The sequence below is a fragment of the Zootoca vivipara genome, chromosome 1 (assembly GCF_965207765.1).
Source record: "Zootoca vivipara chromosome 1, rZooViv2.hap1.1, whole genome shotgun sequence".
NCBI lineage: Eukaryota > Metazoa > Chordata > Lepidosauria > Squamata > Lacertidae > Zootoca > Zootoca vivipara.
In genome coordinates this window covers 79,561,564-79,683,459 of record NC_142582.1, presented here as the reverse complement: position 1 = coordinate 79,683,459, position 121,896 = coordinate 79,561,564, and the positions used below count along the sequence as shown (strand labels likewise).

Genomic DNA, 121,896 nt, shown 5'->3' with positions numbered 1-121,896 from the left:
GTGGCACTTCCTCTAAATTTTCCAAGGATTCCATAGGGTTATCAGCAAATGGAGAGAGGCTAACTGATGGGTTATAGTAGAAAGGGGGGGGGGGAAACTGTGCCCTAACAAGTGGGGCCCAAGCAGAGTATATGCCTGTCATGGGAAATTACTCTTTCCCCCAATATGTTTTGTGTCCCCACATTTCATGCCCCTGAGTTACCCAGTTCTGTGTTACTACCAGCCTTCTAATGAAATTTTCTGATTCCTTCCAAAGCTCCCCAAAGTAGAAAGGAGGATAGCCTAGCACATATATGCATAAAACCATACTGCCTCTCAGTACCGGGGTCCTTCAACCCGCCCTTTACAGATTCCTCTCACATCCCTTCCAACTATACAATTCTATGTCCCTCTAAGTGGGAAGAGGGAAGCTATACCAACAGTGGATGAATGACAGATGATTTAATTCATGGAACTGACTGAACTGACTGGGAGACTACGTGACCAGAGAGAAGAGTCGGTGGAAGAAGATTGGGAGAAATTTAAAGTGTATATAAGAAATAATTGCAATATTGGAAACGTTTGATATAAGATTTGGAAGTACATGGAGGTTGTAGAGGTGGATTTGTAGAGGTATTATATTATATTTAGATTTAGATATAAATGTTAAATAAGAATTGAAATGTTTGTTAAGGTAATAATAAGAGGATTGAATTATGTTTGTTAAGGTAAAATGAAGTATGATATGGAAATGACTAAGGATGAGATACAAGAAATGCAGTTAGAAGGGATATGAGGAAGTCAACAATGCTAGGATATATGAATGATAAATATGATTTCTTTTTCTTTTCATTTTGTTTGGTATTTTCTATTTTTGTGTTTTTGTAATATGTGTTTTTTGTATTTTTGTGTTCTGTGTATTTTTCAGTTTTATAAAACCAATAAATAAATAAATAAATAAATAAATATATCTTTTAAAAAATCTATGTCCGAAATGTTGCCAAACAGCTAGGCATGTTCGTGGGTTTAAGAAATGTGCAAGTTCAGCTCAATCTAGAACGCAGCAAATGGAGGAAATTGTTTTTATTGATAATGGAGAGATATATGCAAATCATAACATAACACAGGCAATTGTGTGTGGAAGACACTAGCAACAGTAGAAAAGAAACAAAAAGCTAACTTCTATAGACAAGCCTTACAATGGGGTTGTTTAAGCCAGCCAGACAGTCTGAATTACATATTTTAGCAATCAGATGGACCAAAATTTCTCCTTGGAATTCTGACAGCATCTGTAAGCAAAAACAAAAAATAAACAAACACCCCCCCCCAAAAAAAACAAAAATCCTGCCCTACCCACAAAAGATCCCAGGAAAGGGTGTGTGTGTGTGTGTGTGTGTGTGTATATACACACACACACACACACACACACACACACACACACACACATACATAAAAGCTCCGGGGGAGCTGGCTTCTAGGGACTGAACCAATTTAAGATGCTAACTTCAGTGCAAGTCAGGTGGCCATGACAATTTTTTAAATAAAAAAATAGCCTTCACTTACTGTGCTAAAGAGATTTCCCAACTGTGTTTCCTTAAAACATTAAAGAACCTGGACTTGCAGAGTTTATCACTTCCAAGTGTCAGCCTCATTGATAACCTGATCCAAAGTCTGCAACACAGGGGTTCATTTATTTAGAGCCTCATTGATAAGGCAGGGGTAATTGGTTTGGGCCAGGGACAGTCATTTCAAAATGTACTGGCATCTCACCAAGTGATTTCCATAGCAAATGACATTGGGCTAATTACCTGGAAATGCACATTCAAACCATTGCTTCCATATTGCTTTCAGCTTACCTGCTTTTAGAATGCAAGAGGCATATGTATATTATTAACAAAAATAAAAAAACTAAAACAGATCCTGAAAAAGGCATTTTTGTAACAGGATGGGTGGGTGGGAGCCAAGGTTGCATTGTGAAGGTAAGTTCACAGAATAATGCATGAGGAGGTTTCACGGTGTGCTGATGTCATCAGTCTACACTGGACTTTATAGGATGCTTTCTCCACCATGCAGCTTTCTCTCTCCCCTGGTTACTTGATGATAGCAGCACTCAGGACACCAGCACACCACTTTCCACAACCACCGCTGCATGGATGCTGGCCAATGAGTCCTTTCAGATATGTCCACCTTTGTAGTCCTCTGAAGAAGATCTGAACTTTTTCTAGGGGGCTCCTTTCTTCACTGAGCCTCTGTTCTAGTTAGAAAGCATTAACTTGAGAAGTCTAACTTGCTATAATTAGAAACCACCGTTCTGGCACTTCCTTCATGGTCCGTGTACCATTCCTTAAAAAAAACACCACAACACTCCCAAATCCTTTCTTTAAATAATCAGTTATGCAGCTTCCTCAAACGTTTCCTATGGGAAAAACATTTGCTTCCACCTTTCCCTCAGAGAGCTGACAAGTTTATTGCTCTCAGATCACTTGAATCCTTTCCAAGTTCCATGATAGTATTTTTAAATATTTTTAGGCCACCTTTCAGGATAGAAAGTCCGCTCAATGAGACTTACACAAATAGGAAGTAATCAAAACAACACAGGAAGCTGCCTTATGTGAAGCCAGAGCACTGGTCCACCTAGTGTGGTTTATGTTGACGGGCAGAAGCTCTCTAAGGACAAGGGTTTCTGCCAGCCTTACCTGGAGATGCCGTTCGGAGCTGGGACCGTCAGCTTGTGAAGGATGTGTTCTGCTATGGCCCTTCCCATAATCAGTGCCAGTTCCAAACACCACAATGTACCCCCTTCAAATTTGGAAAACTAATTGTTTTACTTCACCTACAGGACAGCTGTGTACGTTGCAAAGGGCGCAGTTGCAAAGGGCGCAGTGCTGGCGAGACCCCAGCCACCAATCGTCTTAATTTGCTCAGAGGCCTCTGTTTAAATTAGCATATGCAAATTTCCATCATGGGCCTATGCCCTTGAGGCTTTTAAGAACGTAGAGGTGCCCCTGTATCTAACCCTCAGGGTCTGCATCTGCAGTCTGCTTCTAGCAAACAGCCCGACTGAAATGGAAGGACATCTCAAGATCTAATACGGTGTGCTTTCACAGATGATTTTGGTTTTGCTGCTTTATTATTATCATTCATACTACAGCATACATTATAATTATTCCTACTTGCCTAGGGCAATAACAATTCTTTCCCGTTTACTAGAAAAACTGCTCAAACCACTTGGGTTGATATATAGGTACACAGTGGCAGGTAAAACTCCTATTAATTGTATACAGAAAAGCTTGAGGAACAAATTATCAAAAAAACAACAACACAATGACACTTCAAAGTCAGAAGCCAGAAGGCAAATAAAAAGCCCTTTAATAAGAATTGAGTTGTTTAATATATTGGTTATCCCACATTGTAGTTTTGCAGGTTTTCAAATTCTCATAGAAACCCATTATGAGAGTTATGCTAAAGGTCTGTAGCTGATGCATTAGGCTCATATATGTACTAAAAATAAAATAACACTGTTCCAAACAGGTTATTTATACTGAAAGCATCTTTTACAGTTAATTAAAATTTTATTTTCAAATATATCTCGAAAGCCTAATTTTTTTAAAAAAGAAAACTTTTATTTTTTCCAATCTTAGCTGCACTGAATGATTGAAACCTAGTCGAGGACCTTGCAACTAAAATGAAAACGATGTTATTTCCACTTTTTACTGTGATGGCATTTTATATTCATCGTAAGCACCACGTTTTCAGTCTTGTCTTTGAGAAGATTGTTTGTCAACCCTTAGAAATAAGGTGATTGATGATTGAATAAATCATTAGGCGTGAAAAGAAGTGTGCTTGCAAAGGATGTGTCTGGGAGAAGAGACAGGTTGTCTTGAAGGTAGAAGAGTACTGTAAAAGCAGAAGGCGACTGTTGTTTCTGCCAAAGATTCAGATAATCTTCCAAGGACTTCTTCACCGCAGGAGTTTTCAATGTAGGACCATCCTCAGCAATGGAAAATTCCTGTGGGTAAAAGGGAAATAGGAAAGCATGGCATGAATTCTAGGAAAGTTGCCAGTTTAGGTTCTCTGACAATGATGGGGAATGCTGGACTAGAACTTCCAACATGCCTGGCCACTGGCCATGCGGCCGGCTGGTGCTGATGGGACTTAGTAGGTTCTATGGATTCAGGAGAGAAACCAGAATTCAAACTTTGTGTTTCTTGGCAACTCAGTACAATTAAATTCTGCAGAAAAGCAGTCATTTTATAACTTGTGGTTGTTACTCTGCTAGAGGAACTGGGCTAGAGGAGCAGGATGACCAAATGTCATCCGATAGACCCAGGATATACCATATTCTACTGAGAGTATTTTGCGGCTACTATGATGTTACTGGGTTACAAAAATTTGTAAATTTATTGTTTCCACAGGTGATATTTACAGTAGCTGCCTGTACCAATACATCATCCTTGACACAAGCCTTGTTGGTTGCCTTTATGACAATTCACTCACCATCTGTGGTGTGTGATAAAGGGAATATTCTGCTGCATACCATACTAACTGCAAGTTATAACCACTGCTTTAAAAAAACAACAACAGTGGGCTGGGTTGTTTGGAGCTTCCTTAGAGGTAAATTACAGTCATACCTCATGTTACGGACACTTCAGGTTACGTGTTTTTGGGTTGCGGAATGTGGGAATCCCGGAAGTACCGGAACGGGTTACTTCCAGGTTTCGCCGCTCGCGCATGTGCAGAAGCGCCAAACTGCACCTGCACAGACGCAGCGCTTCAGGATGTGAACACTGCGGGTTGCAGACAAGCCTCTGTCATGGATTACGTCCGCAACCCGAGGTTCCACTATATGTCTTCTGTCAAAAATGTGCATTAGAATCCATGCGAATGGTGTGCAAGTATATTCACGTACTCTAAAGGAGAAATAGTGCTGAAGTACAGGATTTGACTTCTGAGCATCTTGCCTTTCTGTCTCTTCGACACTATATTTAAAACTCCTGACAAGAGTGTCTTCTCTTACAATAACCAACCTATAAAATCTACCTCCCCTGAGACTTACACACACACATCACCTTCTTATCTTACTTAGATCTTTCCGTCTGATCACTAGCCAAAACCCTGGACCAAAAATGACTTAAGAGAAACAGAAATAAGTTGAACATGCAGTTGGAACATGCTACGGTCTAGCAGGTCCCCACAGCAAGCCCCACTGCAAGCTAAATAATGTGTATTACATTATGGTTCTACCCTTCCCAACCCCTTTAAAGAAAGAAGACAGCTTTCTCATTCCAGCGGATGTCTTTGACAGAGATTAAATTTTAACCCCTGGGCAGCTCCATGAAAAATGGGTTTTCAAAACCTCTGTGTTCTGAAGGATGCTCCTGAGATGATTGACACATAGAGCTTGTTAAATTTTAAGTCAGCCTCCTGCTTCCTGCAACGGCAGGACTGTTAGTTCTAGATACAGAGATGTTCCATCTATTCACAGAACAGGTAAAAACACAGATAACAACCATGTAAGGTTTCTGTGACAATGCCCCCCATTAGTCTTTCCCACCCATGGCTCAACGAAGGTTCGGGGGCTTTCCCTGCTGGGACTATGTAACATTTCCTAAAGGGATGTTGGATTCAGACTGTGCCGATACCAATTCCTGCCAGCAAGTACTGAACTAGGATAGATTTTTTACTTAAGTGTTACACCTACATATTCAAGCGTTATTTTTGGACATAACTCAGAGGTCAATGTTCTTTCTTTGGTCCAAAAGAACACCGGTTATTCCTTCAGCTCATCATTATGAGGCAGAGACACGGCTACCCACAACTTCTGGTAATCTGAATTTGCTACACGTCTCCAATATCTGCATGCTGGACGTAATTATTAGAACAGAACTGTAGGGTTGGAAAGGACTGTGAGCATCATCTAGTACAGTGGTACCTCGGAAGTCAAACGGAATCTGTTCCAGAGGTCCATTCAACTTCCAAAATGTTCAGAAACCAAGGTGCAGCTTCCGACTGGCTGCAGGAGCCACGTCGGACGTTCGGGTTCCAAAGAATGTTTGCAAAGCGGAACCCTTGTTTCCGGGTTTGCGGCACCCAGGAGCCAAAACGTTTGACTCGCAAGGCGTTCAGGATCCAAGGTACGACTGTACAAATCCCTGCAATGCAGGAATATGCAGCTTGCCCGTTTGGGGATTGAACCAGTGACCTTGGCGTTATGAGCACCACGCTCTAACCAACCGAGCTAACCGGCAACTACAACGTAACACCATGGGATTTAAAGGATATTGTTTTGACTTCTATACAAATGCCTTGATATTTGATGTGACTTCCACTTTCCATCCGATTCTGCCCAACGCATGCTTCTAAAAAGCCCTTGCTACAGCTTTGCATTTGCTCACTTCCTACTTTGCAATGGCCACATTGTATTGAGCTATATTGCAAGGGCCCCCACCTAAGAAGCAAATTTAAAAGGCTATTATTTATTTTGGTGGAAAATAATACCCTCTTTTAAATGCCGTTGCAGAAAAGAGTCCATTTTCATTTTAGTTAGCGGCGACCAGGATCTATTCCTAGATTTGCTGAATGAAGATTTAATCATTAATTCCGTGGCAGAAGCAGAGGCATCACAACATTGGAGTAAAAGCAGGCAGGCTTAGATAGATCTTCCCTGCATTGTGGATTCACCCTTTCTCCCCTAATCCAAGGTGTCTTGTCTCAATGTCATTGGACCCTCACTAAACACCTCACTATGCTCTTCACAATGCAGAAACTCAGCACCTTCAACCCTAATCTGGAAAGCTGTGTGTTTTATTTTTTGTTTTTGTAACACTTGGTCTTAGTCTCAAGCAGAAAGAAGCACAGCAGGAAAGTCAAAGCAGATTGTGGATGTTGGGAGGGAGAGGGATGAGAAACCTAATAAAACCAGTCCCATAAATTTAGGCCAAGCAAAGGTTTCTAGGAAACAAGATCCAAGTTGGTGGAGACGAGACAAGGCGAGCCACGCCATGCATAAAAAGCAAATCCTCCACCCCTTCTGCCATTCCAAGCATATCTATATGAAAGTGTTTTTGTGAGCAATCGGGGAAACGGTGTGACCCTGGAGAAATGATTAAGAAATGAGCTCTACTGCTTGGTTAGTATCTGTCCCAAAAGGGAACAAAGTTTCTTTTGTGAAGCCTTCTCCACAGAAAAGAAAGGCTCCTAGAGTCTGAACAGCATCGACAGCCTCCCCTGGAATTAAACCCAACGCAAAGCTTTATTGTTCCCTTTCACTTTGACTGCCACGTGTGGGGGTGAAAAATCCCAAGAGGTTTTAAAATATGACTGATAGGCTAGGCTTGGCTGCTTTCCCCCCAGGACATGAATCAACTTTATTGCGAAAAACAAAAAGCCATTAGTGTTATTGAGGCACAGACAGTGTCAGGGAATATACGCAGGGGTGAAAGGGTAAACAAATACTTTAAACAACATGAAGATACGCTTCTGCTTTTTCAAAAATGGATAGAAAATGGATTTTTTTTAAAGAATTGCCCAGAAAGTAGTGTTGCAAAAATTTCAGGCATGAACAAAATCTTAAGAGGTAAAAGATATGAGGCAAGGCATGCCACTTAAATGTCCCGAATCTCAGGTTTCAAGGGAGGGAAGGACTCTGGTCCTAATTCTTGCATTATTTCGGGATCCTTCACACATGACAGTTTCCCTTAGAAGATTACATCCTGTCAGTCAGATTCTCAAGTGCCCTAAGCGACAAACAAGCTTCACTGCTTTCAAGACAAGAGACTGGAGGAGAAGTTATAAAAAATAAAGTCTGCCACAGGTAAGCCGTGCTTACAAGCCATAGTAGAAGGCAACTCCATTGCATAAAAGAATGCAAATATTATTATTACTACTATTAATATTATTACTTATTAATAAACACTCTCAACATGTCTCAACCACAAGTAGATAAAAATGGAGTACTTCTCCCTAACAGATCTCAAAAGAAAAAACCCTTCCAGTAGCACCTTAGAGACCAACTAAATTTGTCATAGGTATGAGCTTTCGTGTGCATGCACACTTCGTCAGATACACTGAAACAGAAGTCACCAGACCCTTATGTATAGTCAGAGGGGGTGTGTGTGTGTGATGGGAATGGGTGATGGGCTGATAGGAGTGGTAAACCTGTAACTGACGAAGTGTGCATGCACACGAAAGCTCATACCTATGACAAACTTACTGTATATTCCTGCGTATAAGACTACAGTGGAACCTCGGTTTATGAACACCTCGGTTTATGAATTTTCGGTTTATGAACGCTGCGGACCCATCTGAAACGGATTAATTCATTTTCCATTACTTTCAATGGGAAAGTTTGCTTCAGTTTATGAACGCTTCAGTTTATGAACAGACTTCCGGAACCAATTACACCCATGCTTCAGTTTATGAACGCTTCAGTTTAAGTACTCCGCGGACCCGTCTGGAACGGATTAATCCACTTTCCATTACTTTCAATGGGAAAGTTTGCTTCAGTTTATGAACGCTTACTCTGCGGACCGTCTGGAACGGATTAATTCACTTTCCATTACTTTCAATGGGAAAGTTCGCTTCAGTTTATGAACTCTTCAGTTTATGAACAGACTTCCGGAACCAATTGTGTTCATAAACCGAGGTACCACTGTACTTTTTAACCCAGGGAAATCTTCTCAAAAGTCAGGGGTCGTCTTATATGCCAGGTCGTATTTCTTATACAGCGAGTATATCCCAAACTCTATATTTTAGCTGGAAAAGTTGGGGGTCGTCTTATATGCCCATTCGTCTTATACGCCGGAATATACAGGTTGGTCTCTAAGGTGCTACTGGAAGGATTTTTTATTTTTATTTTGACTGCGTCAGGGCAACACGGCTACCTAGATCTCAAAAGGTTGCCCCCAGACTATCATAGGATCAGCTCTAATTGGTTAGACATTTTGAGATATAAAAGTAGATTCCTTATGGGACAAGTTAGAAACAACTTTAATCCAATTGATTTCAATGGTAAGTAAGTTCAATTAACTCAATTTCAATCCAATTCATCACCTTCCTGATTTGATCCCATAAAGCTCTCTGACCGTGAAACAGATTGGTTCTATTGCTCTAACAGCAAACACAATAAAAGACCTTTACAACTTTGGGGATTTTCTCATCTCTTTGGTTGCCTGTGAACTGGCCAGTCCTCCTGTTTCCCAGCTAGCAGTAATGTGATCCAAAAAATATCTCTAGATATTTCCCTAACATAATGGAAGAATCAAATACATTACTTTGACTTTTTAAAGACTTGTTTTCCTGGCCACAGGACAGATCACAACATGTTCTTGTCTCAATTTATCCTAATGATCTTGTGGATTAGATTAGGCAGAGAGATAATGACTTGCTCAAGGCAACTCACAGAAAGCTTCTTGGCTCAATGAGATCTGAATTCTGACCTCCTACTACTCAAACCATATCTCTAACATTTACCAGGTCCACACCATACATTGTGTGCCAGTATTATAAAGTTGTAGCTGCTAGATTAAAAAAATACCTGCACCATCTCCTCAGAAGCAAAACAACCTTTGCTGATTCAACAGGGTCCATTGGCAGGTGAAGGATCGTCATCGTTGTATCGCCTATTCCTTTGGGTAGGACTTGGTGAAGGGAGAGAGTCAGCCCTAAATATGGGGGGGGGTGGATAAAGAGAGAAGTTTTCAGACTTGCCTTTAAACCTGTGAATTACAGTAGGAAAAGGATTATTACTGCATGTGATGTCAAGGTCTATGGTGTCCACACATTCACACCAGAGGTATGAATACTTAGCTCATAGAGTTAGGTTGATGGAAGGTATATTCAAAATGACATCAAGAACTTCCCATCAAAGGCAAGGTGATGGCCATTAAAAAGCAATGCTTAGCTCCAAACACACACACACATACACACGATATTCGAACCCAACAAAGATGGTGCTTTCAGTAGTTGCATTTCACTATTATTCTACAACTTCCACAGCCTCAGTGAGGGAGGAATACGGCTGCTTACTGCTATTGCTAAAAGGAAAACATCCCTTGGCTTAAATACTACTAGCCTCCCAAGTTAGACCGAGAGCTGGCAGCTGTTCTGCAGTGATTAAAGGATTCACTCATCTTCTAGTGCCTTGCGTTGGCTGTGCATTACACAAAGTTTTTTATGCTATTATCACATAGCTCAGTCCCACTAGTTTTAAGGATTCCATCAAGTTAAAGGATTCTTTAAAATCCTCAATTCATTTTTAATCTTAAACCATTGATCTCTCTGTGTTTATTTCTTAACACTAAACAAGGTGAATCTTTATGAAACACCTTGGCAAGGTTCAGCTCAAACAGAAAATGATGGTTAAAAGACATTCCATGTCAGGCTATTCATTCATTTAGGCCTAGTCTGGAACCCCCGGAAAGTCACTGCCAATCAGAATACAGTGGTGCCTCGCTAGACGAATTTAATTCGTTCCAGGACTCAATTCGTCCTATGAAAAATTCGTCTAGCGAGTCCCGGTTTCCCATAGGAATGCATTGAAACTTAATGTGTTCCTATGGGCTCTGGGGGACTGGCGGCGGCATGGGACGGGGCTTCGGAGAAGGTCTCCGAAGCCACGTCCGATGCCGGCTGTGCGTGGCGAGGCGGCAGTCGGGAGAAGCGCTCTTATCCCTGCCGCCTCACCTGCCTCCCCCGGCAGGCTGTGGATCTCCAAAGCTGCGTCCCATGCCGGCTGTGCGCGGCGAGGCGGCGGGGGGAGAAGCACTTCTCCCCCCCACCGCCTCGCCTGCTTTCCCCCCACCCCGCCTGTCACACAGCGGGGATCGGACAGGTGGCGGGGGGGGAGCAGATCCCTTCCTCCGCTTCTCCCCCCTTCTTTCTGCGCTAGTGTTCCGCTGGTCTCTGCCGGTTGCCCCTCACTGCTTGCGGCAACTGGCAGAGACCATTGGAACACAAAGGGGAACCAGCTTTAGCAAGGGAAGAAGGCAAAGGAAGATCAGCTGAGAGGCGCCTCTCAGCTGATCTTCCTTTGCCTTCTTCCCTTGCTAAAGCTGGTTCCCCTTTCGCTAGACAAATGTAGGTTTTGTGATTGGAGGTTTTTATGGCCACGCTTCGCAAGATGAAGTGGCGGCCATAGAAAACCTCATCGTCTTGCGAGGCAACCTCCGAATGCAAAACCTATTCGTATAGCGAAAAATTAGTCTAACAGGGCATTCGTCTAGCGAGGCACCACTGTACACAGTATTGATCTCTCCCACCACTTGCTACTAAATCCTTTAAAGTGGAGACGGCAGGAATTGAACCTGGGGCTTTCCGTATGCAAAGCACGCCTTCTAACCCTCATCTAGCCACAGTTTGCCAAGGTATTAATACTCATGGAACAATGGTTTGCTTAAGGTTTCAAAGCAAAACAGGAGCAATCCTTGACTGCAAATCCTGGCCTTTTCTGCACAACTATAGTTTATGCAAACCACAGTTTCTTGAGTTCAGACATCACAGGAAAGCCACGATGCCACCATAGTCTCTTAGAATGGCATGACATGGTTTGAACCTTGGATCTTCTACAGGCAAGGCATGTACTCTACAGAACTACACTCCCTACAAAGCAACAGATAAACTGGTATCAGGCATTCCCTCTTCCCAGGGAACCCACACCTGTTCCCCAAAGTATCCTAACTGTTGGAGTGATATATAGTATACAGAACAAGTATATCAGTCTGAAGTATAAATAGGATCTAAAATCAGATAACCATTTTGGGGGCTTCATGCAATCTATGAACCTGTTTTCCCCCACTGTGAAAGTGTGTTGGGCAGACTAAGAGTGTGTTATACCTTGAGCACAAACTGTTGTCTTGGTTCAATGAACTGTGTTTGCGGGTGGGAAGAAAGGAACACAGCTCATCCAAGTAGGCCAGGATTTGCAGCTGGAACAGCCAATTAACACATCTTTTTTTCAGGTTAGCCTTAAGGAGAGAGCGGGGACAAAGTTTGTGCAGACTGAGAAAGAGCCTCTCACAGTAATTAAGTGAATTGGGGTTGAATAAACTAATACGCAGAATCAATGAAGATAATGAGAAGATGAGATGGGAGTGAACAGAACAGGCAATAAAAGTGAAGCAGATGTGGAGAGGAGGCAGTATTTAAGCATGTTGTAGAAATAAGCAAGAGGAAAATGAGGAGCACCTTCCCCACCCAATGCAAGGAATCTGGTTAAATCTATACACATTTGGGAGTACAAAACCTGCCTTTCTCATGAGACATCTGCTTGTGGCATGACCTGCTGTGCTCCAGCTGTGAACAGCTTTCAACAGATATGCATCCACATCTACCAACACTCAGGGAAAGGAGGGCAGTGACCAACTGCAGCAGACAGGTATAACAAAACAAAGCAAAGCAAAATGAGAAAATTAGTTAGGGAGCATTTGTATTCCCAGCATGAACACTGGCCATCTCATGCTCCCTAGAGCATTGGGGAACCACTTTGTGTAAACCTGTAAACAGAAGTTACTCAACTTAAGGGGCAGACCAGCCTCTTGCTTTGATTTGCCTCTTTCTCAGCAGAATACCAAAAGCCAAGCCTCAGGCACCGTGGTTCCTTCAGAAACTGAAATATCACGAGTGCACCCACAGCAATAGGATAGTTGCAGAGTTAGTGTGATGGGAGAGGAAGGCAGAGACTTGGAGGTTCAGTGGGACCGCGCACTGCCCCTTGAGCAACAAGGCCCAAACCAAAATAATTCCCTCTGAGAAACCACAGCCTTTATTCCCCCTTCTACCCCTCTCACTTTTAATGCAGCGTGATTTTATTGCTATTTTCTGGCTGTCAAGTTTATGTAGCTTTTTGTTGTTGTCACTGTTGCTGCTTGTACACCTGCACATAAAGGTTCGGAGGGGAATCAACAGGTACAAAGAGAGGTGGCAGGAGGGGTGCAAGTGGCACGTCCAATCTGTCGCAATCCATTTCTGCAGAGCGGCAGCCAAATGCTTGCTAATGCAGTGAAGATCCCGGGGAAGTCTTGAGCGTTTTGTGACACATGGCGAGATGCTCCACAGTGTATTCATCTTCCACACAGTCTATTTTACTGCCTATCCATCATCTGGAACAGGCAAAAAATGAAGAAGAAGAAAAAACCCACACCAACCAACCCCCCCCCCCCCTTCAAGGTGTCTTGAGAATGAGTTTATGTAAGATATCACTCAAGCACATATAGCTGTAAAGCCACTGCTGGGGAGAAATGCTGGTGGGGGTGGAAACACGTGTGGGATATTGGAAAATATTTAACAGTCAAAGGGGAGGACGTGGCATCAGAAAGCAGAAGCAAGAGACAAATTCAGGAGCTAAAAATCAACGAACTGCTTTAAGGGCACTTGCAGATTTGATAAAGATTGCAGTACGCGGAGACTGAGGGCATTTCATGAAAATGTAGCCCCATCAACAGCCCCATATTATACTCCCTTGATTCTCCAGTTGTAATCTTGCTCACTCAGAAAAGAAGTGATGCAAGGCTGCTCAGAGCCCAGCCTTCCACTCCAGCCTCACAACTGGAAATGGAGTCGCAATGGCAATTCCTGTGGCCTGGCAGAAAGACTGGTGTGTGCTGCAATGCACAAGGAACATATGGCTCAATAAGTTCATTTTAATAAAATAAAAAAGTTCCTTCCAGAGACCAACTAAGTTTGTCATAGGTATGAGATTTCGTGTGCATACACACTTCTTCAGATACACTGAAGCAGAAGTCCCCAGACGCTTATATATAGTCAAATGGTGGTGGTGGTGGGGAGGTATTACTCAGAAGGGTGGAGGGAGTGGGTGATTGAAAGACTGATAGCTGTTAACGACTGCAAATGGTCTACAGGAAAAAGCAATTTAATAATTTTTTTTTATTTTAATAGAAAGGAAGACGTGAAGCTCCATTGAAATGCAAATGTAAATGGGAACTCCAGGTGCATACCAGAGTTGCCATACCCATCACAGGGAAGGACAATCGGTAACTCTTGAGATATTCCATCATCTGACAACTTGAACCTTATGTTATTCATTGAGTGACACCAATACCGTAGTAACAGCATGAATCACCATGTCCTTGTTAGGGGTGCATCTCAATAAGAATTATGAAGGACTGTTGTACACCCAGCACCCACAATCTCCATGTACTAATGTCTATAGTCTACACACCTTGTTTTCATAGAATCATAAGTGTTGGAAGGGAACTCAAGGTCCATTTGGCCCAACCCCCTGCAATGCATGAATCTTTTGCCCCTGCTATGTAGGAATCTTTTGCCCAACGTGGGGCTTGAACCCACAACCCTGAGATTAAGAGTCTCATCCTCTACTGCCTGAGCTATCCACAGGGCACCTATGTCACATCTATTTCTACCCTTTCTCAATAGTACATTGGGAGTCTTTCCCAAAGCCAGTGTGGTGTAGTGGTTAAGAGCGGTAGACTCGTAATCTGGGGAACCGGGTTCGTGTCTCCACTCCTCCACATGCAGCTGCTGGGTGACCTTGGGCTAGTCACACTTCTCTGAAGTCTCTCAGCCCCACCCACCTCACAGGGTGTTTGTTGTGGGGGAGGAGGGGAAAGGAGATTGTTAGCCGCTTTGAGACTCCTTAGGGTAGTGATAAAGCGGGGTATCAAATCCAAACTCCTCTTCTTCTTCATTCCCCCCTCTTCTCCATCCTAGCACTGGCAGTTTGCTGGTACCCACTTTGAAAATATCCCTTTAAGGTGGAAATGCTGAGGAAATATAGGAAACTATTGTCTGGACTCGGCCTTCCAACTGCTCCCAATACATAAATTGATCTGGATGTAATGGCCTTCCCTTGGAGATAGCTGGCATTTCGTTTTAGTCATATTGGCCTTCTACAAATGATTTTAATGGTGCTGTTGGGAAGAAGACTTGAAGGCACTGAGATGCGGGAAAGGGAAGTGCACCTGGTCAAAGTGCTCAGACCCTAAATGAAGCAAATTATGTCATATGCTGAGTGGCCATTTATGGCCACGTAACCAAATATACTGGAAATGGGATGACGGGAGTCAATGACCTCATCCTGTCCTTTGCTTACACAGCCAGAGGAGGTGAGGGCAACATGAATAACTCCATCAATTTACTTTCCTAGATTTTTCCATGGAAGCAAAACTGTTTGCCTTAGTTGCTGGACTCTAGAGGATTCCGGAATAGGATGGGGAGCAGCAGAAGGAATAGACTTCCTCTTCTAGGAAAGGAAAACAGTTCAAGGTACAGAACAGGAGGAAAACTCTCTCTCCTTTCTATGAGCTGCTTCATAAACTAGAGTGTTTCTATACAGATTGGCACTTCTGTGTAGAAAATGTCAGTCGGGGTTTTCCCTTCACACCTGCATATGGCAAAACGACACATACCTTATCTATATTGCGTTCTTCTTACGACAGTAGAGCTTTGCCACAAAGAAGCACAAGAGTTGGAGAGGAAGAGAAGGGGGAAAACTTGCAGCCCTTGAACTGTTTAGTTGAGTAGGGACAGGGGCGGTCTGAAGAATAGGTGGGTGGGTGGTGGCACCTAATCCCTAAAATCTCACCTAAATCCCAGCAGAGCCACCACCAGCCTCCCTCCCTCAGGCAACCAAAGCTGCCACCACCAATCCTGACTCAGAAGTCTGTCTTCTTTTGGAAAGAACTCAGCTGCTGTGTCACGGTCCAGTCGGCGGGAGTCAGGACCAGAGGCAAGATGGTGGTGAAGAAGCAGGGTCGAAGGCAGAGGCGAAGGTCCACGGGGCACAAAGCAAGGCGAAGGCAAAGCGAGGGTCCAGGAACAAGAAGCAAGGCGAAGGTCCACGGGGCAAGAGCAAGGCGAAGGCGAAGCAAGGGTCCAAGGAGCAAGGCGAAGGATCCAGGAACAAGAAGCAAGGCGAAGGTCCACGGGGCAGGAGCAAGGCGAAGGCGAGGCAGGGGTCCAAGAAGCACGGCAGCAACAAGGCAAGGGTCCAAGGAACAGGAGGCCAGATGCAACCAGGCAGGGATAGCGTTGCTGTGGCAAAGAGCTGAAGGGAAATGCTGGGCTTTTATCCCTCCCAGCTCCTGCCACCAGGTGCAGTGAGATCTCAAGTGGCCTCACCTGGGTGATTACTCCTTGCCTCTCCAGCGCAAGCTGAGGACTTCACCTGTGTGGCCACGCCTTGCTTCTCCAGCACAAGTTGAGGCATGCCCCAGTCCTGCAAAGCACTACAGGCCCCAGAGCCTGACTCCTGCCCATACTCCTGACAGTACTCCCCCCCATAGGGAAACGGGGTTCCACCCCCGGTCATGGACCAGGCTTATCTGGAAACTTCCGATGGAAGGCCCGAACCTTGGCGGGCGCGTGCACGAAGTCAGCTGGTTCCCAAGATCGTTCCAGGGACAACTGAACCTTATCCCCAACCTGGAACGCAGGCCCTTGCCACCGCCGTCGATCCGCTTGCGCCTTACAGTCCGCTTCGGCCCTCTCTGGGTGCTGTACCAGGTCGGCTTGTGTCTCCTGGATGTGGGAGACCCGATCATTGGCGGAAGGCACGTGAGAAGCCGCGGGGGTGCAGGGATGATTGTGTGGGTGGTACTCTTGGAGGGCCCCAAGTTCAGGAGCCGACAAGTTCAGGGGGCGACGTCCGGTGCAGTGACGTTCCAGGGACAGCCGAACCTTATCCTCAACCTGGAACGCAGTTCCGTGCCACCGCCGCCGATCCGCTTGCACCTTATAGTCCGCTTTGGCCCTCTCTAGGTGCTGTGCCAGGTCGGCTTGTGTCTCCTGGATGTGGGAGACCCGATCATTGGCGGAAGGCACGAGAGAAGCCGCGGGGGTGCAGGGATGATTGCGTGGGTGGCACCCTCGGAGGGCCCCAAGTTCAGGGGCCAACAAGGCATGAATGCAGCCAAAGGGTATCTCTGCTCCCGGCTGCAGATCAATGGGGCAATCATAAGTCTGATGGGGGGGGGGCAAAGTCTCGGCCCCTTTCTTCTCAAACACGTCCACCAAGTCCCGGTAGGGCTCCGGGAGTATCCGGACATCCAGAGATGCTATTCCGTCAGGGGCAGTCCCCTGTAAGGTGGAAGAACTAAGGGCCGGCTGGTGAGGCGTCCCCGGCGCTGGTGGCAATGGAGGTAACACTGGGGGTTGAGTGCAGACATCCTGGCAGAAGGATGATGGAAAAGACAGTGTCCGCTGTGCCCATGAAATGGCGGGGTCATGCTGGATCAACCAGGGACTACCCAGGACCACCGGGAAATTAGGCGTCTGGATCAGGTCAAAGACTAATAGTTCCTGATGTCGGGGTGCCACTAACATGGCCAGCGGGCAGGTCTCATGGGTAACGGGGCCGGAAGTGAGGGGAGTTCCATCCAACCCAACCACTGGAAACGGCGAGGCTTTCGCCACTGACGGTACTTGGTATTTTTTGGCGAAATTTATGTCCATGAAAACGCCAGAGGCTCCAGAGTCAATCCTCGCCTCCAGGGTCAGCGTGCCTCCCTGGGGAAGGAGGAAGCAAACAGGGAGCAGGAAGTGGGGTGCGCGAAGGCTGGCTCCTGGCTGAACCCCTCCTAGTTCAGCCGGGGCCTGGCGTTTTCTCGGCGCGGACCTCTTCGCCGGGCATTCTGCTGCGAAATGGCCCCTTTCCCCACAATACAAGCGTAGTCCAAGGGTCCGCCTTCGACTCTTCTCTTGACTAGAGAGGGAACAGCGGGCTGCGCCTAGTTGCATGGGCTCCTCTTCCAACCCCCCTGCAGCGCTAGCCCCCGGAGGGTCCCTGGACCCGCATTCAGAATCCCTTTCAGAAAGGCGGGTGTCAATATTAATACACAACGTGATAAAGTCTGCCAGGGCTGCTGGGGAGGTTACCCGCGCCAGTTCGTCTTTGATGCGGGGATGAAGTTCCTGATGAAAATAGAACCGACGGGCTGCCTCATTCCACTGAGTGTCCGCAGCCCAGCGCTGGAACTCGGCGGCATATTCAGCCACTGGGCGGGCCCCCTGCCGGAGTTTCTGCAGGGCCATCTCAGCCGTCTGAGCACGATCCGGCTCCCCGAACATGCCTTCCAGGGCGGCAATGAAATTGTCCAAATGCCCCAGCAGAGGGTCATCGGCCTCAAGGTATGGTGTACCCCAAGCAAGGGCCGGGCCCGTGAGCAGACCCACCATAAAGCACACCTGGCTCCGTTGGGTTGGAAAGTCCGCAGCACAGGTGGCGAACAACAACCGGCACTGATTTACAAAACCCCGCAGGGCGCCACGCTCTCCCCCGAACCTCTCTGGCGATGGGACGGGGGGAGCCCGTCGGGTTGGGGCTGCAGCAAGGGTCGCTCGAAGTCCTTGCACCTCCCCCTGAAGTGTAGCTACCTGTGTGTGGAGGCTCTGCAGCACAGCGGTGAGGTCCATAGGCCGGGCTCCGTCCATCTTGCACCCTGGCCGGGACGAGGTTTGGCCACAGCAAACTGTCACGGTCCAGTCGGCGGGCGTCAGGACCAGAGGCAAGATGGTGGTGAAGAAGCAGGGTCGAAGGCAGAGGCGAAGGTCCACGGGGCACGAAGCAAGGCGAAGGCAAAGCGAGGGTCCAGGAACAAGAAGCAAGGCGAAGGATCCAGGAACAAGAAGCAAGGCGAAGGTCCACGGGGCAGGAGCAAGGCGAAGGCGAAGCAAGGGTCCAAGGAGCAAGGAGCAGGATCCAGGAACAAGAAGCAAGGCGAAGGTCCACGGGGCAGGAGCAAGGTGAAGGCGAGGCAGGGGTCCAAGAAGCACGGCAGCAACAAGGCAAGGGTCCAAGGAACAGGAGGCCAGATGCAACCAGGCAGGGATAGCGTTGCTGTGGCAAAGAGCTGAAGGGAAATGCTGGGCTTTTATCCCTCCCAGCTCCTGCCACCAGGTGCAGTGAGATCTCAAGTGGCCTCACCTGGGTGATTACTCCTTGCCTCTCCAGCACAAGTTGAGGCATGCCCCAGTCCTGCAAAGCACTACAGGCCCCAGAGCCTGACTCCTGCCCATACTCCTGACATGCTGTGGCTGAAAAGGGAGGTGGGGGAACCCACCCATCCCACTTGGAGAAGCAAGGATGGACACTCTGGGTTTCCCACTGGTATTGAAGAAGATTCCTGGCACAAGATGTGTGGATGGGGAGCAGGAAGAGTTCTGGAAGCGGGAAAGAGCAACTAGGAAAGGCATAGGGAGGAAACCAAAAAGGGACTTTTGTGCTCTCTAATGGCGTGCTATGCTGGAAGGGAGTGGAGGCAGTGATCCATGTCTAAAATGAATGGTGCTGGGCTGAAGCCCAAGCAACTGTCACATCATGAGCCTGCATGATTCTAAATTTACATGTGGGCATGGATAACTTGCAATTGCTCAGGAGTCAAGATAATGTGCTCCTTGTGTACTCAGAGGTACTTTCTCTCACCCCTTCAAGGGCCCAGCCCTGATAATCCCTAAGAGAGCCCTGGTTACAATGAAGCACCATTCTTTTTGGGCGGTGGAGTTCCTTATTTCAATTTTTGGTACCAAGGTAATGTGTATGCATGCCAATCTATTGCAGGTAACTTGCATGTTGAGTGGGGGTTTGGTTTGGGGGGGCACACATATACATACAAAAATGCATAAAGCCAGGATCTCCTGGAAAGGGATGCTGTTTGCCTGGCTTTGGGAAAAAGCCAGTGTCCTAGAGCCCTCACACCTCCTTACCAAAGTCTTGTAAGCGCTTGCCCAGCTTTGGGAATGCAGGATGGGGGTGGGGAGCTCTAGGACCCAGGGAGCTCTAGGTGAAGCACCTTGCGCCTCCTTCTCAAAGTCCATGGGCCTCACTTACCTGGCTCTGGGCTGGCAGTGTTAGGGCTCTGGGATGCTGACTGGGGCAGGTAAGCTCACAATCATCACACAGAGGAGATTCGCTTTAAAGGGGTAGCCAGTGAGAAAATGGGGCTGCAGCAAAATGTCCCACACAATCTTCAGACATGAGCATTCTGCTATTCTCCAACGGAGTGGGGTGGACACGCCAGAGAAATGTTTGGAGGCTACAGACCCAGGAACCCAAGACGTGCATGAGGAGGAAAGTGGCCGAGTTTTACATATTGAATGACAAAAGAAAGCACCAGGAAAACATCTCCCCCACCCCTTTTGTGGCTGTGACCTGTGGGTGTGACAGTGTATGTGAACTTCTTCTCTATGCATATCCATGCAGAAAATTAGACATGTGTGAAGCAGCTTCCAGGTTCTTTGTTTCAAAAAACACAAGCTTGAAAAGTAGAGGTGGGGGTGGGGGGAGAGGCACATTCACAGCAGCCCTGCTGGAGGCAGCAAAAAACACAGCTGTTCCAAAAGCAGCTCGCAGACTCTGCCGTGTGTGGTGCATTCTCACCTCAAAAGCTCTCAGAACAATTTCTGTACATTATACGCAACGATGTTCCTTTGGAACGGCAGCGCATGTGCCACTCATTAGCATGTCACCAAGAGCAACATCTGCAGTGATGAGCCAGAATTATTATTAGTGCTCCTTCCACCCAGCCCCTCTTTTATCACTCCCCCTTTGCCTCCAAAACTTCTTTACCAGAAAACTGACACTCTCGCCGAGATCAGATTCTGGGAATCAGGGAATATGACAGCATTAGTAGAGAAGCTTCCCAAAACCCTCTGATGCTCTTTATTAATTTAGAATCCCATGAATATCAATTAAAAATTGAAGAAAAGAGGCATAAGATGCTTGTCTCTTGTGAGGGGTGAATGATGTGGCAGGTTTCAGTCATTTTGCATGTCATTTTACTTTATTTTTTGCTCTATGCACCGTGATGCTAACATAGACAAATAAGCCTATTTCAGGGGAATAAAATGATTTCTAGGTTGTGATTTCTGTATGGTCAAACTCCAGATTGGGCCAGTACATTTAGTACTTGGGTAGCCTTGCCAAATCAAGGAGATGACACAGTTGCTTCCTGTTTCCTGTATGTAGTACTTTTACTGCTGACCCACCTTCTCCTTGTTGATCACCTACAGACCTGTGCTTGTGAGGCAGCAAAAACACACTTCCCTAACACAGGACTATACTGTCCCCAGAGCCCACAACTGTCCCCAGCACACATGTCCAGAACTAACTTTGCTGCTCTGCAGAACACAGAAGTGTCGGCATTTTATTCCATACCACATCACTGTTAACAGCGTATGAAACAGAGATATACATGCAGCTAATTAAGACCTGTCTCTGTTGGATGGAACCAAGTGGCTTCTAAGGCCTGCTTCAGATGTACAGGTAATGGGAAAACCCTATATTTCTGCTAGATGGATGAACATCCCTGACCCCTCCCATACCTGCTGCTCCTGGTGTGCAAAAGATAAGAGGCAGTTAAAGCAAAACAGATGCTTCCAAAGTAAACCGTAGTCCTTCCCAGTCATGTTCACATTCAAAAGTGGCTTGTTTAATTGATGGCTCATTAAAGGAAGCCAACGTATGAAGCCACAGTTTGATCTTGGCCTCAGTTTAATCAAACTACAGTTCCCAATGTCTGGACAGGTCAAGGAACTGTGGTTTGTTTTGAAAGTGGAAGCAGGTGGAGAGAGCAGGGTGGAACACCTGAACCCAAGACCTCATTCACATGGCAGGAAACCATTGATGCATGTGAACTAGGGCTTAACAACAGCCAGTTAGATGCCCTACAGGAAGTTCAAAAGCAGAGTAAAATAGATCGTCCTCTATTCCCTGGTATTCAAAATATTAAAGTATGGTACTCTGTTCATCCTTTAGCAGCAGCAATGCTCAAGGGAGTGGAAGAGTGAACCTTCAGCTGAATAGCCACTAGTACCCTTTCCAACAACCAATTAACAATCAATCAGTTTGATTGTACTCTTTTCCAAAGTCAAACAGATGAGCAAATCTCTCACCTTTGTGGAAATTCTCCTGATTAGCTGGTAATGGGATGTGTGGCTTGAATAAAATTAATCTGTCCCTAACAGCAAAAAGCTTGTGCAGCAGAGATGACAAATAGCTGATCTAATTCACCTTCATATGACCAAACTTCCATTTTATTGCATTCAGTCTCCTCCCTTTCATCTCTACGGTAGCTACTCACAAACAATAATGTCAGAGAAAAATGTGCTAAAACAGAAAAGGGGAAAGGACTTTGCAAGTCCTTTCGCTGGAACATTAGGACTTGCTACTGAGGAGCTAAGGAAAAGGACACAGAAAAGTTTTTCCCACCGGAGTGTTTGCTCAGATAAGACCTTGCAACTGACAGATGAGAATACGCTGTGCGCTCGGTTTATAAATATATCTTGTTCCCCTCCCTTTCCTACATACTTATATATTACTTCAGTGCTTGGCCCAGGCAGAATCTTCTCTTGCTGTCATGCTTCATTCCTCAGAGTGCAGATTAAAAGGCAGGAAGCAGGGAAGACACTGGGATTAGCCTGAAGTTCTCCCTTGAAAATCAGGAGACCAGACACAAAGGATTCTTGGGGACATATGAACAAGCAGCTGACGTCTGTCACCACAGACTGCCGGAACGTGAATAGACATGTTGGGACAGGGCTTGCTTGTCCCTGTATCCAGAGATTTGAAACAGCAAGGCAGCAGGCTGGTGAATTCAGAAGCCACAAATATGCTGGTATTCTCAAAGATTCTATTATGCCACCACTTACAAGACATTCAGCAACAGGCCTTTGCTTTAGTTCCAATGCCAGGGGAACTGCACAGTGAGGTGGCATGACATAGGGTCTTCTCAGTGGCGGCACTCAGGTGTCTCAAATGCCTTCCATTTGAGGATTCACTTGGTGGTGTGTCTTACTTGAGTTTCAAGCTCTAGTTAAAAACCTACCGGGTATCTTTTAAGCCAGGGGTTTGCAGGAGGTTGCGATGTGGTCAGCCACTATTGTGTACAGTAACACAATTGCTGTATTACTTACCCCACCCCCAATTTTTATTTAAAAGCAAGACAAAACAATTGCATACAGTCAGAGAATCATCTCTGTGCTGTATTACTATGAATTGGTTTTTTATTAAAAAAATGGGTTTAAATTGTAGCATTTGATATTTGTTATAACCCACCCTGGAATTTGGATGATCTGTTGACTTATAAATAGAAGCAAACAACAACAACAGCAACAAAGGGACTCAGGTTCTCTCTGACCTCTTTACTACACTGAACCTTCTTCCTAAGAACTATATAGCACTGGGAAGCAGTTGTAGAATGATTTCCGCACATCCACCCAATCCACAATTGTTTTCCACTTCAAGCTGGCCTGGTTACCAATATTTCCAAAGTTTTCTACAACAAGGAAAAGTCTAGTGTTTTGATTAAACATTGAAAGGCATTTTGTTGGCCACTCTTAGAAGACTAGTCTGATCTTGCTGGTTCCAACCTATATGTTTTTATATGCTCTCATATCCTTTAGTAAGGCAACTTTGCAAATAGTTAACTTACCAGTCTGCTCTGCCATTTGCCACCTCTTTTCTTTCCACCACCTCAATGGTGTCCTGAATTTTCCTCAACTATAGTAAATGCACTTTGATTGCCATGATTTCAGTTGAATTCAGTACAGTGGAACCTCGGTTTATGAACACCTCGGTTTATGGATTTTTGGTTTACGAACACCGCGGACCCATCTGGAACGGATTAATTCACTTTCCATTACTTTCAATGGGAAAGTTCGCTTCAGTTTATGAACGCTTCAGTTTAAGTACTCCGCAGACCGTCTGGAACAGATTAATCCACTTTCCATTACTTTCAATGGGAAAGTTCGCTTCAGTTTATGAACGCTTCAGTTTATGAACAGACTTCCGGAACCAATTGTGTTCATAAACCCATGTACCACTGTACACCTAAATTTGCAGGATTACATCAAAAGTTTTTTTTTAAAAAAAGCAGTATATGGTCTACACCAGGCAGACCCAAACTTCGGCCCTCCAGATGTTTTGGACTACAATTTCCATCTTCCCCGACCACTGGTCCTGTTAGCTAGGGATCATGGGAGTTGTAGGCCAAAACATCTGGAGGGCCGCAGTTTGGGGATGCCTGGTCTACACTAACTCTTTGAGGTGAAGTTGTTGCTATCTGTAGATTCGCAGTAAAGGAAAGTTGTCTGCCAAAAAGATACACATGGAAATGGCATTGTGTAAGGCATTCTAGGGAGCAAATTATGATTCACCTCGATTGTTCTAATGATTCTATAGAAATAATCAACAAATTTCTCCTTTAATATGCCATCAGATGCCTAGCTCACAGCTCACAGATGGGCTGGTGAGGAGAATTTCTAACTCTGGAATTTGTTCTCCCTTCATGTTAGGAGGCAAACGAAAGTTGAAAATAGGGGGCATTCATGTGGTTTTTTGGGGGGGGGTAGTTGTGTGTGCGTGCGTGTGCGTGCGTGCACGCGTTTGATTGAACTGGTGGGGATGGAACAGATGGGGTTTTGAAGACATTCTGTATGTACAATTCTCTAATGGAATATACTCTTCTCTTCCCAACTAAAGCCAACATCAAACTCTATTCTGGTTGTGTTTATCACAGTGAGAGATGAAAAGCTAGAGCTCGCTCACAGAGGTAAATAATCGGAGATCAATCAGCTACTAATGGAGGGACCACATCATTTTGCTCTGAGTGGGAAAGGCATGCTGGTTTGGCAAAAGAACAGTCTTCTTCATCCTTCTTCTAAAAGCTACCCATAGAGGCAAATCTATTTTTAGCCAGCTCTTACCAATTTAAATGCAACCTAATGATAAACCCAAGCATGCTGAATATGCAGCTTGAGAAAGAGACAGACTGTGAATTCTCTTTTTACAACAGACAACTAGAAAAAATAAAGATTTTGTATTGAGGAAAAACTGGTGTAAATTTGCTACATTTAATAAAGGTAAGGGGGAGAAGGGGACGACAGAGGACAAGATGGTTGGACAGTGTTCTCGAAGCTACGAATATGAGTTTGACCAAACTACGGGAGGCAGTGGAAGACAGGAGTGCCTGGCGTGCTATGGTCCATGGGGTCACGAAGAGTCGGACACGACTAAACGACTAAACAACAACAACAATAAAGGTAAAGGGACCCCTGACCATTAGGTCCAGTCGTGACCGACTCTGGGGTTGTGGCGCTCATCTCGCATTTTGGCTGAGGGAGCCAGCGTACAGCTTCCAGGTCATGTGGCCAGCATGACAAAGCCACTTCTGGCGAACCAGAGCAGCACATGGAAACACCGTTTACCTTCCCGCTGTAGCGGTCCCTATTTATCTACTTGCACTTTGAGGTGCTTTTTAACTGCTAGGTTGGCAGGAGCTGGGACTGAGCAACGGAAGCTCACCCCGTCGCAGGGATTCGAACCGCCGACCTTCTGATCAGCAAGCCCTAGACTCTGTGGTTTAACCCATTTACTAGGCACCATTGTTGGAATATTTCATTCGCACAGCCACCATAACCCAGCACACACCATTTGTGCGCAGAAATCTATTTCTGAACAGGGATTCTTCATTTATAGATTCAGACATATGCACAGTAAAGAGCATCCAGCACATCGTAAACCTAGCAGAGTGTACTCTGGGAATCCTGCATCAGGAAAACACATTGAGCAGAAGACAAGGTCCCTGATAGCACTGCTTTGGTAGACATAGTGCTCCACTTTTTCTAGACTTCCCCTGATAACTGCCTGTGCCTTCTAAGAAACCTGGTCTGAATGTTATTATCCCAAAGACACAAACTGAGAGTGAGATCATAATGGAGGGCTAACTGGAGATGTTAGGGATTGAATTTGTTCCTTTGGTGGTGAGAGAGGTTGGGGTTGGCCTAGGGTGTGGTTGTTCATTTGTGGTTGGCTGTGGTGGTCTTTGTTATTGTTTTCATGTGTGAGAGGGATGGGTGTTTTGGATCAGGTTAGCCATATTGATTTGTCTGCTGTTGGTGGATTTTTGTCATTATCTTGTTGGGCTGTGTGTGTGATAAAGAGGAGATAAAGGGGAATAAAGGTGTCTTCTTCTATTTGTCCTCATGTCAGTTTCAGCTTATTGGTTAGTTTTTCTAGTAAGGCTGTTTCCCATACTATTTGGTACCATTTGTCCATGCTTACTCCTGACAGGTCTCTCCAGTGTCTGGTTATGATCTTTCTGGCTGCTGAAAGTAGGTGGGTTATGAGTTCATTGTGGTGTAAATGGGCATTATTGTCTTGGAAGATGTTTAGTAGGGCCAGTTGCGGGGTGGTTTCTAATACTTGTTTGGTTATTTTACTTATTTCTTGTATGGTTGTTGTCCAGAATAGTTGGATTTTGGGGCACTCCCACCACATGTGGAGGTATGTGCCTGTGGAGGTGCACCCTCTCCAGCATTTTGGTGAGGTTCCTGGGCGTATTAGTGCTAATTTTCTTAGCATTAGGTACCACCTGTAGGTGAGTTTCAGAGTGAGTTCTTTTCTTTTCGTTGATATGGATTTAAAGGAGGGTTTAGACCGCATTCTGGTCCATTGAGTGGGGTTAATCTCGTATCCTATGTCATCCTCCCATTGTTTTTTTTATTGTGTCTAGGGAGTTTGTGGGGTTTTGGAGTAGATAAGTGTTGTATCCGAGAAGATGCAAGTGGAAGGGTTTTGTTTTGTTTTTTTTAAAAGATGATCATTAGGCGCTCCACCACTTCTGCACTTGATTGCCAGAGGAAGTTCAGGGCAGCGACTCATCCAGCCACATGGTACAGCTTTGATAATGCATAAAATTACCAACAAGGAGTTAGGCTCGTGCCACACTGCAATCATAGGAGAGGCTGAAACATGGAATTGACTAGCTCATTCAGTATAACCAGTTGTTAAGCACTGTTATTCTCAGAAAGGTTTTATATTCTGCCATAAATTCCTGATATTCTGAAGTTCAAACTGAATTTCTTTAATGAAAAGGATTTTTCTCATGGTCCAAAAAAATTGGCTGACTGTGCTACCGGGTACCTCATGGTAATGTAATGTATGTTCAGTAAAACACAATTTGGTGGTCAGTCAGCAAATGTGCAGAACTATCTTTTCCTCTTGGTTGCCTTCTTTCTATTTACCTGACTATTTGTGTGCCAAATGTTCTGTAATGGAACCAGAATATGCTTCTTGTGCAATGAATTTCACTCCCAACTGCTTGAGTGATAAAATGGTTCCAGAGTGCAGTAGCTAGCTCAACAAGGGCAAGGAATTTGATTTCCATTTCCCCAAATCAACTCATATATGGGTGAAGGTAAAGAGTCCCAGGATGGTTAAGTCCAGTCAAAGGCGACTATGGGGTTGTGGCGCTCATCTCGCTTTCAGTCCAAGGAAGCCGGTGTTTGCTCACAGACAGCTTTCTGGGTCATGTGGCCAGCATGACTAAACCACTTCTGGAGCAACGGAACACCATGATGGAAGCCAGAGCATATGGAAACGATGTTTACCTTCCCACCACAGCGGTACCTATTTATCTACTTGCATTGATGTGTTTTGAACTGCTAGGTTGGCAGGAGCTGGGACAGAGCAACAGGAGCTCACCCTATTCTGTGGATTTGAACCACCGATCTTCCATTCGGCAAGCCCAAGAGGCTCAGTGGTTTAGACCACAGTGCCACCCGCATCATACATGCGGAGGGACTAGAAGAATGATATGTGAATAAACCTTCTTAGGCCCAAACTCAAAGGTTATGGCATTCTTTTCTCAAAGCAGTACGAATACTCTGCAATGTCTCTTGGAATGAAACAAATTTCAAAATGACAAGAAGACATACTACAGTTGGCGCCTTAACACACACAGGGAAATGGGCAATCTGAGAGACAAAGCAAGGATCTCTACAATCAAAAATCCAATATAATTCCTCAAGGGCAGCTATCCATACAAGTCTACACACACCATCAGTCCCTTCTCACTGCTTTACTTCAGAACACCATTCTATCACGCCAATATTTTTTTGAGGCAGCAGAAAAAGTGAAGTCATTATTTAGCTTGTGCTCAGTTTCTTACTGATAATTCCTGGAAGAAAGCTGCTAAAAAAACCTAGCTGTTGCTCTTCCACTGTTTCTTTATGCTTGGAATGGGGCACACTGATCAATGTGCTAACATGGCATAACAAATCGCAATCTTACCATGATGTAGCCAATAGCTTAGTCCAGAAAAGCTGCATCCAGATATAAGGAAGCATATATTTAGGACTGGGATGTGAGAAAGAAAATGAAATCATTTTCACCAATTTCCTACAGGCAGAGTGGCTTTTAACAGGAATGAATTCTGCCAAATACCAGCAATACCAGATCTTCACTGAACACCCCCAGCACTTAATGCCTCATATTGTATACATTACAAACTGTGTTCTCAGAAACTTCAATCAGATAAGGTTAATGTTAAACAAAATTGACACTGATGGAGAAAATGGTGGAATAGGAGCTTTCTAGAGCTCTGGAAAGATGCATGCTGTGTTGAAGCAGGAGACTCAACAGTTTGAGCAGATTCCTGAAAGTCCCAGCAAAGGCTTACAAGGAGAGTTAGACCCCTTGGCTCCCAAGTGCTGGCTGCTGACCTACTTTAGGAGCAGAGCGTACCACAATATTATGGTAATGTATTCTGTGTGAGCCAAGCCATGCTTACTTGACTCTAATTGTCCAATCACATCCTGATTTGAGAAACTTATATACATTTCTTTCACATCAGACTAAGCTATAATTTGGGTAACATTTGCATCTAGGCTTTGCTTCACCTCTCTTCTCTTCCCTCAACAGATGCCTTTATGCTTTGCCTCAACTCTATCTTGTACTAAAATGTTTTTGGAAGCAGATACACTATCTTGTACCAGGTAGCCTACCCCACCCCCAAATAGCTATTTATTTATTGGTTGCACCTAAAGCACAAGTACCCTCTGAATGCAGTTGTATTACAACTCCCATTTCCCCTGACTATTGACTATGCTAGCTGAGAATGATGGGAGCTGGAATCCAAAAACATACCACATTGGCTACTACTGACCTAAAGGATATTGTGCACTTATTTTCCCAGGGCTGAAAGCTTCTTTTTTGGTGATCACTCACAGCCGAGTAAGATTGTCTTCCATGAACACGGTCTTAACCGTGAGTCCATAAGTGGCCAAGTAGGATCCACACATCCTTCCACAGTGGGGACAAGAGACTCACCACATGGTCTTTATAGCTATACTAGTATCATGAAGCCCGTTAAATTAACGGGTGCTAGAACAGATCTGTTGCTCTAGCAACCTCGGGGACATGCGCAGAGCGCATCCCGCCACATGCCCGCCGCGTGCCCACGCACCTGCCGTGCATAGCTGCCAAGTTATCCCTTTTTTAAAGGGATTTTCCCTTATGCTGAATAGGCTTCCTCGCGAGAAAAGGGAAAACTTGGCAGCTATGCTGCCGTGTGCCCACGCACACCCACCGCTTCAACAGTTCAGCCCGGCTGTCCGAAGTCTCTGCGCTCCATGTCCCAACTGCTGTCCGTGGGGCACATGCGCAGTAGCGCAATCCCACGGACACAGGGACTGGACGCAGAGACACTTGCACTTTATTATATAGGATTTCAAGTCTACCTTTGCAACAAAACCATAAGGCAAGCACACCAGCCTCTCAGTGTTACCCTCCTTGTGAATGCTGCCACCGCTGCCTTTTGTCTACTCATGTCTACCTGAGAAAAGCTGTATTAGGTGCTCAAACACAGGACATTTGCTGGCATTCTTCAGCCAAAGGAAGCAGCAGTGAGTGGAGAGGTGGTAAAGGTAAAAAATGATGGGACTGAACCAATACTGGTATGCTCATCTGGTACAGCACTGCACTGTCAAGTCTCTTTCTATACTATATCTGTCTAAATCGCTGCAAAAAAAATGGCAGGGGGAGTCGTATAAAAACCTTCATGTGTTATAGTGGAGTCGGTGTTTTCTTTTTCTAAAGGTCACGTCGGGAAGCAAGAGACAAAGCAAATGCCAACAATTACAAATTTAGTTTGCAATAGAGAATCTCTTTTCGGTATTAAAAAAAAAGCCATTTAAAGCGCTTATGGGAACACAGGGCTGGGACTGGTCAAATGATTTAGATCTTAATGCAAATGATACACTGAAGAATTTAAAAGACCTTCCATTGGGCTTTATAGATTAAGACAGCAGGTCTCATTTTGGTATTTATTGAGGTATCTGTATGGTGATTTTGCATTCTAAGTGTTTTGCATCTGGGTTCCTAAACAAAAAGGCAAATCTTAAGCTGTTATTTAAGTTGGCTATGGAAAGTTTACTTATGTGTAAGAGAATACTGTATATCCACATAAATGAAAAATTAACTAAACATAAAAAGATAAAGGCACCCCTGAGAGTTAAGTCCAGTCACAAACGACTCTGGGGTTACAGCGCTCATCTCGCTTTATAGGCCGAGGGAGCCGGCGCTTGTCCACTTCCGCAGACAGTTTTTCCGGGTCATGTGGCCAGCATGACTAAGCCGCTTCTGGTGAAGCCAGAGCAGCGCACGGAAATGCCGTTTACCTTCCCGCCGGAGTGGAACCTATTTATCTACTTGCACTGTGTGCTTTCAAACTGCTAGGTTGGCAGGAGCTGGGACCGAACAATGGGAGCTCACCCCATTGTGAGGCCTCAAACGGCCGACCTTCCGATCAGAAAGTAAAAGCGGTGCAGTGGTTTAAACCACCTGCGTCCCTAACTAAACATAGTATGTCTTAAACTAACAAATGTACCCAATGGAAATGAAATCCCGCTGTTGGGAGTTATTTCACTGAAAGTAATCACTGGTGTCAATTACTGATATTCAAATCATGGCCAACACCCTCCTGTGTTGCTGGGGCCAGGTGTACAGGCAAAAGTAGTTATCAGTGGAATGTGCCAACCCTTGTATGAACAAGTACTAATTATTAACCAACAGGATATACATCACTGAACTACAATCTGCCACTGTTTGTTATGAAACCCAACTATGCCATTCAAGAATGGACTTGCTTTCATTCTTAACACAGCACGAGTGCAAATAGAAGGTTGCACTGCAGCCTCAGAAGTCTCCAACACACAGTCCTGGCACAGATATCCTAAAGGGTTTAAGCAGGAAGAAGAAGAAGAAGAAGAAGAAGAAGAAGAAGAAGAAGAAGAAGAAGAAGAAGAAGAAGAAGAAGAAGAAGAAGAAGAAGAAGAAGAAGAAGAAGAAGAAGAGGAAGAAGAAGAAAGCCTTCCTCTGTAGATCTCTGCCTAAATAAGGACTTGTGTTGCAGCAACTCTCTATTGGAAAGACTATAGTTGAATTCTTCCAAAATCTTGTGGGTTTTCCCCGTCCCCCTCCTCCGTTCCACTGTAGTTCAAAGCAATTTGCAAAACCACACAGAGTATTTCAACACCTTGCTTCTATGATTTTATATATATATATATATATATATATATATATATATATATATATATATATATATATATATATATATCGGAGTTGAATACAGTCAACTGAATACAGGCAACTGAGGCACGGCTTCCGATTGGCTGCAGGAGCTTCCTACACTCAAGCGGAAGCCGCGTCAGACTTTTGGCTTCCGAAAAACGTTCAAAAACCGGAACACTTACTTTCAGGTTTCTGGCATTCGGGAGCCGAAACGTTCCAAAACGGAGGTGTTTGGGAACCGAGGTTTGACTGTACCCACTTCTCACAAATATATATATACTGCATCAAAACCCAACCCCACCCCTGGTAGTCTCTTTAACCAATGGCAAGGCTTTATGAATCCATGATTTGTTAATAAACGCAGCAGGTAGTGAGTGGGGAGAGGTCATTCTCTTGAGCTAGAAAATTAAAATGTTAGAATTTGAGACATTATTCTACCAGTTATAATTAAAGTTAACTAGGAGAAATAGTCTTGGTGGAATGATGGAACAACTGCATTCACAGGGCTGGAAACACCCCAAGCAATTGTCTAGAAACTAAGAACTGGGAATGCGGAGTGTTGGTATCTACAAATTTGACTCTTTTGAAATATTTTCCCCACCCAATAGTATATGGAAAGATGGTTTGGTTTCTCAAAGTTTGGTCAACTCATGTGCTTGAAAGAGGGGGCACCACTTTAAATCCAAGCATGCACATTATTAGACTGTTCACATCTTCACCATTTCTTCCTTGCCTCTGAAATGGCCTTTATGGTGTGATTCTGCAGAGTGATCTCAAATCTTCCAATCCTCATTCAAGTTGTTCGTGGATCAATCAAGACCTAGCCCATCTAGGGAATAAAGCTCTGCTCATCCCCTCCCCTTCCTCCGGTTTGCTTGCAAACAGATCTCTTTGTGCTGCTTCAGCTGTTTCGAGCAACTCACAAGTGGCAAGGTGAAGAGAGAAAATTACAGGCATGGTAAAAACAGTGCTGCGCTTGCAGCTAAAGTAAAAGGGTGTTTCTCACATCACTCCCATTAAACAGAACAATTAGTTAAACCCAGCAAAAATAGTTATTACCGGTCCCAGCTCCAGCCACTTTGGGACTGACCCCAATAACAATTCAGCATTCAGATACTACAAATTAGAGTCAGTGACAATACACACAGCATAATAATGTTGGATGTGTTGATGTTGGAGACACAGCATTACGGGTAGGGGCTTCCTCCTTAGGGCTTATTCACAACACTAGCATTTTCTGGGGTGTTCCATTAGTGTTCTTCATTCCTCCTAACAACGGCTCCACTTCTAGATTTTTACGGACACCATATAACTCTAAAGGTTAGTGGGAAAGGACTTGGAAGTCATGCTTATTCCACCTCAGCAAGACGTACTGAATTTCATCCAACGTTGGATGGCATTCTAGACTGGTGAGCAAACAAAATAAATAATGTGTACTCTACATATTCAGAAGAGAGGAGAAGGAAATATGTGGCACATTCCAATTTGGGAATGCATCACAACAGAACATGAGGGGTTGTCATGTGATGTTCCCTGGCATCAAAAAATGTTTCTTCATGGAAAGCTAATATGTCAAGCAGAGTGGGGCTGGTTTTCTTCCTTACCTGATTCTCTTCTTTGTGCAGGTAAGTGAGGCAGGACTTACCTTTATGCCTTTTTGTACTCTAAACCAGGCATGGGGAACCTTTAGCCCTTGGGCCCAGTTAGGCCTGTGAGAGGTCCTAATCTGGCCCAGAAGGACATGCCCATGCTTGAGATCACACCTGCCATCAGGTGTAGAACCAGAAAAGCCATGCCTATTAAGGAGCAAGGAGTGTTTACTCTGAATGTTCTTCTGCAAGTGCAGCTGCCTTTTAAATGCAGTGCTAAATGCAAGTCCACTGGGCCAGCTTCCAATCAGAGCTTCCGAGTGGAACCAATCCTTGCCAAAATCAGAGTTTACCTTTGGTGCTGAATTTAAATTGAACTCAAGCCGGGCAACAAAGGAAAAAAATGTTCTTTTGCAGATGCAGCTTGAATCCAAACCATCCCTGCCAAGAACTGGGAAGAAAACACTGATTCTGTCCTTTGAAACTGAGTCATCTGAAACCAGGGTGTTGTCAGGTGATCTGACAGATGTGGTAGGTGCCCTACCAACCTGTCCAAGTGAGGCACGAGGGTAAGAGGGGTCTGGACTTGGCCTGGTGCCCCCACAGCTCTACACTACGAGTGCAGGATTTTGGATGCAATAGTGGAGGTGAGTAGAGCAAAGTATCTCTGTGATCTATGCCCATGGGGAAGTGTCCAAGTCATGCCATCTGTTCCCTTTCACCATCAGCCAGTGAGAAGTGCAGATCTGCTCCCCACTGTAGTCCTCCTTGAATCAAAGCTCCCCATGCCTTTTGCGCAGAATGCACCAGAGAAGATGGCATAGGCACCTCGCACTCTCTTCTCCAGAAACTGCCTCTTCTTCTGAAGGAGGTTACCCACAGCCTGAGAGACCATAGACTGTTTCACTCGTGAGAAGGATGAAGTAACTGAGAAGAGGGCTGAATGACTTGCGGTGACTGAGGAGTGCATGTGTGCACACCGAGAAGACAAAATAGTTCAGTATTTGTTATGAGCCCCCAATTAATCTTTATCTGTCTTAGGCCTCTCATTTCTCTTCTCACTCGTCCCACACTCGTTATATCAAATCTGAAGAGGTCCTGTGTGATTTGAACTCCAAACATCTGCCATCAAATTATTTTTCTCTCCTGGTTCAGTGACCTGTGATTCTGCATCACTGAGCAAAGGAGGGTTTATCTGCAGACAACAGGCTTGTCAGTGGAACGCCTGTCTCTCCTAGCTTAAACGCTGGGGATTCATTATGTTTTTTGGTGGGGGGGAGGGGGCTCAAAAATGCAAGGGCTACTCCACAGATGACAAGTTAAGAAGTTACCCCCACCTTTTAACCTGACCTGGACAATGCAAAATAGGTACTTGAGATGGTAAGTGATCTGTTAAATTATGTCAACTTCAGCAGAACATCTACAGTGAAAATGAGCAAATCAGTCAGATATGCTGTGATTTAATTATGCTGTCAGGAGGAAACAGTTCATCAAGCAATAATGATTGATTGCTGATTTCCCCCCAAGATGCAGCAGCGTTTTCTAACTGAGAAAAAGAAGTGATCAACTCTGCTATCCTACTTTGCCCCTTGCTCTCTTGCTGGATCAACAGGCTCATGGGCAATGCTTTTAAGTGTCCATTTACTGATGTAAATGACAGTGAAACAATCTGAAAGTGGCAGTGACATCTGCATGAATGCAGAATGAATTCATTATGATTGGCATCGTTACAACGAACAGCAAATGTATCCGTAAGAGCAAGACATTTAAAAGTAATGGGTTTCCAGATTCCTTGTCCATAAAAGTGATAATGAGGAAACTCGTGTACTACATAAATTGGAGAAAGGCTCGCAAACTGGCAAAGTGCCATTTCAAGGTGTGGGAAGATGAGTTCATGTGCTGATTTCTCTTTAGGAAGGGCAGAATTAGGCCTTCTTCGGAAGGCAGCTTCCTCAGGGACTGGAGCATTAAATGTAAGATAGGGCGGGGGGAAGAGAGACATGGGAAAGAGGGGAGAGAGTAAAAGAATTGGCTGCTCTCCAAGTGATCGTGACACAAGTGCTCCTTGACTAGAAGAAGGTGGGTAGTTTGAATAAGGGACACTGATTCAGGGTGCCCTATCCTTGCACTCTCTTCCATCTGTATTTGTCCTTACTGTTTCCCCTTCTACTGTGAGCTGCTTGGGTCTTCTAGCTTCAGTGATTCCAACCAACAGACAGTGTGCTATAGTGGCTAGTGTGTCAGTCTAGGATCTGGAAACCAAATCCCCAATCAGCAATGAAACTCAATGAGGAGAACCTTGAGCTCCGGGGAGTGGGGGGTTGGGTGGGGTGGGGTGGGGGAGAGATAAATGCAAAAATAAATAAATGTTACATTTGGAGTCTCTGATATAGGAGCTCATGAGTAGATTGCTAGGCTGATGCTCACGAGCATAATGGACACAAGGTGTGTTGAATGGTTGTGGGAACCTTGAGTGTATGTAGAGAACAGGTCAGAGGGGTAGTTTCTAGACTATGCAACTGAATGAAGACAACCTTGCGTTGGTAGGTGCTTGTACTTCAATGTTTGGGAAGAACAATATTTAGGAAAATGGTCTGAAGACAGCCCCAAATACAAACCTTCCAAGAGCCTTGGGAAAATAAGGCGCTCTCATCTGCAACATGTTTCCAGCCAGATCTTTATCTCTAGTGACTCAGGTATATTGAAAGGTGGCTACATTTCGTATACGATTTCATATTGAGTTTTCAGCAAACCACAGGCAGTTCCATGAAGCACTGGGTATAGGAGTTTGTCCTACCGTTTGTCCTTCAGGAGAAGGTTTCTGATAGGTTTTTAAGAGGAACTCCAGGAAGTCTATGCAGACATAAAAAATGGATTTTGCTCAGAACCCTGGCTACATGAACTCTTCCGGCCGTTTTGAATATTGATTGAAAACCTTTTAATTGTTGAGGGACTGTAGCACTCAGAAGACTAATGCGTAGAGTTTGATGATCCCAGATTTTGTATAGTTTCCTATATATTGATTACATTTGGAGCCTATAGCCATAGGTTGCCAGAGCGCTCTTGTCCTTGCTTGTCCTCATGACAACACAACAAAATGAGATATTTCAGTTTTGTAAACAGGAACTAAGGTTGGGAGAATATGACTTTTTGCAATCAAGTCCAATTCTATGCTCAAACTAGCAAAGAATCTAATTTACACACCGTCCAATAGAGTAGATCACCCATGAAAGACCGGTCCATATTAGGACTTCAACAGTGTGCAGAACCACCTCATTTCCCAGCTAGACCCATATTTAGGGTTGTACATGCATGTACACAGATGTGTTAGCAATTTTTCAGCAGTGGAAATTGGAGTTCTTGGGAAAATCCAAAATTAAACGATAAATGACAAGAACTCTGGGCTTGTTTTATTCAGGATAAATTCCAGTAAGCATCAACATCAGGACAAGGCCCTGTTTCGATTATTCTTCATCAGCGAGGTTTCTCAGGTCTAAGTGTACCAAGTATGTTTGCCTTGCCTTGTCCTGATGTTGATGCTTACTGGAATTTATCCTGAATAAAACTTTGTGAAGACTTTTTGAAATTATCCTTTTTGAAACTATCCTTTTTGGCCCAAGTTCTTGTCATTTATCGTTTAATTTTAGCAATTTTTCAGCAGGCATGAATCAACCACATAGCTTCCTTCACTATAAAGAGAAACCTTCGACGGCATACTTGGCAGAGATTTAAGAAGTGTAGCTCTGATGTGTATATCAGAATTAGTCACTCTTTTTGATTGGTGTCCCATTAGCTCAGCTATACGGACCAGGTCACTGAATTCTGCTTCAGCAGTATGCAACATTTCGCTTCACCTGCAAGGATGCTCTGCCAGAAGCCCAGATATTTTCCCATGCTCTTTACTATCAGTAAAACACAGCAATGGTTGGGGGGGATTGTTACTGTGCTTTCAGGTTTCAAATTATTGTTTGTTACAGGCTTCAAAGAAGAAGCGGAGGCGGCGGGGGGAACTACTGCAACTAGGAAAGGAAACAAGCAGGAACGCTGAGAGTCCTTTCTGCCTACTAGCATAAAACACAACTAAATGGACACTCCCAAACTGGTGTGCATCAAAGCTGATATGACTTTTCACTCCAAAGACACATTACTTCAAAGACATTTTGCCGTTTGTGCACAGGGTCTGGAACAAAATAACTCCACAGTCAGCAGAAAAACTCATTTGTACCTCAGTAAGAATTGTTATTATTACTATTACACTACCTGACTACTCAGTTCAAATAAATACTCAGTTTCAATAGACAATATTAAAACAACAAATTAATACACAGATAATTAAAAATGGTATGCAAGTGTTTCCAGCTGAACCAAGAAAGCAATATTTGAGCTAAAAACTCAGCTTAGCTTTGCTTCAGCCCTGGTTATAAAGGAAGTGACAGAATTTTAGGAAGCTAATATGTCTAAAACAGACATATCTTTTGAAGGACAAAGGATTTCTTTTATTACTCAGGTCAAATCAAGTGCATTAACAGCAAACCAAGAGGGATTTCTTCACAAGGGAGAAACAGTACAGATGGCCCAGGCTGTACCATGGATTAACTCAAAGGCTGCATGTAGCAGCAAGACATTAATTTGTTTGCGGGATCAAACATCTCAGGAATAGCAAATGCAAAGTCAGAGATTAACCAAATCACCAGCAAGAGAGAAGGGCATGAGAAAAGGCATTTTCCAGAGAGCAGTCTGGAGTCAAAGTGTATTTCTCCACTGGCAAAACTCACCTTGATTAAAGTTTGGCTTTGAAAGGTCAGCAAAAAACCCCCCTTAACCTAGAGATCCTGAATCCAGTAGACAACCACAGTTGTCTACTGGATTCATGCTACATTCTACATTCATTCTACAATGTCCATGCGCTGGACACTGTAGAACAGGCATCCCCAAACTGCGGCCCTCCAGATGTTTTGGCCTACAACTCCCATGATCCCTAGCTAACAGGACCAGTGGTTGGGGAAGATGGGAATTGTAGTCCAAAACATCTGGAGGGCCGAAGTTTGGGGATGCCTGCTGTAGAACATATTCTCTTCTACTGTCCATTGTACATTCAGCTACACAAACACATGCTATCCCCTTTCTGGGGTAGTCTAACATCACGACACAATGAAAATATCAGATTCTATCTGTCTGACATTAACCCAGAAGTAACTGCAAGGGTGGCTGAGTTTTTATCAATAGTATCTCTTAGAGCAGGCATGTCAAACCTGCGGCCCTTCAGATGTTTTGGACTACAATTCCCATCTTCCCCAACCACTGGTCCTGCTAGCTAGGGATCATGGGAGTTGTAGGCCAAAACATCTGGAGAGCCGCAGGTTTGACATGCCTGTCTTAGAGTGCTGAATGACACTATTTAGTGGGAAGAAATCCCAATGAAAATCCTCGTTATTATATATATTTAAATGGCTGTTTATCTGTATATATGATGGCCTATACCCTGGATGTAGTTACACTCCCTCTAAAGGAGCAGGTATGCAGTCTGTGTGTCCTTCTGGATCCAGTCTGTGTGTGCAGTCTTGTTTCTTTCTCTGTGTATATTTTGTCACTGTAGAATTCAGTGGCTTGGAGCACCTTGCACCAGGTGCAACTGGTACACCGGCTGCAGTGGTTCCTGGACCTGGATAGCTTGACTGCAGTGGTCCAGGAACTGGTAACTTCAAAACTGGACTACTGCAACGCATTCTACGTGGAGCTTTCCTTGAACTTGGTTTGGAAGCTGAAGTTAATGCAGAAGCACAATGGCTGACAGGCATGAGGACCTACTAGCATATTCCACCCTGCTCAGAGATCTGTATTGGCTGCTGATTTGTTACCAGGCCAGCATTAGTATATAAAGCCCTCAGCACCTTGGGACCAGTTTACTTGAAGGATCATCTTGCCTCATACATGCCCTGCCCCATGCCCGCTTTCATCTGTGGAATTTACACTTTAACAAGAGCCATAAAATGGTTCATGCTACATCTGCAATGAATCAATCTTTTAGAGTGGCAGCACCTATTCTCAAGAACTCTCTGCCTATTAATGTCAGGCAGATCCCTTTATTATACTGCTTTTGACACCTGCTAAAAACTTCTTCGTTCTGGCAAGCCTACCTAGTCACATAGTTTGGCCATATATACTTGTTTTTAAATTCTGTTGATTGTATCTGGAATTTTATAAATGTATCATAAACTATTAACTGCTTAGAAGTTAGTTTTTTATTTAGCAGTTTATTTTGTTGTTGTTGTTGTTCAAAAGTATTTTCCATGTGATTTAAAACAGAACCACCCAAATATCACAACTTTTACCATTACTGGCCCCAATGCTCTCTTTAGCAATGACGAACTTTCACAAGCAAAGAAGAGCCAAGGTGTTTTATTTCTGATAAGAGTGGCATCCTGGGATCCTCATCAAAATTCAGCCCTATTGCTTCAGGCAACAACATTAACAAATCCTGTCCCAAAGAGCTCATACTTTATTTCAATATGTAATGTGTTTTATCAGAAAGGCTCAGGGAAAGTTGCATAAATATTTACACTTCTGTATAAAAGAAGAAGAAGAAGATCCCCAGCTCCACGGGCATGCCACCTCATTTTTATTCTACGAGAGAAGTCTTTAACTCAAACCCAAGAAATTCCTGGTTGGCCAAGATTTCAAACTCGGCTTTCTCTGTTCTAGCATTATAGCTACTGGACCTAAACATTCCCTTTCAATCATTTACTTTAAAACGCAGAGATTTTAGAGGAGAGAGGTTCAATTTCGTGAGATGAAAGACTTGATGCACTTACAGAACAAAACTTCTGGCTGGAGTCTTTATTGATTACTAAGTTTTATCAATAGGAAATGCAGCATGTGTCTAGCTTCCCCCAATCCACATACCGTAAGCAGGGTTCTGAGGGCCTGCTGTTCCCTGCCTGCTTGCAAAGTAGCTGAGGTATTATTGTTACCTTCATCAGTTGAAGTGGCTCGGATTCTACAGAGCCAGTTCAGCACCCTCTCCTCTATCTTCCTCCCCACAGGCAGGTAGGGGCAAGAGAGTGATCTATAGTAATGAAGTTCAGGCCTCCATTTCAGTCTCAATGACAGGTGGACATCACAATTAATTGGGGCTACTTTCATTATCAATGCATAGCTATGCTTAACGAATAGGTGTTTTTTTTGTTCTTGTTTTTATTATGCATTTTGTGTTTTATGTTGACTTTTCATGCTGTGAACCGCCCTGAGATCTATGTATGAAGGGTGGAAAACAAATTGAATAAATAAAGTAATTTGAAAGCCCTTTACATTCAAATATCCACTTTTAACAGGGTTAGGGGAAGTTACATTTGTGGTTGCGGGAGGAATGAGATTGTGGTGGCAATATGGCAAAATTCATTGCTGGGGCTGCAGCTGTTTCTGAGAATCCTACTTCTCTCTCTGTCTCTCTCTCTACAATGGCGATGATTTTAAAAAAGGTAACCTTTCAAGGACCAGCCACTTTCCACACTGTATGATAAAGAAAGACATTACAGTCCACATAACTGAAGGGTCTGCCATTTTTTTTATCGCACTTCGCAGTAGCATGTAGCATGAAATGCCTCTGTAAACGAGGGAGAGAAGCATTTCGTGCCCCATGAGCAGCACCCGTGTTTGCAAAATAATAATAATCCAGTATTTATTTTTATTATTCTCCTCTCTCTCTCTCTCTCTCTCTCTCTCTCTCTCTCTCTCTCTCTCTCTCTCTCTCTCTCTCTCTCTCTCTCATGTTTTTATATGCTTCACTCTGGACCAGAAGGCAGCCTCACATAAGAAACCATTGAACAACCTTCTAAAATAAACAACAGCCACAAAATATTTACATTTAATTAATAATATGGCTGCTGCAAATGAAAGGAATCAGCTTGTATGCATGCAAACACCACTCATTTCCTGCTTTAGACGGTACAAAGACAGAACTGGGAACTGGAGTGCTGCTTGCCCTCAGGTCTCTGTTGGCAGGTCTCTTGCCCTACAGGAGCTGACAATTACCAACACCAAACTAGGCTGTGAGAGGCCTAGACAATTGCGTGTGCGCCTGTGTGTTAAAATGATGAGGCAAGACAGGAATCCTGTGTGATAACCTAAAGAAAAATATAAGATCAGGATGAGTAGCAGATGATGATATTGTCTGGAACGTATCAATTTGTTTAGAGAAGGCTGTGCATGGTGCCAAATAAATGAAAGGATGTTTCAGGAATCTCTGAACATAAATGTTTATATCCTGTAAAAATAAATGGCCACAAATAAGAAGGGAAGGATCAAGTGCAGATTAGTTGCAGTATACATACTGAGAGGCCTAGCGGTCCTCACCCCTCTTTTTAACTGCAGAGCGGGTAATTAAATTAGCAAAGGCATCTCTGATAAATGTGTGCAATCACATGAACTCACCACGAAATAAAAAAGGACAAATGTTTCAATAAGGACCAGAATTAGGCCAATCACCAGAAAGGGGGACAGTGTGCAAATACACTGAAGTAGAACAGACGGTTTCTCTCTCTGTGTGTATTTTGGTTTGTTTTACAGAAACGCATCAGGAAGTAGAGCATTTTAGTTTGTACCATGTATATGAGCAATTTCCTATTGCAGACTACACAGGTCTGCTGCTGAGACACTCTCTAATTGGTCCTGTTTCAGGGCATACAGTGACCTCACTGCTTAATTTGTGATTGATCAAACCTAGTCATGTACGGTGGCCTATGGAAACTTTCACTCCATTCCTGAATTCAAGGCAGGCAATAAACCAGAACTATAAAGCATCTTGTAGGCTGCCATTTCTAACTCATGGGCTGTATTGGGCTTGGTGGGTTCACACACTTATGCATGCCTTACTGGGCATAGGACAACTTCAACATTTCAGACTGAAGCAAAGTTGGAAAACCAAATGGAAGCAAGAGAGGATTGCTGGCAACTAGAAGAAAAACAAAAAGTTGGCTCTTTTGATTGGGCTTTTTGCACTTTATAGTCTTTCCCAGGAAATACTATTTGTTCGTAAAAAAGAAAGAAAGAAGAATGGCTGCTATGGGACAGTATTTATTATGTAGTTCTTTTCTACAAGAGGCAGGCATGTGTGTAGATAATTAGAACTATGTTCTAAGTTGGGAAGTAAATAACATTGCATATGCTCAACAACCTGAGTCCAGGATACCTACCATAAGAACTGCCTGAGCCTTTATTATCTCAGCTCATTCACTGAGATTTATCTGGAAGAGCACTGATAGTTGTCCTCCATGTTTCAGAGGCCCAATTGGCCTCAGCTAAAAGTTGGGCATTTAGAGTCACTGGTCCCATGATCTGGAACCCTCTTTCAGCAAAGATGCGGCTGGAATGTTGCTCACTTTTTACTTTCAGGCATCTATTGAAGATTTTTTTTATGCTGGCAGGCCTATGTAGCTGTTAGAAGCATTTTTGACTGGACAACCATTTTATAATTGTTTTGTACTGTTTTAAATGATGTTTTGTGTTTTATTGTTGTACGCTGCTGTGATATTACAGTATACAAATGGTAAGTATTTATTTTTTTAAAGAAAAACCTTTATAAAAAATAAATCTGGCTCCGAACGTCTTCTCAAATCTAAAGATAATAGTGAGCCTCCACCTTGTACCAATTTCAATACTGTTTTTGCTTACATACTTGTCACAGATGGGGTGTTGGCTACTCCCGAGTAAGCACTCCACACATCCTCTGGATTTTCATAGTTTTATTGTGCATGCTATATACAGTGGTGAGATGTCTCAAATCATGTCTGCTCTGCATGGGGCAGAAGCCCACAATGGCGTCTCGTGGGCTCTGACCCCCCTTTTAAGACTCCAAACGCCCCTCCTCCTTGCTCTATGGGTCCTCCGTGGTCCCAAACCAGGCTCCTGAGGTGCCGTTCTCTCTCCTCCCTCCTTTCCAGCCCCTGCTGAAGCTAGCTCCTCCCCTGCTTCCCTGCTACCAACCTGGAGCTGAGCCACCAGGACTCTGCAGAGCCCTGGACCCGTCTTAACCCTTCCTGTTCCTGATTTGAACTCCCAGACTTGCTGCTGCTCTCCCATCTGGTGGAAGTAAGCAGAGTGGGCTGCTCTCTGCAAGCCCTCTCTCTTACAATACTTATAACCAATTCACAGCAGATCCATCTAAATCTTGCAATGGAGATAAGCAGCCTTATTTATGCTAGCACAGCTGTTCTATACACCATAAGAGACATTATGTTGGATACGAGAGGGATAATGAATTTCTGCCTCGAAACGCCATACCTATTTGTTTAGATTCACAGTGACGGTTAGAGCAATCCAAATCACCAGTCCTCCATGCTGGGTGTGGTTTGGGTGGAATGGAGGTGATTTCCTGCCCAGTCCTGCTCAACTCTGTCAGACTTTGCCAGCAGGCCCCAGTGGTGTGGAGAATCGATATGGTGGGTGGGCAGGCAGAAGCTACCACTGAGAACACCCCCGACAGTGCAAGCCAGCAGAACAGGCCATTTCAGGAGTGGGACTGGGAAGGCACAGGTTGTGCTGGATCCAATAAGGACCCTGCTATTAGTCATGTGACAAGAACACACCCAAACTGGGCCTCTATGCTTCACCAACCTGGGAGTGGTGCCTCATATTCACCTGTTAGCCTTGCCAGCATGAGTTCTGGGGCTGTGAATGTGGCACTGCTTGCGCTGTTCCATCAAGTCCTTCTGATGCCGACCAGGGGTTACGATTCCATCTTAATTTTAAAAGATTAGACACCATAAAAAGAAATGTGCTACTACCCATTTCCAAGGCTTTGACAGCAGGCTGCCTATACCAGGTTTCCACAGAGCCCCCCAAGCTGAGATTTATTTTATAATGAGTTGTGCCAGAAGATGTTTATTAATAGCCTATTTGACAAAGTATCTTTACCAACAGGTGAACTAGGTGTTCGAGGATATGAGGAGGAGTAACAAAAGCAGCAAGCAGCCCTGGATGTTCCTGGCTGTCTTTGTTGAGTGACCAAAGTCATTCTTTGCACTCTTCTGCTTTCTGAAACCTCTTTGTGTTCATTCGCTGTGTCCTTTTGGTACTTAGAACTCAGCAGGGCGAGCTGAGAGATGATGATCCACAAAATCTATTCAAAAAAAGTGCTTTGGGAAGATGAGGCTTTCTAATGAAAAAACTAATTCGGATCTGTGTAATGATATTTACAGTTTATACACCAATGTCCAATGTCATTTAGCAAATAAGGAACTGGTCTAGAAAAACATTCCAAAAAACCCTACTTCTAATCAATAGGTATAACCACTACTCTGAATTCTGAAGAAGTGTGCATGCACCCGAAAGCTCGTACCAATGACAAACTTAGTTGGACCAACACGGCTACCTACCGGTAACTGAATTCCCTGACACACAGAAATATAGTTCATACAGGTCAGAATGTGAAATGGTTTTTTTGATTGAGGAAATAGTGAAATTGAATGTAAGAAGATAATGGCTTGGATCCTAAATTGTTCCTCTGTTCACGTAAGGGATGGGGAGGGGTGATTCCCACCTAATCGCTGCTCCATCTGCAACTCTTAGGACCATATATCAAACCATTTTCATGGCATTCCCACTGCAAGAGCATTTTGTGAGGGGACAAAGGATTGCAGAGGTAAGCAGGAGGCAGGGAAACTCTGCTGTGTGAAAAATGAACTCTGTCCTGTACAAGGAAGGAAAATTAGGATCCAAGTGAATGTATTCCTTTAGAACAAAAGGACAAATACATCACCCTAACAGCCTCCTGTGTTTTGACCCCTGAAATAATCTTATTAAGAGACAGGTTACTAGGGCCTTTGTTGGCAAATGGCACATTAATGAGATCTCCTTGAAATAATCCCATCTCTGCTACGCAGAGAAAATTACATTTTCCAGTATGATTATTATGTCACTCAAACACCTCAACTCGAGCATTCGGTGCTTCTCTCCAAATTATAGCGCAGTTTGCCAGGCAGCAAATAAAACCTCTGAAAAAGATGGGCTTTTTGGAAGAGGGGGGGGGGTGCAAGGAAATAAAAAGCAGGGGATGCATTAGAGGGACTATGGCAAAGTTAATTGCGCTTTTAAATGAAGTCCCACACAGTGATGCTTTGTTAGTTGAGTCACACAGATCCCTTTGTCTGAAGCAGGAGTCTAAGAAACAGACCAACAGATTGGGCAGAATTAGGTCACTGCCTTCACAAAAACGACATTCACCAGCATAAAACCATTCCTCAGGAACCTCTATTCGCACGCATGTCTCATGAAGGTAAGTATGCTACAAAACTCACCTTAGCAAATAGCCTACACGCCATTCTACCTATCAAGATGACTTGAAAGGCTATGATTAGCTCATTTGCACTGCAACCTTCTTTAAGCGACTTTTATACAGTCTATCCCCTTGTATCATTACAAAACCCGAGAGAGAGGCTAGATTAAGAGGTGGTCATGAGTTTGGGAACTGAAGCTGAAGGTTCTGGCAATAGAAATCTGCAAGCGGAGAACTGTCCAAATTTCTACAGTGAAACTCCTACAGGTGGCAAGAGAGTGGTGTTGTAGCTTTCAACCCAACACAGGCTGGGGTCTCATTTGGACTGATAAAGTTCTTGATTCTGGATGGGCTTCCTGGTTCAGGTGTAGACAGGCTGTCTGATTCCTTCACTGAAACGCCTTCCTTGCTCCAGGTCCCCAGTGAGCTGCATGGTCAAAAACAAATCTGACCCCAGGTCTTCCTGGCCTAAGTCTGCCAGCACCAAATGAAGAATGGATGCTAATCCATACCAGCAGAATCCCTCCCTTCAGGATACGCAAACTCCCTTTCCTTCCTCCATTCTTTTATATTATGTTAGTCCCCTTTTGAGCAATCAGATGAGCTAGTTTAGATGGCAGGCCGGATCATTATCTCCCCCACCTCTCACATGCCCGGTTTGACAGGAAGGCATCAGATGTAGGATGGGTGGGTATAGCTTGGCCAAAATCGCCTTTCGGGTCAAGTGAGGAAACCTGGTGGGCTTAATTAGGTTCCCCACCTGCAAACTAAATCTCGCCATGCTCCATTTTATTTCCAGGACACTGAAATATATGGGATACTTATTTTATCAAGTACCTATGAGAAAGGCAGCGAATATCAAGCCCTCATCAGGATACACAAAAAGCCCACACTACAATTTTACTCCTAGTCAACAAATGCAGGCTACCACTCCCTTGGCCAGAGGGAGTCCTTCTCGCTGTTGGCCACTCCCATCAAACATCAAGGCTGAAAGTCAGGGAGTACAGCCGTTTTCATCCAAAATTATCTGCAGAACACCATGTTGGGACACATGTGGACTTTATATGCAATTGCTAAGACAGATCAGAAGTACTATACACCTGTGTATATGCAAATATTTAATGGGGCGCCATACTCACTGCGAGGCAGGTGTGTGTGTATGTGTGTGTGTGTGTGTGTGTGTGTGTGTGAGAGAGAGAGAGAGAGAGAGAGAGAGAGAGAGAGAGAGAGAGAGAGAGAGAGAGAGAGAACTAAACTGCTTTACGTGCTCTCCAACCAGGGCCTTTTGTGTTTGTCTTGTAAATGGACCACATTGTCTACAGGACTCCATGCACTACCCCTTTTCTAATGATTTTTTGCATGCTGCCCTTCCAAAAGGTGATTGCCTCCCCCCCCCAGCCCCCCAGGGAGCTCATTTACCCTGTTTGAAATGACATTATCTCTCATTTTGCACCACTTTGCAGACTGCAGGGACTTAAATGGCTACGTGGGGTATGACACACCAACAGCATCTGCGCCCTGCCTTTTCATCTGCGCTGCACTCATATAATTACTGACTTCCCCTTTCTCCTGCAATTATCTCCTCTCTCCCATCCCCCCTTAACGATCAGCTGCGGAATTAAGGCGATTTTCCTCACTCTTCCCTTGTTGCCATGACAACAACAACTTGCCTGCACCTGCTGCTAGATGAACAGTGACACTTTTGGGGGGTGGGGGGGGGAAGGAGGAGGGTATGTGGCAGGAGGCAGAGAAATAGCCACAGTGGGAACACTTTCCTTCCTATTAGCAAAGCATGTGCAGTAAAATGTCAGGAGAGGAAAAGGAGTCACAGGAAGTGAAACAAGGGAATGTGAAATGAAGACACGCACACAAAAATAAGTTTGTACTGAGCTTAGGAGGGACGCAATTTCTCCCTTTCCTTCTGATCCACAGACAGCCATGTAACACAATGGTTAGACCCAAGGTACATCCTGCATAAGTTTTCAGAAAAAATAAATTCTGAGAAATAAGCAGAACAGGGTCAGAAAAGGTGTGTGTGTGTGGGGGGGGTCTCCTTCCCATTTTACAGGACTGGACAAGCTTGCTGTCATGCAGGTTGTAAAAGAGCATCACTTCAGAAGAAGAGGAGTTCCTCTTTCAGGTCCACCATGGAGCTAGCCCTGATAAAATAGCCTTAGTTTGTAAACTTTAAATCTTAACAAGGGGCAGTGGTGTCTTTCCCTTCATTTCCAAATGTGGCTGCTTCCCTGCCAGCTCTATACAGGTCAATGGAGCAAGAGTACGCTTCCCCACCAAAGTTGGGACTGTGTCTCCTCAGAAGGCACGTCCCCAGTATGATCTTAAGGCGCAATCCTAGCCACTCAAAAGTAAGTTCAACTGAAGTGGGGCTTACTCCCAGGTAAGTGAGTTTAGGGTAGGAACCTTAAGTCTCTGGGTACCCTGAGACAGCACTCCCTTCATCACAGGTGACCTTCTGCCCACTGAACTAGGCGTCAGACTCTAACGGAGCTCACCTGTAAGCACGAGGAGTTTCTACAACTACAGTGACTGTGTTAAACTTTAGACCTAGAAGCAGATCTTGTTCCCAGTCCTGTGCCAGTTGCTTCAGGCATGTTTGCATCCCTGTGCAGCACCTCCCCCCCCCTCAACTGGGCCCTTGGTCTTCCAGCCACTTTCATCCTAGCCATATTGAACATAGTTAATAATGATGGGGATGAGGCTGTATCTGGAGGCAATAGCTGCCCTTCCCTTGCTCCCTGCCCTTTCACGCTCCAGAGAAACACAACCCACTTGTTTGTGCCGTCTCCAAAATGCTTGTTTTATTTACAGGAGCAATCCTTCAGGTTACTTCAAGGACAAAACTGTGATTCTGCGAGTTGCTCCAGTGACAAAGGAGTACAGTGGAAATGACATACATATCTAGTTTTTTAATAAGAAAGCTACTGATAGCAGCATTTCTGTGTATAAATTCTTCTGCCAATATGAAATCTGTCAAAGTTAAAGATCTGTTGGAGAATCTCCATGAATGATAACATTGGGAAAACCTGTTACCCAAGTAGGACGTGGGTATGCTGTGAATCCCCATGCCAATTAATAATAATAAAAAACCCTGCGTTGCAATCTTTGGTCTCAGTGAATCCCCATGCCAGCAAGGAGTTAATAGTTGGTCCAGTAATATGTATTTTTAAAAGCCCATGACAAACGTTTCATCTGTGCAAGCATCTCAGGGTGAGGAAAGTCCTGTTGCACATGCAGAAGTCCTTGTGTGGGGATTCTGCTTGTTAGCTGAATCATGCCCACAACGTGCATTTATCTATATTTATCTATAGCCTTGCCCCAACATGCAAGGATAATAAGGGGGATTGATAAAAAACGACCCTGAAAATGCAGGCTTCTTTTTAGATCTTTGCTTGTTTGGCATGAAGGTCTGCAGAGGGTATCTAAGTGCTGCTAAACACGCTTAGAAACCTTCCTGCAATCAAAAAGCCTGATAAGACAACACATGAGATTTCTAAGTGTTTTCATCACAACACTTGTAGGAAACATTGGCAGAGCTTTTTGCTGAACACAAGGAGTTCCAAAAAGGAGCGCTTGAGACATGTGGGAGATAGAGGGCCTTGCATGCACACCCTGACCTTTTGTTTAACCCTCACATGCTCAGGTAAATACCTGAACTGAAGACAGATTTTGTGCAGCTCAAAAAATTAAATAAACCACACTTTTAGCCTTTGGAGTACAGTCATACCTTGGTTCTCGAACGGAATCCAATCTGGAAGTCTGTTCGACTTCCGAAAATGTTTGAAAACCAAGACGCAGCTTCCGATTGGCTGGAGGAGCCTCCTGCACTTTTACACACCGTAACACTCACTTCCAGGTTTGCGGTATTCGGAAGCCAAAATGTTCAAGTACCAAGGCATTCAAGAACCAAGGTACGACTGTATTAGTTCATATAACAAGCATAATACTTGGGGCAGCGGCACAGGATAGGGACTTTTCAGTAGTGGCACCCTATTCCAATTATGGGCTCCCCTTCGAAATATGTCTGCTGCAGAGATGGTTTACTATTTGGTGGCAGCTGAAGACACATCACTTTGCCCAAGCCCCTGAGTAGGTATGGAGTTCACATATCAGTTGCTATTGCTTGCTGCTTTATCAGTTGTTATTGCTATGCTCTGTTAATACTTGGTTGTTGCTGTTTTTTACATTCTGTATTTTATATGTTCATTTGATAGTTTTATTGTTCTTTAATGTTAACCTGCCCTGGGTTAACAGGGGCATAAACTGAATTATAAAACAATACTGGATTAATACTAAAGCTGCTGTCACCTTACTGTATTTTTATTTCACATTTATTACAACATTTATTACTACTACTAGTAGTAGTAGTAGTACCAGTAGTGTTGTGTATTTGTTGTTGTTCTATACATATAAGACCAACATGAGTCCTTTGATTCATCAGGAAAATCGGAAGAAGCTTTTCAAAGCATTACCATGGCTTCAGATGGAAGCAATGTATTAAGAATCATGGTCCCTTTACGTTCCACAGCAAGTATAGGCCATCTATTCAGTGGATTCAAAGCACACCCAGCTGCTGTGTCCCCTGAGATGACAGATAAATTTGACAAAGGACAACCTTTTTTTCTCCGATGCTATTCTAAAGATATCTGCTGGTGTCAACTCAAGTCTCCTGTGCACAGCACTCTATGGGACACAATACAAATCACTGCCCAGAATTAGACATCTCAGAAACCAAAATGAGGCCACATAGAAGAGCCCATTTAATCCTCAGTCCTAAAACAAAAAGGGACTTTTCCACTTTAGCTCTTATTTTCAGATACTTGCATGTTATACTCAATTACAACAAATCTATATTTTCTCTGTCTGTAATTTGAGGGTGATAATGATGCCTGCCTCAGATGGCTGTGGCAAGGATTACTGAGATAACGCATAGGAAGTGACTTGAGCACCTGAAATGTGCTGTAGAAATAATAAGGATCACCAATCCCATTCTCAAATCACCTAAATATTGGACTGGTTACACAAGGGGATTTACAGAGCCCTTTTAGGGAGAGATAAAGCCACATTCATTGCTACAATAAAATTCTAAAGCATCCCAGTGCAGACATTCTAAAAATTGCGGCCAGCTGTCCAAGCAAATTTGTGATAATTAGCTTCTTCCCTTTTCATTCACAGAAGCTGCTACTATATCAACGAGGAGACACACAACTAGATGTAACCTATTGCCCCAACATGCCTATACCGAAGTGTGCCTTGCTTTGATTTAAAGAGAGAAGTTTGTCTCCCTCTCTCATTATACTAGACTCAGTGAATGGTGGGAGAGTCAAGACTCGAGACAGACAAAAGGACGCACCTTCTTCATACCACGCCTACTTAAAATCTATGGCATCCCGCTACCACAAAGTGTGGCAAATGGTCATCTTAGAGGGCTTTCAATCTGGATTAGACCAACTCATGATGGATAAGAGTTTCATTGGCTACTAGTCATGATGGCAGCACAGCGTTGAATATCAATTTTGGAGGAGGAGGAGGAGGAGGAGGAGGAGGAGGAGGAGGAGGAGGAGGAGGAGGAGGAGGAGGAGGAGGAGGAGGAGGAGGAGGAGAATCCTACATTGCTCATGTCTTGCTCTTGCGTTTTCCATAGGCAACTGGCTGCTGTAGGGAAGTTGGAAAGAAAGAGTATGATGGATTAAATTGGCTCTTGGCCTGATCCAACAGGGTTCTTGTTATATTCTGTAATGCAGTTATGTTTGCCCCTCTGGTTTCCCCTTCTGCCATGTAGACAGGAACCACAATCTCATTAAAGCTATACAGTTCAGATTGCAACTGCAGCCGAAGCTAAAGCTGTTTCTACAGAGGGGCAGTGGAGATATTATAAGCATCTGCATAGCTGTGAAGTGTTCTTTCCCTCCATTCTTTGTAACAATCCTGATTTTCTTTTTGCCTGATTCTTTTTGCAAGTTTTCATTTACTGACAGAGTATGCCACGTGGAACTAAATGCAAACTCGATATAGGTTTTCTGCCTTTTTTCCCAGTGAGAAAAGAGTAATACTGTTTCTGTAAATCAGAAAACAGTATACTACTCAAACACGCTCATTCTTTCGTCATTTTCAGCTTCAGTCTTTCATTGTTTTAAATCTTTTAGAAGACCCTTGATTGGAAAGGAAAGCCAAGAGCAGCAGTACTCTAAACACAAACAATGAAGAAGAGGGCTTTCAGAATTAACATATAATATAAGTAAGCACAGAGGGAGTGATTAGAGGTTAGACTGGATTTACTCGGCAACATACTGAAATGTACAAAACCTTTTTTGGGATCACCAAGTTGTTAAATGATTAATAGCAAAGTTCTGCTTTCCCGTTGTTTGAGACCATTAGCACTTGAATTCTGAAATGTAATGTACCTATAGTGGCACAAAGAAGAAATAAAGCATTGCTAAGGAAGGATAGATCATTGGTCTGCAACTAATGTGTCAGGACCCAATATTGGGTTGCGGACTGAACTACAAGCATCCCTCACTTTTGTGCAATCGACACATACATGCAGGGCCGGGAAATAAATAAGTAGATTCAAAACAGGAAATGGCAGGAGAGCGTTGCGAGAGTCCTCGCGGGTCATGAGAAGACTCTCCCCAGAGCCTTCAGTGAGGGCGGAGAAAGCCCCAAAGAGACGGGAGGCACCTAGTTATGCTGCAAAGGAACACTAATGATTACTAAGAACACAGTACTGGATATGCATTTGACCTGAAACAGTGACTATCATGAAGAAACATTACCACAATCTTTACTGGCATATAGTAGTTAAACTAATTATTATTATTATTTTTAAGAAGAGCAGTCACTTTTTACATAGGCAGAAAATACGCTTTCTGGATACTGTGGGTTTCTCCATGTCCTTTTTTTGGGGGGGGGGATTGGCATGGATTTGTATAAAGGCCTACATGACATCTGCTTCATGAGGAAAGGAAATTTTATATCTTGGCAAATTTCTATGAATGCTTAGTTTATGCTCTTCTCAGAGGGAGGAATAAAAGGAAACAGCAAACAGAGGGGATTTCGGAAAATATCTAGGAACAGGAAGGGAAAGGCAGAAAAGGGCTGCCTAAAGTAATTAACTTTCTTGTTTAAAAATTTCCCTGTGGAAAAAAGGCCTTTAGAAAGGAGTGACTAAGCACTGGTTAAACCTCAGTTTTCATGCACATCAAATGGCTCTCACCTTAGCCAGTTCTAATCAAATAGAGATAGAGGCAGGACAGATGGAGAGACAATGGACAATTACTCCCTTGTGGGAGAGCCAGGCTATTAACTCAGAGCCAATCTGTGTAAGGTGAGTAGATTGGTCCCATTTGTAATTTCAGGTTCTGCTGGGATCCTGTTAACAATGTATTACTGTCACAGTGAGAAATTTAGTGAGACTAGGACTCCCCCTAAGGCTGCAGTGTTTAATGGGTGCCTGAAGTCTCTCTTGCGGAAGTGCTTTTAGTCATACCACTCCTCATTGCACTGAAGGGTAGGGAACAAAACAGTAGGACAACTAGCCATGGTAAAAAATAGCCTCTCATCAATACAGTAAACAATATGCAATGCTGCTAAAACAAGTGCCATACTGACATGCAGGATTTGTCCCTGTTCATCCTACCCCAGTGCTTCTCAAACCTTCAATATTCAGCAACCACTTACTGCAGCTGAAAACTAAAACCATCTACAGATGCGAAGGAGTGTTAAAAATTGGAAAGAGAACCATATTCTCCTCTCTCGCTGCCATTTCCTCCAGCCCTTCATATTTCTAATCCCACCAGTCACAAAATGGTGGCCAATGCAGGCAGAGTTTAGCATAAATGGCTGGCAGTTTTAGATATTATTTTCTACTGATACCTAATTCATTTTTTTTAAGTCTAAATTCTTTGCCACACTGCTTTCCTTGTGGCAAGGTGCAACATAGCTCAGCTATCCTCATGCTAAGTATAGACATTTGCTCTTGAGATATTATTAGAGTTGCCAGACTCAATAGAGGACAGGACTTCTGTGCCTTTAATTGCCCTGCTCTCTTTTGAGTCTGGAAACCTTAAAGAGAAACCAGCAGACCCTTTGTTTAATTTCCAAGCAAAGGGTCTGCTGGTTTCTCTTTAAGGTTTCCAGACTCAAAAGAGAGCAGGGCAATTAAAGGCACAGAAGTCCTGTCCTCTATTGAGTCTGGCAACCCTTGATAGTATGACTCAGGCTCCCCCTTTTAGCCAGAATTTGCTGGTCCAAAGGCTCCAAGTGAAGAAGGTCTTTTTCTTTCATATTTTTCCATTCCCACCACCAAATGCCCCTCGCAATATTTTTACTTATCTCCTACTAGTCACATTTTATGTTCATCCCCTGCCTCGCAAAAACCCATCCTTTCTCCCTGGAGCATCAGTACATGAAAAGTTCCTGGCACGGCTAGGGGGCAGGGTAGAAAGGTGAGGCAGCAGCAGGTGAGATGGCAGCAATGGCACAGGCAAAATGTGGGTCATTTATTTTTGTGCACAACACAATGGCTAAATTCACCCGATCACATCCTAGCTAACAAGCCAGGTTCCACACAATCACATTCAGCCCCTTTGCTACTGCTTCACTACTCCCTCTGTACAAGCAGCAAAACAACCCACAAAGCTGGAGTTCATCCAAACTTCTTGTTATGTGTGAAACGTGAATTACAGTTAATGGTTCCCAAATGAGACAGGCTTTTAATCTGGCTTGTTCTTTCACTCCACAAAGGGCAACAATGAGACCAAACTGGCAGGGCCCCCACAGGAACCAAACGGCAAGTCCTAAAACACAACAATTTTTCCAAAGCGGAATTCTTTGGAAATTTAACAGGACTTCTTCACTGAGAACAACAGACACGATTCTCTGAAAGACAACCTTGATCAATATCCACCATTACTAATTGCCCCCTGCAGCATAAAGTTGCAAGAGAGCATTGAACACATTTGCAGCACACAATCTGTAGGGCAACAGCAAAGCCTAGCAGTGCCCAATGCTGATTCACAAAAAAAGAAATTTTCAGCTGTCCCATAAAGGTCTTTTGGCAGCTAAATCGACGTGGAACAGGCTCGTGGAGAGCAAAAAGTGTGAAAATCAATGCCCCAGAACCATATGTGATGCATTTGAGTTCATTGGCAGGCATTCCTGAGCAGACAGGATTCCTTGGGTGTAGGAAATCTGAAGGTCGCTGCCTTAGTAAAGAGTCAGGGTTTGCATGATTTTGACATAGGACATAAATATGACAAATATAATAAGAATAGATAAGCAAGATGCAGCAGAGAAGTCACCGCTGCAGTCTATAGAGTAAGTCAGCATATGGAAGACAGCTACAGAAAGGAAAGGGCAAAATGGAAAAAGCAGAAGGACTTGGCATTAGACAGGATTTAAGAAAAAAAACTACGCCATTAAGAATGGATACACAAGCATCCTTTGCATCAAGAGAGAAGATAACAAATTAGGATGGGTGGAAAGTTTAGGAGCTTGGTCCCCCCCCCCCCCGAGGGGGGCAATGTTCAGATAAAGCACGATGAAGAATTTCAATATGAAATAAAGGAACTGAGGAAAAGTCTGATCCTTTGGAACAGAAATGACATCAGAAAGAAAATATGGCATGCATAAGGAAGTTATTTTTCCAATACAAATGCAAGCGTGAAAATATAATCCAGGCTACTCTTATTAGGGAGAGCTCTCAAAAAGCTGCCATCAATGAAAATAGACTTGCTGCGGAGACTTCCCAGAGCAACAGCAGTGGATACAAGACGGTTTTTGTTTAAAAACATTCTATACTTCGATTCAAAATGTCCCGGTCAGATTACAATAACTAACAAGAAGACTGCAAACAGCAGGCCCATAATAAGCAACCACACTGGGGTGGGGATATTGGGAAGACAGAGGGTGAAAGCCTCGGAAATTGAAGACATTATCCTAGGTGCCAGGCAAGTCTCCATGAGGCGATAATCCCACAAGGGAGGCAGCACAACTACCTCATTCTGGGTATCCAGCCTGTGAAGAAACTATTGGATACCAAACCAAGAAACACCAGGACTGGTTTGATGAGAATGACAGTGAGATTGAAAGCATTTATTGACAAGAAAAAGAAAGTCTTGGGCAAAGAGATAGACCTGGTGGATTAAAAAAAAGCTCAAGAGATCCAGCACTTACCCGACACTCGTGATGCACAGAGTTTCTTTAAAGCCACAAAAACAATCTATCGGCCAATACAGTACCAGTAAATTATGGCATATGCCCCCTGTGCTCAATAGAGGGTACCACACTTCTAAAAGATAAAAAAGCTATTGCATTGCACTGAAAAGAACATTACCAGCATCTTCTTAACCACAACTCCCCTGTAGCTGCTGAGTTCCTCTCACAATTTCTGCAACAACAAACTAGAGATGAGCTTGTAGTATCTCCAAATCTGGGAGAGTTGTGATTTACCAAATGGAAAACAACAAAACCAGTGGACCTGATGGGATACCCGCCAAAGTCTTCAAAGTCGGCAGAACTGAACTTGCACAAAAACTTCACAAGCTCAATGAAAAAATCTGGGAGAGGAGATCCCAGCAGACTTTGGGGATGCCAAAATTATCAATCTCTTTTTTTAAAAAAAGGTGATAGAACGGATTGCAGAAACTATCGAGGCATCTCTTTATTAGCTGCCGCCGGCAAAATCCTTGCAAGGATCTTAGCAAACCGTCTCCTAACTATATCCGAGGCTACCCTTCCTGAATCCCAAAATGGTTTTTGACCTTCTAAGGGGACAGTGGATATGATTTTCACTGATTGACAGCTTCAAGAAAAATGCACATAGTGGAGAACTCCATTCATTTCACACCAAACCCACTCCTTGCAGATTAGGGAAAATATCATACACAAAGGCTATGGCCAGTTCTGCAGCCAACTCTGGCCCACTCCATACTGCAATAACCAGAAAATTACAAGATGCAATGCCACCTTTCCCCTTACTTTCAAGAGAAGCTGTCTTACTATTGATATTTCTTTCGGATGTACCACTTCAAAGCACCATGAACTACTCAACGTAGATACATTAAAATTGCAAGGTCTGCAGTGAGATGGAAGAGCAACATAAAACAAGCTACTTAGACACCAATAAATTCAGTTGAACAACTCAGCCTGGAAAATTCCATACCAATTACCTTGAGTACTCTTAATATCAGTGTTAAAACAGCGTCAACATGTCTGCAGCCAACAGAAATGCACAAAAATTTGTGTTCTATTTCTGCATGTCATCATCCTGTTGACTTAATCCATTTCCCTTTTCTCTCTTTGTGAATGGACACTTCCAAACTCCCACAAAGTCAAAATTGTTCCCCGAGAACAATGCAGAACAGCCTATGCTTATTGGAAATGATGGGCATGCGCAGTACTTACCTGAGCATTCATTCGGCTGGCGATCTAGAATGTGCATTAGGAATGCCAAGCTTGCCTTGTCTTATTAGAGCACGTTTCCCCTCCTACCGAGGAAAGTACATGGCTATGAAAAATAAGGCCCACAGGGAAGAGAGGAAGAAGCAATCTATTCAGCCTGTCAGCCTGCACCAAACTCAATCTTAAAATAGTGGAAGTCACATTGATGGACTTCATAAGGATTGCAGCGGGCATTGTCCAAATGAATTCCCCTTTCCCTGCTGTGGTACTGCAGACAGGTGTGTGTGTGTGTGTGTGTGTGTGTGTGTGTGTGTGTGTGTGTTTCAAAATGCAACAGAAAATAAATGTGATGAAGCCCTATATATATTGGATTAACCTTCCCACAAATAGGGATTGGAGGGATTCACAGAGGAGAGAAAAAACAGTCAAATGATTGTGTATCTATAAACGCATAAACCAGATAAAGAGCAAAGAACTGGTCACAGCAAGAGGTAAAAAATTCATAAACCAGCACCAAGTGCTGTTTTTAAATCACAGTGGCTCAGAACAGCAATACCCAAAGAACATCTTCTCCCCTACAAACCTACCCAGTCTTTTAAGAGCATCATCTGAGGCCCTCTAAGTGCTCGCTCTGGAGGGGGGCAACAAGAGGGAGGGCCTTCTATGGAATGCTCTTCCCAAAACAGCCCATCTGACTGGCACCAACATTGCCATCATTCTAGCACCAGGCAAAAACTTTTCTTTACTCGAGTGTTGAGATTTTATTGTTGTATTGCAGAGAGCGGTTGTTGTTATTCTACAGTATCTTAGTGGTCAGTTTAATTTTACAGGTTGATTTTGTGGTGATCATGTCATCTATATTTGGAAGAGGGGGTCTGTTTGACTGTATGTTCTGGAACAGATTTTGTAGGTGTGCTTTAATCTCTGAATTTTACATGTGATTTTGTAATGATGTTATCTTTATATTGTACATAACTTGGAGGTGATTTTTATAACTTGGAGGTGATATTTATAAGGCCACTACAAATCTAAATAATAAACTGGTGTGTTTTTTTTCAAAAGAAAGAATTGGGTACAATAACTTTTGGGTACAATAACATTTGAAATTAGCTTGAATTCAGTTTCCATACTTGGCAATAAACATTGTCACAAGATTATATATAGACCAATATTGCAACTCATATGCCTTTAGACCAGGCACCCCCAAACTGTGGCCCTCCAGATGTTTTGGCCTACAACTCCCATGATCCCTAGCTAACAGGACCAGTGGTCGGGGAAGATGGGAATTGTAGTCCAAAACATCTGGAGGGCCAAAGTTTGGGGATGCCTGCTTTAGACCATAACAGCAGCTCGTTAATTGTCCAGAGTGGGCACAATTGATGCTTTTGAATTTTGGTGCTGGAGGAGACTCTTGAGAGTCCCATGGACTGCAAGAAGATCAAACCTATCCATTCTGAAGGAAATCAGCCCCGAGTGCTCACTGGAAGGACATATCCTGAAGCTGAGGCTCCAATACTTTGGCCACCTCATGAGAAGAGAAGACTCCCTGGAAAAGACCCTGATGTTGGGAAAGATGGAGGGCACTAGGAGAAGGGGACGACAGAGGACAATATGGCTGGAAAGTGTTCTTGAAGCTACAAACATGAGTTTGACCAAACTGCGGGAGGCAGTGGAAGACAGGAGTGCCTGGGGTGCTCTGGTCCATAGGGTCACGAAGAGTCGGACACGACTAAACAACTAAACAACAACAAGTCATTGTGAATTAATCCCTTATTAGGTAGCATTTTGTTAGCTAAATATGCAATGTAAAGAATTCAAACTAGTATCAGTGGTTGGAAGAGAAATATTTCGTTTCATGCCATACTAGCAGCTCTCAGTGTTGCTTGTTTGAACAAATTTACAAACTGGTTGGATTTTTTGTTTTGCTTTCACTATTTAATATACATGCTTCCTCGCAATTGGGCAAACGTTTTTAGATCCCTTTGTGTAAAGCTGACGGGAAGAGTGTTAAAAATGTGCCTCGCCCCCTTCCAAACAAAAGACTGCAAAGAACCTAAAGTCAGATCTGGAGCTGTAAAAAAGGAATGCAATCCCAAACGCACACATGGGATTACCAGAAAATACCAACAGGGAAGGAAAGCTTATTGCTTCTCTTCCTGACTATAGTTCAAAGCATCAGCCACCACACAACACAGCTGACTGCCTATCTTTGTCCCCAGTGTTTCATGCCTTGACTTTCAGGAACCACGCAGAGATTCCCCTAACCACTGGAGATAACAGGTGTACCTTGGAGGAACCATGGTAGCAATTACCAAAATGAATTATGCATTCAGACTGAAATGACTGAAATGAACAACAAAACCCTTGCTTACAGGTCTAGTTTTCACATAAGTGATTCAACGTTACTAGCTATAGCCTTGGCTGAAAACCCAAACTTCTACAACTCCCTCCCATAAAACAAACACTGTTCCAGTGTATTTTTTAAAATGTTTAAGTCTTATCTCATTCCCAATGGAATTTTGCATGCTTATTAGGAGGAAGGAGGGAAGAAAGGAGCAAGTAAGAGAAGGTTCTTTTTATCATATGTGGTGGTCTTGTAGTAGGTTAAAGGTTAAAGCTTACTGGGAAATGATAGATAATAAAATGAAAAGGGTGTTTAAAATAACATTTGCTTTTCTTTGGGGAATTATAGAGACAGAACTACCTAAAATGTATAGAAACCTATTCATGTATGCTACTACTACAGCGACAAGAATGTTACTCGCCCCAAAATGGAAAGAAGCAGAAGTCCCAGCAAAAGATGAATGGATAGAAAAAGTTATGGAATATGCAGAAATGGCAAAACTTACCGAAAGAATAAGAAATCAAGATAACAAACTTTTTATAAGAGAATGGGAATGGTTTATTGTATATTTACAGATAAACTGTAAACAGATAAGATCATTGGCAGGATTATTGTAACAACCTGCAGTTTTATAAGAGTACATATTTAAAGTAGATGAATAAATGAGCAAATTAAGTTAATTTGGATATGCAAAGGATATTAAAAATAAATTTAAGGAACTGCAGAAAGAGGGGGAAGTCAACTTTTGAAATGTTAACATGATTGTAAAATTAGTGAAATGTATAAAACTAGTGATATGTATAAACTTGGAAAGTATAAATAAAATTTGAAAAACAGAAATAAGGAAGGAAGGAAGGAAGGAAGGAAGGAAGGAAGGAAGGAAGGAAGGAAGGAAGGAAGGAAGGAAGGAAGGAAGTGCACTCACCTGTTTTCTTCATCTGTGCTCTGCAGGAAAACAAACAAACAAACAAACAAAATTAAAACAATGTTGAGAGCAGCCCTGCAAACACTGATTTTCACGTTTAGACTAGTGTGAGTAAGTCATGTATGACAGTCAGATGCAAGGCTTGGTGTCCAATGATAAAAGGGAAGTTCCACTCAGCTAACGGAGGTCATTATCATTACATGCAACCAGGAGGGCACACAGAAAAGCTCATTTATTACACTGGGCCTGCGGCAGTAACAACAGCGATCATCTCGCCATTCATCCATTAAGCATGCCTGAGTCCTTCACTCTGGATTCTCAGGTCATCCTGGCCAGCTGAGAACAATTTTGGATGCTGATTGCCGAAGACACCACCTCATCCTGCTACGAATGAGAGTTGATAACACTTATGCAGTGCTTGGGGTGGCAGATGGCACATGATTGCACAAGGCCCTAACGGTACCTAGCATTTCACATTATGTTCCCCCCTCCCATATGCCCTGGTGCTTAAATGATAAATACCTACAATCCCATAGAAATCAGGCTGACTCCTTCTTGCCTTCACATAGGCATGTGAACTAAAGGCAACGTATATGCTGAGGCAAAGAAAGAAGCTGGCTTGATGCTCATTAAAGCGTGCCACATTAAGGACACTTTATATCACATTCTGAGAGAGGAAAGGGCATTGCAATAATCAGTTCTATGTAAATACCACTGTGGAGTTACACAAGCAACATTTTCTCTTCTGCTGAGAAAAGGGCAACATTAAACAAGCTTTGATATCTGCTCACTTTGAGGGTCTGATAAGGAGGAGATGCAAAATATAAACTTCCAGTTAATAGAGAAATTTAATAGGCATTTGTTTAAAGAGACAAGCGAGCATATCCACGACATTAAAGAAATGCATATAACTCATCCATGGTTTCTTAAATTATTTGGCAAGCAACTGGTGCTTTTAAAGGCAGGCTTGGGCAAACATTACATCAGCAGCCTAGTAGCAGATGGAGAACAGAGAGCCAAGCTTTGCATGCTGAATGTCCCAAGTTCAATTCCAAACAGCTCCAGTTAAAAACACTCTTAGACCGAGACCTTGAAGAGCAACCGCCACTCAACGTAGCCAGCGATGGCTTAGACACTCTAATGAGATGATTCTGAACATGGAAACTTCATGTGTTCATAAGATATGGTGTGTAGCACATAAGCCAGCATCTTTCCATATCCCACCCCTACAACATGAGATTGGCAAAGACAAGGTCTTCAGAACAGGGGTGGGGAACCTTTGGTCCTCCAGATGTTTCTGACCTACAACTCCCCTCATTCCTGGCTATGCTGGCTGGGGCTGATGGGAGTTGGAATTCAGCAATGTCGAGGAGGACACAGATTCCCCACTTCTGCCTCAGAATGTAGTGGTGGAACAGTCCTATTTCTCTTTCTGCTCCCTTCCTTTCATGAAAGATAATTACTCGGAACAAAAATGGGGCTATTATGTTATTTCAGTTTTCATGTGTTAACCTAAGAGATCCAGATTAATGAAGAATTTACTGTTTTTAGATATACTGCATGTTTAAAACTACATTTACGTATTCATCAATCATCTTCCAGATCTAGTCCTTTCTTGAATTATAGTTCTGTTTAAACTAATGTTTATTCCAGCACCGAGCCTACAGCAGAAGTGTTCTATTTCTAGGCTCACTGTTTCTTTGTATTTTCTATTGTTTAAAGGGCAGGGAGGAGAAAAAGTTGTATAATAACTATTTAGACAAAGAGAATTTTTGCCCCACACAAGGCATAATTAGCTTATGAGCACCTCTAGGGACATGGGTGACGCTGTGGTCTAAACCACAGAGCCTAGGGCTTGCCGATCAGAAGGTTGGCGGTTCGAATCCCCGCGACAGGGTGAGCTCCCGTTGCTCAGTCCCTGCTCCTGCCAACCTAGCAGTTCAAAAGCACATCAAAGTGCAAGTAGATAAATAGGTACCCCTCTGGCAGGAAGGTAAACGGCGTTTCTGTGCGCTGCTCTGGTTTGCCAGAAGTGGCTTAGTCATGCTGGCCACATGACCCGGAAGCTGTACACTGGCTCCCTCGGCCAATAAAGCGAGATGAGTGCCGGAACCCCAGAGTCGTCAGTGACTGGACCTAATGGTCAGGGGTCCCTTTACTTTTACAGTACCTTAAAATTGTTTATCTTCTAACAAAAATATGTAGCTTCTCCCTAAGATCATCCTCTGCACCTGAGGATTGGAAAGTAGTCAGTGTAACACCAATTTTGGAAGAAAAAAAATGGCTCCTCAAAATTCCAGGCAGTTACCATCTGTCCTGATTAAACTGGTGGAAAGCATTGTTAAAGATAAAATAACCAAGCACATTGAAGAACAAACCTTGCTGAAGCAGAATCAATGTGGCTTCTGAAAGGATAAGTCCTGTTTCTCTAAACTTGAGAGTGAAAAAAGCATACAGACAGGGTGACCGAGTTGACATAATGTCATTTCAGCTTTCAAAAAACTTTACCTCTAGCTCACTGTATACGGTTTGTAAGAAACAGAGACAAGATGAAGAAGGTTGATGTGGAAAAATCACTGACTAACAGGGCTTGGCATTTAATTTTTAAAGACATGTGGGTGAACAAACCCTGTTCCTCACAAGACTAAAGGAAGAAAAAATCCCTTTACTCAATGACTGCTACAGAGAGCTTTTCTTCTCGAGGGGGGAGAGCTGCAGAACAGAAAGTGAACAAAAGATACCAAGGTGCTAACAGTAAAAATATTTCTGTGATCTACAGAGATCAACAACCTTTCCACCCAACTATCAAAGTACCTATGGTTCCTTTTCCAAGACAGGTGAATCAAAAGGTGTGGAATGAGCTCAACCTGTGCTTATAACATATTTTTAAAATAAAAATCAGTGCAAGTTCTTTCTTAACTTAGTTTCTTAAAATCAGTGATACAACATCTAGGAAGTAACTAAAGTTTCACCAAGGTTACATTTGTATTTTTACTCAAGAAGTTGGAATAAAGTTGGAATAAAATCTTAACTGTAAGCATGAGCCATGAATGTGCAGGCCACAAATCAAGATAGAATAAAAAAAGTACAAGATTCAAGAACTTATTTCTTATTAAGTTTGTCTAGTATTATGAGTACTTAACCACACTTTAAAGTTACATAATATTAGGTAGTTTTCCTTTTATCCTTAATCCTGAACTAAGTACCAGGCTCTATCATAGATCTCCTGTTTATGTTATTCATAAACAATGTGGGCTCAAAGGAAACCATCATTCAAGTTTGCAAGCGGCACAAAATGATTCCGGATGGTGAAAACCAAAGCAGTCAGTTAAGAGCTCCAAATAGATCTCTCCAACAGCATTAAGGTCAACAAAATGGTAAATTATATTTAGTGCAAGCGCAAAGTGATGCACGTGGAATGGGAACTGGCTATGAGTATCCAGGAGAGTCACCTTAGGATTATAGTGGGTAGCTCAAAAAGTCAACTGTGTGGGAGGTAGCAGTAAAAAGAAGAAGAGGAAGAGGAAGAGGAAGAGGAAGAGGAAGAAGAAGAAGAAGAAGAAGAAGAAGAGGCAAATTCCATGTTAGCCCAATATCAAGTCTACTATACAAGCCTATGGTACAACCATGTTTGGAATAATGTGTATGATTCCAGTTGCCCTGTCTCAAAAACAGTAACACAGAGATCCATCTTCCCATTGGATTGATTTCAGTACTTGATTGCACTGACCAAGGGGGTTATAGGGCAATTCTGATAGCTTATGTTTTCAAAACCAAAGAAAGTATGGAGGAAATTTAGAGAATCTTGGCAGGCTCCAAGAGCTGCATTCTTTCATAAGGCAGTCAGCTGTTTTCCCCCAATCATAGCCTAGGGAACCATCGGTCTGAAGATGTCATGGCTTCATGTAGCAGACTCCAATGTAACAATGTAAATAAAGCAGCGTGAAAGGGTTTTGCTTAAGGAATCTTGTATTTCAGCATTTTTTTAATGCCCTTGCAAGTATTTCCTTCCTTTTATTTTTTAAATGCCAAGTTCTGGTTTCCTCCATAATTAATTCATTGTTTAAATTACAATTCTGTTGCCCAGCATTTTTCAAGCCATTTCTCATCATGTCCACTCTGGCACATGAACACCTGACTAATAGTTAATGCTGATAAAGAGGAGTTATATGAAAGAAAATCAAGGTATTCCAAGAGAACCAAGTTGTAGTTGTTGTTGTTGTTTAAAAAACTGATCCTTAAGAAATGAATGGGGTGTAGAGTGGGAAGTTGAATAGTAAATCCACAAGCCTCCATCCCCTCTCCTCGCAATGACACAAACACATGGCAAACAACAGAACTTGACTGGCAGGCTATAAAATACTCACTTGAATATTTTTCCCTGGCTGGAGTGTGTCCTTGAACTCTGATAGGATAACATGGGTGTGCATAGAAACTAGCCTATCGTACAAAGGTCAATTTTACATTTGTCACTCTGCCCACTTTTGCCTATGGCATTTGACTCTTGGAAAGTTGTCCAGAAAGAATGCAAACTTGAGGCACGGAAAGGTTCCACTCCTGCGTTCTAGATCAAAGGGAAGTGACATTTCCCCACCTTTCCCCATCCAAATCCCTCAGTTGGCACAAGAGAACCACCTATCTAGAGCTGAAGAAGCTATCATAGGAAAAAATAGCATAGGGTGACAGTTTCTCTCAAGTCATCACTCTGTTCAGCCAAAGATATCACTGAACTGGGATCCAAACTTGTTTAAGATTCAAGAACCCTTCTGTGCCAGTAAATGAGGATCCTTCATTATTTTCAAGTTCTCTAGCGTGCTTAATAAGTTGAATCTTCTAGCATGCCTTTGTCCTGTCCGAGAACAGGACATGAGTTTGAGCCCTACAAGGATCAATGAAGAAACAATATATTTTTACCACCTAAATACTGGTTAACTGACTTTGGATGTATCCCTGCTAGCATAGGCGAGACCACCATTTCTCTATAGGTGATTTGGTGTGAAATTCATCAACAGAAAGTCACGGAGTAGATCCAAGCATTTCAGTGGAAATGTCTCCAACCAGAGTAACTTATTTCTGGTATTCAATGGGAAAAAATATTGGATGGAAGATATTTTTTTGTTAATTACAACATTATTGTGAACCACCCTGAGAACTTTTGATGAAGGGTGGTATATAAATCTAATAATAATGAAAATGATAATGATAATAAATTCAGCTTAGTGTATCTCAAATGGTGTAGGTCTGCTTTAGGCCTATTATATTATTAAAGTGATTCAGGCCTAGGGGCTGGATGAGATAATCCAGGCATAGGCAAACACGGCCCTCCAGATGTTTTGGGACTACAACTCCCATCATCCCTAGCTAACAGGACCAGTGATCAGGGGTGATGGGAGTTGTAGTCCCAAAACATCTGGAGGGCTGAGTTTGCCTATGCCTGAGATAATCCATGCTTACTTTTACAGCGTCACAATATTTCTAACTGTGCTGTAAATGTACCTAGATGCTAGGTATTTGGATTATATGAGTGGTTTACTGAACCCCAGCCTGAAAACATAAGACCATCATCGTGGCATACAGGAGATAACTACTGTATACCCAAAGTGGCTAAAACAGCTGCCATATAAAATTTACACCAACCCGAAAGCTGTAATAAAAACACAGACCTATTCTAGGACAAAAAAGCACAGTACCCTCCTTCTTTAAAAGAAGAAAGGGAAGCCATCAAATATAACCAAAGTGCAACATTCTACTGTGTTCTTTCCACTTGGATAGAAAGCAGAATTGAAAGGAGTAACAAAAATGTGAAAAATTCTCTGTATGGGTCCTGAGATACAAACATCATGCAGCAAAGCGCTGCAGCCTTGCTTTGAAATGGATGGAAGCAGTTGGCTTTGTGCCCTTTCAAACCACCTCAGTCAATTGGGTATCAACATAACCACACACAACTCATAATGCGTTATTACTTACAACTGTGCATATCCCCTTGGAAGTTTAGTGGATTTGTGGCCATCTTTAAATGCTGACAAGCAATAAAGTAGTAGACTAAACCTCTGCATCCATCATAAAGCTTTACGGCCCTCTGCTGTTAACTGCTTCGCATGTACTTTATTTACCTCAGGCTTGAGCATGGCTAGCTCATTAAAGGTGTTCAGCTGCCTTGTGAGCTCTGCCATTTCAGTCATCAATTTTTCCATGCGGACATCGATTTCTGCCAGAACTTCTGTCGTGTGAGCAGTGGCCAGTGCTTCTTGGAGATCCACCAAGTGGAGAGCTCTGTGCTCCTCTTCACAAACCAGGCACCGTACTTTGTCGAACTCTTGCTGAATGCACAGCTTCATGGCACCTTGTGTCACCTGAAGTATAAGAGAATAATGGGCTTTTTAAAAGAGAATTTATGACAATTTAATCTATTTCACGTTTAAGCAGGAATAGTATTGCGATATGGAACCATCCCAAACTCAGGGAAAAAAACCTAAACAGATCCCTTCAAAAGTCTGGTAGAACAGATACGTTTTCATATGGTGATAGAAACTCATCAATGTCAAGGCCAACCACGGCTCCTGGGAAAGGCAATACCACAGTCAGGGTGTCACTACAGGGAAGGTCAAATCTTACATCACCACACTATATCCTCTGGTGGCACAGCAAGACACGTCCCCCCCCCCCCCGCCTTCAGGGCCTGAATCTCACTAGTTTTAAAATGGTATTAAAGCTTGCTTGATAATGTTGAAGGATCAGGTGGGCACTATTCTATGATTCCAAGCATGGGTAAACTGTGGGCCCTTCTTGTGGATATTATACACCCCAGAAGCTCATTTAACAAGTCATCCAGGGAACAGCTTCTTGTGGGGCAGCACCCACACTTTGGAATACCCTCACCATGGAGATTAGGATGCCACCAACAATTTACTCTTTGAGGTGCCTCTTCAACCAGGCTGCTTCAGGATTGCTGAACATTGTTTTTGCTGGTTTTACAGATGGATAAAAGGTATTCTTGTTTTTAACTTTGTGCTTCGTTTTAATCTCTCTCTTTTTTGTACACTGCCACAATATCTTTGAATGATGGGCAGATTATTATTATTATTATGAAAAATAAATAAATGAAAACGTGGGTGCAAAATTATTTGAATAAACAAGCAAATGGCTCATCTTTCTTCCAGAAATAGTGGGTAGTTTATAAATTCTTTAAATAAATACCGTAAATAGGCTGCTGCTGAATCATTTAAATAAATGACCCAATGATTAATATTCTTCCAGAACTTTGCAGAGTAGCTGTTGGAGAGCTAAAATGTGTTCATGGTATTAAAAAAAAAAGGTAAAGGGCCCCCGGTTAAGTCCAGTCTAAGACGACTATGGGGTTGCGGCGCTGATCTTGCTTTCTGGCTGAGGGATGCGTTTGTGGCTGCGTTTGTCCACAGACAGCTGTCCGGGTCATGTGGCCAGCATGACTAAACCGCTTCTGGTGCAACGGAACACTGTGACAGAAACCAGAGTGCACGGAAATGCCGTTTACCTTCCTGCAACAGTGGTATCTATTTATCTATCTGCACTGGTGTGCTTTCGAACTGCTAGGTTGGCAGAAGCTGGGACAGAGTAATGGGAGCTCACTCTGTTGTGGGGATTCAAACCACCGACCTTCCAATCAGCCAGCCCAAGAGGCTCAGTGGTTTAGACCACAGTGCCACCTGCGTCCCTAGTGTTCATGAGAGGGAAGGGGATCAATGAGTCCATGTACTGTGATCCAAACCCCTGGGACAAATACCTACCTTGCCCACTTCCGCAGCCCATCATAGACTTAAACTGTTTATCTGAACCTAGGGTAAAGAACCTTTGGCCACCCAGCCATTGTTTGACTACAACTCCCATCACTGACCACTGGATCAGCAGGCTGGGACTTATGGGAGCTGGAGACTTCTGGGACTTATGGGAGCTGGAGTCCAACAACAGCTGGAAGCTCAGAGGTTTCCAATCCCTGCTCTCAACAAAGAGAAGAATGGGAGTTCCCTGAAGGGTGAACTTCAAAAGTAGAGTCTGCCAAGCAAATCTCATCTCAAATCAAATCAAATCTGAATTGAGGCAGAATATGTTTTTAGAAACAGTAGAACATCGACTTCCGGTGAAGGTGCGCCAGAAGCAGGCTGCGTTTAAGACGCTCCGCTCAACTTGGAGCGTTAAATTCGATAGCGTTTGTCTTCGAGGGGGGGGAGTGGCGCTAAACACCCCCCCGAAAAAAGCGGGAGTACGGGTCTCCCGCTAATATAGTGAAAAAGCGGCGCGAAACGGCGGAACTGCGTAGCGGCACCGCTTTGAATGGTGGAGCTACGGAGAGGAGCCAGCGCAAAATAAAGAACAGACGACGCTGCAGCGGCGCCCTAGACCCTGCCTGGCGAGCACCAGAGCTCTTCGGCTTGGAGATTAAACAAGAGCTACCGACCCGTGAGTGTTGAGATTGCTTTTATTGGACTTTTAAAACAGACTCCGGGCGGGCGGTTAAGCCGAAGGAACGCCTAATATACCGCTGATAGACTTGCTTTGAAAGCCCTGCGTGTGGGGAGAAATTTTGAGAAGGGAGGCAATCACCAAGACAGCGTGGTGGAATATTAGTGAGAGAAAATTAAAATAGACGCTGCAAGGACAGATAAGAATTGTCATTAAAGATGGAGACTTGCCAGTAGCTGACTCATGTCGGTGTGTTCCTTTCCGGCGTCATTGCGGAAGTGAAGATAAAGGAACAGCAACAATAGAAGCGGTGAGAGGAGAGACCAGCAGAGTTAATCTCTGAAAGATACACAGCGACACCCAGTGGATTGAAGTGGTAACTGAGGCTCTTTCTTTCTTCTTTGCTGCTCTCATTTAAAGACATTTTGCAAACTGTGTATGAGACAGCTATAAGACAAATACCCACTCAAATTTTATTTCCTTTATTTTAAAAAAAAAAAAGAGAGAGAGAGAGATGAGACCCATTTAAGGAAGAACATAAGGGAACTCCCAATTAAAAGGGGAAACAAGGTATCCGGATTGAAGAAATTAAAGAGAATTAAAGAGAATTGAAACACAAAGAGAACATATAAAGTGAAAATGGCAGGCAGACGACAGAATACAACAAACTCAACAGTGACAGCAGGTAACCAACCAAGAAGACAATCAATGAATAATGAAAATGATGCTCTGGCTGACTTAAAAGAGCTGATAACTGAAATGAACAAAGCATTAAATGAGAAGTTGGATACAGTGGACTCAAAAATTGAAAAATTGGACTCAAAGATTGAAGGAAATTCTAAAATGATTGCTGATTTGACAGGACAAATAAAAGATCTACATTGTAAAAACAAAGAACTTGAGAAATCGGTTAAAGATCTAAATGCCAAAGTAATTAAGCAAGAAGAAGTAATTAAGAAAATGACAGTGGAAAATAGAGAATTAAGGAGGACAAAGGAGAAAGAAGAGGAGGAAAATAAAAAAATAAAGAAAGCACAAGAAGACCTAGCAGACCAACTTTCATTACTTGAGATGAAACAGAAGTCCACGATTCTACGGATGAGGGGCATTCCTGAGTCAGCAAATGAGCAAATAGAAGAAAAAATAATTAAGGAATTGTCAAAATGGTTGAGCGTCAATGAGGAGGAGTTATTGATGGATGTGGATAAGATCTACCGAATCAGATTAGACCGGTCAAAGAACATCAGAGGCCCCGGGGATTGCATGGTTTTTTTTAACTCAATGTTACTCAGAGACAAAATACTGCAAAAGAAAAAACAAGAAAGTCTGATAATAGACGGGAAAATCATCTCTATATATAAAGAAATTCCCAAGAGGATTCGGCAGAAAAGACAGAATTATAAAGTATTGACGGATGCCCTATCGAAGCAGAACATGTGGTATGTCTGGGAGTTCCCAGAAGGGCTCACGTTTACATTCAAAGGTAAAAGGAAAACGATCAGATCGGCGGAAGAAGCGGAAAGATTCTATAACAGACAAAAGAAAGAACTGTTTGGGGAAGAAGAAGAGAATTAAGACGAACTGACTCTAATTTACAAAGGCGGATAATTTAGTTACCAACTTTTGATTTATTTCTCGTGTACATGATGGAATTGTAAACAATAGTTGCCCACCCTTATTGCTTCCCCCCCACACATAATTTCTCCCCTTCCCCTTTTTATCTTTAATCCCTCCCTTCCCCCTTTCCCTTCCCCCCTCTTCTCTTCACCCTCCCTTTCCCTCCCCCCTCCCCCCTTTTTCTTCTTCTTCTTCTTCCTTCCTCCCCCCTTTTGGTTGCTCCTATCCCTCTCTCCCCCCTTCCCCCCTTTCTTTTTTTTTTTTCTTCTCCTTTTCTTATCCTTAAGAGTTTTTTTTAAAATTAAGCCGGCATTGATAGCCTACAACTGGAGTGACATAATAAAGTTATGAATTTAAAAATTATTTCATGGAATATTAATGGACTAAATGATAAAATTAAAAGAAATAAGACGGAGCATATATTGAAAAAAGATTCCTGGGACATTATATGTCTTCAGGAAACGCATGTATCCAAAGATCATGAAAGGGTATTAATTAATAAGAGGTTAGGTACAGAATTTATATCATCCGACGTGAAAAAGAAAAGGGGGGTGGTTACGTATGTGAAATCTAGTATAAAGGCCGAAAAGATATTCCAGGATAAGGAGGGAAGGATGTTGGGAGTGCGCTTGACGTTGCCGACAGGGAATGTGACAATAATTAATATTTATGTACCAAATGGATGTAAATTGGATTTTTTCAAGAAATTAGGGAAGAAGATGGAAGAATATATAGATGAGGAAGAGGTAATCTTACTAGGGGATTTTAATGGAGTTGTATTACCGCAACTGGATAGAACAAAAGGAAAAGGGAAAAATAGAGGTAAATTACCGGACGTTTTTTTCAATATAATAAGTAATTATGAATTAAAGGATGGATGGAGAGTAAGAAATCCCGAAGAAGAGAAATTTACATATTATTCTGGGGCTAAGAAGTCGGCGTCAAGGATTGACATGATCTGGGTGTCATCTAAATTAATGTCTAAGGTAATAAAATGTGAAATACTAGCAAAATCTATAACGGACCACAACCCGGTTATGGTGAGAATAAGAGAATATAACAGATTGATTAGAAGATGGCGATTGGATGAGAGAATTTTAAATGATGAAGTATTTGTTGAAAAGGTTAAAGGTTTGTTGAAAGAATTCTTTAAAAATAATATTTCAGAAGAAATAGATTTGACAACAACATGGGATGCAAGCAAAGCCTTTATTCGGGGCATATATCTTCAACAAAAAAATAGGGTTAAAAGAGAGAGAGAGAAAAATATGGAAGATGTTAGGAGAGAAATGGAGGAGAAGGAAAAGGAGTTAGCTAAAAAACCAGACGATAGGAATTTGGTAATGCAGATTAGACTCCTACAAAATAAATTATCCACATTGACGAGCCACGAAATTGAGAACAAAATAAAATGGATGAAACAGAAGACATTCGAACATGGGGGGAAAGCAGGAAGGCTTCTAGCATGGCAGATACGTAAGAGGCAGAGTGAAAGAATGATTACAAGTATAGTAGATAAAGGGAAAAGGTTGAATAATAGAGAGGATATACAGAAATGTTTTGTCAAATTCTATAAAAATCTGTATAAAAAAGAGAATATTGATGGAGAAAAATTGGGAAACTATTTTACCAAATGTGATATAGGTCAAATTAATGAAGAAGAAAAGGAGTTACTTAACAAACCGATATCAAGACAAGAAATGTATGAGGCTGTTAATAGATTGAAATTGGGTAAGTCACCCGGAACAGATGGTCTATCAAGCCGGCATTATAAATTGTTTTGGGAGGAGATAGGTGGTGTGTACCAATTGTTAGTGAACGAAATTTTAGAAAAGGGAGTGTTTCCAAAATCATGGCGAGAAACATTTATAACATTAATACCAAAGAAGGAGGGAGAGAACGACCAGGTGGGATCCTTCAGGCCGATCTCTCTACTTAATGTCGACTATAAAATCTTCAGTGATATCCTAGCCGGAAGATTAAAAAAGATACTAAACAGGATCATTGGGCATGACCAACAAGGCTTTTTACCAGGGAGAAAAATGTCAAATAATATGAGAATTTTCCTAGATTTAATTGAATATCTAGATTGGATGCCTAGCAAAAAAGCAGCTTTTATCTTCTTGGATGCCGAAAAAGCCTTCGATAACTTGACATGGGAATTTATGAAAAAATCATTGGGGAAAATTGGAATAGGGGGCAAATTTATAGAGGGGATAAACGCAATTTACAGCGAACAGAAGGCAAGATTGATATTAAATGGAGAAATAATGGAAGAATTTGAAATCCAAAAGGGTACCCGTCAGGGATGCCCTTTATCTCCTTTGTTATTCATTTTGTCAATTGAATTTCTGTTAAAAGACATCCAAGGAGACAAAAACATCAAGGGGATAACATTGGGGAAGAATATTTATAAAATTAAAGCCTTTGCTGACGACGTGATCTTAATGTTGGAAGAACCATTGGATTCGATAAATAATTTAAAGGAGAAATTGCAAAAATATGGGGAAGTGTCAGGCTTTAGAGTTAATATGGGAAAGACCAAGATGATAGTCAAAAATATAGGGAAGAAAGAAATAATGGATTTGGAGAAGATTACAAATTGGGAAATAGTTAATAAAATTAGATATTTAGGAATTGTTGTTACCCCCAATAATATAAATTTGTATGAGAACAATTATCTTAGAGTATGGAGGGAGATTAAAAAAGATTTGGACCGTTGGAAAGAATTAAACTTGTCCCTATCAGGAAGGATAGCAGTGATCAAAATGTCAGTGTTGCCGAAGATCCTGTTTTTGTTTCAAATGTTACCTATCATAGGAAAGAAAGAAATTTTTGATTCGTGGAGAAAAGACCTAAGCAAGTTCATCTGGCTAGGGAAAAAAGCGAGAATACAATATAAATTATTAACAGACAGCAAGGAGAGAGGTGGCTGGGGGGTCCCGGATCTCAGACTATATTATGCCTCCGCATGTTTTTGCTGGATGAGGGAATGGATAGTACTAGAAAATTGTGAACTCTTGGAATTGGAAGGGTTTAGGAATAATAAAGGATGGCACGCGTACCTATTGCAAGAAAACAAAGGAAAAGATAAAAGTTTTATAGATCATATAATTAAAAAATCGGTATTTAAAATCTGGGAGGAATATAAAAACCTATTAGAAGCAAAGACGCCCTGGTGGGCGTCACCATTAGAAATGACAACGATGAGTGGCCGAGGTAAAAATAGAAAATGGCCAACCTACCAGGAATTAACAGTAAAAGAAGGGGATCAACTTATATTAAAGCCATATGAAGAAATTAAACATCATTGTACAAGTTGGCTACATTATTTACAAATACAAAGCTTATTTAAAAAATATAAAGAAATAGGATTTAATGAGGGCAAATCTAAATTACAGGAAATTTTGATTGATAATACGGCTAAACCACTGTCTAAGATGTATAAATTTTTATTAGAGTGGGAATTAAAAGATGAGGAGATAAAATCTGTAATGATAAAATGGGCTCAGGATGCAGGAAGACCAATCTATAAAGTGCAATGGGATAAATTGTGGAGATCGACAATGAGATTTACAGCGTGTTCAGGAATTAAAGAAAATATGATGAAGCTCGTATATAGATGGCACCTGACGCCAGAAAGGCTAGCTAAAATCTATAAGACAGAAACAAAAGAATGCTGGAAGTGCCAGGAAAAAACTGGTACGTATTTTCACTGTTGGTGGGAATGTAAGAAAATATATAAATTCTGGAGTGAGATATATGAAAAAATGAAGAAAATGATAAAAATTACGTTTGAAAAGAAACCTGAATATTTTCTATTAAGTTTAATCCCAGAAAGTATACCTAAAGATAGAATTAATATTTTCTTATATGCGTGTGCCGCGGCGAGATTAGTACTAGCTCAGAAATGGAAAGGAACAGAAACGCCAACAATCCAAGAGTGGCAAATTAAAGTAGTAGAGTTTATGAATTTAGCAAGAATGACGGCGGCAATTAGGAATATACCAAAACAGAGAATAATAACAGAATGGAGATACGTAGAAGAGTTTTTCAAAAAAGAAAATATCAAAACAGAGCTAGTGATTTGTCTGGAATAGAGAAAACATGTAGGAAAAACTTAGTTGGATTTAACAAGAGGGAAAGCAAACTAAAAAGGGAAATAATAGCAAGAGAAGCGATATGTTGGCGATTGGAAGCCAATTTTAATTTAAAATGAATGGATTTGATGGAGATAGGCCCATGTGTTAAGATCTAAGCTGGGGCTAATTTTCCTTCTTCTTTTTTTCTTTCTTTTTTCTTTTTTCCTTTTCCTTTTTTTTTCTTTCCCTTTTCGTTATGTTATGTTATGTTATATTATTATGTTATGTTATGTTATGTTATGTTATGTTATGTTATGTTATGCTATGTTATGTTATGTTATATTATGATAGGTTTGCCTAAGTTGATTTTGTATATTATTTGTAGTCTGATGGATTTAATTTATTTAGACCAACCTTGATTTGTTTACTTATGTTGATTAAGTTACGTTGGGTGGCTTAAATATGTAGTTATGTTATTTATATTACTTGATATACTATAGTATTTAAGTTGCCAAGTTATTTTATGTTATTAAGTTACTTTAATTTTTTTTTTTTTTTTGGTGTCTGTACATCTTTTAAAATTTTCTAATAAAGTCTATTTTAAAATTTAAAAAAAAAAAAAAAAAAAAAGAAAAGAAACAGTAGAACATCAAGTATTATTTCTTAAATGAATCTTGTCTTAAGGGAACAGCAGGGTGGATAAAAATCAATGATTTTTTTTAAAAAAATAAAAAAAATCGGATTTTTTTGATTTAAATCGGATTTTTTTGATTTAAATCGATTTTTTTGATTTAAATTGGATTTTTTTAAAATAAAATGCTTTTTGAGGAAAACATATTACCATCCAAAGGTTATTCCATCATGAAATAAAGATTAGTTTTTTTAATTATGTAGTATAAGGTTGTACTGTATATGTTTAATTTTGGGGGTAAATAAATTCCATTAATCCATTCACCTCTTCCAGAGGTTTTTGTAAGATTATTGGGCAGTTTCTCTGCCTACAAGATATTATCACAGGTGCTTGGTTTACTTTTGCAGTTCTCAAAACTGAATTTGACTCAACAGAGATCACATGCCTCTTCTTCACAGCAAAAATGTTATAACATGAACAGAGTTGAGAAAAAGACCTTAATCCTATTGTTCTACAAACCTATGAATACAGAAGCAACCCCTTCAGTGCTAAGTTTCAAGAAGTTCAGTGAATAGAATAGAAACAATATTTTTCTGATTGTTTGGACAGTATTTAAGTTTTTCATGTGTAGACTGGGCTGACAGTCTAAGTTTCTTAAAATATATATATTTTGTTTTTGTTTAGCCAAATTAGTTAACAAACATGGATGTTTGTTTAAGCAAATAACATTTGCTGAAATGTTATTGTTTCAGTTGAATAAATCTATTTAAATTGTTATTATTAAGGTAATGATTATTTTTCTCCTTCCTAAGTACAACAGTAAAGTTGTCCAAATATGAATGATTAACCTATTAAACTGGGGATAAAAAAACTAATATGAAAAGTTGTTATTCTAAAAATCTTCATCTACTTGCATAATAATGTTATACCAGCAAGAATTAGTCTTTATGATTTAAATCAACTATGATTTAAATCAAGCCTTACTGACTAGTGATTTAAATCGTGATTTAAATCGTGATTTAAATCAGTTTGATTTAAATCAAATCCACCCTGGGGAACAGTAAGGGGTTTTTTAAGTACATCTTTAAATGTTGTGAAAATACGAAATGAAATGAAATTTATTACGGTTCCACACCAGATTCAATTGTGAAAATATCAAGTATTATTATAGAACACTTACACAGTCCAACTTGTGTCTTAAATGAACCATAATTTTTTAAAAATAAAATAAAATAAAAATTAAGGCAAAATATGGCTCATTATCACCTTGTAAAGGATCTGGTTCAAGAACTGGCAAGTAATAAATAAATAATGTTTAAAGAGACATCTCAAGCTGAGAAAACGAGCCTTAAACCAGAAGACAGCAGCAATGCAGTCACTGTGCCAGGTCAATGTTAGCGCCTCCCCGAGAAATTTCTGCTAATCCTGAAGAATATCTGATTTCCTCCAAGCGAGAGCCAAAAACTCGATGCATAAATTCACGCTTCTTAAATTGGATAGCTTATTTAAAGAGTTAAGAAAAAGTCCTAGATTTCTTAACAGTTGAGCTTTGCTCAAATTATCCTTTTTTACACCCTCACTCCCAACTTCTATCCTGAGGAGGAGAAAAAACAGGTAAGCGTTTTGTCTTCTAGTACAGTGCAGCATGTACAAAAATACAGGTCATATTTCCACAGGTTGAGCCAAATGTTGTAAGCTATTGACGCATAAGACCTGAAGTTTCATGGCCAGCAGGAGAGAGAAGAACTGCAACAGTGAAGGCAAGCAAGGCTGATTGCAGCTGTAATGGCACCTCTGCAATCTGCAGTGGGACAAAGCTGGAGAATTTCTGAAAACAAGCTTTTCCCACATCACACCTCTACTGTTTTATGGAGGAATGAGGTCCCTCATGGCTCATCCTTTTGATTCCTGTTATGTAGATGTGAGAGAAATGGAACGTATAGACCAGGCACCCCCAAACTGCGGCCCTCCAGATGTTTTGGCCTACAACTCCCACGATCCCTAGCTAACAGGACCAGTGGTTGGGGAAGATGGGAATTGTAGTCCAAAACATCTGGAGAGCCAAAGTTTGGGGGTGCCTGGTATAGAGCCATTCTTAGAAGCAGTTCAGATCTGACTAAATTTCTGTGTGAAGAAATCTTCACATAAAACACAGCATGAAATCCACATGTACAACTACAAATGACAACTGCTGCAGGGGAGCAAGACCTCTACTTAACAAAAAGAAAGAAATAATAATAATAATAATAATAATAATAATAACAATACCCTGCCCATCTGGCTGAGTTTCCCCAGCCACTCTGGGCGGCTTCCAACAAAGATTAAAATACATTAAAATCATGTATATCATGCATTACATGAAAGGAGTGTCCAACTAAACACCAGGAAGAAATGTCCACCAGTAAGAGCTGTTTGACAGTGGAACAGACTCCCATGAAAGATACTGGCCTCTCCTTCCTTGGAAGTTTTAAAGCAGAGGTTGGGTGACCATCTGTCACGTATGATCAAGTTGACATTCCTGCAGTGCAGGGGAGTAGACTAAATGACCCTTGGGATCCCTTCCAACTCCACAGTTTGATGATTCTACAATTCCTTTTAGATAACCCCCTAGGGGTAGGGACCAGTCAAACCTGTTCTTTGTAAATAGATGGCACCATATTCACAGCAGCAGCAAAAAAAGATGGGTAGCATGGCCTGGAAAGATCTAATGAAATAAATGCAAGGCAAAGTTTTCCCCCAATGGCACAGCATTTCAACCATAAACTAGGATAACTATGCTTTCTTCTTCCACCTTCTTCTTCTTCTTCTTCTTCAATCTCTAATATTCAATATTCAATTTCTAAACTAGTCAGAAAATGATATGAGCTGAGGTCGCAGGCCCCATCAAAAAGGCACTCATGGCACTTTCGTAATCACATTCCTCACTGCATGTCCATTGGCATAAAGAAAGTGCCATGCTATTGTGGTTTGAAAGACTCAGCAAATGCAAAACCTGCACTACTACCTAAGGTAACCTTCTTCCGGCCGGGACTTTTTGTACAACAAAATCGGAAAGCATTAAAACTGATCAGTCCGCTTCACCACTTCAGGACTGTACCATTTCATTCTGCTGAATGCATAATAGAGGACTGGGTAGCAAGTGTCCATTGGCTTCACCATAGCCTGCTCATCTGGAAGTATTTGTCAGAAGAACCACTGCACACAAGGAACTCATAAGAAAGTGGCAACAACCCAATGCATGTGCACTCTGATGCAAGTTCCACCAAGTTTAATGGACTTACTCCCAGGTGAATACGTATAGAACTGCAGTCTTAACGGTGCATTTCACTAGGATAAGTAGGCTAGAAAACAAACACTCCCGAGCCGGGGATGCTACTACGGTAACAGGGAAGCTGAGTATCTGTTTCCTGCACACCAAGAATACCTGCTAAAGAACCACCAACCCTGTTTTAAGAATGTGCTAGAAATGAAGGCTCTCCCACTAAACCAGCCAAAAAATTCTCTCCAGTTCTATCCCAATGCCTGTATGATTCCTGCATCCTAGTATGCAAATGCAAACTGGCTGCGAGTAACCTATAAAAACTGAAGCTGCAAATTGCAGATGGGCATTGTTTGAAACACAGGAGCAATTGTGCAGGCTGGCTGTGTGTGTGTGTGTGTGTGTGTGTGTGTGTGTGTAGACACTGCAGAGCAACCACATTATTTTTGCAGCACTTTAATTGTAGGTAAGGGGGGAAATAGCAACATAAAGCAAGAATATGAAAACAAAAACTACAGGTACTGGCAGAAGATGCCTTCTTTTGAAAAATGGCAATAGCTAGCACCGGATTTTTCCAGCGACTCTGCTGTCAGCAAGGAGCATAAGCCACGTTCTCTATTAAATTAGCACCACTGAATGATGACGAAAAATAAGGCGTTGCGCTGAAGTTGTCCTGGAAATTGCTCGTGAGGCATTCTGGGGGAGATGCACAGGTCAAGGGTAGGAAGCAGCAAAAAAGAGAATGCTGAAACAGCTCGCTTGCTTCAGACACATTCATCCTATTAGCCAGATATCCTGCCAGGTAAAAAGCCAGCCAGCATTTCACCTTCTCAATGAGGCATTGAAGCAACGGTGCAATTTCAAGGACAGTTCTAAAACCACAAATCAAAGCAAAAGCATCGTTAGGGATACTCATGTGAATGTACCTTTATTTATTTACAACAGTTAAGAAGTGCTTTCTCAGAAACAGTCTGAAACAGTTTACAGCATTTTTTAAAAGTCTACTAGTTGGAAGGGCTAAATGCCTACTTTAAAAAAAGGAAAGCATTCCAACTTTTTAAAAACCCTAATAAAGAGGCAGACTTTCTAACTTTTTCAGGAGGAGATTTCTGGGCATTGGGGCCCTGATCACAAGGTTCCTGCTTCTTGCAGCCATTGTCCCACCAGAAGGACTGGCTAGAGCAGTGCCGGATGACTAGGCCTTGACTGGCAGGACTCATACAAAAGGCAGCTGTGGGTTTTAAGCAATGATAAAAACAGCAACCCTCCTTGAATTATCCTCAAAAGCAGAGTGGTAGCCAGTGCCGAACCATGGGAATAATAGGTGATGGTCCATTAGTACCAAAGCTTCCAGGTCATCTTTAAGCATACTGTCATATAGAACACAGTGCAAAAATCAATTCTGAAAGTAACAGGAATATGGGTCGGTGTCTATACTATCCAAGAGAAGCCAGGATGGGCTTCTTCAATCTAAGATGAGGTTCTCTCAAGTCACAATAAACCTATGGTTGTGAACCACCCTGAGAACTTGCTAACAGGGTACCCTATAAGTTCTGTAAATATTACCTGTTACTTACCATTAACCCTCCTCCTACCTCCATAATGCTTAGCCTACACCCCCACCCCCACCCCACCTTGAGACATCCAAATTCTGTGAAACTGAAGCATCAAGTTGTAAACAAGCAGCATGCTAACTCTGAAAGCCTAAGGAAACAATTGCATATAAGGATCAACCGTTTTAAGCTTGCAAGCTTACCCCCAACCCACTCTCTAACATGCACTTGTGCCCAAGAAAATTGTGCCTACTTCCCCCCCCCCCCGCAGTTTGTAACCCGCTCTCCCTCCAAAAATACACTTGACCCTCCTTTTGTTTTAAAAGACTCATTAAACTGTTCAAGGTGAAAGTGGGGGGGGGGCAGCGAGACAGACATGCACAAAATCAAGACTGAGCCCATGTACCCAGGTTTTAAATCAGCACCAGGTGGTGATTCTTGCTACCCACCTATACAGATGGTTGAGAGGTGTCCTTGGATAGCTGGTGGGAAAGTGAACAGTGTTGGGGTGGGGGAAGAAGCTCAGCCAAGGAGCACAGGGGGAAATGACTATTTTATGAATGATTCTTTGGAAGAGTGATTTGCATTAACGGCTCTGAATATACGGTTTCCTTGATGCAGAGCGGTACAGCCATCAATATATGTCACTTTCGCTCTCTCCACAAGACGTTCATTGAAACTTCTGTACAAAATACAGAGGCAAAACAGCAACAGGGGGGAAAGCGCACCACCACACTGGTCTCCTGAAACATAGCCAGGCCTCTGCTCCAATTAAAACTAGATTCTCTGCTCATGAATCAAGCCAATTCAAAGAATTTCAGATTAGTCATTCACCGGCCTCCTGGCCCGTCTGTTTATAAAGCAATTTTGTTCCATTAGGAGTGATGTTTCTGACAACTGCTCAGCAAGCTCATTAGTTTGCTGTTCATTTGCCTTTTGATGGTACTCATCAGCGGCATCCGGACAACTTGCAGAGATATAGATGTGGTTAACGTACAACAATGGATTCATCAAAAGGGTTCTTTCAAAAAATAAAATAAAATAAAGGTGCCACATCTGGGTATACAGTACTGCCAACATCTCCAGAATGTGCCCACTTGTTCTGAAGGCTGGAACAGGTGCTGCCGTTTCCCAGTTCTGTTTTCAAAATAACTCAGCCCCCACACATGAAGTCTCAGAGAACTCATTTTATTCAGTGAATATGTTCCCTCCGCGCATGGAGGGCCTCCAGGTAACACTAAAGCTACATGAGGAATAGGCATCGTATTGCATTGCAGATGCTGTCACATCTGACTTCATGAATGATGCCACCCCACCAACAGCAACAGCTTTTTGCATTTTCCATAGCCACACCATAAGTCATCCAGAGAGACGCAGTTTTACTGCATGCTCTATATACAACCTAAACCAAGGAAAACTTCTCTAGGATCTACACAGAATGCTTAGATTTAAAACTCAGACCAATTCAGCAAAAAAAGTATTTCGGGTATACTGGACTATACAAAGTCTCTACAATAAAGCGCTGTTTAAAGCAACTAAATGCTGGAGGTGAAATGCTGTGTATGTCTCATTGAGGAATGCGAGGGCTTTTCCAGTGATGTTTCCTTTTTGGTTTGAAGTTGATGTCCATATTAATACTGTATTGCTGAAACCTCTGATATATGTGGATGTTTTAAATTACACATATACCAGTGGCATGGGGACTGGCAACAGGAAAACCCTATGGTCGCTAAGAGACATACTTTGAGCCGATAAGGAAAAAAACTCACCATCTATTATGCAATGGTGTGAAGACTTTAATGCCCTTGCTCCATCTGAACATTATTCTGTAAACACCTACTTTGTTTGGATAACATTCAGGCATTTGAGTGGCATATATCCACCTGTACATGGAAGTTAATATGGATGTAGTATTGATGTTTATTGTATTGTGAATCTTAAGGGACTACGTATATTGTTTTTGTTTTCCCCTTTTCTCTTTCCTGCCCTCTTTCTGTAATAAATTTACAATTTAAAAAAATCATGCTAACTTTATTCTGCAAAATTTCTTTTCCTCTTAAAAAAAAAAGAGGAAATGAAATTTTGCAGAATAAAGTTAGCATATACTGTGCCAGAATGTTGACTCTCCTCATTCTACTAAGCTTCTTTATGACAAGAGGTGGGGAACCTTCAGTCCATGGGATTAATTGGCCCCACTCGGCTAATTAATGTTTCCTAATTAATGTGTTTCAAGCCCAGCCATGGCCACCTGTTTTATACCTGATGCCATATATATGACATCAGGTGTGGGGCAAGTAAATATGCAGCTCCCCGCAGGCCCTGCCAATCAATGGTGCCTGCAAAGTCTTGTGTCTGCATGGTTTGCGTTGCAGGTAGAAGAAAACAGGTCACATGCATCAGTGTAATGTCAGGTAACTGGCAGCCGGCTGGTCTCACCCATCAAAGGTGGCCCTCAGGATATGGCTCTCTGGCACGATCCAATTCTCCGCTGCTGCTTTACATCAAAACACAAGCAGGAAACTTAGTTTCCCTGTACATCACTCATAATATGTGGACAGTGTTGACTTATTCATATAGAAACATGTCTATGTCCTCTTTGATTTCACAAACATTTTGGCAAACTGTATTCTCATAAACATAATGCATGTAGGAACACTCCCAGGAAACCAGGTCCCAGGGGAATTTGTAAAACACCTGTTGATATGAATGCATCTTTTCTCAAGACTTAAGGGAAGATTAGGGAGGCATGTCCACTAGCATGATTTAAAGTACGGTATAAACTCTCTCTTGGCCTTAGGTTTTCATAAGCGTTGTGCCAACTGCTTGCTAAGATTTCCGTTTATCTACTAAACACCAACTGATACCAACTCCCTAGAGAGAGCTGTAGCATAGATACATTTATTTTCATATCATGGCATTTTTGGGGGGGGGGAGTCACCCCTGCTCAGAATGAACCCATGTGTCCTATTTTGCTTTCAGCATCTGACAAGGTCATGGCGATGACCATATCCATAAGGTTAAGGCATTTGGGGTGAGATGGTTGGGGGGGGGGAGAAAATCTGCTTTCCAATTCATGGGAGAACAGCCTATGCCAATATTTTCTCTGTGCCTGGTCCACTACAGATCAATGGAGTGTGTATGCACATGGAGAACCAATTGTGCCAGGAAGATTGCAAATTGAATTACTCGACTGCTCTGCTCTGCTCTTTGGTACCAAGAGAGCTCTCCTGTCTGTATTACCTTTCCTTTCGCTGCATACATGTGCATATGCGCGCGCGCACACACACACACACAGAGGTTGCTCTGTGGCAAGTGGATCAGTGTGTTATGTCAGAGTAAAAAAAACACACAATGAGTTTCATGATTAAATCATTCTGGGTCTCTTCCTCTTCCCCAGAGTCTCTAGTTTAAGACACTTTCCTCAATGCATATAAGCCTATAAGGCACTTCAGTGCAATCTCAAGTGTGGGGACAATTGGAAGAATAAAGGTTCTGTCATAAGCAGCTCTCGGTTGCTTTATCTCCATTATCATTGCAAAGTCCTGTGAGTAGGTACCAAGGGCGCTTAAATTAAATGTCAAATACAATCTAGCACTGGAAACAAAAAGTGGCGTTGCTCAAGGGGAAAGAGCCTGGCAGCTTTGCTCTGCTTGTCAAAAGTGGCATTTGCTTCATAATTATCTGTTTGCACAAATGAATCACCATTTGGCAGCAGATATTGCTGAAGACTTGAAACAGCACGAAATGAATAAGAATTTTTTTAAAAAAAATTTAGAAAATGATTAAGAAAAAGCAATGTGGCCTGAAAAATTTTCTTGATGGTGTTTAGCTAAAGGTTTGGTCACTAAGAATAAAGAAGATAATGATTCAACACCTTCTCTCTTCAAAAAATAGTAATTGGGTGAGGCGATTTAGCTATATTCTCATCATGGTAGCTAAAACAGGGCAAGTATTATGGGTGATGAAGACAGAGGCTGCCAGAAAAACTTTTTCTATATACACATTCATGTGTTCATGGCAGCATATTCAGAAATCAAAATATATCAAGCTTACAGGAAAAGGCACATAAACCATTTGCAAACTAGCCAGCAGATGTTAAGAAAAATTTAAGACAAAGTTAAGACAAATTAGTCACAGGAATAGGGTTGGCCCTGAAAATACACACCTCAGGTGTCAAAGGCCAGGTTAACACCAAAAGCTGTATAGTGAAGGTTCCAACTATCATATTCTTTTTCAGGTGAGACAACTAGAACCACACACAGCATTCCAAATGCAGTCGCATCATAGATTTGTGTAACGGCATTATAATACTGGAACATTTATTTTCAATTTCTTTCCTAATGATCCCTAGCAAGGAATTTGCCTTTTACACAGCTGCCACACACCCGGTTGACATCTTCATCCAGCTATCCACCATGACCCCAAGGTCTCATTCCTGTTCAGTCACTGCGAGTTCAGATCCCATGAGTGTACATGTGAAATTACCGGTAAGGGGTTTTTTTTGCCTCCAATGGACCACCCATTCACTTTGCATGCTCCTTTTGGAGTTCTTTACAATCTTTTTTTCTTTTAACAACATTGAATAATTTTGTATCATCAGTAAACTTGGCCACGTCACCTCTCACTCTAAATCATTTATGAACAAGTTAAAAAGCATAGGTTCCAATATCAATCCTTGGGGGACGCCAATTTCTACATCCCTCCATTGCGAGAACTATCCATGTATTCCTACCCTCTGCTTCTTGTTACTTAACCAGTTCCTGATTCACAAGAGGACCTTGTCTCTTACTCCATGACTCCGTGACTGCTAGGCTTACTCAGAAGACTTTGGTGAGGTACCTTGTCAAAAGTTTTTTGAAAGCTGAAATGACATTATGTCAACTCGGTCACCCTGTCTGTATGCTTTTTTCACTCTCAAGTCATTCTAATAGTTTAGAGAAACAGGACTTATCCTTTCAGAAGCCACGTTGGTTCTGCTTCAGCAAGGTTTGTTCTTCAACGTGCTTGGTTATTTTATCTTTAACAATGCTTTCCACCAGTTTAATCAGGACAGATGGTAACTGCCTGGAATTTTGAGGAGCCATTCCCCCCCCCCAAAAAAAATTGGTGTTACACTGACTACTTTCCAGTCCTCAGGTGCAGAGGATGATCTTAGGGAGAAGCTACATATTTTTGTTGGAAGATAAATAATTTTAAGGTAAAAGTAAAGGGACCCCTGACCATTAGGTCCAGTTGTGACCAACTCTGGGGTTGTGGCGCTCATCTCGCATTATTGGCCGAGGAGCCGGTGTACAGCTTCCAGGTCATGTGGCCAGCATGACAAAGCTGCTTCTGGCGAACCAGAGCAGCGCATGGAAACGCATTTACCTTCGCGCTTGGAGCGGTACCTATTTACCTACTTGCACTTTGACGTGCTTTCGAACTGCTAGGTTGGCAGGAGCAGGGACCGAGCAACAGGAGCTCAGGGACCGAGCTCCCTGTCGCAGGGATTCGAACCGCCAACCTTCTGATCAGCAAGCCCTAGGCTCAGTGGTTTAACCCACAGCGCCACCCGCTTTACATATTACATTTTACATATGCGTTATTTGAGAACTCTCGGGTGAATAGCACCCAGACCTGGCAATTAACCAGCTTTTATTTTGTCTATTAGGCCTATAACTTCACCTCTCATCATAGTTATTTGCCTCAGTTCTTTAGACTCCATTCCTGAAAAAGTTAGCTCAAGGAACAGAGATTTTATTGTATTTCTTGATTGTTGCTATTATTGCACACTGCCTTGGGATCTATTTTGATGAAGGGTAGTTTAGACATCATTAAAAAATAAATGAATAAAATAAATGTCACAGTGCTAAATCCAATACAATTTTGAGATTAAAACATAGAACACATACAGCATCTTCAAAAGTGGCATTTTCTTATTTACCGTATTTAACTCACATCAATTCTAGAAGCTTAAAACTGACTTAAGATTCTCACGGTTCTTAAACCTCAGGAGCAAAACTCAATTTTGTACATGGAAGTCTGATGAGTAAAAACCACAAGGCATACGTCAATTGAAAACAGGATGTTTTGATGCAGTCAGAAATAGATGTTCCAGACAATTAGGAAGGATTATATGAAGTGAAGAAGGAGATACTGTAGTGGAGCTCTCTCTCTCTCTCTCTCTCTCTCTCTCTCTCTCTCTCTCTCTCTCACACACACACACACACACACACACACACACACCGCTCCTTATCAACTTGTTCAGAAACTGCTTTTTTCCAGAGCAAGACCATTGGAATTGAGTTCCAATCTAGATGTCAAGGGAAAAAACAACTATCTGACTTTTAGAAGACATCTGAAGGCAGCCCTGTTTAGGGAAGCTTTTAATGTTTAACAGACCAAGGTATTTTAATATTTTGTTGGAAGCCACCCAGAGTGGCTGAGGAAACCCAACCAGATGGGCAGGGTATAAATAATCAATTATTTGCTGGCCTTTAAAACCCTAAACGGCCGCGGTCCAGTATACCTGAAGGAGCGTCTCCACCTCCATCATTCTGCCCGGACACTGAGGTCTAGTGCTGAGGGCCTTCTGGTGGTTCCCTCGCTGCGAGAAGCCAAGTTACAGGGAACCAGGCAGAGGGCCTTCTCGGCAGTGGCACCCGCCCTGTGGAACGCCCTCCCACCAGATGTCAAAGAGAAAAACAACTACGTACCAGACTTTAAAGGACATGTGAAGGTAGCCCTGTTTAGGGAAGCTTTTAATGTTTAACAGACCAATGTATTTTAATATTTTGTTGGAAGCCGCCCAGAGTGGCTGGGGAAACTCAGCCAGATGGGCGGGGTATAAATAATAAATTGTTGTTGTTGTTGTTATCCTTGCTTATGTCTCCGACTAGTTTCATTCAAGATTTTCAGGATCTTAGAACTTTTAATTAAACAACAAAAAGGGCTGTTTAAGAGTTGGCAACAATGAAGGAGGTGCTGTTTCAGATGCAGCTGCTGGAACGCATCCAAGTCCCATATATAGAGAAAGGCAGCTAGATATTTTACTAGACAAAGCCATAAATCTTCACCCACCCTTTGCACAACCATAATGCTAAAAATAACTACAGTGCCTGTGGGACATCAGCATTTGGATTAATCAAGTCCTGTGATGCTAGCGGGAAATCTGCTATAGGAACAACAGCGCCGGAGGATTATCGGAGCCAGATTGTACAAGTCAAGGATGCGGCAGCATCCAGAGATTGAAGCAGTTTGTTTCTTTCTTAAATAGCTCTTCCAAGACAATTAAAACCAGCAGAAAAGGAGACAATTTCACGCAAGCACATAATAGCCAATTAGACGTGTGCAAGAAAGGAACAGAACAGGGTGGACTGTAAAGATCTGAACATAGTTAACGCCTTGGAGTTACAATCTCATTTACTTATACAGAATACTGAATATTCAGAGTTCCATGTTGAACAGCAAAGCTATCGATAAGAAACAGAGCTTCTTAAACACTGTAAGAGTGCCCTCTTTAAGCAAATAAAGGAGGCATTCTGGTCTGAGCCTTCCCAAACATCTCAACACAAGTTGCAGTGCTTGTATTTTTTATCATGCATCTTTTACATTTCCCATGACTTAGGTCCAGGAGGTGGCTAACTCGTGCCATTCCAGACATTGCTGGACTGCAACTCTCATCATTCCTGACTACTGGCCATGTTGACTGCAGCTGAAAGGAAATGTGACTTTGCAAATGTTGTTGACCAACAACAACATGCCCCTACTTTAAGGAGTCAAGCAGAAAATTTTTTGGAGAGCGGGGTGGATAACAGCTCCACTTATTTCTAGCTCAGATCAATTTTTTTTAACAAGGGTCAATGTCTTTTCTTCTTTGTTAATATTCCTCAAATATCACCTATTCTATTTAGTATTTTATTCTCTATTCCAACCTTCATCCTAAGTACAGCATGTGTAAACACAAAATTTAAAACAGCAGTTATATGGGGGGGGGGGGAAGCAGTAATCTATTAACACAAGATACAATGGTCAATCGCACCAATTTAAGCAGCTGTGGGGGGGGGGAGCAGGTTTTCAACTGGCATAGCTGCCAAGTTCTCCCTTTTTTAAAGGGAAATTCCCTTATGCTGAATAGGCTTCCTCGCGAGAAAAGGGAAAACTTGGCAGCTATGTCAACTGGTACGTAAAGCTGCACAATGTTGGCACCAACCTAACCTCCAAAGGGATTTTTTTCCACAACCTGGGTGATATTATTGAGAAAGCCCTTTTGACGGATAACCAGTTCCCCAGGCATCACTAAATATATCTGTCTTAATGAAATTAATCTCTTAACAGGAGTATTACAGTCATGGATTAACTGCCTTGCTTTTTACTGATGAATCAAGTAACATTTAAGCAGTTGGCAGGCCTAAATCACAATACCAACCCCTCCCCGTGTACAGCAACTTGTATTTATTAATTCTGTACAGATGGCCAACCTAGTTCAAGAGTGTGACCCATAAATCTTGCATTACACTCTATGATACTGTATTACACAATTACCATTCTCTTGACCCTGATGACGGCACTTCTCACTTTGACTTTGAAAGCAGAGTGAAGAGCCCACTTCATAATATTGGAAGGGCACAGACTACGGAAACCACACAGCTCCCGTGTTGGCACTCAGAAAGTCCCCCTTTGGAAGAGCACCGAGCACACAGCAGGTGCTTAAAAACTCAGATTGGGGGATAGTTTTGGAGGTACATACTCTGCACTTGACAGCTGACAAAAAGATTAACAATTCACTCTCTGAAGCGGGTTAAAGAATTGCAGAACACCAATGCATAGATTCAGAACTAGATAAATATTAATCTACTTCATTATAAAACATAATAAACATGCTACCTTGTAAGCCAGCGTGGGGAATCTCTGGCCCTGGTGCATGCAAAAAACATCTGACTTTTGTGTGTAACCTATGGTAGATAGGTTAAAGCCACATCCACTGCTCTGCCCACTTTTGCCCTGGGTCCCACTCTGCCTTGGGTCTCACTTACAACTGGTATGCAGACCCCAGGATACTTCCCATATGAGACACAACTCTCAAGAATTCACCACCCCAGTTGGAAACAATCAGCAAAGGCTTAAGAACCAAGGCAAATATAGGTTTAGGCTGCACACATTAAACCATGGTTTCTTGAACAAACCATGCTTAAGCCAAATGATGCTCAGCAGACCATCAAAGAAACTATGGTTTGTTTCATTATACAGATTTGCTTCTACCACACCTACTTCCCACCATCAGCTGTCTCTGTGCCTGATTACCCTTAAGCATCACCCAACAGTCACTGGCGCCTTCTATTCCCACCAGGGAAAACATCCACACTCCTTTGCAGCCTGTAGTTTAACCCTTTTCTTCCACTTCTTCACTCTACAATCACTTTCTATTTTTCATTCCCCAAACCACATCACAATTTTTGAAGTAGCAATATTTCCTCCCCTGTACATTTACTTGAAAAGCTGCTCACATTTAAAGGAGGGATATTCCCAAAAAAGTTCATTTGCCAACCAAACCAACCAAGCACCCAGCAGCGGAAATGTCTACAAAAGAACAGCTCAAAGAAATTCCTTTTAAGTTTGTTTTTTCTGAAATAAATTTTTATTTATTTTCTATCAACATTAATGCATCATTGACATGATATACATTATATACACCAGGATACACGGCGTGACTTCCCTCCTTCCAGCAGGTGATAAGTTATTTCACTCTTATATCGTATTGTCTAATTAAATATATATGAACCATTATGAGAGTTATGTTATTACCACTAAAGTTTTCATACCTTTTGTCACAGTGGCCGGAGTGGACTACTTCAGAGTAACGACGCTACGCAGCTCTGCATTTTATTCTTTTATTGGTGCTGCGTATTTACAGTGCTCAAGTCATTGCTATTTACACAGAGTGATGTGGTCAGTCGGTTTCAGAACCTCCTAATGGCTTTTGGCGCGTCTTTCTCCAACACAAAAGCTTTGGCAGACCCATCCTCTTTCCCCTCCTCTTTCTGCGTAATTCCGGAGTTGGGGGGATGGGTCTCCCGCCCTTATTCGCCCCTTCCTGTCCCACCTGGGACCCTGGCTCCTCTACCTTGCCTGAGCCTCGGACACGACTTCCTGCTTCCCCACTGGAATCGGAACTCTCTCTGCTTCCCCCTGTGCTCGGGGATTGGCTTGAACTTAGGAGGGGAGGGACTTCGCGATATCCCCTGTCCCTCACATCCACCCCCCTCCCAAGCTCTCCTTCACCCCTCCCCAGGTCCCCCCCAGGTGTCGGTGACGACTGGAAGCCTAAGAACTCAGTGCTTTCCGAGCCCGTTGGTGTGAACACCTCCCCCCAGTCCTGCAAGCCCCCCCCTTCCGCCTGGGAGGACGGGAATCCCAAAAAGTCTGTGGCGTCAGAGCTGGTGGGGGTAAAAATGTTCTGCCAATCTGCTCCTTCCTCTGACTGGGTGGATCTCGGTGACACCCATACCTCATCCTCTGGTTCCTCAAACTCCGCTTCCCAGCGCCATGGTGAACTGCTCTCCCGTGCTTCCTCCCCCTCCCCCTCCCTTTCCATGTGCCAGGGCTTGGGTCTATGGGGAAAAAGGGTGTGAAATTCTTCTACCAGGAATTCCTCCTGTATCTGAGTGGCTGGGACCCATTCATTCTGGGACGGTGGAGCATCCTCCCATGCCATGAGGTACTCCAGGCCCCCCACCCCCCACCTTGAATCCAGGATGGCTGTGGCCTCATTGAGTTGCTCCCTGCCTTCCCTCTCCCCCCCTCCCTCAGGGGTTTGTTCGCTGTCTCGGAGCCTGCTGCTTTCCCTGTACGGCGACAGCAGCGATCTATGAAACACTGGGTGCACCCTCATGTCCTCTGGCAGTGCCAGCCTGTATGCCACCGGGTTGACCTGTTGCGTGACCGTGAAGGGGCCCAACCTTCTGGGCGCCAGCTTTTTGCATCGCCCTCTGATGGGAAGGCCCTCCGAGGACAACCAAACTTTGTCCCCCACCCTAATGACCTCCCCCGGTCGCCTGTGGCGATCTGCCCCCCTCTTGTACGCTTCCTTGGCTCTCTCCAAGTGTTCTCTGAGCTGCTGGTGCACCGTCTCCAGTTCCTCTGCCCAATCCTCAGCCTGTGGGCCCTCCTCCTCCTCCTCCCCCTCCCTCTCAGGGAAAGATCTGAGGTCACGCCCGTAATTGGCCTTAAAGGGCGACACCCCTGTGGAGACGTGCACCGCATTGTTGTAGGCAAATTCTGCCAGTGGCAGGCGATCCACCCAGTCCGTTTGCCTCTGGCTGACGTAGCATCTCAGGTACTGCTGCAGAATGGCGTTGACCCTCTCCGCCTGTCCATTGGTCTGCGGGTGTCTAGCCGTCGACAAGCTGACCTCCACCTGCAGGAGGTTCATGAGCCGCCGCCAGAACCTGGAAACAAATTGGCGGCCACGATCCGAAATAACCCTTAAGGGTAATCCATGCAGTCTGAATACGTGATCCACAAACAGTTTGGCTGTCTCTTCTGCCGAGACCGCCCTGGCACACGGTATAAAGTGGCACATTTTGGACATGAGGTCCACCACCACCAACACTGCGGTCTTGCCCCTGGAAGAAGGCAGATCTGTGATGAAGTCCATGGACACCACTTCCCACGGCCTGTGTGGCGTGGCTAAGGGCTCCAGCAATCCCGGTGGTGCTGCTCTGACCACCTTTGCCCGCTGGCAGGTGTCACAGCCCCGTACATAGTCTCGAACATCTTCCCGCACCCCTGGCCACCAGAAGTGTCTCATGACTAGGTGAGTGGTTTTGTCCCTCCCAAAATGACCCGCCGTTGGGTTGTCGTGCATCTGCTTGAGGACCGTACGTCTAAGCTGGGTGGTGGGCAGGTACAGTGCACCCTTGTAGAAAAGCAGCCCCCTGCGTTCTGCAAAGTCTTTTGCCTGCTCCCCCCCCCTCTCAGTTCTCTGAAGATGCGGTTGGCAAATTCATCCGCTGCCGTCAGTGCTGTGAGTTCTGCCTCGCTCACCACTGCTGCTCCGCAGGACCATGCTGACGGGGGGAAAATGTGCCTGGGTGCCGGTGGCGCCTCCTCCTCCATGTACTCTGGCTTGCGGGAGAGGGCATCCGCCCTGACATTCTGCTCTCCCGGGATGTAGTGTATGGAGAAGTTGAAGTTCGAGAAGAACTCTGCCCACCGTATCTGCCGCTGGTTGAGCACCCTGGCAGTTCTCCAGAACTCCAGGTTCTTGTGGTCTGTGCACACCTGGATGGGGTGCTTGGCGCCCACCAGGAAGTGTCTCCAGTGCTGGAACGCAGCGTGGATCGCCAGAAGTTCCCGATCAAACACTGTGTAGTTTCGCTCTGGCTGAGTCAATTTCCTGGAGAAGAAGGCACAGGGTCTCCACTCTCTGTTGGCGTCCAGTTGCAACAAAATGGCGCCCACAGCTTTATCAGAAGCATCTGTCTCCACGCGTAGGGGCGCGTCCTGAACCACGTGGAACAGGTTCTGGTCTGAGGCGAACACCCTCTTGAGGCTTTCGAACGCTGCTTGCGCCTCTGGTGTCCACCTGAACTTCTGCTTGCCTCTCAGGCAGTCAGTGATGGGAGCCGTAACGCGAGAGAAGTTCTTGATGAACTTCCTGTAGAAGTTGGCGAAGCCTAGTAGGCGTTGGGCATCTTTGCGAGTCCTGGGGCTGTGCCAGTCCAGGATGGCCTGCACCTTGTCCTTGTCCATCGCCAGCCCCTTGTCTGACAGCTTGTAGCCCAGGAAGTCCACCTCCTTGGTGTGAAACTTGCACTTCTCCAGCTTCACATACAGGTGGTTCTCCTTCAGGCGCTGCAACACCTCCCTGACATCTTTCACGTGCTGCACTGGGTCGTTGGAGTAAATAAGGATGTCATCCAGGAAGACCAAGCATTTCCTGAAGAGGAGGGACCCCAGGACGTGGTGCATGAAGGCCTGGAAGCATGCTGAGCCCCCTTGCAACCCGAAGGGCATCACCAGATATTCAAAAGAGCCCAGAGGCGTGAACATCGTGGTTTTCCATTCATCGCCTTCCCGGATCCTGATCAAGTTGTACGCCCCCCTCAGGTCCAGCTTGGTGAAAATCTTGCCCCTGCGTGCCGCTGTCAGGAGATCATCCACTCTGGGCATGGGGAAAGCCACTGGCTCTGTCACCGAATTCAGCCGTCTAAAATCCACCACAAGACGGCGCTGTTGCGTGTCTTTCTTGTCCACCCAGAAGACCGGGCTGCCCCCTGCTGCCTTGCTTTCTCTGATGAACCCCCGCTTGAGGTTCTTGTCGATGAAAGGGCGCAGATCTTCCAGTTCCTGGTCTGACATGGCGTACAGCTTGGCTGGGGGTATAGTTGCCCCTGGTACCAGGTTGATCTGGCAGTCAAAAGGCCTGTGTGGGGGTAGGTGGTCGGACTCCGCTTCGCTGAAGACCTCCTGCAGGTCCCAGTACGGCTTGGGTATCGCTTCACCCCCTTTGACGTGCATGGTGGCCACCGTGGCTATCGGAGGCCCCTCCCCTGGTTGGTGCTGCATGCAATGTTCCAGGCAAAAGTCCGATCCAAAAGTGATGCATCTCTGGTGCCAACTTATGGAGGGGTCATGGCGCGCCAGCCAGCTCATGCCCAAAACGATGGGGGGGTCTGAGATGGTGGTGACGTTGAATGCCAGTGTCTCTGAGTGCCTTCCAACCGTCATTCTCATGGGGGGGGTTTGATGAGTGATGGCCCCTCCCAGCAGCTCTCTGCCGTCAATGGTTGCCACGTGCAGAGGAAAATCCAGCTGCAGAAGCTGGATCTGGTGCTCTTCTGCAAAGTTTCTCGAGAAGAAGTTCGCTGACGCCCCACTGTCAATTAGGGCGAGGACTGTCAGGGGATAGCCATTTGGAAGCGTGAGCGTCACTTCTAGAACCACTCCTGCTCTGGGAGGGGTGGGCTGGCTCTGCTCCTCTCTGTGCGGGTGGGTGGGCTGGGGCTGTTGTCTGCTGACTGTGCCTGGCTGCCGCCCCTTGTCTCCTGCAGCCAGGCTTTCCCGTTTCCCTGCTGTGGTGCTGCTTCAGTGGGGGAGGGCACAACCGTTCCCGCCTTTCCTTGCCACTCCCTGCGATGTGGGCAGTCTCTGACGAGATGCTGGGGGGAGTTGCAGAGAAAGCAATTCCCACCCCTTCCCTCCTTGCGTCTTGGCGCCGCTGGGGTTTGAAAAGCCCGCGCGCGCGCGCTATCAATCTGCATGGGTTCCTGGTCCTGACTGGCCCCAGGCGTGGCTTGAAAGGGTTGTTGGGGGAGTGGCTTCTCCTGCGACCGTGGGAACCAAGCCCGCTTTGCGCGCGTTGCTTGCTTGTCGCTCCACCGGGATTCCTGTCTCACCCCCACCGCCAGAGCCGCTTTGCTCAGCTGATCCATATTACTGGGCTTTGGACCTCTCGAGAGCTCATCCTTCACCTCCTCATGCAACCCCAAGTAGAACGCCGCTTGCATTGGGGGGGACTCTAGTTCCCACCCCCATCTGTGCACCAGCATGGTGAATTTCGCCCAATACGCGCGAACTGTCATATTTCCTTGGCGTAAATTATGAAGTTCCTCCTTAGTCTGGTCCATATGACTATCGGACGAATACATCGTTTTCAAACCTTCTAGAAATAGTTTGACATTCTTCATGCAAGGATTCCTTGTTGCAATTAACGGTCTTAGCCACTCCCTGGCTGCCCCGGTAAGGTGCTCCACAATAAACGCTACCCTGTGCTCATCATCAGGGAACTCATCGTGGTGCAGCTCAAGAGCATACACAATCTCAGTCTCAAAGCCCTGAAATTCCCTCGGGTCTCCATTGAACTTGCTTACTAGGGTCCCGGCTCTCCTTCCTGGCAGCACTTGGACTTGGGGTGCCCCTCCCGCCTTGTTTTTCTCTGCATCCAGCTTGTTTTGGAGGTCTACCGCCACCGCCCTTAATTGCTGCTCTTTTTCCTGAAGCGCTCTCACCTGTTCCGCAAGTTGTAGCCGGTCGTCCTGGACCTTCTTAGTCTCCTCTTTAGCTGCCTTCAATTCCCCCTGCGCCTGCAGCGACAGCTGCTGCAGTTCTTGCTGGGCTTGCTCCGCGATCTGCCGCCATTTCTCCGCCTCTGACACGCTCATCCCGGCAACTCCAAAGTAGCCCAAAAAGGATTAGGAGGTTGCTGTCACAGTGGCCGGAGTGGACTACTTCAGAGTAACGACGCTACGCAGCTCTGCATTTTATTCTTTTATTGGTGCTGCGTATTTACAGTGCTCAAGTCATTGCTATTTACACGGAGTGATGTGGTCAGTCGGTTTCAGAACCTCCTAATGGCTTTTGGCGCGTCTTTCTCCAACACAAAAGCTTTGGCAGACCCATCCTCTTTCCCCTCCTCTTTCTGCGTAATTCCGGAGTTGGGGGGATGGGTCTCCCGCCCTTATTCGCCCCTTCCTGTCCCACCTGGGACCCTGGCTCCTCTACCTTGCCTGAGCCTCGGACACGACTTCCTGCTTCCCCACTGGAATCGGAACTCTCTCTGCTTCCCCCTGTGCTCGGGGATTGGCTTGAACTTAGGAGGGGAGGGACTTCGCGATATCCCCTGTCCCTCACATCTTTGTAATTAACTTTAGCATATTCAACGAATTTACTCCATTGCAATTTGAACTTTCCTTCGTCCTGGTCCCGGATTCTATAGGTTAGATTGGCCATTTCCATGTATTCTAAAAGCTTCGACTGCCACTCACTAATTGATGGAAAAGAAAATCCTTTTAAGTTTTAAGTTCCAGCGCATTATGCAGCTGTGAAGCAAAGAAGGGTGTGGTGGATTTGGGGTGGAGGGCCCAATGTCGTACCTCAGCGCGACATTGATTTTCAACTGATGGGCCTACTGATTTGCAGCCTAATGTGGGTAACAAAAGCAATGCTATCACAACGAAAATATATGGGTTTTAAACGCTAATCAACTGGTCCCCAAATCTGTGTTTGGGTTAAAGGTAGGCACTGGGTCTGAAAAGGTGTCCTAAGTTACAATAGGCTTGAGCTGCAAATGCTATGCAAATCTTCTTGGAGGAAGGGCTGTATACGGATGAGATAAATAAATAATATAAAAAATCATAACCACAATTACATGCTGTTTAGGGAAGAAAATTACGGACTGTGCATTTCAAGTCATAAAATGAAAGCGGGCAGGCGGGGTGGGGGAGAAGAGAGAAAGAGACTACTTATCTCTAGGCACATACGAAGCTGGCAAAAAAAAATTTGACTGACAGGCTTAATTAGATCTTAATGTAACGTGCAGATAGTCGTTAGCAAGCATTTTTCTCAAGGAGAATGAAAAGACAAAAAAAAGGCACTTTATTAACTTACTTTGGGGTCTGCGCACTTGAACTTTAACCTTTCCACCATATCTAGCATGGCCACCTTCAGGTCCACATGCTCTCGGTTCTGAAAGACAAAGAGGGCAACGGTCATGAGACTCTTTTCAACTCTACAAAGGCAACAAGGATTTCCACAAGACAGCTTGGAGGGGGGAAGGGAGGGGGAGCACCAATCTTTCAGCACTTTCTATTAGCTAAGTTGCTATGAGCCCCTGAATACATTCACTCATTCTTCTGGGACTGAGGTTAAGCAAGCAGAGGTCTCAACGAAGAAGAAATGTCTCTGCCAAGAGCACTGGGGAAACTATTGGAATGAAAATTAAATGCAATTGCACAGGCCAAATCATTCATTGCTGGTGTCACATGGCTCAGCTTCAAGCAGGCTCAAATCCTGTTAGATGCTCAGTATTTTTCATCTCTCACTGAAGTCAAGAAGGCAGCCATCTGCAAGGGGTGACTCAGTACCCTTCAGCGTAAAGGCCGAGCGCAGAATATGCTGGGCAATGGTGACCTGGCTCCATGTTTCATTTATTTTCTGTAATTGGTATTGGCCGTCTGATAATTTAATCCTGCACTTCTGTGCTTCCAATTGTAAGATGGAGCAGACGGAAAGAACTAATTAAGGAAGTAATCAAGAGTTCACACTTCAAGAAAGGCCCAAAGCACAAAGCACTTGCAGAATCCCGGGAATATTTGTTACTTTTGCTTGAACTATTCTCTCTCCAAAACTAAATCGCAGCTCATAGCTAAGGGACGGGGAGGCATCAGTAGTGAAACAAGCAATTCAGAGAGGCACACTTGGACTATTTAGTATTTTTCTGTCCTTCCTAACATGACTTACAGTTTAGACAATAACTTTTTCTGATTGCCTGAGATATTTTGAATTTTATCCTCAGTATTTGTCAACCAAAACTTAAAAGATCCAGCATTAGCTCCTGAAAGATATTTTGGACTTTTCAGCGTTTACATATGGATGTCATGCTAAACCAGGCATCCCCAAACTTCGGCCCTCCAGATGTTTTGGACTACAGTTCCCATCATCCCTGACCACTGGTCCTGTTAGCTAGGGATGTTGAGAGTTGTAGTCCCAAAACATCTGGAGGGCTGCAGTTTGGGGATGCCTGTGCAAAACCAATGTTTTATCATGATAGAACAAGATTAGAGTTGCCTCCCCTTGTTCCCTCTTCACCCCTCCAATACAGCTGAGGAGCTGTTCAGAAGCTTTCACTTCCATATTCTATTAGTCACACCCTGCTGTATTGTCTGACTTCCAGCAAGCTGTGGTTAGTTTTAAGGTTGGTTTGTTGAAACAAGCCAGCTTCAAACCACGACTTACAAAGCTGGCTTTCACTAGGCACAGATTAATCCAAGTTTAGGGTTTGGACATAACAGTAAACAAAGGGTGAGAAAGCTCTTCAAGCCTAAGGGCTGCCTTCCCTCATATGCAATATTCTGGAGACCATGTGCTGAGAAGCAAAAGTGGGCAGAGCTTGAAGCAAAATAGACTGGAGCAATGGACGTGACTTTGTGCAGGAGGTTACACTCCAGCAAGCATTTGAATTTAGCCAGGCGCAAGGTGCATTTTGCACCTATTGGCCACCTGAGACGAAGTGAAGTTGCCAGGGCGCCCGGATGGCGCCTGACGTCTCCACCATCTGGAGGTGCATTCCTGGGGGGCACACACTAATATATCCCATCCTGAAGAATTCTATCTGTTATATTTTATCTACACAATCATAATGAATTATAGGAACCAAAAGGTTGTAATGAAAAATACAACTTTTGAGCTATCTGGCCCCAAAATGGCAACTAGATATTCTGTTTTGGCTACTGTAACCCTGGTTTAAGGAGCCATTCGGCACCTAGCTTGTATATCTAACACTGACCCCAGCCACACGAAAGCCAGAGGTTCTACACACACAAACACACACCCCTCTATCTTCCATCCAGGCAAACAAGAGGTGTTACCACAGTCCAAGGGCACTTTCAGCCAGGCAAAAGCACTCTCAAAGAGTGTGGACCAGTGCTGGTGAGGGGTTGTGGTTTCAAAAGAGTCTCAAGGGCTGGACAGAGAGGCCTGGAGAACCACATTCAGACTTGTAGGCCTGAGGTTCCCCACCCTTGCATTAGGCTGCTGTTAACCAAAATCAGAAGCAAAAGCTTTTGAACTCCTCATCAGTTACACCAGGGAGAAAAAGGAGAGCATGCGGGCATTCCAAGAGGATAGGCTTGTTCCATTCATGAGAAACCATGGTTTGTGATGTCCAAACACAATAAGAACAGGACACTTTGCAAATTGTTGTTTTGGTGCCTAAATAGTCACCAGTTTTGAATTCTGGCAGCCTTCCAATTCCACTACATCACGGCAAACACTTCATCCAAGATCTATTTATACTGGGCTGCTCCCAATGAAATACACTTTCTGTAGTTATACACAATTTGGATACACTTCCTCAGCATTTTCCAACAATGACAAATGCAATCACTCCCACATCCATGTCCCCAGGAAGGTGCCTGCAGGCTTCGAAAAACTAGCTGCCTGTGACTGTGAGGCAATACTTAAATACACTCCTATGTATGGGCTAACTCATGCATCGTAGCCAGTAAAAATAAAATCGGCTTCATATGTTCAACATTTGGAAAGATCCAAGTCTAAACATTTGGTTGTGCAGGCTTACATGTTCAGGTGTTTTAGAAAAATTAAATTCAGTAATCTTACATCATTTCTGGCCCCAAAGAGAGCATCTTGGAAATAAAGGTTGTATAAACCAAAACCAACTGTGAGGATTAAATGAGAGCTGCTCTACGATATAGTCTTAGGTGCATGGGCCAAGTCATTCTTGGTTCAAAACCTACCTTAGTCATGGTAGCTGGCCTTAGGCTAATAAATGTTTTCTTAATAGGCTCCTCATCTGCCATACCAGAACAATATTGACTTGGCTTACAGCATTGTTATAAGGGTTACTGAAATAATGTCTGTGAAACACTTCAAACATTGTCCCCCCCCCCCTCCACAGCAAGGGGTAAGGATGAGGAGGAAGAGAAACAAAGTTATTGAAATAAGAAGTTCAAACTAGCAAGGGAACTTATTTCATCAGAAGTTAAAGCTGTTTCAAGAAAATCTTGCATCCTGATTGTGATGACCTCAATATTACACAGAGAAACTTCATTAGCTCAGTCAGTAGAGCATGAGACGCTTACTCTCAAGGCTGTGAGTTCGATCCCTGTGTTGGGGGAAAGATTCCTGCATTTCAGGGAGTTGGACTAGATGCCTCTTGTGGCCCCTTCCAATTCTATGGTTCTTTTCTACCTTATCCAACCCTTTATTCGGTTAACACTGAATCTGCTTGCATAATCAGGAGGGAAATTCAAGATTGAGCTATACTAAGAGTGAGGACTATGGCAATGTCACATGGCCATATAAGCATACAATATATATATCCAGATTAGGCAGAGTTGTATGTCAGTAGGTTTTCCATGTGTCTACAGATATGAGAATCTCTTGTCTAAATAATATGCACAACTTATTCCCAGCCAGCCTTGTGGAACTGATGTTCCATTTCCAGTTTATTATTGTCTGAACATCAAAACTTGTTCTACACAGCACTCAGACATGATACTCTGATTTGCAGACTTGTGGAAGGTAGCCCATGTCTTCTAAATGTTGCATGACAAGCACCTCTTAAGAGGCAGCAGAACAGAAATAAGATGGTGGAATGAGCTGTGCCACTTCAGACTGCAGGTAGAGAATCACAATTTTAAAAAATGTTCCTTTGTGTAAAATAACTCCCAAAAAGAAATCAGTACAGTGCAGAGAACTTAGTTGAAACAGAGAACAATTCTTCTCAAGTTTACTACTTAAAGGGATATGTCTTCCCAACCCACTGATGAATTAAAAGTCGTCGTCATCATCATCATCTCCCTACATACAATGTTAAGTACATTTCATTCCACCACTTCTTTCCAATTTACTCATGAAGTGTCTCTCCAGAAGCCAATTTATACAGAAGAAGCAAAAGGGCATTTCTTGTGCAAATTTTCAATGCATGCCTTGTCACATTTAAATCCACTCACTACACACAGTGGCCTATTTTCATATAACATCATCGTATAAGCCATAGATCACTGGTGTTATCATGAATGAGGTGGAAAACAAACATCAAAACTAACTTTGCATTACAAGCAAGCCAGCACTCATGGCTTGCTCCTCTTCAAGCAAACAGAAGAAAAATTGTTTGCGGTAACCCATAGTTTGTTTGGAACAGTGGCTTACTCTTATGTGTACAAACAGGGCCACTGCCAATACACAAATTGTTACTACCGGTAGCAGCTTGACAGTGAGAAGTGCAGTGCAATTGCCCACATGGCCAACTACATAGTCCTCCTCTTATTTATCAGCCACAAAGGATGCTGAGGAATGGTTTGCATATTACTTCCCCCTCCCTTCAGTTTCCACATAAGGAAAAGGAGAGGAAATGGGCAAAGCTGCAAAGCTTTGAAAGAATGATCACAGGAGACCTTACACACCAAACTGGCAATGCTTCTTAAAACCTGTTCATCAGTTTTGTGTGTTATACAAGTATCAATCTGACCAATCCTCTAGATGCCCACTTTTCCCACTGTCTCCCGGAATATATTGAGGGAAATGAAATATTTCATCCAGAAATAAACAAAAGTTGTTGTTGTTGTTGTTGTTGTTTTAAAAAAAGAACTGTAAGGCACAGTATTCTGTGGGCACACAGTAAAGATGCTGGAAGTTAAAATAAGTCCCACATCCCCCACCCCCATCTATATGCACTGAGTCCTTTTAAAAGCATACCAAGAACAAGAGGAGTCTGTTTCTCACTGGAAGTTGCAAGCCTGCAGAATACCTCCTCCCCCAAATCTATTTTGGCAGCTGGAAAAGTTAACACCATCATTGAAACACCTCCTACAGTTCTGTGAACAGCTACTTTTTTCTAGGGATCGCCCAAAAACAAACTGCCTATGTTTGACAGAAAGCCTAAAATTAGATGTATCAGCTGTTCTTTGGTTTGCATGGGATATTCTGTAACAGCAGACTATGGCAATGCTGGCTTCTCAGTCTCTGTTTCCTGCCTGAACAAGAGGAAATAGACACATTCAGCAAGAGAATGGCTACATACTACACCAGGGGTCAGCAAACTTTTTCAGCAGGGGGCTGGTCCACTGTCCCTCAGACCTTGTGGGGGGCCAGACTATAATTTGGGGGGGGGGTTGGACCTACAAACCGGATTTAGAAGGCGATTGGGCTGGACCTGGGCCTCGGGCCTTTTTTTGCCTATCCATGTACTACACAGTCAATAGAAATTCAGTAAACAATAGGTCAGATGTTGCCAACAAGCCAGGATAAGGACGTGATGTGTTAAAATTGGCTTATAAATCCTGGCTTGTTTAGAAGCCATTGACTACAGTTCCCAGTTTGCATGCAACAGGAAGCTATGGTTAAGTGCAGCTTCTTGATTTGTTTCCCTGCTCATTCGAGGGAGCTGCATGTGAGCACATAGCACATGTGCACAAGGTTCCTATGGTGGTGTACACTTAACAGCTAGTGAGAACTATTGCCTTCACACCCTGTTGGAAGGCAACAGGATAATCACTGCAGGAAATGGGACACTAGGGTAAATGTACCACTGAGCTCTTATGTTCTCATTCCCAAATACCATTGTATTTGGCAAAAACAAGGAGCAGGGATTGCAATAGCAACATACATGGTTGTCAGGCAGCAAGCAAGTTCCAAACACAGGGAAAGCAACAGCAAGGGATACATTTTAATCCAGATTTCCAGTGGTGACAGCTGCATAAAGCCAATTCCGAAACCACCTTCCCCGCCCCCTAAATTGACATGCCGTTCTCAGCTGCTTGATGGGCAGAAAATCAACATGTGCACTTCTCCATCAACATGAGATAGAATTCAGTTGTGGGATGAGCTGTTCCCATTGAATTTTTTCCTATCACAGCAATGTGAAATGCAGATAGTCTCTTTCAGGAAGGATGGTAACCTTAGCAGAAGTATACTGTACCACTTCCCCCTGGCTCTATAGGCATGATTCTTTACAACAAAGTTAACCCAGATTCCTTACTCAAGGAGATTCCCTCAAACTTCTTCCACTACATAGTTCTGGTCAACTCCTTAGACTTAGAGCTACTTTATAATAATTGAGGATTAAGGCTTGCAGTCTGAGGCTGCAATCCTATACACACTTGGGAGTAAGGTCCAATAAACTCAAGGTGCTCTACTAAAATTAGACCTGCAAAGTATTGTGCTGCAAGGCCTGTATTGTTGTTTCAGTTTTTTGTACACCGCTTAATGTTTTTAAATATATTAAGTGGTACAGAAATTAAATAATCACTCAATCCCTGCAGGTCATGATCCTCAGGGCTCCCACTGTGCCATCAATGGTCTTGTTGAGGAGAACCATTGCAATCATAAAGTCTGCTTACTGCAGGGAGCGAAAGGTAATTAACCAATTAGCTCTGGTTCTTTCTGACCATAGCACCACAGAAAATATGCATTCAACAACCTTCTGGTAAACAGAAAGTCGCTAACAAGGAGTCTGAAAGTACTTTCTGCTTCATCGGCCGGGGGAAGCACTTTTAGAGCCTATTTCTTAAAAGGAGAAACGGGCCATCAGACTTCCTTGCCCCGCCTCCACTTCTGCCACATCCCTTTCCGTCGGCCCCCGTCCTTCCTCTGCAGCTGGACGAAAGCTCCCGTGACTCTCCGAAGCGGCAGGGAAAGGGTGCACAAGCCACAGCACCCAGTCAGAGGGGTGGGACTGGTGAATTCTGCTACCCAGAAGAACGGACACCTGATAAACCCTTCCAGCAGCCAAACTTCCCAGTGCGCTTATGAACGCGCCTTCCGAAGTGGTCCCCGCTCGCAGCCCTTTAACAAGTGCGCTTCCCTGGGTGCCATGCTGCCTGCATCCAAACCAAAGGGGCGCCGCTGGCTTTCGGGCACCACGCGATCCTAGCCCAACTAGCGCCTGCTCAGGATCCTTACCCGGGCGGCTTCGTAGGCGTCGTTGAGTGTGATGATCTCATGCTGCCGGTGGGAGCCCGACACGGCGCACAGCACGCAGATGATCTTCTCGTGCTCCTTGCAGTACAAGCTGAGGTCTTCGCCGTGCTCCTCGCACTTCCTGCGCTCCGTCTTGCGCTCCCCTTCTCCGACTCCGGGGACCCGCTCCGGCTCCGCGGCCTCCCCGCCCGGTGGCTCCGCAGCGGCCACGCAAGCCGTCCGGTGGGCGCCGTACTTGCGGTTGTGCTCCTGGGCGTGAGGCCCGCAGAAGGAGAAGCCGCAGTCCTCGCAGGCCTGCACGGCCCTCTGCGCCTCGTCGGGCTCGCACACGTCGCAGGTGCCATCTTGGAAGCACTCGTCGCCGCTCGCTTTCCTCTCGGAAGCCATCGCCGGCCGAAGTGCTGGCCGGTGCTGGAAGGGAGCAAGCAGGCGGGGAAGACCAGGATGCCCGGGCCGCCTCGTCGCCTGCAAAGCGGAGCTCGCTCACTCACCTCCCGCGACAACTGTCCAGCCTTGGAGACTGAGCTCTGCGCTGCTGTTTTGCTTTCGTTGGCAAAAGCCACCTTTCTTTCGGGTCCTTGTTTATTTCCTGCCAGCTTCTTAGCAACTTTGGGCTAAGATCTCACACACACCAAAAAAATCCCTCCCAGTGTTTTTTCTTAACGGCACCCCTTGGTTCAGCCCCCCCCCCCCCGCTTTATTCCGAATCAAGCGCGCTAGTTTTGCTTCTGGAGCGCAGGGCCCTTGTGAGTGTGTGTGTGCATGCGCGTGTTTAACTTCCTGAGTCACTTAAAGCGGCGATGCTTTTGCTCCTCTGCTCTTGAGGGGCTGGCGCGAGCGCGGCCAAGCCATGGTGGTTTGAAAAGGGATTTCCTCATATGTGATTCATTATGACCTCTCTTTTATATAAATATAAAAATAATAAAAAGAGAGATTTCCTCTTGTGTTTAGAAGGGGGGAAATGCGCGCGCGTTTCTGTACCCGGTTGAAAAGCCAGGCATGTTCTTTGGGAGCGGAGCCTCAAGCAGCACAAAGCAGCAGAAGCTCTTTGAAGTCGAGAGAATGTTTTCTTTTTCCCACTATTGTACTAAGAGGAGATAAAGGAAAGAAGCAAATTGGCTGGTTCTCTTTCTTGGCTTCAGGGTGCCTTGAAAACTAGGATTTGCCATTCCAAAAAGGAAGTTTTTTCTTTTCTTTTTAATGCAGATTTGTTTAAGCCTCAATTTGCAGCAAGTAGCCTACTATAGCACATTGTTTCTGATCAGGCTGTTCGCTGGGCCCCCAAAGCTTGGTTTCCAAGCCTGTGTTCCAGAGGACAAAGGAGATGAACCATGGCCAAAAAGGTGAAGGAAATTGTTAACTGGCCATTTCCACAACTCCTTTATTCACTGAGTTCAGTGAGTTACTTCCAAGTAACTGAGAGTAAGGGCTAGTTACCAGAGAGTTGTACCCGTAGATCAGCCATTGCCAACCAGGTGTTCTGGATTACAACACCCATCAACAGCCGCACTTGCAGAGGTTGATGGGAGTCGTGGTCCAAAACATTTGGAGGTCGTCAGATTCACAAAGGCTGCAATAGATAATACTTCTGTATGTTTGCATGGGCTAAATATACAGTACAGTATATGTATTGATCAATAAGGGTTCTAAATGTTTACATTGTTGGAGATTTGTTGCCTCAAGCAGCAAGTGTGTTTCAAAGAGGTAGTTTATAGCAGAAAAGTTGTGTTGCCAATTGGGCAGGTAGTATGTCCATTGACATCTGAGACGGCAGTCATAACTTCATGTTTTGGTCAAACGTTCAGCTCTTCTATAGCTAGAAAGTTAATTTCAATGGCAAACCCAGCATTACATGATCTGAGATTATAACATTTCCCTTTATGGTAGCCCGAAATGGATTCAGCGCTGACTGAATTTAGTTCGGCTCATAATTAAACGCCTAGTTTGCAAAATTGCTACAGCAACTCTGCTCTGCTTCAGATTACTTGAACATGAAAACATCCCATGGCGATTGCTGGTGCGTGACTTGCCCTGATGTTACAGTGGAGCCAATAGCATCAGGAAATCAAACAAAACTTAAGAAAAACAACTTGGCATCTGCACAGTGCCTCATATGTCATGAAGCAGATTTGCCAGTCAGAGGTGTGCCAAAATTGCGCCTGTATCAAAGATGCTTGGGCAGTTGCTTAATTTGCTACTTATAATGAAATATATGTTTGTGCCTCTTCAGCCATTGCATTTTGGGGGATATACTCCTCCCAGGGGGTTGTTAGGAGAGGGTAGTACCTCTTGCTCCTTCTGGAGTGGTTTGTCCACCTTGGGTCCCCACCCTGCACTTGGCTCTCACCTGTGGCTCCTACCGGTAGAAGCAGCAGGCATGTGACAGCAGCCACACCCTGGGAAAAGGCTTTGACTGGCCGGCTAAACCAGGTGAGGGTAGCCGATGGGTCTCAAACCCTCAGTGAGATCAGGTGGTCCCCTGCATGCAAGGACGGGCTCCTACAGATTGAGAGGAGGAGACCAATAGTGGGTCCAAGGATCAAGAAGACGGTTTCTGCATGAGCTGTAGAGGGAAATGAGGGGTAGATGTTACATTAAGCAGTATGTAAGTTCTTAAAATGAATGGGAGTCGCATCGCAAAGTGTTGTGACTGCCTGCTTAATGTCAGTATTGGGGTTATTGTTACTGTTGCAATTCCCTTTACATCAGGAGTGGGGAATCCTTCTCAGCTGAAGGGTTGCATTCACTTCACATGAATCTGCACACCAGTTATGGCTGAGGGAGAAGCAAAAGTAAGCGGAACAATCATTGTAAATTTTACCATTCTACAGTACGCTAGTTTCTACACACACACACACACACACACACACCCTATCCCTACCTCTTTATCCTCCATCCATACAAGTGAGAGGCATTACTGGAGCTCAAAAACATGTTCCAGCCAGGCAGAAACATTCAAGGAGGGTGCAAAGGAGACATGTGGCCTGGAGAGGGGTATATGGCTGGGAAGAGTCCCAAAAGCTGGATAAGAGGCTTAGAGGGCTGATTTTGGTCCCTGGGCCTGAGGTTGCCCACCACTTGTGTTACAGTATAACATGGTGGGAAGGGAGAGCTCACAGTTTAGACATCAGAGGTGAAGCACTAGTAAGTATATGAGAGGGAGAAAACAGAATGAAGAGAAGAAGCAATGTGTTTACAAACGATGAATGTGAGCAGATGAAAAAAAAACCCAAATTTAACTTTCTTGGATGTTATTAGGCTTCATTTTGGTTGGAGATGAGGGTGGGGGGTGGGTGGGTTAAGGATGAAGGAATGATCTGTAAACATCCAATGCTTTTGAGTGTGAGTTAAGGAGTAGTTAGTGATCTGGTCTAGAAGAAGAACATTGTGATTTTAATTGGGCTATTAAAAGCTTTTTGTGGGTATTTATCTTGATCTTTTATACATTGCTGCCTTTTATCTTCCATAGCTCAAGGGCCAGTTCAACAATTACTATCATAGCTTGTGAAAAATAGCTTTTGCAGTTCTACCCATTGGCTATTACAGACAGCTTCCTTATCATATGAACACATTCTCCCAGAATATATTAGGGATGGCAGGTCATAAACCAAGGCTTTTTGAAGCCTCAAAATTGTCTGCATTGTCACCAAGCTCCCTTCTATCCTCCTTCTACCGGTATCCTCCTATTATGTCTTATGCTCTCATGGTAGCTAATGGATAGGTCCTATTGAAGGGGAGGTCTGATACTATCTCCATTAACTAAGACATGTTAGTCTTGATGGCCTTTGGTTTGAGGTATCCAGTTCTCACCTGGATAATACTGTATACACACAGTGTTCTTGAGTTTACTGCTAACTTGCCTACCAGTTGACCCTCCTTATATGTTCTAGGCTTACTTCCTCATGCACCCTGGTGTCCAGCTTGTCAAAAGTTGCCTGGTATGATATCTTTATGTTGGCTATTGTTTTCCATTGGTTTTCCAGATATTCTGGCTGTTAGCCATAGGAGCTTCTTGGATACATGTGTATTGGTTCCTATGTGTTAACCATCTGCATTGGTGTCATATCTATGTTCCTCTCTTCTGATCCCATCTACATCTTGAGGAGCCCTAGTTGCTACTGCCCTGAATCTACTTGAGAATCCCACTTTCTTGGCACATGCAAGGAAGTACTGTGCTTGACCGGCAAGCCTGCTTCAACAAGCCTGCCTTTTTCTGTAAGTTGTATCTCTACCAACTCAGTTGAACACATGAATTGGGGCTTTTTAAAGCTATAATCTCCTTATGAGTAGATGGCAGATTGTAGATCAGGGATGAGAAATCTCTGGCTCTCCAGATGTTCTTGGTCTGCATTTCCCATCGTCCCTCATCATTGGCCATGCTTTGTTGTCGTTTAGTCGTGTCCGACTCTTCGTGACCCCACGGACCATAGCACGCCAGGCACTCCTGTCTTGCACTGCCTCCCGCAGTTTGGTCAAACTCATGTTCGTAGCTTCGAGAACACTGTCCAACCATCTTGTCCTCTGTCGTCCCCTTCTCCTAGTGCCCTCAATCTTTCCCAACATCAGGGTCTTTTCCAAGGATTCTTCTCTTCTCATGAGGTGGCCAAAGTATTGGAGCCTCAGCTTCACGATCTGTCCTTCCAGGGAGCACTGGAGGCTAGCTGAGGCTAATGCAGACTGGAGTCCATCAACATCTATAGAATCACAAGTTCCCCATCCTTCATAGAGACAGATGGTACAGACCCTAACAGCTGGTTACTACATGGTCTCAATGGACCAATGATAGGGAAGGAAGGACCGTGCATCTCTAGATTTATGTTGCCACTTGACTGCATATTAAATCTCAGTAGCCCAGCAGCTCTCATCCCTGTTTGCCTACTGTGGAAGCTTGGAAACATGACAAGCAGTCTGCAAGTAAAATAAAGCCTAAAAGAACCCCATATGGCCAGTTTCCTACCCTTTCCCCTCTTGCCATGATTATCTAGCACTCCACAGAAATATCTTCCCAGCTGTATCTGTGCTGAGCCTTCATAAAAGGTTTACAAGATGCTTCCCCTCTTGGGTGTTAGTGCAGGCCTCTGCCATTCCTGAGGAGTCCTCTGTTTGAACTCTTAAGCTGACAGATGTTTTTGTGGTACCTAAATGTTTTAAAATGTGTTGTCTGTATTGCCGGAAATAACATGTTTTGAAGTGAACAAAAGAGGATAACAGATTTCTTGGGGTATGGTTGCCAGATGAAAATACTAAAAAAAGAAGAAGCAACAGGCATTAACTGCTGCAGCATTTGCTCAATGGAGCTACAGTGTTCTGAAATGCGGGAGGCCCATTGTGTTTTCCTAAGGCTACGATGTTCTATAACAAGCATCTTTTCAAATGTGGTGCATTTGCAATTGCTTGTGAGAAATGAGTGGGGTTTTTTGCATGGCAGCTCCATCTACATTTAGGCTTAGATTTCTGCCTCAAAACCTAATGGCACAGCCATTTTAATTGTTTTGCAACTTTACCTCTCCTTCTTTCTAATGTTCCTTTCACCATTGCACACAGGCCCTGTTTGCACATACCGGTACTGTAATGCTAATCCAAATCATGACTTAGTGTGAGCCTGCAGCCTCCTGTAGAGGATGCTGGGAGCTAAGCCTTGGTTTGAACCCCAGACTCTGGTTTCTGTCTATCGGCAAACCATGAGCTGTACCCAAGGTTTGTTCTTGGGTTACAGATCATGGTTTGCTTTGTGAGCACCGGGGAAGACCTCAAGTGTGCTATTGTGCACATGGATGCTACCTTTTGTTGTTGTTGTTTAGTCGTTTAGTCATGTCTGACTCTTTGTGACCCCATGGACCAGAGCATGCCAAGCACTCCTGTCTTTCACTGCCTCCCGCAGTTTGGTCAGACTCATGTTGGTAGCTTCGAGAACACTGTCCAGCCATCTCGCCCTCTGTCATCCCCTTCTCCTTGTGCCCTCCATCTTTCCCAGCATCAGGGTCTTTTCCAGGGCATCTTCTCTTCTCATGAGGTGGCCAAAGTATTGGAGCCTCAGCTTCAGGATCTGTCCTTCCAGTGAGCACTCAGGGCTGATTTCCTTCAGAATGGATAGGTTTGATCTTCTTGCAGTCCATGGGACTCTCCAGCACCATAATTCAAAAGCATCAATTCTTCCGCGATCAGCCTTCTTTATGGTCTATGGCATGCCATCAAGGTTGTGTCATCAGCATATCTGAGGTTGTTGATATTTCTACATAAGGATGCTACCTTCATAATCCTTGATCTAGATTTTACAAGCTGCTCAGACCTCAGAACAAAACTTGGTTTTACTGTGGTTTGTAATGCTGTGTGAAACTGTTGAAAGTGCATAAGCCATTTTAAGTTTTTTTAACTGTACTTTTAAAAATATACATTTCTTAAAATATATATTCATGTGACAGAAGGCAGTGGGAGGGAAGAACCCAATAGTGCATCAAAGAGTAGGAGTTGAACTTTTCTCTGTACTACCTTTGAATATATATGGCTGTACATGTAGGCATATTTTGATAGGAAATCAGACACCATCCATTTAAACACCTAGTCCAGAGTATGCAAACACACATGCTGTTGCCACTGGTTAAAACACAAATGATAGTGTGGACTGTAGACACATCATATAAGACAGAAAATAGGAAGAGAACATGATACATTTTACAATTTTTTCCTTATTCTTCCTGTAGACCATACTGCAGTTGGTTAGGATTTAATGCTTCAGAATAAGAAACAACGCACAATGTAATGTATAATAGTACCTGGGTACAGGTACTAGATTTATTTATTTTTACCTGCAACTCACCTTTTCTTCTAGGAGCTCAAGGTGGTCCTCATTTTATCTTCACCACAACTCTGTGATGTAGGTTAGACTGAAAGTCAGGGAGTGGTCCAGGGGCACCCAGGGAGCTTCCTGGCTGAGTGGGGATTTCGAATCCGAGTCTCCCGTGTCCTGGCTTAACACTTTAATCATGATGTACAACTCCTGTTTTGTGTACTGAGCACAGAGGGGTCTGGAATGCAGCAGGAAACTCTTACACTTTCATGTACTGTGCAAATGGCTAAAGTTGTAATCTCAGGGTATGGAGGTGGGGAGCCAGGAGCACTGATTTGTATACAATGGTACCTTGGAAGCTGAAACCAAGGTGTGGCTTCCGGTTGGCTGCAGGAAGCTCCTGCAGCCATTTGGAAACCGTGCCAGACGTTCGGGTTCCAAAAGAACGTTCGCAAACCGGAACACTCACATCCGGGTTTGCGGTGTCCGGGAGCCAAAATGTTCGACTCGCAAGTCGTTTGCTAACCAAGGTTCGACTGTACTGTAACAAAGCAGCATGCATGAATTAAATAGTGACACCAGAAGGATGCATTGCACACCATACATTTTAAGCACACATGCCTGACAACGGATCTGGGGAACTGCAGCTTGGTAAGGGTGCTGGGAATTGTAGCTCTGAGAGGGGTAAACTGCAGTTTTCAGGATTCATTCGTGTGTGTGTGCCCGCGTGTCTGCGTGCTTTAAATGTGCTTTAAATGTATGACCATAGAATCATAGAATTGTAGAGTTGGAAGGGACACCAAGGGTGATCTAGTCCAACCCCCTGCAATGCAGGAATCTCAGCTAAAGCATTCATGACAGATGGCTATCCAAACTCTGCATAAAAACCTCCAAGGAGCGGGGAGTCCACAACCTCCTGACTTTCTGCAGTGGAATGATCCTACTCCAAATCTGGACACTCCAAAAGAAATCAACCATGAAGTTTCTATACTTGAATGTCTTTGGGGAAATTATGAAATAAGCTATAGGTTCTAGGACAATATTCTGATACCTAAAATTACCCTTAACTGATATATTATGGAGAAGAAGTGGCAGGTTTTTTTGTTTTTGGAACTATTGTCATTGGGCTTTTGCATATAGACTTAAATGCTTTCCCTGAAAATAATGGTAGGCTAATTTCACTCATAGCATCACTAAGCTATTTACCTGCTTCCACAAAATGGATTTACTTACTCTCTTCTGCAGAGAATCTTTTAGTATGCTAAGTGAGCTATCCTTTTTATTCAAGAATGACTACAATATCCAGTTTGTGGGATTAATCACAAAGCTATTTGCATTCCTTGCCACAGTAATGAAAAGAGTAAATTCCAGAAAGGGAGTGGGGAATCATATTTTTAATATTGAGACTGTAAAGCAGATAACTTTTTCATGCAATACAAGCCGTTAGAGTTTATGGCCAGTTTCATTTTAGCAGGCAGTCCCCGAAGATCACCTTATCTGATTTCCTGCTGTTCCCATATTAACTGATATCTCATCTTATTAGAGTGCATGGCTGCAAAATGTAATGTCCTCTTGTTGAATAAATGCAGTTTCTGAAATGTTATGAATGAAAGACGCACAGCTGTCGCTAATGTTCCACGTCTGTGGATGAACATAACCTGCCAGAGTTGCCAGAGAAAGGCTTTGATTTAACTCCTAAATATTCCATCCTGCTATCTGAGAATATTCTAAATAAGTTATTTTGTGGGCTAAGCTGAATTATTCACATGTCCGTATTGCTCCTTTTATGCACAGTCACAAAGACAAAAAAAAGAATAAGGACAGAGCCATTTAACAACTCCCGAAGCTATGTCGTCATTTGGGATGAAACTATTCCTTAATCATCATTTTCTTTAATTATTGTTGCACATTGCTTCATTGTAAACAGTATCATCTCACAAGAACACAAAGACATCTATCCATATTTAGAAACCCTTATTATTTATCCAAGTTGATTTCACATAAATGGAACATTGTTTTTATATATTGTTGTCACGTTCCTTCTAATGCATCTGGCCCTTTTTGTAACACACATTATGTGAACATCTGAGAATAAAAATATGCCCTCCAGGAATTATGGATAAAAATGTGATGATGCTCAGCCAAGGCATGGTAGGGTCCTTTTCAGGGTTTACCATTTAGGCCAGTGATGTTCAAACTTTCAGTTATGGAACATTTTCTGAAGAACCCCTGTCATAGAAGGAACCCCTGAAACCCCCGAGCAGATTCATTTGGCCCCACAAACAGAAACCCACGCAAGGACTTCTGCCACTACTCTCCCCCTAAATTGGCTTTGTGGGGGTCAGGAGGATACAATGCAGAAGAGTCCAGGGCAGGCATCCCCAAACTGTGGCCCTCCAGATGTTTTGGCCTACAACTCCCATGATCCCTAGCTAACAGGACCAGTGGTCAGGGATGATGGGGATTGTAGTCCAAAACATCTGGAGGGCCAAAGTTTGGAGATGCCTGGTCTAGGGCAATTGCTAGAGCACTTCCTCAGTTAATGTGGGACATTGAACACCTGACTAACAACACAGAAACCTACCGTTTGCCCAGTCACAGCAAACCATGTGGGCTTGATTAGGCCCACCAGACCTCTGAATTTGGCCTGTGAGGCCATTTTGGATCAGCTATGCCTACCTGATATCCCAGTGGAGATCTGTTATCTCCACTAGGGTTGCCAGACTCAACAGAGGACAGGACTTCTGTGCCTTTAATTGCCTTGCTCTCCTTTGAGTCTGGAAACCTTAAAGAGAAACCAGCAGACCCTTTGTTTCATTTCCAAGCAAAGGATCTGCTGGTTTCTGTTTAAGGTTTCCAGACTCAAAAGAGAGCAGGGCAATTAAAGGCACAGAAGTCCTGTCCTCTATTGAGTCTGGCAACCCTAATCTCCACATTAAGGGAGGAATTCAACATAGAGGAGATTGTTCCATCAGGATATGCACTGCAGCTTGCCAGGCAGAATGCTCTCCCCATCCTCCTGTTTTGTGTTGTGGGGCTACACTACTCAGTACTATTGTGGGACCAAAGATGTCTACTCAGATGTAAGCCCCATCAACCTCAGTGGGACTTACTTCCAAATTAGTGTGCACTCTCCTCTGTGCCACAAACCATACCACTGCTTATTTAACAACTCATTGCATTAGGTCACAACCTTGGGCCCCTTTCGATGTTTCTTTGAAACACTTTGAGGTCTTTTCTTCAGTCACATGCATAGCCTAGAGACTCTTAACATGTAAGCTGGGAACTTGTGACTTCCAATTTAGGTGAAACACTATACAGTAATCTGTCAGGTACATTTGAAACTCCTATAATTCCTGCATTTTCTATACTTCATATCCATGAGCTTACATCTACAACAGGCCCGTTTCATGAGTGAAATTCTTAGAACCACTTGATGTTAAATGAAATCCAGCCATCCTGCCCTCAATTTCATCTGTTTATCTCCTTTTAAAGGTAAAAGTGAATTATGAACAAACAAGTGCTAATGCACTGCTATAGACCTCCCTTCAGCGGTGACCCTGAGAGTTCCTTTACTTCAGGTGTGGAAAAGCTATTCTTTGCAGTAAGAAGCTAATTTGTTCAGTCTTGCTCTGTGTCCCTTTGGCTTTGATATAAGAATTCTATCCACCCAAGTCTGCAAATTAGTGACTTCCTTTGATCCCCTGAGCTGAGATTTCCAACCATTCCCTAATAATTCATTTAACTTCAGTGGGAAACTACCGTTTCTAGCAGTAGCATTCAGGAGCAAGCAATAATCATGCAACCAGTGGGAAACGATAATCTGAAATGAAGTGAACCCATTTCAGTGAAAGCCTGCTGAGGTGGGTTTGATTTTTTTGCTGCTCTTAAGAAACCCTCAGTCCAATATAACTTTGAGAGAAAACTCATACTGTTCAACTGTATTTTTGCTTCAGCTACAAAATCACACCTAAGAAACCATGTGAAAACGACACTAGAAAATGGTAAAAAAATATGGTTTGTTGGTTTTAAATGCAGGCATCCGTTTGTCATTGGTACATTTGTTTCAGATAGTTCAGTCTAGTAGTTCATTTCAATGAACTTCTGGGGTGGGGAATTTTTTTTTTCAACCTGAGGGCCCCATTCCTTTCTGGGAAACCTTCCAGGGGCGACATGCCAGTGGTAGGCATGGCTAGAGGCAAAAAAAGTGGGCAGAGGCATGCATATAAATTTTAACTTGCAATATGGGGCTGGTTTCAATACATGCTCTCACAACTACTCTCTATCCTCCATCCAGGCAAGCAGAAGTTAGTTCAAGGGCTCATTCCAGTCAGGCAAAAGCACTTGAGGGTTTATGAAGCAAGGCTGGGGAGCAGCCTGCCTGGAGAGAGGCCCAAGAGCCAGACAGAGAGGCCTCCCCAAGCCTTAGGTTCTCCACCCCTCTTCTAGAGGTTATAACATAGTTTCGAGTCATGGGGGCTGAAGGCTTCATCCTGCAGCAGGAAGTTAACCACTTGCCCTTTCCACCCCTTCCTTTATCATCAAGGCAGCTTCTTGAATCTGGGCTGCTGGGCCCTTTCAGACAGGTGCTAGGGGGCTAGAGCATCTCAGCAACTACCGGTATACCATTCCCAGGTTTGGTGTATAGGGGTGGAGCATGTGAGAACAGCAGTTCCTTGTCTTCCTCTTCTTACTGGCTTGGAAACCAAGGCACAGCATCTGATTGGCTGCAGGAAGCTCCTGCAGCCAGTCGGAAGCTGCATCAGACATTCGGGTTCAAAATAACGTTCACAAACTGGAACACTCACTCTCGAGTTTGCGGCCTTCAGGAGCCAAAACGTTCGACTCACAAGGCATTTGAGATCCAAGGTACAACTGTACTTTCTTCTTCTCTGAGCCTGGTATTTTGACCATTGCTGGTATTTTGGGTTCATGCCAAAGCCCACTATCGGCGTTGTTATAGCAATTGTACTAGTTGTGAGGACTTAGGGTCTAGGAACTGTTCAGATAGTTGCTAAAGAAAAAAAAAAAGCAACAACAACCCAAGTTGGCTAAATCTCATGAATTTTCTAAGATTGGTCCTTAGAATAAGTGTTTTTCCAATGTGGGTTTGGTTCCCCCCCTAACATGCCAGCCCACCAGCATCCATCTCTTTGGAAGCCAACACATAGCATTTTCACATGTCACAGGAAGATTGTGTGTGTGTTCATTCCTGCTTCCTTAAAAAGTAGCCAGCCAGGGAAGCAGACAGAAGGGAGAAGATCTGTCACGTCCAAAAATTTCCATAGAAACCTTTCTGCAGCCTCCATGAGCAGCATAGGAGCTTTCATTGCTGCAGTGTTAAGCTCCTGTCCCAGGGAAGAAAGTGTCTCTGGTTCTGTCTTTTGCAGGATCCTTTCCCTTGCCAAAAAAGAAAAAAAATTAAAATCCCCTCCAGATGTCTTGTGCCTCCCTCAGAGTGGGATCTGCCTTGCATCTGGGAATCACTGTGTTAATCTCGTAATGCAATAATCATGAGCTGCAAAGAGAAGAGCAAATTCCACATATGAGAACTGGCAAGTAACACAATCACGCCGAGATTTATGACAATAAAGACACGGTGTAATCTTATGCTTAGACTTTCTGCAGCATCTTAATCACCTAGTTAATTCTGGTTATACCCTTTAGATAAATATCATTAACCCAGTTTACAGATGGAGAAACTGGGGCAGACATATTGTATAATTTGTCCAAGGCTGATTCAGCAAATTCAGTACACTCTGACACTTAGATAAATAACGCGCGCGCACAAACACACTTCTCGCTTTTCATTACTCATGGTTCTTAATGGGACTACTTTGCATTATATGCTATATGGACTCTTGTCTTATGATAAATCTGGGCCAATTCATCCATAATACATCCCACTGCCAGTGCAGGTGGAAAACATTAATGCCTTTTATCTACTCTTCTGCTTGTGGAGATTTCTTTTCACATGGATGGATATTTGCATGTTGTGTTTGTGACTAGACTGGAAGCAAGCTAGCTTAGGTGCTGTGGAGTCGACAACATGGTGGACAGCTCTAGCCGCTTTCCCATCTCCAGCCCTACATAATATTCAGCAGGTGCACATTACATTTGCACAACTCCACACTACGCAGCAGCATTCCAAATCGGATATCCCATTAGCTGGTGGAAAAGATACATATTTTTTTCCTCAGAATATATTGTGGTTTTTAAACTCTGGGGAAAAGCCATAATCTGAAACCTGGAGCACTTTCTTGGAAGAAGTCATATGCATCTCACATAGCAAATGACTACCACCTGTGCACTTGTTCCTCGGCAAAGTGATCCTCTGAAAAAGACCTTAAAGATCATTAACAGCGTTTTGATGGAAACTAAAATGTCAGAAACAAAGCATAAGTACCTATCAGTAGAAGATTCACAAAGGGAAAATATGATTCCACACCCCCTTTTGACATTTTTCATTGATGGGAAAATGTCATTCAGACCTAGTGAAATGTAACTTAGTACTGTAATACTTCACTATCAGAACATCAAAAACATGTGCCTCCATAATGTCTTCTTGTAAACTTGAATGCTGTCAGCTTTTAGGCCCACTCTTACCTATTGGATAGTGTGAGGTGGCGACAGGTTTTGGGATAGTGTCATAGGTGAACAAATTGTCGACAATTTTTGACAAACATTTGTCAAACCAATACATGAATCATTTTAATACATTGTGTTTTTGCCACCGTTTGGATTCTATTTTATTTTATTGCCTCAGGCACCAAGATGTCTGAGGCCATCACTGTCCGTTTGCAAATGACAGGAAAGCCTTTTTGTTGAGAGAATCAATGCTGCCCTCGCCAGCTTCAGAGCCTCAAAGCATTTGCTCGTGTGATACACTCAAAGAACTGAGGGGAATTTTCAATCACCCTGTGAACTTTAGAGGGCCCAGCCAAGGATCAAATGCCTGTGAAGGTGACACCAATCCTTCACATGGACAGCAGTATGTTATCACAGGGATTGAACACCATGCATAATGTAGTAAATGGTCTACAGAGGGTTCTCTGAAAGAGATAAAACTAACAGGTTGGGGGGGGGCTGCTCTTTATGAGAAACGAGACTCGCAACAACAAAGCTGTTGACGCAGAGGCAAGGAGAACTGACACTTGCAGCTTTGGACTTTCACAGAACGGCTCTGCCAACTTTCTGTACATCAACCCATAAATTAGATGGCATAATGCTTTCATCACCACAAAGGCTCACAGTCAAGTCACCATGAATCATAAAAGGGGCAGTGCTGGGTGTTCAAGCTGCATTTGAGGAGCTCCTAGCAGTAGTGTTTTTTTTCCCTAAAAATTTTTTATGAGTACTTTCATTTTGACTCAGCAGTGTGATGCAGGAGCTAAAAAAGCCAATGCAATTCTGGGCTGCATCAATAGGAGTATAGCATCTAGATCAAGGGAAGTAATAGTACCACTGTATTCTGCTCTGGTCAGACCTCACCTGGAGTACTGTGTCCAGTTCTGGGCACCACAGTTCAAGAAGGATACTGATAAGCTGGAACGTGTCCAGAAGAGGGCAACCAAAATGGTCAAAGGCCTGGAAACGATGCCTTATGAGGAACGGCTTAGGGAGCTGGGCATGTTTAGCCTGGAGAAGAGAAGGTTAAGGGGTGATATGATAGCCATGTTCAAATATATAAAAGGATGTCATATAGAGGAGGGAGAAAGGTTGTTTTCTGCTGCTCCAGAGAAGCGGACACGGAGCAATGGATTCAAACTACAAGAAAGAAGATTCCACCTAAACATTAGGAAGAACTTCCTGACAGTAAGAGCTGTTCGGCAGTGGAATTTGCTACCAAGGAGTGTGGTGGAGTCTCCTTCTTTGGAGGGCTTTAAGCAGAGGCTTGACAGGCATATGTCAAGAATGCTTTGATGGTGTTTCCTGCTTGGCAGGGGGTTGGACTGGATGGCCCTTGTGGTCTCTTCCAACTCTATGATTCTATGATTCTATGACTCAAGAAAACTACCATTTTATTGTTCAAATCAATAAATACAGTAAATGAAAAAAAGTACAAGGATCCACAAAATGTTTAGGGGTATGCGTCCCCCTGCGCTCCCCAGAAAAATGCACTGCCTAGCAGGAATAAATGGCAAAGGAAAGCAAAGCACGAGAGATCCTAATCAAGGATCAAACACCATGTTCTTTAGTTTTAAGCCATCCCTGACTCTGCGTTCATCATCCAAGGTCCTTCTTCATGTGCTTCCTCCAAGTAGGTCTGGAGGGTGGCAACACCAGAACGGGATTTTTATGTAGTGGCTATCCATTTGTGGAATGCTCTTCCCAAGGAGGTTCACCTGGTGCCTTCATTATATTTTTTTAGCCACCAGGCAAAAACGTTCCTTTTCAGGACTTCCGGTTCGTCGCGGCGGTGAGAAGGACGCAGGGACTTCGCGTGCCGAAGTCCCTGGCCTCTCGGAGGGGGGGGAAGTCCGCAGAGCGAGCGGACTCCCCGTAAAAGCATCGGATCGAGAGTTCCGATGACTCAGGCGTCCAGCGGCTGCTCCGTTTGGCGGATCCCCCGCCGCCCGAGAGCTCAATAGAGCGATCATGAGCCGGCGGGGTTGAACCGCGGGAGCCATTTTGGGCCACATCTTACCTCCGGGAAGCGAAGCTCCGAGTCCTGACCCGGCAAGCGGCGGATTCTTCCGATTTGAACTAAAGATTTCTAAAGAAGTAAGTGGAACTTTGATCTGGACTCTAAATTTGCCGATTGGAAAATAGGAGAGACTTTAAAGAAACGGGAGTCAGTCTCTTCCTAATGGGAAACTGCGTTTGAAAAAAAAAAAAACCCAAGCCGAACAACGAAAGAATTTGAAATTGTGGACCCGAGAGGGAAAAAAGACTTGTTTGGAACCATCTCAGCCCCTGAGTCCGGCACCCCTTGAGGTACAGCGGCATTAAGGGGAAGAGCGCTTTGACAGCTGTCAAAAGCTGTCAAACTGTCAAAAGACCGGGTGGATTGATTGCATTGCTGTGAACAGTAAAAATTGTTTGAAAACGTGATAGAACTATTTAAATTGGAAGTAAGAATGGATTTGGGACTGAGTTAAGAACTAAGGAAAAGAACAGCCAAAATGGAGTCGATCGTCTGAGAAAGGAATTTTCCAGTACCCATTGTTCCCTACCCCCTGTTTATCTGCGGTTACGAGAAGTATGAAAACAAAGCTTTCTCGAGCCTTCCAGGAGACTGTGCTGAACTACTTGCTGTCATGGGAAGACTTTTACAAGGAACGGCAACATCCCAACTTACCACCAGTCGAGATTGAAGTCCAAGTCCAGGACTTAGAGGATAACTTAAATTTGGAGACTGCAGATTCTGAGACTGCGTGTGAGGAGAAACAACTGGATGAAAGTACTGAAGAGGACTTGGACTATGACAAATTTGTTTGGGATGAAGCAAAATATGGTTTCCAAAAGGAAGAAAAACAAGCAGAACAAGAAGATGAGAGACAAAGGGACTTAAAGACTATAGGAATTGAAGATCCTGGAGGGGTTAAAATGTGGAGTGGTGTTTTTGAGGGATGGGAAGGACAGGGGCAGGGGGGGGGGCAAAGGTCTGGAGATGGATTTGGGAAAGAATGGGTGTGGGGTAAAAACTCTAGTTAAAAGGTATTGTTTTGGTTTCTGAAAGACGGTTTTCGAAATCTTGGCATGACAATGGAAATGCTGAACCAATTGGGGGGAAAAGACTTAGGGAGAGGAGATGGAATGTAAAAAAGAAAGGGGAAAAAAAGTTATGTTTCCTTAAGGGAGTTTAAGAACGGTTTGGGAAAGAATTTTTAAGTTACTGTAAATGTTTGTAAGTTAAGTGAGATGTTTTAGGCAGAAAGCTGCCTACCCCCCTCTCCTTACTCTGAGGCACTCAGTGGCAGGGGGTGCCCAGATGGGTGAGGAGGAAATGGAACCTTGGAAGTGCTGTGCCCTGCAGGTTCCTCTTGTGGCAGGAGGGGACCTGTGGGAGGGCAGCATGAAAAAGGAGGAGGATTGAGTTAATATTATAAGATTAAGATTTGAAACTGAGTTGGAAAATTCGCCACAAGTAATTAGAACATGTTAGGAAAACCATGAGGAAGACTATCGAGGGAGTCGCAACTAAGATGTTAAAATAATAAGAACTGGGAAGTTTTAACTTTTCCCAATTTTCCTTTTGTTTTTTTTTTCCTTTTGTTTTTTCTATGTGTTGTAGGTTTGTAAGTATGATTATGAAAGAGTTGGGGGATGCAAATCCCCATAACTCCTTCCTCCCTGTTCTCTCAGTGGCAGGGGGGGGGGGATATGGAGGGAGGAGGGAGGGGGGAAGCAGAACTCAATTCATAATTGGACCCCTTTGATTCTTAAAGCACACGGGTCCCACTGGTGGCAGAAGTGGACCGGTGTGTGGAGGGAAAAAGAAGGGACAGTGTTATATTATATGTTTTGTTTGTGTCTGTCTTGTTTGAAAATCAATAAAAATCTTTAAAAAAAAAAACACGTTCCTTTTCAACCAGGCCTTTGGCTGATTAATATTCTACAGCCTTTTAAATGTATCTGTGGGAAGCGGGGATTATTGTTTTGCTCTTTTGTTTTACTTATTTACTCATTTTTATCATGCATTTTATAAAATAAAATAAAATAAAATACTGGACTTAGAAGTGATTTTACTGCTACAGTGGTTTTCAAACACCAAAAACCCAGAAGTAAATGCTTTTGTTTTTGAACACGCCTCAGAAGTCAAATGGCTTCTGCTGAGTTGTTGTTGTTGTTTTTTCAATTTTCTCTATTGAATTTGCTGGCCACACTTTGCACCTCGGTTTTTGAACATTTTGGAAGTCTTCTGGAATGGATTACATTCAAAAACCGAGGTACCATTGTATTTGCCTTGGGAGCAACATTTCCCCAACTTTGTTCTCCAGCTGTTTTTCGAGCTCGACTCCCATCATCCCTAGCTAGCAGGACCAGTGGTCAGGGATGATGGGAACTGTGGTCCAAAAGCAGCTGGAGACCCAAGTTTGGGAAACCCTGCTTTAGAGGAATGTCAGATGATTGGCAGGTGCTCACTTGTCAAAGTGCTTTGCGCATTGTTTCCCAAGTGCTTGGCAACCAGCTGGTTGTCTGGTGCAAGGGGATTTGCCAACCCTACGCTTGGTAAAGCACTGAGCACAGGGCTGGCAAAACAGCTTTCTGTAAGGAGCAGCTGTGTGGCCAAGTTACTTAGACACATTTCTGCTTGCCTCATATCTGATGTCAGGTGTGGGGCAAGTACCTGCAGACCCTCCAAGTGTCCCTATTTTCCAGAAGCCATTCCGGTTTCTGATTTGATCCCAGAATGTCTCACTTTTCCTTAGGATGTCCCTATTTTCATTGAAGAAATATTGGAGGGTTTGGAGTTATCCAACCCCGGAGATGTCTAAAGGTGATTCTTAGCCCCGGCCTTATTCAATTTATACATAAACGACATGGTCAAATACCCAACAGCACCCAAGTTTCATGCCCCTAAGCTGGCTGAAAAATCAATCCTTTATGCGGACGATGCGGTTCTCCTATCACGAACTAAAGTAGGCCTCAAAAGGCTTCTAGGAGAATTCTCAGCCTATTGCAGGAGAGATCAACTGGTGGTAAATCACCAAAAAACCAAAGTCATGGTCTTCACTAGGAGACACAGACTACACAGATAGGAGATGGACAATCAGCCAATAGAACAGGTCAAAATTTTCAAATACCTCGGAATAGTTTTCCAGTCAACGGGGTCTTGGGAGGCTCATCATAAATACGCTAGGGAAAAAGCATCCCAAAGCGCCAAGATACTGTCTTGCTTTTACTATACGAAGGGAGGCAGGCATATTCCAGCGGCTCCAGAGCTTTTTCAAGCAAAACCTTTGGCACAATTACACTGTGGGGCCCAAATCTGGACGGGAAATCAATGTAGCACACTTGAAACGGTCCAATCTAAATTCTTAAGACAGATTCTAGCCATCCCGCCATGTGCACCAAACGCGGCCCTACGATTGGAGGCCGGCCTCCCCTCTGTCGAAACTCGGACCTGGCTAAGAACATTCAATTATTGGCTTCGCTTAAATTTAAATCCATCCGGCCTATTGTCCCTAGTTACACGGGATGCATATAGAAGTCTGTGGTCCAAAGCAGTGCATCAAAAACTACTTACATGTGGCCTCCAAGCACAGCACCTACTTAAAATGGGTCTCCCCAAGGCAAAAACCCTTATTGAC

At 43.5% G+C, this 121,896-nt stretch overlaps 1 protein-coding gene across 3 annotated transcripts; it reads right to left on the bottom strand.

Annotated features, from left to right (window-relative positions):
* Window positions 1-1,047: 1,047 nt before the first annotated feature.
* Window positions 1,048-103,961, bottom strand: TRIM44 (TRIM family member 44). 3 transcript variants are annotated; one of them, XR_015949843.1, is made up of 7 exons: window positions 102,835-103,961; window positions 95,800-95,877; window positions 65,964-66,203; window positions 59,851-59,870; window positions 11,812-11,942; window positions 9,515-9,641; window positions 1,048-3,988 (listed from the first exon to the last, which is right to left on the bottom strand). XR_015949843.1 is itself a non-coding variant. In XM_035116243.3 (6 exons), the coding sequence occupies exons 1-5, from the start codon at window positions 103,237-103,239 to the stop codon at window positions 9,554-9,556; spliced, it is 831 nt and encodes a 276-aa protein (XP_034972134.3). In that variant the 5' UTR covers window positions 103,240-103,961; the 3' UTR covers window positions 1,048-3,988; window positions 9,515-9,553. The 3 variants fall into 3 exon arrangements, 2 of the variants coding, with proteins under 2 accessions (XP_034972134.3, XP_060130796.1); XM_035116243.3 differs by lacking the exon at window positions 11,812-11,942; XM_060274813.2 differs by lacking the exons at window positions 9,515-9,641; window positions 11,812-11,942.
* Between the last annotated feature and the right edge of the window lie 17,935 nt (window positions 103,962-121,896).

Excerpts from the sequence above, each read along its gene's own strand:
- TRIM44 (XM_035116243.3), bottom strand. The coding sequence starts at position 103,239 with ATGGCTTCCGAGAGGAAAGCGAGCGGCGACGAGTGCTTCCAAGATGGC. Across the intron at positions 95,878-102,834 it reads ACGCCTACGAAGCCGCCCGG|AACCGAGAGCATGTGGACCT; the intron begins GTAAGGATCCTG and ends TTTGTCTTTCAG. Across the intron at positions 9,642-59,850 it reads AGCACAGATGAAGAAAACAG|GGCTGACTCTCTCCCTTCAC; the intron begins GTGAGTGCACTT and ends CCCCATATTTAG.